This window comes from Dipodomys merriami, unplaced genomic scaffold (genome assembly GCF_024711535.1).
Source record: "Dipodomys merriami isolate MVZ:Mamm:240054 unplaced genomic scaffold, mDipMer1.0.p SCAF_25, whole genome shotgun sequence".
Classification (NCBI taxonomy): domain Eukaryota; kingdom Metazoa; phylum Chordata; class Mammalia; order Rodentia; family Heteromyidae; genus Dipodomys; species Dipodomys merriami.
The window spans coordinates 25672900-25789082 of NW_027203937.1; the positions used below are offsets into that span (position 1 = coordinate 25672900).

At 37.0% G+C, this 116183-nt stretch overlaps 1 protein-coding gene and 1 pseudogene across 2 annotated transcripts; both read left to right on the forward strand.

Moving 5' to 3' along the window:
- The first annotated feature begins 17150 nt into the window (after positions 1-17150).
- Positions 17151-113332, forward strand: Usp47 (ubiquitin specific peptidase 47). Of its 2 annotated transcripts, XM_070035321.1 has the most exons (29): positions 17162-17368; positions 36292-36351; positions 44033-44236; positions 48748-48861; positions 50919-51057; positions 51785-51881; positions 54659-54804; positions 55531-55610; positions 59088-59237; positions 74049-74144; positions 74233-74385; positions 78358-78525; positions 81536-81667; positions 82075-82151; positions 83083-83138; positions 86456-86568; positions 87555-87659; positions 89335-89542; positions 92224-92339; positions 95906-96025; positions 98051-98828; positions 103253-103428; positions 103737-103817; positions 105588-105703; positions 106049-106167; positions 109460-109590; positions 111462-111509; positions 111599-111729; positions 112776-113332. In XM_070035321.1, exons 1-29 carry the CDS (start codon positions 17330-17332, stop codon positions 112948-112950), a joined length of 4128 nt encoding a protein of 1375 aa, XP_069891422.1. In that variant the 5' UTR covers positions 17162-17329; the 3' UTR covers positions 112951-113332. The 2 variants fall into 2 exon arrangements, with proteins under 2 accessions (XP_069891424.1, XP_069891422.1); XM_070035323.1 differs by lacking the exon at positions 36292-36351 and having other exon boundaries at positions 17151-17368.
- Positions 88740-88834, forward strand: LOC138836659 (U6 spliceosomal RNA; annotated as a pseudogene).
- Positions 113333-116183: the final 2851 nt, after the last annotated feature.

The following is a 116183-nucleotide window of genomic DNA, read 5'->3' on the forward strand; positions in this document are numbered from 1 at the left end:
CCTCTTCTTCTCTATGTATTTTTTTCCTAGATTCATTGTGTAAGATAAAACATGTGGTATTTGTCCTTTTTTTGTTTTCTGGGGTTTTTTTTGGTCAGTTGTGGGGCTTGAATTCTGGGCCTGGGCACTGTCCCTCAGCTCTTCAGCTCAAGGCTACTGTTCTACCACTTGAGCCACAGCACCATTTCTGGTTTTCTGGGGGTTTATTGGAGATAAGAGTCTCACAAACTTTGCTGCCTAGGCTGGCCTTGAACTGTGATGCTCAGATCTCAGCCTCCTTAGTAGGTAAGATTACAGATGTGAGCCACCAGTGCCCACCTTGATATTTGTCTTTCTGAGTCTAGCTTATTACACTTAAGAAGGCAATCTCCAATTCAGCAGGTGTTAACAGATTTGAAAGTTCAGTTATATGTGAAATTTGGCAGCAACATAAACCTGGAAGCTGATGGTTAAACACTTTACCACTTTTTAAATACTTTTAATGTGTTTAATAAACTTGAATATTTTTTCTAAATTAAAAAAGGTGATCTCTAGTTCCACCCATTTTCCTGTACATGGCATGATTTCATTTTTCTTTATGGCTGAAGGATACTCCTATATATAAATATATAAAGCATTTTCTTTATCCATTCATGCATTGATGGGTACCTAGGCTGCTCATGATTTGGCTATTGGAAATAATGCTTCTTAGAAGCCTGAGTTTGCAAGTATTTCTATTGTATGGGGATTGATTCCTTCAGGTGTATACCCAGTAGCCTAGCAGGATCATATGGTAGTTCTAATTTTAGTTTTTTGAGGAATCAATCTCCATACTGATTTCCATAGTGTTTGCAGTAATTTACCTTTCTACCAACAATGTAGAAGGGTTATTAACCTCTTCCAATGCCCATCCTCACTAGCATTTGTTTTTGTTTTCTAGGTAATAGTCATTCTGACTGGAGTAAGATGGACTTTGAATTTTCATACAGTGATTCCAAGCCCTACCTCAGACTCTTGTGAACATACATCTTTAGTCAAGAATCTCTGTGTCACCCATCTCCTTTTGTGTATGGTTACCAACTTACCAACTGAATGACCCCATAGGTTTGACTGTTATAGGTTTGAGGGAAATAACTTCAAGCATCACAAAATGATAGTTGGCATTTTCCCCTTAATATAAAGTCTTAATAAATATCCAAATGTATTTGCATTATGTCATCTTTAATATCCTCTAAGTGGTCAAAAATCAGTAAGTTAACAGTAATTAACCTTACTGAACTATTTTCCAGAGAATCAGAATAAACTTTACAAGCCACCAGCCCAGTTGTGGCACTAGAAACACCAACAGGCCAAGAATGTACAGGGAGCTTGCCCTATACCTTCTCTAGTCCATTCAGCTTCTTGGCAAATTATTTTTTTTTGGGGGGGGGGTCCAGTAGTGGGGCCTGAACTCTGGGCCTGGGCGCTGTCCCTCAGCTCTTCAGCTCAAGGCTAGTGCTCTACCACTTGAGCCACAGCGCCACTTCCGGCTTTTTTCTTTTTGCTTATGTGGTGCTGAGGAATCGAACCCAGGGCCTCAGGCATGCAAGGCAAGCGCTCTACCACTGAGCCACCTTCCCAGCCCCTTCTTGGCAAATTATGAGGAGCATGGGAAACATGTTCGTATCTTCCTCTGGTTCCATCCCTGGACACTGACAACCACCAGAGATATGCTTCTTTGGACTGAAGCCAATGGGTGTCATCTCTGTGGCACAGTGCTGTTCTAGACAAGAATTTATTGAGGTTTAGTCGTATGCAGTGCCTTTTTCCTACCTGTGTCCCTATCCCTCAGAAGCCTAGCTTTGGAAGATGTCTACTTCTCAGTGGCTCCTGGCTTTGCCAAAGTCCACAGTATCTTTCTTCTTTTCTCCCTGATAGGCAATATGGAAGACCCCCAGAAGTGGAGGAAAGCAGGTGGAGTAGGCAGTTCTAAGATTACTTAAGAGGGCAGATTGCCAACAACCAAAGCCTGGAAATTCAAACTACCACACATGAATTTAATTTAAAAAAAAAAAAAAAGGAAAGAAGAGAAGAACAGCTCAGTAAGATTCAGGAAATTTCCTATTTAGCAAGGGTAGCAGAGAAATTTTCTTCTAGACGATGGCATTTATGCAGAGACTAAATGGGCTAGGCAAGGTCAGATTTATGCTTGAAATCTAAACTTAATATTCTGGGTTATTAGAGATACACACACATACATACACTTCCATAAACATAAGAGATTGTAGAGTATACATCCATGTCATGTGTATTTACATAAAACACAAACATATGTTTTATGTCACATATTTGTGAATGTATGGTTATAACATATATTTAAAAATGCTAACAGGTCACATCCCTATAGAATAGTGGGCCACACAAATTGTGTACACAGTCTGGTTGTTTTGCTTGGGAAGTAATGAGGTAGTTAGAGCACATGGTTGTATTATAATGCCTAATTTGTACCTCCAGATATATACTGTTTTGTTCTTCCTTATTCCTCAAAGAAGAGGGACTTAGCAACTGAAACCACCAGTTTCAAGTGAAGCCAAACAGAACACAGAAGTTGGATGGAAAAATCTCTAGCTATCTTCGTTTCCTGCAGCCTTCTGGAGTCAGATTCATTTCTGGCTCTTGAGTAGGTCTGACAAGTGAAGATGGGTTGTGGCCATCTGGTATTCCTGGGGAGGTGCCATTGGATCATGACGACAGTGCTGAACTAGGAATTAAGAAATAGGAGTTGAACTCTAGTTTTGGACCTGGTTTTCTGAAGTGCCATGATCTGATTAACTTGCCTCTCCAGATCCTGGGTTTTCACTGTGGAATTTGCACTACATTAAGATTTGTGGTTGCTATACTACTCACCCTGTGATTCAAAAAGAAAATATGAAGTCTTTCACCTAACATTTCACTTACATTGTTTATTTAATTACTCATTAATCCTTTCTTTTTCTTCTAGGGAGATAAAGGGAGAGGTTCACAGAAAGGGAGGGAGGAACAGTGAGCAAATGCACTCATGCTACTCAATAATTCATTTAACAAATAAGTAGTCATTATGTTTCAGGCATGATTGTAGACATCAGACAGGCATAAGTATACACCTACACATACAAATACGTACATGTATGTGTACATTCATGTGTTTACACACATATATATTTACATTTTATCAAGAAAAGAAGAAAATTCACAATTTAATCATATTTTATTTGGGGGATGACAACAACACTCTTCTTTGTCTGTGTATCTGACCTTGGCATATGTACCTAGGTCCCTTGAAGGGAAGGGAGAAGGTACTTCCATGGCAAGAAGAGTCACTGGAAGGTCAGTAAGGTATATTTACAGATTTCATTATCTAGTTTTAAATAACTTTCCCTCACAAATAGGATAGTGACTTTAAAAATTCTTACTGAAGAAACAAGTTTGAATACTGTACCAATAATATCAAATGCTTACATGGAATTTACTATATTCCAGGCACAGTCCAAAGTGCTTTCTCTCTATTAATTCAGCTAATCATCACAAACACCACAATTTTATTTTCAGATGAACCATAGGAAAACTGTAAGTTGCTCAGTGGCAGAGCAACAGTTCTACTTAGGTGGTCTATCCTCATCCAGCACCCTCCCCAAGAACATGAGATTTATAAATGGAAGGAAACAAGAATAAAGCAGCTTGCATGCTTCTCTTTTTCCTGTTCACTATCTTAGTCAGCTCTTTGGGGGTTAAAAGCCACAGTAATGCTGTCAAATCAGACAAGTGCAACACTCACTCACACATTTAAGGAAGCAATCAACATAGCAAAATATGGAGTTACGTCACCTTTTTTTTTCTCAGTTGTGCAGCTTGACCTTAGGACTTGGGCATTGTCTTTGAGCTTTTTTGCTCAAGACTAGTGCTCCACTTCTGGTTATCTGGTGGTTCACTGGAGATAAAAGTCTCATGGACTTTCTTCTCCGGGCTGGTTTTAAACCTTGATCCTCAGATCTCAGTCTTCTTAGTAGCTAGGATTACAGGCATGATTCACGAGTACCGGGCTGCATTCACCATTCTTATTGATGAACTTTGTCCTACGTGATCAAGTCCTGAGATATTGGCCAATAATATTAGAACATGGATGATTGAGTTTAAAAGTAAACTAAGGGGCTGGGTATGTGGTTTGGTGGTAGAGTGCTTGCCTCACATGCATGAAACCCTGGTTTGATTCCACAGTACCACATAAACAGAAAAAGTCAGAAGTAGTGCTGTGGCTCAAGGGGTAGAGTCTAGCCTTGAGCAAAAGAAGCTCAAGGACAATGGCCAGGCCCAAAGTTCAAGGCCCAGGACTGGCAAAAAAAAAAAAAAAAAAAAAGAAAGAAAGAAAGAAAGACAGGAAGGATGGATGGAAGAAGGAAGGAAAGGGATTAAAAAATAAACTAAGTTACCTTTTCTTTTTTGGTGCTGGTAATGGGGTTTTGAGCTTTGTGCTCTCACTTAGCTTTATTTTGCTGAAGGCTAGCACTGTACTAATTGAACCACACCCCCACTTCTGGCTTTTTGCTGGTTAGTTGGGAATAAGGGCCTGTTGGACTTCTCTGCCCAGGTTGGTTTCATACTCAGATAGATATTAGCCTCCTGAGTTTCAAGGTTACAGGCCTGAGCCACTGGTGGTAGGCACAAATCAACTTATATTAATGCTTTTCTAAATAAGCACCAGGTAAAAATAAATTTTGGAGACCATTATGAGTGGATGAGCAAATAACTAACCAACTTTCTATGTGGGCTCAGAAGTTTCCACTCCAAATGATAATAAATATTGCTGTTTCTTTCTGGAGAAAAAGATTATATGTAGGAAATAGTTTTGTTTTTGTTTTTGTTTTTGTTGGTCGTGGGGCTTGACTCTGGGCTTGGGCGCTGTCCCTGCACTCTTCAGCTCAAGCTAGCACTCTACTACTTGAGACACAGCGCCACTTCCAGAAAATAGTTTTAAGATAAAATTGTCACTTACTACTTAAGTAATATTGGAATTTACCAAACTATTACAAAGCATTTATTTTAAGTAAAGAAACAGCTGAGCACTGGTTGCTCATACCGCTAATCCTAGCTACTCAAGAGACTGATATCTGAGGATTGCAGTTCAAAGCCACTCTGGACAGGAAGTTTGTGAGACTCTTACTGCCAATTGACCACCAATAAAATAAATAAAAGCCAGAAGTGGAGCTATGGCTCAGGTGGATAGAGCACTACCCTTGGGGTGGGGGACCTGCTTGGGAATATCATCACACTTTGAGTTCAAGTACCAGGACTGCCATACAGATAAAAAGTAAAGAAACTCTTGCTTGCTTGCTTGCTTGCTTTTTGTTGGTCGTGGGGGTCTGAACTCTGGGCCTGGGCACTGTCCCTCATCTCTTCAGCTCAAGGCTAGTGCTCTACCACTGAAGCCACAGTGCCACTTCCAGCTTTTTCTGCTTATGTAGTGCTTAGGAATTGAACCTAAGGCCTCATGCATACAAGGCAAACACTCTACCATTGAGCCCCTTCCCAGCCCCAAAACTAATTATTTCTATGTCAATCTAGTAATAAACAAAAAGAACCTAATTTCTTAGATTAGCAGTTAAGCTTTTGAGTGACATTTGTGATCATCTTCCTTGGGTGTCCCAAATGGCTTTTGCCTTTAGGAATGTCTTCTCACTAAGACTGTATTAGAGCTGTCAGCATTTGGCTATTGTGTTAGGCAAGCGATCCAGACTGTGTCAACCACAGGTAGAGGGCCCTAATTCCCTCACTACAAATGTTCTACAATCACTTTGAGCCTCACTTTGAGGTCCTGACAGAACCTGTTTTACTACCCTTTGGACTTTATGTTCACATTTACATTTACATATTGCCCTTATATTGACTTGTTTCAGTTTTGACTAAAGTTGCCATGTATAGCCACATACATGGTGCAATACATATGGACAGCTTGCTAAGGGTAAGTGGAAACTCAAGTCTAGCCTAGGTTCTGCTCATTGTTCTGTGAACTTCATTGTGCCTTCACCAATGTACACATTGGCTAGCACTTGTCTAATTAGAATGTAAGTTCCCTGAAAGTACAGAACATTCTAGTCATTTATCTCACACAGTCTGGGCAATATGTCTTATTGAAAGACTTTCAATAAGTATAATTTTTGTGCATGTATGCCAGTAGTAGGGTTTGAACTCATGGCTTGGGCACTGTTCCTTAGCATTTTAGCTCAAGGCTGGTGCTGTACCACTTGAGCCACATCTCTGCTTCCACTTTTTTGTAGTTAAAGACAATAGTCTCTCAGACTTTTTTGGCTGGGCTAGTTTCAGATCTTGATCTTCAGATCTCTCCCTCCTGATTACAGGTGTGAGCCACCAGAGCCTAACTAAATAAATACCTTTTGCCTGAATTTCAGCACACTGTGAAACATTTGGTTCTGACAAACTCCATTTTTAATCTTCTTTACTCAGTCATACAGGAAATCAGGAATCACTTTAGCCTTATACTCTCTTAAGCATTAATCACAAAGTCCAACACTGTAAGAATATTTAGTGGAGATTAATTGGTTGCAATAAATGACTCTTGCTTGTTTTCTATTTTTTCCAATCATGTTTTCTGGTCTATTTTTTATGATCTATTAAGCTTTATTATATTTTGTCTTCCAAAGATCTTTTATGATTGTAATGCTCATGCATGTCATAAATTTTAAAGTTTTAGTAGTTACATCAAATGAGACCTCTGGTTTTCTGGTGGTTGATTGGATATAAGAATCTCATGGAGGGCTGGGAAGTTGGCTCAGTGGTAGAGCGCTTGCCTTGCATGCCTGAGGCCCTGGGTTCGATTCCTCAGCACCACATAAGCAAAAAGAAAAAAGCCGGAAGTGGCGCTGTGGCTCAAGTGGTAGAGCACTAGCCTTGAGCTGAAGAGCTGAGGGACAGTGCTCAGGCCCAGAGTTCAGGCCCCACAACCGGACCGAAAAAAAAAAAAAAAGAATCTCATGGATATTCCTGCCCAGTCTGGCTTTGAACTGTGATCCTCAGATCTCAGCCTCCTGAGTAGACAGGATTACAGGCGGGAGCCAGCAGCGCCTGGCTAAAACATTATTTTTTGTGCCAGTCCTAGGGCTTGAACTCATGGCCTAGGTACTGTTTCTGAGCATTTTAGCTCAAGACTAACACTCTGCCACTTGAATCATACAACTCAACTTCTGGCCTGCTTGTCTTGTCCTCCTTCTCTCCCTCCCTCCTTTCCTTCATCCTTCCCTTCCTCTTTTCCTCCCTCCCTCTCTCTCTCCCTCCCTCTCTTCTTTCCTTCTTTTCTTCCTTCCTTTTCTATTCTACCTTCTTTTTTGGTGCTAATTGGAGATAAGTCTCACATATTTCCTGTCCAGGCTGGCTTTGAACTGCAATTCTAATGTAGCTAGGATTACAGGCATGAGTCTCCAATGTCCAGCAAGACACCGAATTTGTTGGGGGGTGGGGGGAATTGGTCATGGGGCTTGAACTCTGGGCATGGGCACTGTCCTTCAGCTCTTCAGCTCAAGGCTAGAGCTGTACCACTTAAGCCACAGTGCCACTTCTAGTTTTCTGGTGGTTAATTGGAGATAAGAGTCTCATAGACTTTCCTTCCTGGTCTGGCTTTGAACTGCAATCCTCAGATCTCAGCCTCCTGAATAGCTAGGATTACAGGTGTGAGTCACTGATGCCCAGGTAAGACACAAAATTTTTTAAAGAATGGTGAGGCAGTGGAATCAATTAGTAGAGTGAAAATCCTAAATGCCCCAAAGACTGGTGTTAATGTTTAAAATGTCAATAACCAAGCATCAAAACCCATTGGCTATAATCCTAAAAGAAAGATCCAGGGGCTGGAAGGGAGCTCAGTGGTAGAGTGCTTGCCTTGCATGCATGAGGCTCTGGCTTCAATTCCTCAGCACCACATAAACAGAAAAAGCTGGAAGTGGCACTGTGGCTCAAATGGCTAACATTGAGCCGAAGAGCTTCAGGCACACTGTCTAGGCCCCAAATTCAAGCCCCATGGCCAACAGAAGAAAAAAAAGAAGAAGAATGAGACACCATGTGTGAAACACTTAACATAGGCCTTAGACTACAATAAATATTTGATACAAATTGGTGATTGTTATTAAAGAAATAATAATGAAATTATGATCTAAGAATGGAGATCAGTGGTAGAACACTTATCTAGCATGTGCAAGGCTCTGAGTTTGATCCTCAGCACTGTAAAAAATAAAATAAAAGTCAAAATTAGAACTGGTGCTGGGCATAGTGGCTCATTCCTGTAATCTCAGCTACTTGGGAGGCAGAGATTGGGAGGATCATGGTTTGAGACCAGCCCAGAAAAAAGTAAGCAAGATTCTATCTCCATTAATAAACTAGGCATGGTGGCATGTACTATGCAGGAGGCTATAGGTAAGAGACAAGACCCTACCTGAAAATAATTAAAAGAAAACAAAAACAGACAGGCACTGGTGGCTTACCTCTGTAATCCTAGCTACTCAAGAGGCCAAGGTATGAGGATTGTGGTTTGAAGCCAGCCTGAGCTGGCTTTAAGATTGGCTGTAAGACTCTTATCTCCAGGGGCTTGGAAGGTGGCTCAGTGGTAGAGCGCTTGCCTTGCATGTCTGAGGCCCTGGGTTCGATTCCCCAGCACCACATAAGCAAAAAGAAAAAAAGCCAGAAGTGGCACTGTGGTAGAGTGCTAGCCTTGAGCTGAAGAGCTAAGGGACAGCGCCCAGGCCCAGAGGTCAGGCCTCACGACCGGACCCCCCCCCCAAAAAAAAGACTCATCTCCAATTAACTACCATAAAACTGGAAGTGGCACTGTGCCTCAAAGTGGTAGAGCACTAGACTTGAGCAAAACATCTGAGTCAGCACCCAGGCCTTGAGTTCAAGTCCCATGACTGACAAAAAAAAAAAACAAAAAAAAAAAACAAAAAAGAAAACCAGCAGAAGGATGGAGACATGGCTCAAGTAATAAGAGTACCTGCCAGCAAGCATGAGGCTCAGACTTTAACTCTAGTACTACAAAATAAAACAAAACAACAAAAACCTTTATAAACCAAAGTAGATAATAAAAGAACACAAGTCAAGTCTTCATATTTTTGAAGATTCTTTTTTTTTTTTTTTTTTTTGGTCCAGTTGTGGGGTCTGAACTCTGGGCCTGGGCGCTGTCCCTCAGCTCTTCAGCTCAAGGCTAGTGCTCTACTACTTGAGCCACAGTGCCACTTCCAGCTTTTTTCTTTTTGCGTATGTGGTGCTGGGGAATCGAATCCAGGGCCTCAGGCATGCAAGGCAAGCACTCTACCACTGAGCCACCTTCCCAGCCCAAGCTCTTACTCTTAAGTTCCCCCAATTGTATTTTCTGGAATTTCTTTATTGATGTGGCCACTGACTCATCTCAGTCTTTTTTTGAGGGGGGGGGGTCAGTCATGGAGCTTGAACTCTGGGCCTGGGACTTGTCCCTCAGCTCTTTAGCTCAAGGTTATAGCTCTACCACTTGAACCACAGCACCACTTGTGGCTTTTTCTGTTTATATGGTGCTGAGGAATCAAACCCAGGACCTCATGCATGCAAGGCAAGCACTCTACCACTGAGATACCTTCCCAGCCCCCTCACTCTTAACTTAGCCAAAGAACCTATTTTCTGGCTAAGGCCCATCACTTTATTAATTTCTTCAATCTCTTTACTAATAATTGAAATTCTTGTCAGAGCTATTTTCCACATAGAACAGTTCAATCATTTTTGTGGACGTACTATGTAAATGAATAAGAGTAATCAATAATGAAACTCTATGATAGTATAGCTAGGGAATGGTTAATAAGATTTGTTCCCAGCTAAGTGGCTAATTTATTTATTCATTTTATGCTTTTATGTTTAAAAGTACCCATTATATGCCAGGAAATGTAGAAACTGTGTATTCCCTAGTGTAGTTTAGTTCAGTGCTGAGTTAATTATTGCCACACATAGTTATTGCTCACTATATGCTAGGCAATGTGTTGAAGACTTTAAACACTTTATATCAATTTCTTCTCTTGTCAAATGATGATAACAGTAGTTGTTTAAATAATTGAATGAAAACTATACTATGCAAAGCACATCAATAAGTATATATATAAATACCTACATACTTATGTGCATATATGAGGATGATATATTTACATATATATGTATATTATCTATTAATATATGTGTGAAATAAATTACATGTGCATATATAAAATATATATGTATGTATGCTATCCCCTTCCTAAACCTCCTCTTCTTCACTCCTCCATGGATATAAGTATCCCCCTATTCCTTGTCTCCCATTGCCTTTCCTTAGATAATATGGGGGAAGCCAGTTTCATTCCTGCAAGAATCTCCACTCATCATCATCTTAAGTCACTGGGACCACTATGATACCAATAAAATGAAAAGAAAGAAACACCTCATTTTTGGCTATAATGTAGCTAGCTTGCGCTCAATTTTGGCTGAAGGACCAAGAAAGGTAGTCACAAAATAGGAATCTAAATTTTAAAACCATTTACAATTAGATCTCTTTGTAAGCAAAATTGGCAGTATACTGAGGTGCCCTATATACATACTTTATGGCATTGAATGAGGACCTTTCAATTTGTAAGAGGATTCTTAGTTTAGGAAAAGAAATACCAAGATGCCTCTATATGACTCCCTTCTTTGGAGGGTTACCTCTCTCTCAGGGGGACCTCTGGCTTTCCCCATATCAGAACCTCCAACACCATCTCCTATTTTCTCTAGTACTCATACCAGGAATGGATCCTGGAAGCCCTATTGCCATTCTGAGAGGTGGTGGAGCTAGAGTATCCAGTTAGAGCACAGGCCCCTCTCTCAGTGTCTGACATTCAATATTGCAAGGACCACTTAGTCAAATATTTGAAAGACCCAGGAAGATTCATGTTTGGATACCAAATCCTCACACTAACCCTTGATTTGTCCTGGAGAGACATCCAGTTTGTCCTGGAAAACTGCTATAATTCCACAGAAAAATAGAAAATTCTCACAGCCACAGGGAAAGAGGCAAGTAAAGCAATAATCATAGGACAGGTTCAGACATGATCCTAAGCATGAACCTTAATGGACCATAATACCCCCACAGGAATGTGAATGGCATAAAACTTGGTAGAGGTCCTCTTAAGAGGTATGAAAGCAAACATGAAAAAGTCTATCAATTATAACAGGGATATTACTAAAGAAATAGAGAAAAAAACCTTCATGTCCTTTTATAAAAGATTGAAAGAGGTCTTTAGAAAATACACCAACATCAACCCTATGTCCAGGGAAGGAGCCAGTATTCCTAAGACTACATTTTATCCTTCAACAAGCCCCAGACATTAAAAAGACACTTCAAAAGCTTCAACTGGGCCCACAAGTGACTAAAATTCAGTTATTGGATACTGCCTTCATTGTGTGTAACAATCAAGATTTGGAGGAGGAGAAAAAGGAACAGGATAGGAAGAAAGGCAGCCATGACTGGGGAAGACCAGAAAGCCCACCTGCTAACAAATGTAAAAAGTCAAGACATTTCTCAATAGACCACTCAGTAGCTCCTCCCAATGCCTGCTTCCTCCCATCTTCCAAAATGGAAGACGAAGAATGGCATTGGGTAGTTGTCTACCACCTCCCCCACCCGGCAACTAGTAAAATCCTAGCTGTAGTGACACAAACCAGATTACATTGAGGATGCCCAATATGCCCTCTGTAGCCCTGGAAGGGACTTTCTATTTTCCATGAGGAATCTTAAATAATCATGGATGTCCTGGGTAAGCAAATTCCATTCATTTTGGATATGGTTGTTGTCTACTCATTTATGAGAGGAAATTCTCCTCCCACATTGTGATTGTAATTGAGTTAAAGGAAAACAAAAGACTTATAATTTTACTCCTGGACTGCCTTGTCAAATTGGGGATTAAGCATTCTTACATAAAGTCCTCATCACTCCAGTTTTGTGTTTCTAAAATGCTAAACTTATTAAAAAAACACTTTACCTGGGCTGGGAATGTGGCTTAGTGGTAAGGTGCTTGCCTACCATGCTTGAAGTCCTGGGTTAGATTCCTCAGTATCACATACACAGAAAAAGCCATAAGTGTTGCTATGGCTCAAGTGGTAGAGCATTAGCTTTGAGCAAAAGAAGCTCAAGGGACAGGGCCCAAGCCCTGAGTTCAGTTTCCAGGACTGGGAAAAAAAATAAAAATAAAAACACTTTACCAAGCTGGTGACCTCTGAATTCAAGCATGGTGATACAGATTTGTGTACATGTGTTCCTAATTGTGACAAGGAGAATTTGATAGTGCTGGTAAAATTCTGTCATTCATAATTATCTTCCTAAAATGTTGTATGTCTGTAATTAAAGAAACAAGATGCTGTCAACTGCTAAACCATTGTACAAATTTTCAATCATGGCTTTTTGTAATCTAGAGTTTGGATCACAGATCCAAACTATGATAAAACTCATGGAAAACAATTCTTATATTAAAAGGATAACTTGAGCTGGGCACTGGTGGCTCATGCATGGAATCCTAGCTACTCAGGAAGCTGAACTCTGAGGATCACAGTTCAAATCCAGCCCAGGCAGGAAAGTCTGTGAAACTCTTATCTACAAATAATCACAGAAAAAGCTGGAGTGGTGCTGTGGCTCAAGTGGTAGAGTGCTAGCTGTGAGCCAAAAGGAGCTCATGGATAGCACCCAAGCCTAGAGTTTGAGCCCCTGAACTGGTTGGGGAGTGGGGAGGGGGAGGATAATTTGATGTTTCTGGAACTAATCATCTAATGGTCCTAATTGTAGAAGCCTGACAAGCAAATTTCCTGCCAACTAAAATTTCAATGTCACATCCTAAACCATGTATTTTGGTTCCTTATTTTCTAGGCAGTGCCAACAACCAAGAAGCAGGTACTAAAGACTGTCAACCTTCTGAAGCCCTTTCAAGATTGAAAGGGACCAAAGTCTTTTAGTGGGGAAATAAGCCTGAATAACAATGATTTATCAGTGGAGTTTCATTGACTATAACAAGTGAAGCACTTATGGGTGGGGTTGATAGTTTGGGAGGTTGGATGTGGACAGTCAGAAATTTTCTGCTCAATTTTACTATTAAACTAAATCTGCTAAAAAATAGTAAGAAATATAGAAATAGAGGGAGAAAAAGTGAACAAATGCAGTCCTGATATTCAGTATACATTATGTGGAAAACGAACTACGTAACTTGTGGGCAGGGAGGAGAGGGGTAACATTGTCCAAAAAGAAAAGTACTCATTACCTGACTTATGAAATGGTAATATTTTATTTAAAAAACTGAGAAAATGACACAAACAGTAACCACATACAGATTTTATATGAATTTTGTCATTTGTTTTCATTAATGTCCTCTTTCTGTTGCAAGATCCAACCTACATTAGAATAGTGCATTGAATTGTTATATGTGGTGTCTGATGGTTTCTCATAACCTTAACAGTCTTGAGGAATACTGGCTATACAGGAGAATGCCTCTGAATCTGGATATATGAGGTTTTTTTTTTCATGTTTTGACTACGATTATACTACAAACATTTTTAAGAGAAAAAGGAATATATTGGTGAAAATTATAAGGAAAGGACAGTCACTTTTACCCACTGGAGTTAGGGGGGAGGGCAGTTTAAGTGAATCTCACCAAAGAAAGTCATGAACTGAATAAAAGTTATGAAACACTTTATGTTATGTGCCAGGCCCTGTCCTAGGCTTTGAGGCATATTCATGCCAAACAGTTCAGACTAGGTGATCATGAAAGGTCTGTGTGAGAAGGTAGCATTTTCGGATGCCCAAATGGTAAGACTGAACTAGAGAAGAGCAAAAATCTAGGAGAACATTCCAGAAAAAATAACTACTACAAATGATTGGGGCAGAGATAAGCTTCATGTATTTCAAAAGCTAAGAAAGGCAGTGCATGGCTGGGTCATTGAGCCATAAGAGAAAGTGTGATGAGTATGAAAATGCAGACAGGATTATGTGCTAGGTGTTTAAAAACCCTTGGCAGATAATATGAATTTTATTCTGAGTAAGATGAAAAATCTTTGGAAGATTTTAAGTAAGGCAAGAACATATAAGATACATTTGGTAAGAATCACCCTAGTTGCTGTGTGAATTATGAATTATTAAGGGTTAAAAGCAGAATCTAAGAACCTAGTCAGGAGGAAATGGCAATGGTCTGGAAAAGAGAGTAGAGTGTGTGAGTTGGATGGGATATAGAAGTGAATTTGAGATATAGTTCGAGAACGGAATCAACAGCACATATTCATAAATTCTCAGGTATGGGGCTTGATAAAATGAGTTGATACTTGGAAACCTGTTTAGGTTGAGTTTAAACTGAGATATATTACAACTTACTCTTGTAGTTTTTCTTTTTAATCTAAAAACAGTAAAAATTAAGCCTTAGCAATATTTAATCGATAGATCAACACTGACATCTCACTATTCCTAAGTGAAAAGTGTACATTCTGCAAAGTGGAAAATATTCTAGGGATACCTTTATTTCCTTTTAGCAGCTTGGGAATGAATCCAGTATATTTAATCCATAGATAAACACTGACATTTCACTATCCTAAGTAAAAGTGTACATTCTGCAAAGTAGAGAATATTCCAAGGATCCCTTTATTTTATTTCCTCTTAGTACTCTGGGAATAAATCCAGTTTATGGGAGTTAAATAGATTTAATAATTATTATGTCATTAAATCAACCCTGGATGGAAGTGCCTAAAGGATTTCTGGACATAATAGTGCAAACATAAGCAAAAAAGATGATGATAAAGATAATACTTCTTTTTCTAAAATGGGCTCCACAGATGCCACTTCATTGAAATCAGAGATGATCTCTTTCTCTTTCCCTCTCTCTCTCTCCCTCCCTCCCTCTCTCTCTCTCTGTGGAGAAGATCTTTTTAAAACACAGGCCTGAAAATATTTTCATTCTGTGATTTAGTTAAAAAATGATGTATGTGTTTTCCCCAAAGGGGAGATTGTGGTGATGCAAAATTTAAAGGGACCCATAAATTTAGTGGTGAAAAGAAGTAGTGTTGATGTAATACTTCTAAAGTTAAATTTTTAAAATCCATGATAAAAATGTTAAAAGTTTATATATACAAAATCACTACTCTTCCCCTCCAAAAACAACATACATGTATAGTTAAACTTGAAGATAAAATTTCAACCTATTGAGGTTGACGTTTTTCTGAAGAAAGGCTTCAGAGTTTTGGGCTTGTAAAAACATTAAAATGCAACATATTGTGGTTGACATTGGAGAAGATGAAAGATTCCTCGTTGAGTTTCAACAAACACCTTTGCTTCATTGCAAGAACTCATGAAAAATGAGCACCTGCATTAGAAAGAGTAAAGAGGCATTACGATTTTCAGCTTGTGATACTCATTAAAACTGTAGAAAAGAACCTGAACATTCACTTTATTGACTATTGTATAAAGTATAAAAGATTATTAAAATAGAAACTTAGTTCACAATGTTTCACAGTTCAAACGAATTGTCTGTCATGGGGCTTGAACTCGGCCTGGGCGCTGTACCTCAGCTAGCTCAAGGCTAGCACCTTACCACTCGAGCCATGGTGCCACTTCGAGCTTTTTCTGCTTATGTGGTGCTGAGGAATTGAACCCAGGGCCTCATGCATGTGAGGCAAGCACTCTACCACTGAGCCAACTTCCCAGCCCCCAAATTATTTTTTCTTTTTTATTAGTTAAGAGGAGAGTATTTCATTGTCACAACTCCACACATACAGGGATTTTTTGTTAATGCCACTCATTAAAAAAAAATCGTTTATCTTAAACGTTTTTCTTTTTTTCTTTGTGCCTGTCCTGGAGCTTGAACTTGGCTCACCTGCTGTCCCTGAGCTTTTGTGCTCAAGGCTAACATTTCTAACACTAGAGTCACAGCTCCACTTCCAGCCTTCTTTGTTGGTTAATTGGAGATGAGAGTTTCACAGACTTGGGCTGGCTTTGAATCTCAGTCCTCAGCCTCCTGCGTAGCTAAGGATTAAAGGCACCGGGTTTGTTTGTTGTTGTTGTTGTTTTGTTAACAGCACAATATTTTAAAAGTTTGGAGAACACAGACCACAGAAACCCTTGATGCTCGTTAAGAGTTAGGCTCACAGCTGGATTATCTCAGCATGCCGTAAATGACTGTATTCATGGAAGTCTTCACTAAAGACACCCCATGGAGTTTTCTCCAAGGAAGGACTAGGAAAAATGATTGCAAAGTTTTAGTACAACGTCCATGACCGTTTTCTTACAAGTTCTCTAGAAACTTTTTTTCAAAGAAGAGTCTAGGGTGCACCACACTGTGGACCTGCCTCAAGGCCTGGGCCTGGCTGCGGGCAGCAGGTTTCCAGGAAGGAGGTGCCCTGCTTCCCGGCGGTGGGGCGGGCGTCAGGGACCCGCAGGCCAGGTCCCCGGCAGGAGCGGGAGAGGGACACCGAGGCCCCGTGGGAAGGAGCAGGGAAGGGTGGAGCCGTGAGGAAGGAAAGGCAGGCAGACTGAGGAGCCCGAGGGGGACACACAAGAAGCCGTCCTTTCTCAGCGGGAAGGACTGTGGAGCCTGGAGCCGGGAGGTGGCCCGCGGTGCTTTCCTCACCAGACAGAGACAAAAGGCGTTGGAAGAGGGGCGCTGCTCACAGGAAGTGAGGAGAGCCGGGGAGAGGGAGTCCCACGTCGGGCTTTTCGACCGCGTTTTCCCGCTAGGCAGAGCGGGTGTGGAGCAGGAGCGGTCATGAAGGACGCTCCGGCCCGGTCCTGTCCCTGCGGGCGGCGGCAATCCCAGGATGGCAGCGGCAGCTCTCCTCCCGTGAAAAGCACTCGCACGGCCTCTCACCCAGTGCTGCACACCTCAAGGCTGAGTAAGCGGCGAGGCGACCCGGAGCGAGCGGCAACTGCCTGCGCACCTGAGGCGCGAGGCGCCCGGCTGCAGGCCCGAACGACCGAATTCTCGCGAGAGCGGCAGCCGCCATTTTTCCATTGATTGCCGCGGGCGGGGGGAGGGGCCGACGACGAAGGCGGCGGCGGCAGTGGCGGCGGCGGCGGCGGCGGCGGCGGCGGCGACGACGGCGGTGGTGGCGGCGGCGGCAGCGGCAGCGGCGGCGGCAGCAGCAGCAGCAGCAGCAGCGTCTGGAGTCGGTGTCTGCGCGCTGGGGTCTGAGGCCGGAGCTGAGGCCTCCGCGGTTGCCGGAGTGCAGGCGGCTGAGAGAATGAGTGCCGTCGCTATTTTCTCCTGAGAGAAGAGAGCCGTCGCCACCCTCCCCCTCCCCCCTCCCGGCAGGGCGGTGTGGAGCGGCCGGAGTCTGAGCGATGGTGCCCGGCGAGGAGAACCAGCTCGTCCCGAAAGAGGTGAGAGGGCCAGCGGGGGAGGCTAGGCCCGAGGCCTGCATTCGCTTGAGGCAGCGCAGGCCCCGGCGAGCGGCCGACCTCGGGCCCGGGCGGCGGCGGCGGCGGCGGCTGGGGAAGGAGGAGGCGTGGGGCTGTCGGTACGGTGGGCGCGGCGAGCAGTTAAGGGACCGGCTGGATCTGAGGGGGCCGGAGAGCCGAGACCCCCTCGCTCGGTGTGCAGGGTGGACAAATAATAAAGGAGCGGACGCGGAGGAGTGTGTGGGGGGGGTGAAGGCTGGCCTTTGAAGTCCGGATTTAACACGTCGAGCCGGAGGAGATCGTTTCAAAGAAAACATTGGGAACAGCTGCCTATGGGCACGACTGGGTGACGGTGCTGCTTCTGGGTTTGACAGTGGCGGTGTCTGGCGCCCAGGGCTTGTGAAATCTACACCCAAGGCGAGGTCTGTGGGATGCCAGAGTTAACTGTTCGAAGACTTTTTTTTTTTTTTTTTCAACTCCTGTTACTTCGTAGTGCTACTGGCCTGCGTACGTGGGGCCTACCCTAGATCGTTGGGGGGCGGAGGGGGGGGCGAGTAGTAAATGGGACTTGCGGGTCAAGTTGGGAGATCGCTGAACATGACCATATGGAGAGCTGAACTGGTTTTTATTTTACTCTTTTTGGTCGTTTGGATTGTGTATGCCGATTTGGGCAACTTCTTAAATTCTTAAAAGCCAGTGACATGAGAAGCCTTGACTCCTTGGCTTTCCTTTGAAAAAAAAAATAGTAGTAGTAGTCGTAGTAGATCAAGGGGTAGAATCCAACACTGGCCTGTGAAATTTCAACGTATTAATAGCCTCTCTTTTGCCTTTATAAATATCTCCAGCGTGTTCAAACGTATTTTTAACTGATGATCACCAGCCTAATGCTTTGGATTTTTATTTCTCATATACCTTAAATAGAAGGAAGTGTTAGGTTGAAATTCGCGCTAGGTAGGATCGTGATATTTAGGAGGAATTGTTAGAAATCCTTGATTATTTCGTCTTTAGAAGGAAATGTTAGGTTGAAATTGGGTAGAAAGTGACATTTGGGAGTGATTGTTACAAATCCTTGATTCTTTGGCCTCTTGTAATTTGGAGTCGTTTGTAGCTAGACAAATGTGTCCAAACACAGTGCCAAAGTGATTTTAGTGGAGCAATGTGTGGTACATAAAATTATTTCAACTTTAATCAGGGACAGTGATAGTTGTTTTGTCAGAAGTTTATTTTTAAGGCATTGTTATGTGCCAGTATTTATCAAGCATCACCAACTCCATGCAAAGTATATAAACAGATTATCAATTAGAACTCTTCAACGGTGAGAGCTTCCTAAACAAGGAAGAAAGGGGAAAGTAATAATACTTGCTCTAGTCAGGACCTACATACTTTATATGATATAAATAACTTACTTAAAAGGAAGGAAGTGAGAGGGGCTAAAAAAAAAGTGTACACATGTATTTCTTTCTGTAGCTTCGTATTGCTTTTTCCCATTCTTAGAAAAATCAAAGCTAATCCTTTCTTAACATTTCAACTATTAGAATGTGAGAATGTGGAATTACTTCAGTAAGAAAGTTCACAATGTACAACTTTGTAGAAATATGTCAGCTGTCTAAAAACTCATACTGCAGTGATGCTTTTACTTTGTGGAAGTTTAAAGATTAAATGCCTCTCCTCCTTCTGAGGCTTCAAGCTTACAATAACCCTTCCTTTCTCCCTTCCTCCCAACTTTTTTCCTTTTTTTTTTTTTTCTGGATTTTCTATTCCTTGTGTCTTCATTTTTTTTTTTTTTTTTTCCTGTTTCATGCCTCCTGGAAGCATGCACTGTAGGCCCTCACACCTGAAGACTGTTGAAGACTTGCTGGAGGTCCATATCTTTTTTTTGCTAGCTAGCTAGTTTTTTCTTCTTTGATGGGCTTACTCATTTTCTCATCCAAGTAGTTGCTTCCACTTCTATATTTGTTTCTGAATTACTAGAAATTGTTTCTGAAGGTTGCCAGTGATCTCTTAAATGACCAAATGCATCGACTTGTTTTTTTTCTTTTTTGCTGCTGCTTCTCTTCTTTTTCTGTTGTGCGTGCGTGCGTGCGTGCGTGCGTGCGTGCGTGTGCGTGCGTGCGTGTGCGTGTGCGTGTGCGTGTGTGTGTGTGTGTGTGTGTGTGTGTGTGTGTGTGTGTATTTTTTGTCAGTTGTGGGTCTTGAAATCTGGCCTGGGCACTGTCCCCCAGCTCTTTAGCTCAAGGTTAGCGCTCTACCACTTGAGCCACAGTGCCATTTCTGGTTTTCTGAGTGGTTTATTGGAGATAAGAGTTTCACAGACTTTCCTGCCTGGGCTGGGTTTGAACTGTGATCCTTAGAGCTCAGCCTTCTGAGTAGCTAGGATTACAGGCATAAACCATCAGCATTCCGTTGTAATTTTAATATCACTTTTACTTCCTATTTGTCATTTAAGTACTAGAATCATACTGTACAAAAACTAAGAGAAGAACATATTGATCATCTAATTACTAAACACTTCAACTTTTTCAGAGAGAATTAGGGATAGAGAGGACTAAAAGTGACTCACTGAGTATTAAATAATGGGTGCAAGGCAGATCAAGGACTAGAACTCATGTTCTCTGCTGCCATTCCTTGATTACTTTATAGATCTTTCACGTAACTTTAAGACTTTGTAGGAATAGTTTATAACTACATATGTACATGTGTATAAATGTAAATGTAGTGAAGTAAATTAAAAATTTACTATTGTAAAGGTTCATTAATAACAATATAGAATGTGTATTTTTTTTATTTTTTTGAGGATTTTTGTATGTGGTAACTTTCATTTACCAGATGTAGATCTTGATTGAGTGTTGATTAAAGTTGTTGAGATTGAGTGCATTCAGGGTAATATGGCCTTGGCTTTTCAAATAGTGGAAGAAAAAAAAATAGTAATCTGTGACTAAGAAAAATATATGAACTTAAAATTTCATTATTCAGAGAGCCCTTTTAGTATTTTCTGCCAGTTTAAACTGGCAGAGTTGACTAGTTGCTAAAGAGGCTCTATGAAGGATAAATGTGAAACTGTAATTTAGTATTCAAGGCTCAGTACAGTTGGTTCTGGCCACAACCTGCCCTTCCTCATCTTATCTCTTTTCTCATGAAACAAGTTTTAATGTAGCCAAACTGGTTTCTCTCTAACTTGATTTTCACTTCTATTTGTGCTGTCCTCTCTTCGACTTCTCTCTACCTTATTCAAAAGTTTTGTACACATTTTTTCTATAGGGCCCCCATATCTCATTTATTCCATTTTTACTTTTGGCATGACACTGTCTTAGAAGACCTCTTATATTTGAGTGGGATTCATTTGGCAGTTAGTCAGTAGTGCTCTCCAATATCTTTTATGGTTTCAAACCATAATGTACATTTTTATATTATTTGTTGTGAATTTCTTAACAGCAGAGATATATTTTGTGTTTCTTCCCTTTTTTGCCTAATTTTTTTTAATATAGTACAGATCTAGAGCAATGTTCTTCCTGGAGCAAGTATTAATAAATATTCATTGACATGGATATAAAATGGTAAGGGAACTTAGGATTTTACTGAGAATCCTCTGCTTGGAGGTTTTCCATAGCATAACTGGCAAGCTGTTTTCCTACTTTATGACTAATCTTTAATAACCTCCTTTTTTCTTTAAAGTTTGGGCATTGAGAGAAATCTAGATCTGTGTACTATATTTTGATAGTTGTCTCTGGACAACATAGACATCTTAAAAGTATTTTCCACATTGTAACATTTCTCAATGTTGAAGATGAAGGAGGGTAGCAGGAAAGCTTACTCTTGGTTTTGGAGTCTGAGCAGCCTAAATTCCTTAGTTTTCAATCTTTAGATTAGCATCTTTTTTTGGACATAATATAACATTTTTAATATTCCTCATAAATTGTACACAGAAAAGAGCAATTACTGTTTGGTGTGTTCATTGAGAACAACAAAACATTTAGCTTCACTGTTTTACTCTGCCATATGTCCTAAATTATGGCATATTGATAATATTGGCTCTGAGATTACTTGATTTTAATATCATCTGATTTTAATTGTTGCTTAGTTGTCTTATTGTTCTGTTTCCTTGTAAGGCTTTGGGACATTAACATTTATTGAATTCTCATTGTGCATCTTACTGTATTCTGCCATAGGGGGAAAAGTTAGTATGGGCAAAATTTATTCTTTTGTCCAGTGTCTCATAGCAGAACTAAGGATAACATTATCTATTTATTTATTTATTTATTTTGGTCGTGGGGCTTGAACTCTGGGCCTGGGTGCTGTCCCTCAGCTCTTCAGCTAAAGGCGAGTGTTCTACCACTTGAGCCATAGCGCCACTTCTTGCTTTTTCTATTTATGTGGTGCTGAGGAATTGAACCCAGGGCTTCATGCATGCTAGGCAAACACTCTACCACTGAGCCGTATTCCCAGCCCCAATGTATCTATTTACTAATGCTTTTAGGAGAGTATTTTTACTACCAGGAGTATATGAATGTAAAGAAATAGCAAAGAAGGAAAGAAAAGTAGGCATGCTGTAAAGCCTGTCTCAATGAGTTTTTCATGTCTTTGTCATACAAACTACTTCTTCAGTTTGGGAGTGATTTAAAACATCTACTAGCCAATTATTCCTCAATATTTACTTATATGCCAGAAGCTGTTATATGTGCTTTGTGTGTATTGAGTTGTTTCACTTTATCCTAAATGAGGGGTAGTATTGGAGAGATTCCCCAAACAGCAAACAACTTGTTTGTCACCTTGTCTGATTTATTTTTTATTTTTGTTTTTTTGTGCTGGTCCTGAGGTTTGGGTGTGTCTGAGCCTTTTTGCTCAAGGCTAGTGCTCTACCACTTGAGCCACAGCTCTACTGCTTTTTGTTTTGTTTGTTTTTTGTTTTTTTCGTGTGTTACTTGGAGATAAGAGTCTTATAGGGGCTGGGAATTTCCTTAGTGGTAGAGTGCTTGCCTACCATGCATGAAGCCCTGGGTTCAATTCCTTAGTACCACATAAACAGAAAAAGCCAGAAGTGGCGCTGTAGCTCAAATGGTAGAGTGATAGTCTTGAGCAGAGAGAGGCTCAAGGACAGTGCCCAGGCCCCGAGTTCAAGCTCCAGGACTGGCCAAAAAAAAAAAAAAAAAAAAAGAGTCTCACAGATTCTCCTGCCAGGGCTTACTTCAAAATATCATCCCCAGATCTCAGCCTCTGAATTAGCTAGGATTACAGACATGCACCTCCTTAGAGGCAACTGCATTAAAAAAAATATATTTTATTGTAAAGATGCTGTACAGTGGGGTTACAGTTACATGAGTAAGGCAGTGAGTACATTTCTTATCCAGCATTGTTACCCCTTCTCTAGTTGTTTTTCCTGCAACTGCATATTTGGTAGTGTTCCTTGATTTTTCATTTCAGGCCCCAGTTGCACAGAGACCTACTTACCTATCTGCCAAATTCCCTCATTATTGTCATATTGTAAGTTGTTTGGAGAAATCAATATCTCAGAGGTTTTTAAAATCATCCACTGTTTACTATTTACAAATGATCCTGAATACTATGATTATTTTCCTCTACTATGTAAGTTTTCTCTGAGTTTTTTTTTTTTTTTTAAATTTTTGCATCTCGGAGGGCGGGGGGAGGATGGGAAGGGATGAGAAGAGGAAACAAGGTAGGAGGCTACAATGCTTGATAAGAAATGTACTCATTGGGCTGGGAAGGTGGCTCAGTGGTAGAGTGCTTGCCTTGCATGCCTGAGGCCCTGGGTTCGATTCCTCAGCACCACATAAGCAAAAAGAAAAAAGCCGGAAGTGGCGCTGTGGCTCAAGTGGTAGAGCGCTAGCCTTGAGCTGAAGAGCTGAGGGACAGTGCCCAGGCCCAGAGTTCAAGCCCCACGACCAGACCCCCCCCCCAAAAAAAAGAAATGTACTCATTATCTTGCCCATGTAATTGTAACCCCTCTGTACAGTATTTTCACAATAAAAGAAAAAAAAAAACTTTGGTGGGGGGGAGGATTAGGTGGGGGGGGGAATTTGCATCTCTTAGTTTTGTATATAGTATTTGTTAATTTAGCTCAGTGGTTCTCAGCTGTGGGGAGAGCTATAGTCTTGCCCTCCCTCCCCTTTTCCTCCCAGGACTTTTGACAGTAACAGCAGAGAAGAAGGAGGGGAAGGGTATGTGTGTTACTAACACCCAGGGGGTATAAATAAGTTAGATATCTTTTTTTCTTTGGTCATAGTGCTTGAACTCTGGGCCTGAGAACTGTCTCTCAGCTATTCAGCTGGCACTCTACCACTTGAGCCACAGCACTACTTCCAGCTTTTTCTGCTTATGTGGTGCTGAGGAATTGAACCCAGGGCCTCATACATGTGAAGCAAGCACTCTACTACTGAGCCACCTTCCCAGCCTTAGATTCATTTTGAGGACCAGTTTTAATAGTTTTTTTCATTAAGGGATACAAATTTTTTTTTCTTTTAAAGACTGTGCAAATCTGAAAACTCTTGTTTTTCCTCTCTTGTTTTAGAGGTAGTTTGGGCCCGGTAGAGAATTCTCAAAATAATTTTTTCTCAGGTGCGTGCGCACGCGCGTGTGCGCGTGTGTGTGTGTGTGGTGTGTGTGTGTGTGTGTGTGTGTGTGTGTGTGTGTGAAAGAAAGAGTGTGTCGTGGGTCTTGAACTCTGGGCCTTGGTACTGTCTTTGCACTCTTCAGCTCAAGGTGGAATGCTCTACCTGGGCTGGCTTTGAACTGGGATCCTCAGATCTCAGCATCCTGAATAGCTAGGATTACAGGCATGAACCACTGTTGGCCAGCTGAGGTCTGCTTTTTCTATGTTGTGCTGCATTTAAGGTAGTCAGTTCAGTATGTAATTTTTCTTGTTAGCTCTGGAAACTTTTCTTAAATAATTTAAACTTGATATTATATATTACTCTAGTATTTAAGAATGTTCTAAGGAATCTTGCCTCTTGTTTTTATTTCCTCCTCTTTTACAAAAAGTAGTCACAACCTTTTTCTATCTTGTGTCTCAATTTTGTAATTTTTAAACTAGATTACAGAGGAGAAGTTGAATATTTCCAAAATAGTAGAGCACCATGATAGCTCAAGTTCAAAAGAAAAGATTATATTGAAAATAGGTTGTAAAAAAATACAGCATTAAGTATCTATTTAAGTAGATAAATAATTTTTTTAAGTAAAGTACTATATGATATCTCCTATTAACAAAAATGTATTAGTATTGAGGACATTAGGTAACACTTCTAGATGTCATGATGTGCAAAGACACATTCTTAGACATGTTCTTTGGCAATGTGAGGTTTAAACTCAGGGCCTGGTGCTTGCTAGTGAAGCATTTTACCACTTGAGCCATGCCTTCTAGCCCGAGGCATATTCCTTTTTTTATGAAGTTTATTACACAGAATTTTCAAGTATTCTCTAGGTATTTCTGGCTTAAAGTATAATATAGAGACATTCTGTATTGAAAACAATTTTTGGTAAAATTATTGTGATTGACAAATGATCCTTCTCATCAAAATTCCTAAAGAGCATCCTAGTTCCTATTGGAGTAGTGTTAAGAAGCAATGGAAAGTCCTATCCAACCAAAATCTAGCCCTTTTGCTTCCTACACAAAAGCTTTTCTGATTCTTATCATTCAGCCCAATTGCATTTTCCTAACCCTGAAGTTCCATAGTACTGTATTTTGGCATTTGAAAGGCTCTGCCCCAATATTTACCATTGTTTTAATGCTTTTGTTAACATTAGAAGCTCCGTCAGGACACCATAGCTAGAGAACTTGGATTCAAATACCTATTAGATAACCTTGGGCAAGATACTTAATCTCCCAGTACCTTAGTTAAATAAAAGTAAACTACCTCATATTTTACTTGTTCAAAGTTGTAGTTCTGACTACAACTTGTCAGCAGTGTATAGTAATGTCCATGGCACTAATCCTAAGTGAGCTTTAGATCTGATAGGTTCTCTTGCATGGTCATTGAGACCTATATTTATTGCTTCAATTGAGAGCTGTAGCATATTAAAAATAAGAAATTGCTTATGTTAATGAAGGCCTGAGAATAATTAGTCTATTAAACTTAGAAAGCTGTCAAAAATAATTCACTAGATTAAAAAATGCTTATTTGTAAGGATTCAGTGTGAAATGTTAAAGTAGAATCCATGTTAAGAACAATTAGTTTCTAATCTCTGGACTAGAATCATTTACATGAATAGAAAAGACGGTCCCTTCTCAGTTGACTTATTGATTGTTTTAGATTTGATGATATATAATAACTAGCTGCTAAAAGACCTGCAGTCTGTCAAATAGTAGGGCACTGTGTTTATGTTAAATACATTAGTGGCTTTAGAATCAAGTAAAATAAGAGTTAAGTGACGTGATTAAGAGAAAGGTCTAGAATTTAAATCTTTCTAAATACAGAGAATCTAATACCTTTGGTAAGATGATAGGTTTATCTTTAGAAAAACCATGAACCTCTATATTAGTCTGCTACTATTACTCTGACCCAAGGTAACTGACATAAACAAAAGGAGGGGAAAGATTTTTAGCTTTTAGATTCTGGTTTAGCTCTTAGACTCTTGGACATTATTGTTTGGCCCTTTTGCTTTGGGCAATTGCAGGAAATGAAGGGAGAACAAGGAACCATGGACAAGATAGACCCTTCAAGGGTATACCCCATTTATTCAATTCCTTCAATGAAGCTTTGCCCCAGTTTTCACTACCTTCCAATACCGTTGTTGAGGTCAGAGCTTTCATGTTCCAGTTAACGCTGACCAGTGCTGCATTGGGGATTGACCCTTCCAACACAAAAGCCTCAGGCTAGAAGGCATGGCTCAAGTGGTAGAATGCTTTACTAGCAAGTACCAGGCCCTGAGTTTAAACCTCACACTGCCAAAGAACATGTCCAAGAATATGCCTTTGCACATCATGACATCTAGAAGTGTTACCTAATGTCCTCAATACTAATACATTTTTGTTAATAGGAGATATCATATAGTACTTTACTTAAAAAATATATTTATCTACTTAAATATATACTTAATGCTGTATTTTTTTAATTCTATGTCCAAACTGTTAACAAAATCTCAACTGTAACAAAATTTCCAATAACCAAAGCAGTGTAGTTTGATTATAGATATTTTTAAGCATTTTATTGTAAAGATGGTGTACAGAGGGGTTACAGTTACATGAGTGAGGCAATGAGTACATTACTTGTTGGTCATTGTTACCCCTTCCCTTCCTTGTTGTTGTCACACTACCCCTTCCCTCCCCTACCTTCCACACTCCTACCTACCGCACTCCATCCGTCCCCCCAACCCCCCACCTCTGAAGTTGTAAAGTTCATTTCCAATATACTGTCCTGTGGGTATCCTTGTTGCAGTGGGTCATCCTGTGTCCTTATTTCAGGATTTTGTTATTCCCCGTCCCCTCCTCAGATTAGACATATGTATCTACAAAATGCAGAGTACCAAAATCAAGTACAGTTCTTGTTTCAAATTACACCTTAAATACACTTTAATTTATAGTGCACATTTCCATAATTTCTGAGGTAATAGTTACCAAGAACCAGAATTCAAAGATGAGGGACAGCACAGACATGTGATAAGACAAATATATTGTATGGAAATAAAATGGAGCCATTGATGAGGGAACAGCTTTATTGAGGGGAATTTGAGAATGTAACATTGAAACTAGACCACAAAGGATAATATGACTTGTATATAAGAGCTTTTAAGGCATAGCAGTTTAATTATGTAAGTTTGTAATGCATTTTAGAAAGTTACAAAAAAAAGTTGTATAAGTGCCTGGAGTATAATCAGTGTAGGTGCATAATTCTGACAAGTTGTGTATAAAAAAATCCAGAAGCTTTATATATGCTTAGAGTTTAGATTTTTATTGTGGAGACATTAGGGAACAAGAACAAGTTTTGGAATTTTTCTCCAGAAAAAGTTAACCGCTTTTTGTATATATATTTTTTTTTCTGGCCATTTTTGGGGTTTGAATTCAGGGCTTGGATACTCTACCACTTGAGCCACAGCTCTGGCCGTTTCTGGCTTTTTCTGTTTATGTGATACTGAGGAATTGAACCCAGGGCTTCATTCATGCTAGGCAAGCACTCTACCACTAAGCCACATTCCCAGCTCTTGTATAATTTTAATAAAGTTTAATTACTAAATTTGTTTACAGAAATTTTTTTTACATGTTTACATACAAATGAAAACGAATGGCATAGAACACTTGCTGATATTACTTTCTTTCACCTTCTACCCTTCTCCCCCCCTCCCCCCCCATGCCTGGTCAGTCATGGGACCTGAACTCTGGGCCTGGGCATTGTCCTTCAGCTCTTCCACTCATGGCTAGTGTCCTACCACTTGAGCCACAGCACCACTTCTGGCTTTTTCTGCTTATGTGGTACTGAGGAGGAAGCAAACCCAGAGCCTCATGCATGCAAGGCAAGCACTCTACCACTGAGCTACCTTCCCAGCCCCCTTTTCTTTTACCTTTTAAAAAAATTGGAGTAATATAGGTATTTTTTTAAGAATGAAATGTTTCTGCCAGGCACTAGTGGCTCACATCTGTAATCCTAACTAGTTAGAAGTCTGGGGTCAGGATTGTGGTTCAGTGTGAGCCTGGGCAGAAAAATTAGAGAGATCCTTTCTCACCTGATAGCCGAGCATCATGGCACACACTCTTATCATTCTACATGGGAAGCTGAGATCAGGTTTATGGTTCCAGGACAGCCCAGTTAGAAAACTGCAAGACTTCCATCTCATTGAAAGAAGCTAGATGTATTAGCACATTTCTGCCATCCCAGCTACTACAGGAAGCCTAGGCAGATCTCAGTCCAGGCATGCACCCATGCAGGAATTAAGACCCTATCTCAAAAATTACACTTCAGAAGAAGGGCTGGAGGCATGACTTACTGATAGAGTGCCTGCATAGCAGGTGAGAGACCTTGAATTCAAAACCCAGTACCACTAAAATAAAATAGTTTCTCATCATAGTACATATTAGCACATTTTCTGCATGCTAGTTGTTTTGACAGGGTGTCCTTTGGCATTATTGCCACTTGTTTAATATGGATAACACACAGTTGGTGACTTCAAGTAGGCTAACCAAATAAGAATAGTGCCAGTAACTGCTCTGTGGGAGTATAGATTTGTTTTGAAGACCCAAACGGTTTCTCACACCTGTTCCTGGAAAGGGAGTTTGCAGGTGAGCTGTTCACTGTACTTAGAATAACTTCCAGTTTTTACTGAGAACTGTGGCAAAAGGCTTATAATGATGTGGTTTCTTAACCTTCGAGTATAGAACATATTCTTTGAGTGTGTTTTTTTTTTTTTATAGCTTTTGCTTTCTTTTAAGGGCTTTAACATTGGTCTGTTTATGAGCATTTGGCTTGATAGGAGCCCTCAGAGAACTTCATGCTTTTTCCCTTCTTCCTGGACTAGAGTGATCTGGTGTGGCAGTAGCAGCACAGTGGCAGTGATCGAAAAAACAAAAGGGAATGATTTCAGTGAGGGAATTAATGAAATATTCCTAAGGATATCACCGATGCTCTAAGTTAAATCGAGACTTTAATATTTATGAAGAGTCTTGATTAAAATCTCAGTAAGGTTGCATTAAATGTGGGATTTGCAGCCTAGTGCTGGTGGCTCACAAATGTAATCCTAGCTACTCAGGAGGCTGAGATCTGAGGAACAGAAGGCAGCTCAGGCAGGAAAGTCCATCAAAAAGCTGGAAATGGAGCTGGAGCTCAAGTAGTCGAGGACTATCCAGGAGCAAAAAAAGCACAGGGACAGTGCCCAGGCCCTGAGTTCACGCCCCTGATGGAAACATTTCAGGATTGTATAGAACAAGGTCTGATGGAAAGGAAAGGTGGCTTGAGAATAAGAAAAATCGGTGTTTTTACCTTGGCTTGGTGTTCTTTTTTTCTTTTTTACCTTTACCTTAGTGTTCTATCCCTTTTTGGCTCCCTGCCTGTCTCCTTCCCTCCTTGTGAAACAGGTGTATGACTACTTAAGTTAAAAGGTTATATATCTACACAAGCTTTGTTTGCAATGTTAGCTTTTAAACTTTGTGAAAAGGTTATACAATCAGAAAACAAAAGTTCTTTGTAGATTTTAGTCATCTGATTAAATTTTTCTTGCCCCCCAACAATAATCTTTAAAAATTTTAAGTATTGTAAATTGTAACAAACTTTATTATGTTCAAGATTTATTGTTTAAGAATTTAAGGTTATTAAATATTAATTAAATTTAAGGATATTGATATTCTCTATTAAAACATAACGTAATATATTATTTATAAAACACGTTCAAGGACATTTTTTTGTTTTGTAAGCAGAAAACAGTGTGAAGGATATACTCACTTTGAGGACTTGGAATCAGAGATAAGTGATTTCTATAGGAAATTATATCAGATCAGATCTGATGATTTCAGCAGACCCCCCCACCCCCTTCCACTTTCCTTGAGACAAGGTTTTGGTATAGCCTAAGCTGGCCAGAAACTCACTATCTAGTCTAATTGTCCTCATCATCAGCTTTCCATAGTGCCAGGTTTATAGATATGCACCACTATGCCCAGCTTAGTCTAGATCTCATAACTTTTTAGTTAATTTTTTGTCCCATAGGCCATTTCCATAGGAAACAAAGTCTTTAAATGGCTTTAAACTACCTTAGCATTTTTGAAATAGTATAGTTTCATGATTAGAGTATTTTAAGAACAATATTCTTTGTCCTGTTTTTAAATAAAATGTATAGTAACAAAATAAACTTTGAGTAATAGTAAAGAACATTCAAAACCTGTAAACAAATCAGTTGTATCATAAGCTGATTCATTTCTTTGTGTGTGTGTGTTGGTCGTGGGGCTTGAACTCTGGGCTTGGGCGCTGTCCCTGCACTCTTCAGCGCAAGGCAAGCACTCTACCGCTTGAGCCACAGCGCCACTTCCAGCTGATTCATTTCTTGTCAACAGCAGACTACTTACAGTAGAAATTTTAGCTGTAAAGAAAATATGGATATCAGGAGTTGTAAAGGATCTATTATATGGCCACTTGAGTGTAGTTCTAGTTTCCAAATTTAGATTCCTGCAGTATATTTTTAGTAGGTTACCTATGACCAGTACTAGAACACTTATTGAGAGAAGTAAATCAGAAGTGGTGAGAGTAGTTGCAAAGAAGTAAGAGTAAAAGTAATGCCATTAGAATTGTGATACCACAAATATGTCAACATTATACAGTCATCTAAAGACCTGTGGTACTTGACTGATACACAAGTGTCCTTGGGAAAGTCACTTCAGGTTTCTGAATTTCCTTTTCATTTATAAAATAAGAAACCTGATCTAATATCCAGCTTTTTAAAAACTTGTTATTATAAAAGTGATGTACGGAGGGATTACAATCATCTAAGTTAGGTAGTGAGTACATTTCCTTTGTATAGTGTCATCCCTTCCCTTGCTTGATAAGTTCCTCCCAGTCCCTTCCTCCTGTCTCCACTCACAAGTTGTGTATAGTTTACTTTCAACAGTATTCATTGAGCACCACTACTGCACTTGTTCTGCCTTTTTCCCTCTAGTTCTGAGCAACCCCCACCCTCCCAAAGACAGAAAAATAAATGAACCAAAACAAGAAACCCTTTTGTTTCCATTTCTTGGAGTTTGCTTTCAGATAAAAATATATTTATATATATATTATGTAATATATATGATTTTATATGATTAGAGGCATATAGGCATTATGCCTTTAAAGTGTTTCTCCTAAGAGTAGCCTCTTTTTTTTTTTTTAATGTCAATTGTGGGGCTTGAACTCTGGGCCTGGGTGCTCTCCATCAGCTCTTCAGCTCAAAGCAAGTGCTCTACCTCTTGAGTCACTGCGCTGCTTCCAGTTTTCTGATGATTAATTGGAGATAAGAGTCTCATGGACTTTCCTGCCTGGGGTGGATTTGAACCGTGATCCTCAGATCTCAGTCTTCTGAGTAGCTAGGATTACAGGTGTAAGCCACCAGTGCCGGGCTTAAGAGTATCCTCTTTTGGTATCACTGTGTGTAAATGTATCATTTCCCAAAGTATTTTAGATCTAACTTCTACATGGGAGAGCTTGGCTTACCTCACTTAACCTAACTTGTTCTAGGGCCATCCATTTTCCTGAAAATGACATAGTATTCTTTCTAATGGCTGTGTAAAATTTCATTGTGTGTAGGTACCATAATTTTTGGATCCACTCACCTATTGTAGGGCATCTGGACTGTTTACATCCTGGCTGTTGTGAATAGTGTGGCTCTGAACATGGATGTGCAAGTGTCTTTTCAGTATCCTGACTTGTGGTAGTCTGGATAGATGCTTAGGACTGATATGGCTGGGTTGTAGGGAAGATCTATGTTTAGTTTTTTGAGGAACCTCTAGACTGTTATCCAAAGTGGTTATACTAGTTTATAATTCCACCAACAGTGCAATAGGGTTCCTTTTCCCCACATCCCTATGACCAAGTTGGCCATTCTAACTGTGGTGAGATGGTATCTCAAAGCATTTTGATTTGCATTTCTTATGTCCAGGGATGATGAGCATTTCCTCATGTGTTGCTTACCTCTGTGTGTGTGTGTGTGTGTGTGTGTGTGTGTGTGTGTGTGTGTGTGTGTGTGTGTGTGTGTGTGTGTGTGTGTGTGTGTGTGTGTGTGTGTGTGTGTGTGTGTGTGTGTGTGTGTGTGTGATTGGTTGATTACCTTTGGGGAGGGGTTAGTTGCTTGAACTCCTTGTATATTTTGGATCTTAGACCTTTGTCTTATATATTGCTGATAAGGATTTTCTCCCAGTCTGTTGACTGTCTTTCTAGTTTAGTAACTATGTCCTTAGCTGTGCAGAAACTTTTTATTTTAATGTAATCCCACTTGTCAAGTATCTGTCCTATCAGCTGTGCTCTTGGGACTCTTTTCAAAAAGTTTCTACCTATACCTATGCATTCTAATGTTTCTCCTACTCTCTTGCAGTAATTTCAAAGTTTCAGGTCTGATGTTGAGTTCTTTGCTCCACCTTGAGTTGCTGTTAGTGCTTGGTTACAGATCCACTTTGAGTTTTCTGAATATGGATGCCCAGATTTCCCAACTCCAATTATTGAAGAGGTTATGTTTTTTTCACTGCATATCTTTGGTTCCCTTAGCAAATACCAGATAACTGTAAGTAAACAGTTTTACTTCCCAGTCTTTTAGTCTGTTCCATTGATCTTCTGGTCTATTTTTATGCCAGTACCAGACTGTTTTTGTACTATAGCTCTGTAGTAGAGTTTGAGGACTGATATTGTGATATTACCTGCATTCCCCTTTTTTTTTTTTGCCTAGAATTGCTTTGGCTATTACAGGTCTTTTGTTGTTCCATATGCATTTTTTGATTGTTTTTTCTATCTCAGTAAAAAAAAAAAAATCATTGGAATTTTGATGGGGATTGCAGTGAATTTGTATTTCATTTTTTGCAGTGTTAGAATAAATTGACTTTGCCAGAAAGCCACACAGACATCCAGGTACAAAGAACAAAGAAAAGGCTTATTGCCAGCAAACAGACTAGCAAGACCCCTTCTCACATAAAAGAAGTGAGAAATGCTGTCTATTATCTGAGGTGACCTATATAACCTACTGAGACTAGGAGGGGCTAGAAAGGGCTAGGATGTGGAGACTCTGGTGTGGATGTGAGTGCCAGGGGCTCATCATGGTGGACGAGAATTCATGGCTGCTGCCTAAGTAGTAGATAAGGGGCCCTGCAGCTGCCCAAACCTGAAGGTCACTCTAAGGGCCACTTGCTGCCTTATATGGTGGTAGCTGCCCCAGAGGAGTGCCATCTCAAGGCAAAGGGGAGTTGGAGGCTGATTATATACTGCCTATACTAAATGGGCCTAGTATTGCCTAGGAATGGAGCATGTTAAGCTATGGAAGGGGGAAGAAACATGCTAAACTATGGGAAGGAAGCTCATTGGGCTAACACACAGTATGGCCATTTTCACAGTATTAATTCTACCAATCCATGAACATGGAAAATCTTTGCATTTTCTGATGTCATTTTTAATTTCTTCAAGTTTTTTTTGTATACTTTGTACTTTTTGCCATAGAGATCTTTTGCTTCTCTGGTTAAAGTTATACCCAGGTATTTAATTTTTTTTAAACTATTACAAATGGAATTGTTTTCCTGATTTCCTTCTCTGCTTTTGTATATTGTTGGTATACAGAAAGGTTATTGATTTTTGTGGGTTAATTTTGACTTTTTTTTTTGTTGGTCGTGGGGTTTGAACTCGGCTTGGGCGCTGTCCCTGTGCACTTCAGCTCAAGGCAAGTGCTCTACTGCTTGAGGCATAGCTCCACTTTGGTTTTCTAATGGTTTATTGAAGATAAGAGTAGAAAAAATTATATGAAGTGAAGTAAGCCAGGCCCAAAGAAACATAGGTCCCATGGTTTTCCTTATTTGCAATAACTAGTATACGTCTGAGTCAAGCAGAAAAGGTCAGATAAGTTGATGTTAGGGGAATGAACCCCAAGATAAGTATTTAAATGTTTTTTTTTCTTTCATGCAATTGTTTCTAACATATTTATAAGATGATTTCTATGTTGCTTTGTATGTCCCTCCCCCACGATATAACCCCTGCTTTCACTGTATTTGATGTTGGTATAATTTGTGGAAGGGAAGGGCAAAAACAAATCATTTATTTAGGATACAGGTGGACCCATTGCAACAATGAGATGTACAAGTTGTTATGTTGAAAAATGAACTTTACAACTTTGGTGGCTGGGGGTGGGGGGGAGGATGGGAAGGGATGGGAAGGGGAAACAGAGGAGGCAACAATACTTGATAAGAAATGTACTTGTTATCTTGCCCATGTAATTGTAACTCCTCTGTATGGTATTCTCACTTGAGCCATAGCATCATTTCCCGCTTTTTCTGTTTATGTGGTGCTGAGGAATCAAACCCAGGGCCTCATGCATGCAAGGCAAGCACTCTTACTATTGAGCCACCTTCCCAGCCCCTTGGATTGTTCTTTAAAGTTGATAGTTCCTTTTCATGACTGTATCTAAACAAGTACTTAAAACACTGAAGCCCAGGATAAATCTTTGTGTATAATACTTCAGTTATGTTTTAAACTAAGAGTTACAATTTTCTAGCCCTATTCTCATTTTTATACTTAATAGATATACATTATTTTTACTGACTTTATGTTGATTCTTAGTTGTCTCCTTGTTTTGACTTTGTTTTATTGTGAATATGTACAAAAGTATAGCAGATGTGTCAGTATATATATTTGACATTCCCTTCCCCTCTCCTTTCTTCTCTCCTCTCCTCCTGGGGATAAGTGTCTCTAGCAAGAGTTTACTCTAAACTGATGTTTAGATCTCAGCCTCCTGTGTAGCTAGGATTATATGCATAAGCCACTGGTACCATGCTCACATAACCTTTCTTTTTGGCTGCTTAACTTCTTCACAGAATAGTACCTATGTTCTAAGGGCAACCATCTAAAAGAGCCTGCCTGGAAATGTATTACGTTTTTTTCAGCCTTGGAAGTCATGTTATATAATATAAGGAGTCACTAAGCCTGGCCCAAATTAAAAAGGTCTAGGATTAGACTACTACTTTTGTGACATGTTTTAGAGCCACCACAGTAATACTTGATCCAAGGAGATGAGGTTATCCTGGGGTAAAGCAATCTAGACATGACATAAATCAAATGCAAAGGCCTTGAAGGATGAGGAGTGCCTGATAATGATGGCTTAGACACAGGCTTTGTTCACTGCTATATTCTAAGCATCTAGAACAGTTTGACAACTTTTGTAGTTCAGTGCTGTTTTGTGAAAGAAAGAGTCAACATCTGTATCAATAAAATCTGGGCTGGGACGGTGGCTCTGTGGTAGAGTTTTTGCCTTGCATGCATGAGGTCCTGGGTTGGATTCCTCAGCACCACATAGGCAGAAAAAGCTGGAAGTGGCACTGTGGCTCAAGTGGTAGAGTGTTAGCCTTGAGCTGAAGAGCTGAGGGACAGTGCCCAGGTCCAGAGTTCAGGCCCTACAACCAACCAAAAAAAAAAAAAATCTTAAAAACTAGTACTAATCTTTTGATGCAGTAATGCTTTCTTTTGGGGAATTATCTTAAGGAAAATATTGTATATATAAGCAGTACAGTAGTAAAAATTTGAAGGAGCTTAAATGTCCATTAATAGCAGATTGAAGTAAGCAAATTATGGTTTGTATATAATGGAATACTTCCATTTTAAAAATAGTTGTTATGGCATAGGAAGGTGAGTATTGAGGGACAAGAAACAATTACAATAATGCTGTATAGAATGATTCTGTTTCGACAGAAATTAACACATCCTCAACATAGTAAGTATGTACACAATGGAGAAGATTCTGGTAGGATATGTATACCAAATTATTTATAATTGCTCTAGAAGTTATTTTAGAGTATCCTTTAAAACTGTGTATTGCTGTTAGAATCCTGTTTCTATTATAAAAGCAAAATTACCTTTTAACTCAATTGTTCTCTTTTTATTAACTAAAGTATCAAATTTACTAAAAACAAAAATTTTCAAGATTATCTCGATTATAGATATTATTTTCTTTGACATATTTCTGTATTTTAATTGTTAAAAAAGCTTATTTCATGGTGAGAGGTTTATATGAAAGCTACCTCTCTTTGTTCATTGTGTCTGTTTTCTACATTAAAATTATACTTTATCACTATACCATAGATTTTTTCGGTACCTATAAAGAGTATACAAGTATAATTTAGGAAAAATATACTAGGTAACATATTTCATAATGTATTTTATCATATAAATGTCCTTAGGAAAATTGTTCTCATTTTGTCTTTTCCTTTTATTTTATAGAAACAATTTGTAATTTGTAATTCATTTTGTTCTTATATGTCATAGGATGTGTTTTGGAGATGCAGACAAAATATCTTTGATGAAATGAAGAAGAAATTTTTACAGGTAGTCTGCTGATGTAATTGATTTAGTGCAATAGACAGCAGAGCAAATAACAGCATGTTAGCATTTTTATGTAATAACAAGGCATGTCTTAAGTTTTATGCTTGTTTGACTTTTATTTCTGTGAATTCTAATAATATAAAAGTCACTATAAGTAAGTTTTGTGTTTGATAGTCCCTTGTTTTTAACAAGCAAATGGCAGGGGAGGGGATTGTTAAAAAAGCCATAGTATCTGGTGGGGCACCTGGAGCTCATGCCTGTAATCTTAGCTGCTCAGGAGGTTGAGATCTGAGGATTGCGGTTTGAGCCAGCCCAGGAAAGAGACTCTCATTTCCAATTAACCACTAAAAGTCTGGAAATGCAGTTGTGGTTCAAATCTTGGTAGAGTGCAGCAAAAAAACTCAGGGAGAGTACCCAGGCCTTGAGTTCAAACCCCAGAACTTGTACAAAAAATCCTCACAGAGGGTCTGGGAAGGTGGCTCAGTGGTAGAGCGCTTGCCTTGCACGCCTGAGGCCCTGGGTTCCATTCCTCAGGACCACATAAGCAAAAAGAAAAAAAAAAGCTGGAAGTGGCGCTGTGGCTCAAGTAGTAGAGCGCTAGCCTTGAGCTGAAGAGCTGAGGGACAGCACCCAGGCCCAGAGTTCAAGCCCCACTACCGGACCCCAAAAAAAAAAATCCTTACAGAATCTTTTGCTTTTGCCTTTGGATATGGTATTTAATTATTTCTTGCAGATTTATTTTCTAAAATGGTAACAGTCTAGGAATTAAGTGATACAATAATTAACAAAGTCACAATCCAGAAAACTTGTTTGAAGAATTAAGTAAACTATTACCTCTTGACAGCATTGTGTGAATTATACACCTAAACTTCCTAGGATGTAGCTTTCATACTTCATTTTACTTGGGTCCCTTTATAAGTTTTTTTTATCCTCAAAGTTCTTCCGATAAATGTCTTTTATGCATCCTGAATGTGGCAAGATACCACTTGAAAAAAATCATATAAATAATAAGAATTTTCTGTAGGTTAGGGATGGAGTAGAAGAAGGATCTTAAAAATAATTTTTTTTTCAGCCAGACACTGGTGGCTCATGCCTGTAATCTTAGCTACTCAGGAATTTGAGATCTAAAGATTGAAGTTCAAAGCCAGCCTGGGCCTGAAAGTGCATGAGACTTTTATCTCTAGTCAACCACTGTGGCTCAAAGTGATAGGGCACTAGCCTTGAGCAAAAAAGTTCAGGGGTAGCACCCAGGCCCTTGAGTTCAAGCCCTATGACCTACAAAAAATGGGAAAATTAAAAATAATAATCTTTTTTGTGTTAATTAAGACCTACATTTATAGCCAAGGAATTATCCCTTATTAAAATAAAAATGGCGCAATCTGAATGAGGCTATGAATGTTATAAACTTACAGTCAGCACAAATTTTAAAGCATCAAATCTCATATTCTATAGCAGTATATTAATCATGAGCAATAGATACCCAGAAGAATAATAGTCTAAGGCTTAATTTCTTAGCTTATAGCAGCTTCCATACCAAGAAATACAGAAATGTGTGTGTGAGCTTGCCACCATAGTTTTCTCCTCCCTCCTTCCCTTCCTCCATTCCCCTTCCTTCCTCCCTCCCTCCCTTCCTCTCTTCTCCTTCCTTCCTTCCTTCCTTCCTTCCTTCCTTCCTTCCTTCCTTCCTTCCTTCCTTCCTTCCTTCCTTCCTTCCTTCCTTCCTTCCTTCCTTCCTTCCTTCCTTCCGCCCCTTACCACATCCCTTTCCCTTCCCTTTCCTCACTTGAAGTCGGCTTCATGCTCTCACTTGGCATTTTGCTCAAGCCTGGTGTTCTACCACTTGAGCCATACTTCCACTTCCCATATTTTTCTTGAAAGGAAGACATGTTGAAAGAAATATGACAATCACATGTAGAGGTAAAGAGATCACTTTGTAATGTTTTAAACAGAAAATATATAAACATCAGAGAACTCGAAAGTTCAATTTTCAACTATTAGGAATGCAAAGAAAAAGAGACAAGATTCTTAGGAGGCAGCTGGCCAACAACTTTTCCTTATAGAGAGCAAATATCTGTGTCAACCTAGCTGCAAGGCCATTTTTGGAAGAAAACATTTTTTTTTCTCTTATTTTTATCCCAATATATTTACCTCTTTGTCAACAAGGTTATGGCTTTTTAAAAATTTTTTGGTAGTACTAGGATGTGAATTCAGGATCTCAAGTTTACTCAGGGTCTCAAGTTTACGAGGCAGGCACTCTACCTCCAAACCCAGGCATTTTGTTATCATTGTTTTTTAGATAGGCTTATGAAGTTTTGCATTTTTTTACCTAGCTTGGTGTCAGAACATGACCATATTCCTTCCTACATCTTCCACATGGGCGAAGGTATGACTCACAAGCTTTATGGAGTCTTTTCTGGCTGTGTCCAGAAATCAGGTATTTCTTTAGTGAGCTCATGTACAAACAGAACATTCTTAACGTGTACATTGTTAAATATAAATAAAATATAATTTATGCATTTTTCATTACTAGCACAAGTGCAATATTACTTACTATGAATTATCTGTACAATAGTTTCAGTTTTGTGTGATTTTTACCTTTGTGTTTGGCAAGATGTAGAAACATTCATACTCTACTCAGTTTATTTTCTCACAGTTCTGTTCCATGGTATTCAAGCATTGGCTCATCTTATTTAGTTGCTTCTGTGTGGCATCAGCTGGCTGGCTTTGGATAGAATGTCCAGGAGGGCTGTTTACATATATCAGACACCTCAGTGTTTTCTCTAGAGTGTCTACCTTCACTCTGTGTAGATTGCTAGTGTTCCTCATAACATGTTGACTACAAGATCATTGGATTTCTGAGGTCCTGGCTAGTTTATAAACGGGAAAGTCCCAAGAGGTATAAACCTGAGGCTGTGGGTTTCTTAAGGCCAGGCTTTAAGTTACATTCTATCACTTCTCTCATATTCTGTTGATACTCAATCACCCTAGGCTAGGAAGAGGGGAAAGAAAGGGGGAAAAAAAACAGCAAAGACTTTTTAGCTCGTTGTAATTCATGATGATACTGGTTTTGTTTTTTATTTCACATTAATAGGATCCATGTGGAATAGAATTTAAAAGAGATTAGGTAGCCTCCCTATTTCCCAAATTCTAGGAAATGCCTTTTTACACTTAAGTGTTTCAGAAAATTGCATGTTTAACTCATGCTATAGAGTTTTTTCCCCTCTTGAAAAGCGATTATAAAATTACTGATATATCTTATTTATCTTAAAAAAAGAAAAAAAAGAGTTTTTCTGTTTGTTCTTATAATGGAGGTGAGGAAGTAGAACATTGACCTCATTGTTTAGTGTTGACAATAGTGGTTCCTGAAGTTTGATGTAATCTATGGTTGATAGCCACATATTAGATTAAATTATAGATGAAATGAATGGACCAGAATTTTAAATAGAATGTAATGGATTACAAGTTGCTAGTATACACCTTTAAAGGAAAATGTTTTGTTTATGTTTAATTAGACTAGAACTGAATTCAGAAGTAAAATGTGATTGATCTCTAAATTTTCGAGTAGGATATGATTGACTTACAAATCCTACATGTAGAAATTTTTAGAAAATAGAATGAGTACTAAGTTATTTTTCCTCCATATTTCTTTCCTTTGTAGAATGGGAGGTTGAGCCTGGATTTCAGTTTGCCATACTTAACAAAGCAAGTGCTCTACTCTGCCATTTGAGCCACATACCCTTCTCCTGTTAGCCTTTTGGTTTATATTTTTGAGATAAAGCCTCATTGATTGATTAAGCTGGCCTTGTACTCCGCCTCCACCTTCTAAGTAGTTGGGATTATTGCTAGTCAATACTGTGTGTGCCTGGCTAGGTACAAAGTTTCATTCATTACAGAGTTACTGTTTTAGTTTTTTGTTTTTTTAAGTCTTGAAAATTCTTTTTCTACAGAATGAAGTCTAGCCTAAAGTAGTAAAGTAGAACTAAGTAAATTGTTACTAATCCATGTATTAAATGATACTGTACAGTTGTAAAAATGGTAGAGTACCAGGAAAAAAATTGCATGACATTTTTAAACAAAGAAAGAAGTTACAAACAACATCTATATTTCTAATCCATTGTTTGTGTCTAAGAAGCTTGCATGTATCTCTGTGTGTTCTTTATGTAGGAAAAGTATTTGGAAAGGTATACAACAAAATATTTAATATGTGTCTGTCTGTGCCTGTCTGGATGCCTTCTTTTTTCTCTTGTCCTCTTCTCATCTGCTTCCTCCTCTCCTTGCCTTCCATCCCACCTTGTGTCTTTCTTTTTCTCTTCTCTTATTGGAACAATGAGGATTGAACACAAGGTCATGTGCATGCTAGGTAAGAACTCTACCACTTTAGTGGTAGAGTATGGCCCTATTATTTGTATTTTGATCTTGATGTTGAGAGTGTCTCACAACTTTGCCAGGGCTGGACTTGAATTCACAATTCTCTCAAGTTGCTAGGATCACAGGCATGCACTGTTCCACCAGGCTAATAGTTATCACTTGTTTTATGGGATTACGGAGATTTCCATGTTTTTATACTTTACTGTTTTTTGTTCATTTGTTTGAAAACTAAGTGTAATTATGTTTACAGAAAAGAAAACTGTTGTCAATACAACAGTAAAAGGTACACCTGAAATTACCTTTTGTGTTTATTTACTATAGCATTTGATCTTCATATGGCAAACTATTGGGGAGAAATTTCTCAATATGTTCAGATGGAAGGAGAGGAATCATAAGTCTTTATATTGTACTCCCACATATTTAGGGAAAGAACCAGAGATGTGATGTTGACATATTACCACTATTAGGTATATTAAAATATAACATTTTGATTTTCAGTTCTTAGAAAGGTTTTTTTGATGAACCATTAACTCCAACCTTCCTTAAGATTTAAAATGGGACTATTGCACTATTTTATACCAAGAAACTTGAATCAGTCAGATGTAACTGCTTCTAAAGTATACATTGAAACTATGAAAGTATATCTTTGGTAGTTTAAAATATTTTGAGTTGTTCACTATTTTTTAATATTAAAAGACATAATTTTTATATATACAACTGTCAGTAATAAATTAGCTCCAGATTCTGTATACTTTGCATATGCCTAGAAATACTTAATAATTATAGTTCAGGTATGAGGAATTATCATAAATATCCCTCACTCATTTTCAGCTGAAAGACACAAACCCATTATTTCAGTAGTACATTGATGTCTAAAATCATGGTGGCTCAAGCCTGTAATCCCATCTGTGTGGAAGGCATTCCTCTCCAGGCTTGACCCAAGCAAAAAAAAAAAAAGAGAGAGAGAAATTCTTTGAACAATAAATGAGAGCAAAAAAGGCTGGGGCTTAATGGTAGAAGACTGTAGCAAGTATGAGGCCCTGGGGTTCAGTACCATTCCCCAAATACCTTAACTCTTTCTTATTTAGTTTTTTATTTCGCATAAAAATATTTCTCCTGTAAGTGAGTTGTTTCCATAATTCAATATTTGATTTGTCTGAAATGTAGTGGTAGTCAATTTGTTTTAACATACCAACTTATTTCTGTTCTAAATTAATTGGATCAACCTTAATTTGCATGATCTTTCAAATCCCAAACCATATATTACTGTAACAAATTCTAATTATATTCATCAAGTAAACAAAAAACCTGCATGTCTGTCCTGTTTTCAATACTAGTTAATGATAATAATTCTTACTTAACATGGAAAATATAGATTCAACCAAAAATTAGAGATTATTTTATAAAAAGAAGGAAATACATTCACAGAATTGGGCTATACTCAGTGATGTTGTGACTGGCTAGCATATGTAAGACCTTGGGTTCAATTCCCAGCACCAAGGAAGAAGGAAAACGGAGAGCACTGGTATATGCAGGTCATGTTTCTGAATAGCCTATTCTCAGGATGGTCAGAAGTCATTCAGTCAAATGATTGATGCACCCAATTTTCAGGGACAACAAGAGATTGACATTGTTAAATTTGTATATTTGAGACAGGTCTTTTTTGTTTTGTTTTGATTTGTTTTTTTGTCCAAATAGACCAGAATGGGAACTGGTTATCTGACACTTTGTGCTATTGGCAGGTGCTCTACCAACATGAGCCATGCCTCCAACGCCAGAAAGACAGTTCTGTAATGGAATGTAAGATTTAAAGAACAGTTTTCAGGAGCATATTGCTATAATTTTATCTAAGATATTCTGATTATCTAAAGAAATGTGGGGCTGGGAAGGTGGCTTAGTGGTAGAGCACTTGCCTTGCATGCATGAGGCCCTGGTTTGATTACCCAGCACCACATAAGCAAAAAGAAAAAAAGCCAGAAGTGGCGCTGTGGCTCAAGTGGTAGAGAGCTAGCCTTGAGCTGAAGAGCTGAGGGACAGTGCCTAGGCCCAGAGTTCAGGCCCCACGACCGGACCCCCCACTCCCCCCCCCCAAAAAAAAAAAAGAAAAAAAGGAATGTAAATAGAGTTGACAGGATTTGGTGATAGTATCACTTGAAGAAGGAAGAAACTGGGAGATGCTGAGCTCAGCTCTTTGGTTTTAGCCTCTAGGTGGATGATGGTGCTGTTCATTGATTGGCCATTACTGGAAAAATAGGTGGGAAAGAAATTCTTTCCCTTTAGGTATCTGATGAGTCTGTGACCTCTATTCCTGTAGAAAGTTGAAGTTATTTTTTTAAGAGATTAAGAAAAGGCATAGCATCTTTGGAACAGTTTCCTTTTTTTGAAAAAAATAAAACAACTAAACAAAATCACTACCAACAACAAATTGTCTTGATACTGCTGATTTAAAGAAGGAAAATTTGTGATCATTTTCCAGAATGGTAGTTGAAAAGCTCTTTTTGTTTTCTCTCCTGGCTGATCTATTTGGATATGCTTGTCAGCTCCCAACATGTTAATAAATGAAGTGGGGGGTTTTTTGGTTGGTTGTTTTTGTTGGTCATGGGGCTTGAACTCTGGGCCTAGGCATTGCCCCTAAGCTCTTCTGTTCAAGGTGAGCCTTCTACCACTTGAGCCACAATGCTACTTCTGGTATTCTGAGTGGTTCATTGGAGATAAGAGTCTCATGGAGTTTCTTGCCGGGGCTGACTTTGAACCCTGATCCTCAGATCTCATCTTCCTGAATAGCTAGGATTACAGGCTTGAGCCACTGGTGCCTGGCTGAATGAAGTGGTTTTTACTATTTATTGTTAATACCTTAGTTATGGTTGTAAAAGCATAAAGATTAGGAGACTTTTTTGCTTGTTTAGATAATCCTCAATGAATTTCTGTGCAGTTTTCTAGTATCTTTATGAAACCCAGAAAAGCTTAGTTGGATTATGCTTGAATGATAATGACACATTTTTAAAGATGCATTTTGTGATGTTTAACTTAAACTCTTCTTGGCTTGTTGATTGTTGCTTTACAACCTTATAGATCAAAATTAGATAACCACAAAAGTGACCATTGAGTCTAAAATGTTTTCCAAAATGAGCATATTTAGTGCTTATATGTTTCACACATTTATCAGATTGTTTCAGATATAATAAAAACAGTAGTACTAGTAGCACAGAGAAAATAATATTTTGTAGATTATTTTATATTTAATCATAAATGTTATAACTAGTTACAGTTTCTTTAAAGATAAGCAATGTCAAAAATAATGTTTTTAAAATTTCAGATAGAAAATGCTGCTGAAGAACCTAGAGTCTTATGTATAATACAAGATACTACGAACTCAAAGACAGTGAATGAACGGATCACTTTAAATTTACCAGCATCTACTCCAGTCAGAAAGCTCTTTGAAGATGTGGCCAACAAAGTAGGCTACATAAATGGAACCTTTGATTTGGCATGGGGAAATGGAATCAACACTGCTGATACGGTAAACCTAAGACTTTAGTGCATCTTCATGGAAGCTGTTAGTTATTGTTGATGTTATTATTACTAATAATAATGTATTAAAGCCTAGAATTGTAATATAGTATTTATAAGCAAAAGTATAGCTGTTTCAGTAAGAGCATGTGTACAGCTCAGTAATTAGATCCTTTTTTTTTACCTTTGCCTCTATTCAGCACGGGGAGAAAAATCTGTGAGACTCTGGTCTCCAGTTACCAGCAAAAAGCTAGAAGTGGATGTATGGCACATGTGACAAAAGAGATGAGCTGAAAGTGCAAGGCCCTGAGCTCAAACACCAGTACTGATATGGAAACAAACATTTGTTTTCCTAAAGGTTACACTTTGTCATATCATCAGTTACTCATGATATTCACTTGATATTATTCAGTGAAAGAAATGTATAAAATGTATAAAGCCATGTAATTTTGCTGAGCTAAATTTGCTGGCTCACATCTGTAAGATTGAGGTGACAATCACAGTTCTAAGCCAGCCCAGGCATGAAAGTCTGAGACTCTGATCTCCGATTAAGCACCAAAAAGCCAGAAGTAGAAGTATGGCTCAACTGGTAGATCATTAGCCTTGAGGGAAAAACTCAGGGACAGCACCCTGGTCTTAGATTTCAAACCCTAGGACTAGTACAAGAAAACAAAAACATATATTTTATGAGGTTTTTTTTTTCCTTTGGAAATGTTTTCATTGGCTTATATTGTTATATCTCCACACATTTACACTGTATTCCAGTCACTTTCACTCCGTTTATTACCCAACTCCCCCTCAAAAAATAGTATCCTCAACAAGTTTCCTTATTTTTGTAGTTAAGAATATCTATTTCAACAATATTCAACCTCCTTATTCAAATACTTGTTCAAGGAGGTTTCAGTTTAACATGTCTATTTATATTATTTATGTTACGTTATTTATGATCAGAGTCACTACCATTATCATTCTCTTGCCATCCCACTTATCCCATTTGCACCCATCTTCATCAAAGGGGCTTTTTTTTGGGTACTGATCCTTGGGCTTGCATTCAGGGTCTGGCTGTGGTTCCCGAGCTTCTTTTGCTTGAGGATAGCACTCTGCCTCAGCCACAGCTCCAGTTCTGGCAGTTTTTGTAGTTTATTGGAGATAAGAAGCTTTTGGATTTTCCTGCCCAGGTCGGCTTCAGAACTCACCCTCCTCAGTAGCTAGGATTACAGGCATGAGCCACTGATGCCTTGTGGTAACTTTTTCTTTTTTCATATTTTCTGTATATAAACATACAGATTTTGCCTTTAGCTTTCAAGCTCAAAAATATTTTTTAATGGCTTCAATGTTCTCAGGTGTTGTTTTTTTTTCCCCCCCTTTCAATTCTGAGGTTTAAACTTGGCCTCGGGGCTTGCTAGGCAGGTACTCTACCTACCACTTGCATCATATTTCCAGCCCTTTTTTTCTTTAATTATTATTATTATTTATTTATTTTTGGCATTTGTGGGGCTTGAACTCTGGGCCTAGGCACTGTCTCTCAGCTCTTCAGCTTGAGGCTAGCACCCTACCACTTGAGCCACAGTGCCACTTATAGCTCTTTCTGCTTATGTAGTGCTGAGGAATTGAACCCAGGGCCTCATGCAGCAAGGCAAGCACTCTACCCTGAGCCACCTTCCCAGCCCCACTTTAATTATTTTTTATGTAAAGTTTCAGGGGCTTTTTGCCTGGCCAGCTTTAAACAGCAGTTCTCTTACCTATTTTACCCGACATAGCTAGGTTGACTGCACCATACCTGATTTATTGGTTAAGATTGAACATTACTTAGTTTGTGCCTGTACTGGTGTTGAACTATAATCCTCCAGATCTCTGTCTCCCAAGTAGCTGGAATTACAATGTGAGCCCTTTTCAGGTCTTTTAGAGGGTATATTTTTTAATTCAATCTTGTGCTTCTTTGATTATCTTCTCTTGCATTTATTTCTTCCATTACAGAATTTCCTCAAATATTTGGTGATTGTTTTCTTTTATCTTTAATTTTCAAGAATTTTTGTTAACTTCTCTGTGAATGCTAATTTATCATATTCAGGCATCTAGATGATAAGACAGGCATTGATCAGTTTAAATATAGTACTCATGTTGCCTTCTAATTCAGAGATCTTCAATCTGTTTATTTTTTACTTAAAAATCTCATTCTCTTGGTTAGTATTTAAGGCAAAATTAGTGATCTGCTCTTTATTCTTTTTTTCCCTCCCTCCCTTCTTTTTGCTGCTGGGAACAAACCCAGAGCCTTGCAAATACTCTACCACAGAACTACATCCCCAGTCCAGATCTTTGTAATCTTAATTCCCTGATCTTGAGTAATTTTTTTTCTAGTCCTGGGGCTTGAATTCAGAGCCTGGGCGCTGTCCCTGAGCTTCTTTTACTCAAGGTAAGCACTCTACCACTTGAGCCACAGTACCACTTCTGGCCTTTTCTGTGTTTGTGGCACTGGGGAATTGAACCTAGGGCTTCATACATGCTAGGCAAACACTCTACCACTAAGCCACATTCCAAGCCCGAGTAATTTTTTTTAACACAAATGTCAATATTATTCCATCACGATGTTTTTGCTTATATCTTCCCTTTCTATCCTATGCCATTGCTGTGTACTGCATTTTCCATGAAAATGTTCTAACAGCAAGTGAAACTCTGTGTGTATTTGGAAGGCATAGTTTTAATTAGTTCTACAGAAGAATGAAAAATGTTTGGTGTGAGTGATTTGCCTTTAAAATCAGGTTATTTTGCTTTTCTTTTTCTTCTATGTTTTAAAAAGTATAGAACTAATGTCTTAAAGTAGTTAGCTATACACTCTGAAATTAATAAAATTGATAGTCCTGGGCTGGGAAGGTAGCTCAGTGGTAGAGTGCTTGCCTTGCATGCATGAGGCCCTGGGTTTGATTTCTCAGTACCACATAAGCAGAAAAAGCTGTGGCACTGTGGCTCAAATGGTCGGGTGCTAGCCTTGAGCTGAAGAGCTGAGGGACAGCGTCCTGGCCCAGAGTTTAGGCCCTATGACGGACCAAAAGAAAAAAAAAATTGGTAATCCAACAGAGCAAATGAGGATAGCTAATATTTAATCTCAAACTTTGAATACTCTTGGTACAGAGTTTTCTCTTCTTTTGTACTTCAAAGAATAGTTTGGGCCAGGTACCAGTGGCTCCAGCCTATAATCCTAGCTACTCAGGAAGCTGAGATCTAAGGATCATGATTCAAAGCCAGCCTGATCAGGAACACCGGTGAGACTTATCTTCAGTTAACTACCAGAAAACCAGAAGTGGCCTTGTGGTTCAAAGTCATAGAGCATTAGCCTTGAGAGACAAAGCTCTCAGGGCCAGTGCCCAGGCCCTGAGTTCAAGCCCTACTGACAAAAAAAAAAAAGTTCTAAGCCAGACCCTTGTGGTTCACACCTATAATCCTAACTTCTCTGAAGGCTGAGATTGGAGGATCATGATTCAAAGCTAACTTGGGGCAAGAAAGTCTGTGAGACTCTTATCCCCAGTTAACCACCAAAAAAGACAAAAATGGAGCTGTGGCTCAACTGGTAGAGCACTTAGTATTGAGCACAAAAGCTCAGGGACAGTGCCCAGTCATGAGTTCAAGCCCCAGGCTTGGCACACACAAAAGAACAACAAACAACACCACACAAGAGTAGTTCTGAGCTGTCATGTGTCTTCCCATCTTATTTATCTTTTGCCTTTAAGAAACCTAAACATTTGCTCTTGTGACTTTTTATTTTCCTTTGTGTCCTGGTAGTTGACTTAAAATAGGTATTATTCACTAGTGCAGGTATTTCTTTAAGAGATTATCCTGAAGGTTGTATTTTAGTTATGCTACATAATTATTTTGATTGTGATATTAAGTGTGTTATTTATCTTGGAATTCTCACTATATTCATATAACAAAACAGTTTATAGTTTTTAGTGTGTTAAATTGTCTCTTATTAAAATTCATCAGTATTGCATACATTTTAGAGAATATGGAAACAAATACAGAGCTTTGTGTATAGAGCTTAATATTGTGTGAACTTTTACCTTCTCTCTTCATGTAGGGAAATGTGAGTAGTGTTTTTTGTAGTTTTGTTTTTTGTTTTTGATGGTCCTCAGGTTTGAATTAAGGGCTTGGGTGCTGTCTCTGAGCTTCTTTGACTCAAGACTAGCACTCTACCACTTGAGCCACAGTGCCACTTCTGGCTTTTTCTGAGTAGTTAATTGGAGATTAGAGTCTCATGGACTTTCCTGTCCAGGCTGGCTTTGAACCCTGATTCTCAGATCTTAGCCTCCTGAGTAGTTAGGATTACAGACAACATGAGCCACTGGTGCCCAACCCATCATAGTTTTTAAGTAGATAAGTTAATTCTAAAACTGGATGAGAAGAAACTTATCAAAATCATTCCTGAAAAATTTTGTATAAAGGTAGATGTGAATTCATTCATGTATTATTTTTCATTATTACAACTAATGTTTTTTCTAACCTAGCTATCATTTTTATGTCTTGTAGGTACCACTGGATCATACCAGTGACAAGTCTCTCCTGGACGCTAATTTTGAGCCAGGAAAGAAGAACTATCTGCATTTGACAGATAAAGATGGTGAACAACCTCAAATACTACTGGTGAGCTATTTAGAAAGCCTTCTGTTCATAATTTTTGTGCACTGCCACCTACTTGGGAATGCAAATATCTAAAGGAAACAGGAGATACATGTTTTGTAATTATTTTATGATTTTTTTAATGTGTCAGTTTGCTCTAAGTGTATATGATAATATTAATATATTGAACATGGACATCTATAGTCTATTATTTGTTACCCATATTGAGGTTAATTAACATGGGCTGCTATCTTGAAGGCCATTGCTATACTAGAGATGGGGTTAGGGCTAAGGTATATTTAAACATCATACATTTAAACAACTGTGTTTCAGTGCTTTTGCCAGTGCATTTACTTGATTGTATAATCTATTGTCTTTTTTTTTTTTTTTTCATGCTTGGGAAGGCCAAAATAATACTCCCAGATCACCGGACCCAATTTGCCATTTTGCACAATGACTAGATATAAATTGAATGCTTTCTTTCTCTTTTAGTGCTTACTCAAATTCACATTTATTTTAATAGACTTTCTTGTCTAGTCTAGTGGTCTTATAGATTGTCCAGTCAGTAACTCCAGATGTGAAGGGCAATTCTCAAGACAGTTCTGACTTTTTAGGGGTAGACATAAGTTACAAAAAACTATGTAGCTGGGTGCCGATGGCTCATGCCTATAATCATAGCTACTGTGGAGGCTGAGATCTGAGGATCACGGTTCAAAGCCAGCCTGGGCAGAAAAGTCCGTGAGACTCAATCTGTAGAGTGCTAGCTTTGAACTGAAGAGCTGATAGACAACGCCCAGGCCCAGAGTTCAAGCCCCACGACCAACCAAAGAAAACCAAATATGTAAAAATTATAAACCTACAATGTCAGGTGCTGGTATATCAGGGGCTAAGAATTAATATTGCAGTTTGAAGCCAGCCCAGCAGAAAACCCCATGAGATTCCATCTCCAAAACAACTAGCATGAAATCAGGCTGGAAGTGTGGCTCAAGTGGTAGAGCACCAGCCGAGCAGAGCAAGGAAACTGAGCAGGCACAGGCCCTGATTTCAAACCCCATGACTGACCAAAAAACAAAAACAAAAAAAAAATCTTAAAAGCCCGAAATACATTTTATACTTAAATTAAAAACTATGGGAAGTAAATCTGTTCTTAATAAAGGATTAGAATATATTATAGAAGATGTAGTTTAAAAGAGATTAAGAAAACTAGGTCTAATTTATCTCCTTGTTTTATAGACTGTGGAAACTAAGGCTGAGAGTTTATTGATTTTTTTTTCTGTTAGGAAAATTTTTCCTATTTGATGCTTTACATTTGAGTGTATCATGAATAAAAATATATCATTAGACAGTAATTACATAATGTATCTATTCTGCAGCAGTACCAGAATATGCCCTTTGATCTTCCTTAAAGTCGTTGTTTTATATGACAAGAAGATTTTGATTAAATGACATTGAAATCTAAATTAGCCATTTAAAGAAGATTGGATTTACAATTTAGAGATTAATATTAAAAATTCTTAGTAATCTTTAAAAAATTTTATTATTTGTAGAAAGAGCTCATAATTCTATAAGTCAGTACAAGAGGTAATTATTCTTTAGCTCTTAATTGTTCATGCTCTTTTTATGTCCCTCAGTCCCTTGAAATTACAAATTACCTTGAAATTTCTTGTTGGAAACCCTGGGAAACTATATTATCTATTATTGATACTGAGTATCTCCTGTTAGCTAGGTCTACTCCACTGCTGATTATGTAAAACTGAGTAATAAACTCTGTTGCAAAGGAGTTTACAGTGGTTCTTTTGATGTTAGGACCACACATCTCCTGCTTTTCTGCAAACAGAACATTTGTAAGAGAACATTACAAAATGGAAAAAGTAAGGATTTTGGAAGGTTTTACAAGCTCCTTTCTAAAATATTCTGTATCTTGCGTCTTTCAAACCTGCTATGGGAAGTGGTAAGGGCATGTATTAGTAGTAGCAATAATTATAATGCCACATGTCTTTTCATTATATTAGAATTTTAGTATTTTTCCACTGGCTCAGCACATTTGTTATTTAGTAAATATTGGTTGTGCTGCATTTTAGGAGGACTCCAGTAATGTGGATGACAGTGTTCATGACAGGTTTGTAGGTCCGCTTCCAAGAGAAGGTTCTGTGGGCTCCAGCAGTGATTATGTCAGCCAAAGCTACTCCTATTCATCAATTTTGAACAAATCAGAAACTGGTAAGATTTATTATTTTTGTTGTTTGGTTTTCATAAAGTCTTGGAATATTAAGCCAGAATAATCATTATCTCATTTTCTGGGTAAGAAAACAAATCCAGAGCAAGATTATGAGTCATGTCACTTTAAAATCTGTTAATTTTTAAAAATCACTTAGGTAGCTTTGTTTCTATTAAGGTTTCATTTATATATAGGTTTGGCTACTTTTCTTTAAATTATAAGCATTTTGATATATTTCATATTATAATAAATCATTTCAGTAGAAAGATGACTGGGAATGTATCTCAGTTGCTACTAACTAGCATAGTATGCCCCTGGGTTGATCAATACTCAGGAGGGAAGTGGGGATCCCTTCAATATGTGTACTATGTAAACTTTGTTTCTCTAAAAAAGCCAGATACTTTGTTTATATGTCCAGAGCTACAGTATCACATTTAAATAAAATTTAAAAGTAATATGTTTAATACAGTAGGTCTAGTTGACATATAAACAACCTTCTCTCATCTGAAAGTTGTGGATTAAAATGGAAAAGTGTAAACGTTATATTCACTTTAAATACCACACAAACCTAACCTAAGAAGACTGCACTCTGCAAAATCAAGGAAATATTTTCTAGAAATATTTTCTAGCTGTGGTCTTATTAATCTTTGAGTCTTTATAATATATTAAATTTCTCCCATTATTTATATATCTAAGTGCTAATTTAAATGTGTATTTTTCTTTTTAAAGGTTATGTGGGATTAGTAAACCAGGCAATGACTTGCTATTTGAATAGCCTTTTGCAAACACTTTTTATGACTCCTGAATTTAGGAATGCATTATATAAGTGAGTATTTTTTAAAATGTTCTGTAAGTAAAATTAGTTTATAATGGAAAAAATTATCTTTAATTAGAAATTAATTTCTTGTACTTGTAAAGGTTGGGGTATTTTTTACTTTATAACAAAGTTTCTTGAATATTGTATAAATATGAATCTCATGAAAACTTGGCATATGAAAAAATGTGTGGAGAGAGAATCAGAAGGGCGTAGACAAGAAAAGGATGAAACACATGAAATTTACATAGGGGTAAATGTAACTTGTAAAAGTTGACATGTCTTTCAGTCAGTAAACATTTATTCACTGAGAACTGTTTATATGCCTACACACTTAGTGGTTAGAGCGGAATTTAGAAATAATGTCTTATTCTCAAATAATTTACAGATTTTTTCACAATAGCAATATGTAAATATATGAAAAATTTAAAGAACATTAAGGGTAGTTAGATGCCATTTGAGTTAAAAGAGAGATTAGTGATACTCAGAGAAGAGATTTAATGAGGAAAGTAAACTTGGTAATCATGCAGTGTAGATAAGCTTGAGCTACGTTGAGAAGAAAGAGCACTTGAAAAAGCCAAACAGCAATAGTATGTGCTATATAAATCTTCTATCAGTAAATTCTTACTTTTTTTTTTTGTATGAATGATATGCTGTTTCCTGTCCCCAGGAAAGGGTTTGATTTGTTTTCTTCCCTTGTATACTTCCCTTGGATACTTTTCCATTTCTGTAGGTTTTTAATACTTTGTTTAAGGAAAGCTTTACATAGTACAAGGGGAAGGGAAGAATTAAATATGGCACTAAACTTTCCAACTAGGTGACTAGTATAATAGCAGATATGGCAAGATTTACAACCTTTTAAACTATTTCTAACAGGAATAAGAGACAGGTGGCAGTTCAGTTTTGTGGTATGGTAAGTTCCCTTCACCAGCAAACTCCTCTCAGAAGAGAGCTGGAGACTGAATATAGTAGAGTAGAAGGAGGATTAAAGAAATACAATGACAGAGTAGAAGCCTTGAGAAGAAAAAGGCAGAAGGATATGTCAGTGTGTGAAAAAGGGAGTGGGATCACATTTATGACTTTCAGGTCCTAAAACAAGAAAAATACTGAGCACTTCAAAGGAGAGCTGTACTAAACTAAAACATTTTAAGCTAAAACATTTTAAGCAGAGAAAAACTAGTACTCAAGTCCTTCCTTTGAAGCTAAAAGTTGAAAATGTTTGATAGAGGGGATAAGATTGATTGGAACACATTCTAGATGAATGGTAATGAAATCTCACTACAAAGTTAATGTAAGTTAATAAAAGTTCTTTAAAAGTGAGAAAATGTGAAGTAACAGCATCCTTATTGTTAAGACATAGACTACCATGAGAAGTGTGTGTGTGTGTGTGTGTGTGTGTGTGTGTGTGTGTGTGTGTGTGTGTGTGTGTGTGTGTGTGTGTGTGTGTGTGTGTGTGTGTGTGTGTGTGTGTGTGTGTGTGTGTTTTCTCTTTTTTTTTTTTGGTCAGTTGTAGGGCTTGAACTCTGGGCTTGGGCGCTGTCCCTCAGCTCAAGGCGAGCGCTCTACCACTTGAGCTACAGCGGTTTACTCGAGATAGGAGTCTCAAGGTCTTTCCTGCCCCGGATGGCTTTGAACCACCATCTTCAGATCTCAGCCTCCTGAGTAGCTAGGATTACAGGCATGAGCCACTGGCGCCTGGCCAAGAATTATATTTTTTATATTTTATTTTATTGGATATAGAATTACATTAAGAACTTTCTTGGGTGCATTAACTAATTGTTTTATTATTTCTGCCATAAGATCTTAAGTTCTTCAGTTGAGACTTTACTTGTTTTTGAGACAGCCTCTGTAGCTAGTGCTAACCTGCATAAATTCAAGAGAGAGAAAATACTACTTAGATTGCCTACAGTATTCTCTTTTTAAAATGTTTTGTGATGGAAAATTTCAAAGACTAAAAGAGTGGGCAAACAGTATAATGAAACCTCTTTAAATCCCAACCCATCTAGAGCAATCCACAGTTTAGAATGCACAATCTCACAGTCTCAACTGTGTCACCACAACTCAGTGTTAAGATTCTTCTGATTGATTGCCACATAATTTAAAAAATAATTTGTTCAAATCAATCCAAAGAAGATTCATATCTTAATCAGTTCAATCTGTTTTTTTGTTTCCCACTTGTAATTTGTTCCCTAAAATTTCATACATTAAAAACTGATGTTGTCTAATAGTTTTCCCACAGTTAGAGCTTTGATGGTTGGAATGCCTCAGTTTCATTTAATATTGTTCAGTATTTTTTTTTGTGAGTTAGTAATTCAGATTTCAGTTTTGATCAAGTTCTATGATTACTTTTTTTGTTTATTGTTTTTTTTTTTTTTTTTTTTTGAGTTGTGGGGCCTGAACTCTGGGCCTGGGCACTGTCCCTCAGCTCAAAGCTAGCACTCTACCACTTGAGCTACAGCCCCACTTCCAGCTTTTTCTGCTTATGTGGTGCTGAGGAATCGAACCCAGGGCCTCATGCATGCAAGGCAAGCACTCTACTACTGAGCCACCTTCCCAGCACATCTATGATTACTTTTAAGTAAGGTTTGCCCATTCAAAACTGATACCCTCATACTTTCTCTTTTAAGGTCTAAAGTTTTTTTAGATTTTCATTAGACATTATTAGCTTCAGCTAATATGCAGACTTTATGTTTACAGAATTAAGATCTTAGATTATAATGATTTTGATATTAATACTTTAATGAATCAAATTATTTTATAAATAATTTTTAAATATTTTGTTTTAATAGATGGGAATTTGAAGAATCTGAAGAAGATCCAGTGACTAGTATTCCATACCAACTTCAAAGGCTTTTTGTTTTGTTACAAACCAGCAAAAAGAGAGCAATTGAAACCACGGATGTTACAAGGAGCTTTGGATGGGATAGTAGTGAGGGTATAATTCTCTAATAATGATAAGTATTTTTAATATTCAGAGGAATTCTGGAAGATTAATGTTATACAAACACATTTTACATAATATTATCTTTATTGCTAACCTCATTGCTTTTTATTGGGATTTAAAAAAAACAATTGGAACTTATACTAGGGCTTGAACTGAGGCCTTCAGTTTTCCCTTGTCTATTTTTACTCAGAACTAGTATTCTACCACTTGAGCCACAGCTTGCTCCACTTACAGCTTCTTGGTGGTTAATAGGAGATGAGTCTCACAGACTTTTTGGCCCAGGCTGGTTGCAAACCAATATCTGTAGATCTCAGCTTCCTGAGTTGGATTACAGGAATGAACCTCCACATCTGGGTTTGTACTGGGATATTAAGTAACTTAATTTTAGGTATTCTTCTCTAAGCTATAAATTTTTGATCAATTGAAATTTTCTTGTAAAAGTAAGTTTGGCTAAACTTTATCTATAGCCCCCAAAGCTTATACTCTGGCTGGGGCATGACTCAAGTCATAGAGTGCCTGCCTAGCAAGCATGGTCCCTAAATTCAAAACTCAGTACTGCAATAATAGGAGGAAAAGAAAGCTTGTGCTCTTTTTCACATAAATACTGAGATCTCTCTATTTTTTTTGTAGTTGTCTTTTTATGGCTAATATGTATTTTTGTGTTCTTAAAAAAATACCGTTATTTACTGTAGACCTTTCTGTGTTCCTGTTTTTCAGCTTGGCAACAGCATGATGTACAAGAACTGTGCCGAGTCATGTTTGATGCTTTGGAACAGAAATGGAAGCAAACAGAGCAGGTAATTCCTGTCTCTCAAATTGAAAGGACTGTTTTCTAATAAATGTTAGAAATAGCTCGGGCTTTTAGGATGTCACATAAGAATAACGACACCAACTTGAAAGGAACTCAGCAAGGGAAAGTTTACTTCTGCAGAAGGTGCCACACCATAAGCCAAAACTCTGGCAAGCGAACACAGAACAAACAGGTTTACTCCCTTTTTATCCCTAACCCAGGAGGCTCTGCCTCTGCTCAGATTGGTTGAGCTCACAGGTTCACAATCTGCAAAAGGATGTGGCCTAATTAACAAGATGTAACTAAAACTTCAGGAGCTTGTGACAGGCTGCCTTAATTAAAGTGCAGCAGAAAAGGAATGTAACTAGAATGTAATTAACAAGGGCCAACTCATTCAGAAAAACAATTCTCACAAGATTAACAGAAAGGAAGCAAACTCTTTGATAGAAAAGACACTTTTCTCACATAAATTATTCATTACTTTAAAATGGTTTTAAGAATATTAGAATAGTTAAAAACTTGGACATTAATTTTGCAGTATGGAATGGGTAATTGAAATTACTATTAAGCTATTAACTTGAGTCCTAAACATCTTTATTAAACCACCCTATACTTCAGTTTCCTCACCTTTAAAATAAGGAAGTTGGCCTGTATGAGCCAAGTCTTCTTGGTTTAAAAGATCATGTAATTATTATTTCTGTGTATGTATGTGTGATTTTGGAGGGATGACTTTTAAACAATATTTCCAGATATTTACAAAGTAAATTATATCATAAGCTGAAGCATACATTTATATACTCAAAAAATAATACCTTCATTTAGAACAATGACAAGTAGTCATATACATTTGACATTTATGACTTTAATTAATCTGATCCTATTTTTATCCAGTAGAGGTAGGAATAAGAGAAGCATTAGAAATATTTCATTAAGGACTAAGGCTGATGATGGGGCTCAGTGTTGAAGAGGTTTTATATGGGTATAGTAATTGATATCACAAGACTAAAAGGAGAGTATATATGATAACATGGAAGACCTGCTTTCTGATTATAACTATTGCAATGGTTTGGACCAGAATTTTTCAAACAGTAGGTTGCACTGCATGGATGGGTTATAAGATGAGTTTAGTGAGTTTACACCAGCATTTTCAACAATTGGGTAGCATGGAAAGATATGAGACCATCACATAAATAAGAATATGGTATTGTTTTATTGAACTTGTAATGGATGTACTAAGTTGTTTTCTGATAGCGGTTTGGTATTAAACATTTAAAAACAGCTAGTTTGAAATAAGTTGAAAACACATAATCTCACATGACTGGGGCAGGTGAATAAGGAAGATTTCAATAAAAAATAATGCATATTAAAGCCAGGCTCTGGTGCTCATGCTTATAATCCTAGCTACTCAGGAAGCTGAGCTCTGAGGATTGCAGTTCAAAGCCAGCCCAGGCAAGAAACTCGGTGAGACTCTTACCTCCAGTAAATCACCTGAAAACTGGAAGTGGCACTGTAGCTCAAGTGGTAGAGTGCTAGCCTTGAGCTAAAGAGCTGAGGGACAGCACCCACGCCCAGAATTCAAGCCCCATGACCAACCAAAAAAAAAAAAAAGTTATTAGCAACCATGGATCCAACTTGAAGACTTACAGTTTCTGTGTATCTTTTTATTAGTTTATATTAGTTATATGGAGGTTTCATTGCTACTTTTCTACTCAAATATTCGAGTCAATCTTACCTTCTCAATCACTCCCGTCACCTCCTTTTTGCTTTCCCAAAATAATTTCAGTAGGTCTTATTGTCCTTGGGTAGGTACTGAACCTATGCATTTTAAAAAATGCATATTTATGAGAGTAAAATGTGGTTTCCTTTCCCTCTGTCTTAATCTTACTTCCAAAATCATGAAAATAGTTTTAATGGAATCTCATTTAGTGATTCAGTTTTCTACTTAGTCCGACAGGAAGGACTTTGTTTCAGTAAGTTTATATAGATGATAATAAGGACCTTTTCTTCAGCAGTCTGAACCTACCCTTTCTACTTACTTAAATCCCTTTCTGTTATTCAGCACTTTAATAAGATCAGCTGGGATATTCCTACTGAATTCCAAAATTTTGGTACAGAAATCTTTCGGCAAGCAATTCATATGGAGGTTCCTATTCATATGGACTTGGAAGCTAGCAGCCCCCATTGGCTTGTTTGGGAACAAATAAGCAGTGTCTTTCTTTAGGTGAGGGTATTTTGAGAGAGATGAATTTTTGTTGTTATTGTTGGTTGTGGGGCTTGAACTCAGGGCCTGGGTGATGTCTCTGGGCATTTTCCGCTCAAGGCTAGCACTCTACCATGTTGAGCCACAGCACTACTTCTGATTTTCTGCTGGCTAATTGGGGATAAGTCTCATGGGTCTTTTCTGCCTGGGCTGGCTTTGAACCTTGATCCTCAGATCTCAGCCTCCTGAGTAGCTAGGGTTACTGATGTGAGCCCTGTGAGAGATGAATTTTAAGACATGTTTTGAATTTCTGCACTTAAAAGAAATTACCACAAATTTCTTCTTTCAGTTGTGTTTTATATATTACTGCAAGTTTAAAAGTTTTATTTGTATTTTGGGCTAGAAGATAAGGTTTTATAACTTAGAATATGTTAAGAGTAGTGATAGGTATGTAAAAGCTGTAAAAAAATTTTTAGCTGTATAATTGTCATAGATAATTGTGTTTCTCATCTTAATGGAAAGAGATTATGAGACTTCAGTATATAGTAAATTGGTAACAGATTTCATCAAAAGTGATTTCATCAGTGGCTCATACCTGTTATCCTAGCTATTCAGGAAGTTGAGATCTGAGAATTGAAGTTCAAAGCTAACCTGGACAGAAAAGTTTATAGGATTCTATATTCAAGTAACCAGTAATGTGGTTTAGTGGTAGAGTGCTTGCCTAGCATGCATGAGGCCCTAGGTTTGATTCCTCAGTACCACATAAACAGAAAAAGCCAGAAATGGTGCTATGGCTCAAGTAGTAGAGCACTAGCCTTAAACAGAAAGAAAAAAATAAAGCTCAGGGACAGTGCCCATGCTCTGAGTTCAAGCCCCAGGACTGGCAAAAATAAATAAATAAATGAAAATAAAATAAAATAAAAACAAAAAATACTGGATTAAAGACATGGCTGAAGGAATAGAGAGCCAACTGTGAAGGAAAAACTTGAATAAAGAGCTCCAGGATTGTTCAAGCTCTGATACTAGCCCAAATTAAAAAACAAAACAAAATAAAGCCCAATTTTAATAGTTGGGTGCTATCGTGATATAGAGTGTTAAAATAGATAAACTTTGCACATTGATCATTACATTATTGTTCATCTCATAGACTGTTTTTATCAGGTTCTCATTTTGTAAGTATAAACCTAACAATTTACTAGGATATTTCAATATGAATTACATTTATGCATATCTTAAAAATTACTTTATGAAAAACAAAATTATAACAGATGTTCTTATTTTTAGGCTGATCTCATAAATGAACTGTATCAAGGCAAGCTAAAGGACTATGTGAGATGTCTGGAATGTGGATATGAGGGCTGGAGAATCGATACCTATCTTGATATACCATTGGTCATCCGACCTTACGGGTCCAGTCAAGCATTTGCTAGTGTGGTGTGTACCTTTAAGTTTACTGTTTGCATAACCTTAACTTATGTGATAGTATCATTCTAGATCTTGGGTTGTTAGTCATTCCTGAATTTATGCTAGCAGGATCCAGGAGATTTTTGACACCTCAGTGAGCCCTAATAGTTAACAAAAGCAGGAAACTGAATGCAAATGGACTGCCTCATGGCTTAGTATTTTATTCTTTCTGATAAGTCATTAGATGATTTTACCTGTAAGCAGTCTGTTCTATAAATGTAAACATATGTGTACATGTATGTGCACATATGCACATATGCTTGGGCACTGTCCCTCAACTTTTGTGTACCGGGCTAGCGCTCCACTGCAAGCTCTGAGTGTGTGTGTGTGTGTGTGTGTGTGTGTGTGTGTGTGTGTGTGTGTGTGTGTGTGTGTGTGTGTGTGTGTGTGTGTGTGTGTGTGTGTGTGTGTGTGTGTGTGTGTGTGTGTGTGTGTGTTGCAAGCTCTGAGTGTGTGTGTGTGTGTGTGTGTGTGTGTGTGTGTGTTGCAAGCTCTGAGTGTGTGTGTGTGTGTGTGTGTGTGTGTGTAAGAGAGAGAGATTAATTGGAGATTGGAATCTTACTCAGGCTGGCTTCAAACTGTATTCTCAGCCTCCTGTGTAACTAGGATTACAGATATAAACCATTGGCACCCAGCTTAAATACTGCTTTCTTAGTAAATAATCCCTGTTATTTTTTAAATGACAGACATTTTTTGTGTTTTTTATTTTTGTTTTTGTTTTTTTAGAGAAGCATACCTATTCTAAGTATTTAACTTTAAAATATGTTGATGCTTGGTATGGTGATGCACAACTATAATCCCTGTACCCTCAAAGCTGAGGCCAGAGGACTGAGTTTTAGGCCAGCTTGGACTACATGGCAACACTTGTCTCAAAACAAAGCAAAAATAAATTTCTCAAGAACAATTTGAAAACTCAAAACTATTATTACTTTAATTATTCCCATATTGAGTATCTAATTGGAGGTATTTGACTAGTGTTAGAAACATTTATTTGAATTTATTACATGCCAGGGGAAACTTTCAGAGCTAAATAAAGCATCTTTAAAAAATAGAATTTCATCATGTTGTTATTTTGGGTCATATTTATACTTAAGTTATGGTGGCTTTTAGCTAAAATTAGTTATCTTAAAGCTATACTATTTTTCTTCTAAAATAGTGCTACTAGTATAATTTAATCTTTTGCCCTAGAGAATAATTAGTTCCTTCAGCTTTTTTCTCCTGTTCTTTATGGCTGTCAGGAAATAATAAAACACTAAGGAGTTTTAGAATAAATTGTTGGGAATTTAAAAGGCCTTTCTTAGTTATTGTGACATCAGATCTTGTTTCCACCATAATTTTTCAGTCTACTTTCTGAATATATTTGAAAAAATATATTAATATTTATTTGTGCCCTTTGTGAACTGCCATTCTGGGTATAGTCAATTGTTCTTGGTTTGGGAATCTAATTTTATTTTTCACTACTTTGTTTTACTTATTTTTCAAATGCTATTTTGCTTAATTTTAGAAGTGTGAAGGAGAAATGACACACTGAAAAAATTAACATTTGCCTTTCTTTTTGTGTCAGTACTGGAGCTTGAACTCAAGGCAATAGTCTCACTTAGTTTTTTTGCTCATAATTAGAACTCTACTTGATCCTCTGCCACTTGGGTCACACCTCTACTTCTAACTTTTTGTTGGTTATTTGGAGTTTCTTCGCTGGGGCTGCCTTTAAACCTTGACCTTCAGCTCTCAACTTCCTGAGTAGCTAAGATGATAGGAATTAGCCTATAATTTGCTGACATTTGTTTCTTAATGACTGTTTTTAAGCATTGATGTTTCTCTAGCAAAATATACTAGGGAAAACGTGGGTATCCTCAAATATAAAGTGACTGACTTTTCTACCTTGTCTATGAAAGAGGATTAAAAATATATTTTATTGTAAAGATGATGTGTACAGAGGGGTTACAGTTACATAAGTAAGATAATGAGAGAGAATTTTAATTTGTTTTGTTTTGATACTGGTACTGGGACTTGACCTCAAGACCTTGTACTCTGCTTTTTCACCCAGGGCTGAGCAGCAACTTCAGTGGAGATATTTTGTGAGTTGATTAGAAGTAGGCTTGCTTTGAAGCGTAATCCTCAGGTCTCAGCCTCCTGACCAGCTAGAATTACAGATGTGAGCCTGTAATTTAACTTATTGCCCAGTCTACTACAGTATCTTTAATAAAAGATGTTTTTACTTAATTTCATTTTGTGTATGTTAATTGAATGTTGAGGAGGCTAGTTTCAGTCAAACTATTATATTGGGATCTTAATATAGTACCCAGATTATACTTCATATCATTATTTACCTGCTGATTTGCTGTCATTTTCTCCAACATGTTATAAACAGAACAATGGACTAATTTAGTGGATACTTTTGGAGAATTAAATTCTCCAAAGGTAGTGTTCTCCATTGTTATACAGGCAAGTAGGGAAGCTGTGGGAGTTGGAAGTATAAAGTAGCATGTGAATAGGTTTATAACAGTATGTACTATCAGGGCTTGTAGATGGGAACTTAAAACTTCCTTATGTTCTGGAATTTCTTATGGGAAAATACAGCAGGTAAAAACTAAGAAGGCCAGGAGTCGATGGCTCATGCCAGTAATCCTAGCTACTCAGGAGGCTGAGATCTGAGAATCATGGTTCAAAGCCAGCCTGGGCAAGAGAGTCTGTTGGACTCTTATCTCCAATAAAGCACCCAGGAAACCCACAAGTGGTGTTGTGGCTCATGTGGTAGAACACTTGCCTTGAGCTAGAGTTCAAACCCTACAACTGACCAAAAAAACAAACAAATGTAAGAAGGATACTATTTTCAGTAATAACTTTAGAGGTAAGTAGTGACTTCCCACAATTTTCTGAATTCAAAACCTTTCTCACGTACAAATCCTGGTTTCCATTGTGTATTTTGTTAATTTTAGTTTTAAAAAGAATTTGGTATAAATATGGATTGTAAAAATCTTCTTCAAAAGAAGCATTATAAAATTGCTTTTTAAAATTTGGTCTTAATTTTAATCAGACTAAAATTTTATCTCATTTTCCAACCTTTATCGTGATATCTGGTGTTTTTGTTTTACTTGATACGTACATACATACATATAATATACACATATGAATATATTGATGACTATATATTTATTATATATTCTGTCTAGTGAGCCATAATATTATTAATACATTGATAGATTAACCTGTTAATTGCAGGCATGTATGAAATTCTGATAAAAATAGTATTTTTTATAAACTTTAATCAGAAATATAAAATGTTTTATCAACTGGGTTAGTTATAATTATTAAAACTGACATTGCTTATTTTCATTTTAGCTTCCCAAGAAGGTAGTATATTTAAGGGCTCTTCCACTAGTGTACATCTTTCAAATTGAATTTTTCTCAACACTACTTTCTAACAAGATATAATAGATCTTCTTGAGGAATATTAAGTAAATTTAGGAAACCATGTTACTATAATACTCTCTCAGAAGATCATAGTCATGTTTTAAATGCTCCAGAGGTTTCAGGAGTAGTAAAATGTGTTTAAATGTCTTTAACTTAGCTTACATATGTGTGTGTGTGTACATATATGAACACACACACACACACAAACATTGTAGAATATCTGTCAAGGGACATTAAGGCGCTGGTTAGGGTCCCAGTTCAGCCTTGGGGCTGCACTTGCAGCTTAGTCTCACTGCAGGTTTGGGATGGGGTTAGGGGAAGGCACTTCTCAGTTTTCCATCATTGTGTGTGTTCTTCTTCGTTCTTGTGATTCTCTCTTTGATCCTTTATGGTGAAGTATGTGTTAGGACCCTAAATCTCTGATGAGAGAGAGCTAGGGTAATTCCCTGTTGCTTCACTGCCATATTCTTCTTCTCTTTGACATTAGGGTTTGAGGAACACAATGTTGAGGCTCTACATGAAATAATTTATGGACTATCTTTATTTTATTAAATTAACATGTTTCTGGGTTATTGAGGACACTACAGTATTTTGACTTCCTGTTGTCTAGATGTTTTATTAATCCTGAAAAATTAGTAAAATGGAGAATTAATGTATTATGCTTTAAGAATTTTTTTTTAATTTACTAGGTTATTAGAACCTTCTTTGATCAGAAATAGAACTGACTAAATAAAATGAATCTTTCTGGATTGTTTAATCAGAGTAAACTTGAACCTGCTTATTTTAAAGCACATTTTAATAGCCATAATTATAAGAAGATCTAAATATATTCTAATAATACATATAAATAGAAATACAGCTTTTTGTTTTGTTTTGCTCTCTGTCAGTCCTAAGGCTTGAATGCAAGGCCTGGGTGCTGACTCTGGGATATTTTGTTCTACTATTTGAGTTACAGCTCCCTTTCTGTCTTTTGGTGGTTGACTGGATATAAGCTGGCCTTTGAATATGTTCCCTAGATCTCAGCCTTCTCAGTAACTAGTTTATTATATTTCAATTAGAACCAGAGTTTTCAAGTTTAAAAAGTAACTCTTAAGTTTATTTCTTTGTGTGTGGATGGAGAGGCATGCTAGACTCTGGCTTGAACTTAGAGCTTCTTGCTCTTCCTTGGCTTTGTCTGCTCCTGGATGTGGCTGTAGCACTTAGATCACACCTCCAATCCAACATTTTGCCAGTTCATTGGAGGCATAGTTTTGGACTTCTCAACCCAGGCTGGCTTTGAACTTCTTGTCTTGGCCTTCTGAGTAGCTAGAATGAGAAGCATTAGTCATTGGCACTCTATTTCTTATGAGATTTCTCATCAGAAACTGTTAGATTTAGAAGGATGTAATATACCTTTTCAAGTGTTAAAAGGAAAGAACTTATTAACCAGAATCCCTTTATCCAGTGGAAAATGTTCTTTAGGCATGAGGAAAATTGGGCACTAAGTTAAAGAGAACTAAGAGTTTGTCACTAGCAAAACTCTCCTTTCAAAACAACTAAAGGTTATCTTCTAAACAGAATGGAAATTATTAGGGGAAAGCATCTTGGGATATCAGAAAGGAAGATCAAGGTAAGAAATGCTGAATATATAAGATAAGTTTTCTTATCTGTCCTAAATTGTGTTTGATGGTTGAACCAAAATTATAATACTGTTTTAGATGATTCTCAATGTATGCTGAAGAAATATATTTAAGACAGTTATGGGAGAAAGGTTTCTATACTTTAAAACAATAATACCAGTAGGCTGTACAAGAGTAAAACAACTACTGAAAAAGAGAACTACTTTTTTTAAAAAGTATAAATCAAAATAGAATTTTGATTTAGTAACCTGTAAGAGGAGACACAGGAAAACAAATGATAACCAGAAAAAAATTTAAAAAGTAATATAGAAGATTTACTTCTAAATAAACCAACTTCCAAATAAACCAACTTAAAAGCTTAAAAAACACAAATCAGTAATGAGCTATCTACAAAACACTTCATGTATGTTAGCATAAGCTGGTTGAAAAGGATGAATAGTGATATATTATGCAGAAATAGAGCCAGGTGTGGTAATGCATACCTGTAATCCCAGCACTCAGGCAGCAGAAGCAAGAGGATCACAAGTTGGAGGCCACATTGAGCTGTAATAGCAACGTCTTGTCTCACCAGTGTGACTTATACCTGTAAACCTAGCCACTCAGGAGATAGAGATTCAGAAGATTAAGGTTTAAAGTGAGCCTGGGCAGAAAAGTTAATCTCTAAAACAACCAGCAGAAAACCAGGTTAGAGGTATAGTTCAAATGATAGAGTACCAGCCAAGAAGCAAGCTGAGTTAACAAGGCTCTGAGTTCAAACCTGATTACCACACACAAAATAAATCATTTCTTAATCAGGCGCCAGAGGAGGAGACTGAGATCTGAGGGTCGCAGTCCGAAGCCAGCCTGGGCAGGGAAGTCCTTGAGATTATTATTATTATTATTATTATTATTATTATTATTATTATTATTATTATTATTTTATATATTTTTTATTGTAAAGATACATGGATTCTTATCTCCAATAAACTACCAAGAAAAATCCAGAAGTAGTGCTGTGGCTCAAGTGGTAGAGCACTAGCCTTGAGCACAAAGATGCTGAGAGACATTACCCAGGCCCTGAGTTCAAGCCCTAGGACTAGCACCCCCCCTCTCCCCCCCAAAAAAAAATCCTTACTGAAAGAAAAATGACTTAAGGGGTAATTTTTTTTTTACTAGAAACAGTAAGAATTGTATAAAAAGATGGATTTATCAGGACAACAATATGAAATATTTATGTACAAAATAACAGCTGCAAGTATGTAGAGGAAAATTTGTCAGAAATAAAAAGCGAAATTTATGGCTATAGTTGAAATCTTGAATACACTCTTCACCAATTGACAGGTAGAATAATTTTTTAAAATAGAAAGGTTATAGAATTTATCAGTACCAACATCCAACAGAATCTAGTTGACATTTACAAAATACTCCAATAAGAGCAGAGTATACATTCAAGTGTCCATGAAATAGCGACAAGCTATTCTTGGGCCACAAAACAAACCTCAGCAAATTTAAAAGAAAATCCTAATATATGATTTCCAGCCACAATGGAAACCTGTATAGACATTGGTAACAGAATGAATACAGGAAAATCACCAAACTCTTGGAAAATTAACAATACACTTTTATCACCATATATTAAAGCAAAAGCCACGGGAAATTTAATAAATACTTGAATTAAATGTAAATAAAATTGTGCCAAATTTGTTTGGAATGAAAACTTAGAACATAGAATGGCATTTTAGAAAGGGAGAGTTTCAAGTCAATAATCTATCTCACCTGAAAAAGAAGGAAAAGAAGCCCAAAATAGTGGAAGAAATGCTATAATTTTTCAAAAGGAGCAGAAATCAGTTAAATTTAAACTGGGAAAACAGTAGAAATAGAACTGCTTTTTTTAAAAAAAACGCAACTTAAAAAGTTTTTTTTTGTTCTGTGTGTGTCAGTCCTGAGGCTTGATCTTGGGGCCTAGGCACTGTCCCTGAGCTTTTTGTTCAAGGCTAGTACTCTACCACTTGAGCCACATTCCCAGCCCGTTTTGAAGCCTATATAGCAAGACTAACAGAAAAAACAAAAACGGAACAAACAAGTTTTTCCAGTGCCAGGATTGAAAAAAAAATCACAGATCTTGCACATGAAAAGAATAACAAGGGAGCTAGGCATCAATGGCTCACGCCTGTAATTCTAGCTGCTTAGGAGACTGAGTTCTGAGGATCTTGGTTCAGAGCCAGCCAGGGAAGGAATATCCATGAGAGTCTTATCTCCAGTTAACTACCAAAAAGTCCATGGCTCAAGTGGTAGAATGCTATCCTTAAGCAAAAAAGCTCAGGGACAGCAACCAGGTACTGAGTTCAAGCCCCAGAAAACACACACACACACACACACACACACACACACACACACACACACACACACACACACACACACACACACACACACACACACACACACACACACACACACACACACACACACACACACACACACACACACACACACACACACACACACACACACACACACTCTCTCTCTCTCTCTCTCTCTCTCTCTCTCTCTCTCTCTCTCTCTCTCTCTCTCTCTCTCTCTCTCTCTCTCTCTCTCTCTCTCTCTCTCTCTCTCTCTCTCTCTCTCTCTCTCTCTCTCTCTCTCCCACACATGCATATACACATATATCAAGGAATATCATGAATGACTGCACACATAAATTTGTTACCTCTCATAAAATGAACTCATTCCCTGAAAAGCACAAACTGCAACTCAGTGAATACAAGTTGCACAGTTTGAATAGCCCTTTGTAACTATTGATTAAACTAGTTAAGTTCATAATTAAAAACCTCTAAAAGGAAATCTGAAAGAAAAATGGTTAGGCGTAAATCCAACAAGGTACTTGATCAAATGTGCTTGAAAGAATATGGAGATGCACCAATTGGTTGGAAGATTCAACATAATGATGTCAGTTCTTTCCAAAAGTCACATAGTTTTTTTCTTGGTTGTTTTGTTTGAGTCTAGATTTTATTATGTAGACAAGCAAGACCTTGAACTCAACTCTTCTTATCACTGCTTCCCAAATGCCAGCACTTGGTAGTGTACCATGCTTAGCAAAATTACATCATCATAATGTATTTCTTAAATATAATTTTTAAGGACAATATAATTTTTAAGGACATATATAAGCTCGTTCTGTAATTTGTGTAAGAAGATGATTGAACTAGAACAGTTAAAATGATTGAAACAAAATAAAGTTGAGGATTCAGTGTATCCATATTGGAAGTGAATACTACGTATCAATATAAAGACTTTTTTTATATAGTTGTAGTAGTGAAGACTGTAGTGAATAGGCAGAGCAATCATTAAGAAAATAGATTAATAGAAACAAACAGAAAACCCAGAAATCCATACCAATATGCCTGCTTTTTTTTTTTTCTTTGTTTTTGTACTAGTCATGGGGCTTGAACTCGGGGCCTGGGCATGGTCTCTGAACTTATTTTGTTCATGGTAGTGCTTTACCACTTAAGCCACAGCTCTTTGGTAGTTTATTGGAAATAAGAGTCTCATGGACTTCACTGTCTACAACCTTTCTATTTTGAACTGCAGTCCTCAGATCTCAGGCTCCTAAGTAGCTAGAATTACAGACATGACCCACCAGTGCCCAGCTCCTTAACTGATTTTTGACAGACACAAAAGTAATTCAATAGAGAAAGGACACCGTATTCAAGAAATGCTCCATTTGGAAGAACTGAACATACATTTGATATCAAATGCTTGATATCAAATCAAATGAATCTTGATTTGAACCTCAACCTCACAGAATGAATTCACAATTCATCATTGTCTTGGATATAAAATTTTAGGGAAAACATGAGAAAAATCTTAAAATGTGGTTCTAAGTAGAGTCCTTAAGTTTCATACCAAAAGTACTATTCACATGTTGGACTTCACTGCATTTAAAAGCACTTTTCCTCTGAAAATCTAGGTGAAGGTATTTTCATACCATTTATCTAACAAAGGAGGCATATCTAGATATATAGCTAAAACCAATTTTAAAAAATATTAATCTGGGTTAGATAATTGGCAAAAGAACAATATCATTAAAGATGATATGCATATGCCACATCAATTTTGTTTAATATTCACAATCTTTAGCTATTAGGAAAATGCAAGCCATATGAAAGATTGCTCTCTATTTACTAGAATGGCTAAAATAAAAATGACAGCATGAAAAGTGGAGAAAATGGAAAGAATTCTCGTCACTCATATTCTTCTGGAAACATGAAATGTTTTAGACAGTCTTTTTAAAATTTAAATGATCAATTCCAGCAATTTTACTGCTAATTTTTATCCAAAAGGAATGAAAACCTATATATGAATGTTGGTCTCATCTTTATTTTTAATTTTCAAAAACTGATATTAATCTACATTTGCTTTAGTGAGTAAATGGTTTAACAAACTACAGTATGTAGAAACAAAATACTAAGAAATTATTAATATACAGTAATTTGAGTCAATAGGCAAGGAATTATGCTAAATGAAAAAAGTTAATCCCAAAAGAATTCTGTCTTATTTATGTAACTTCTTTTTATATGACAACATTGTAGAACTGTAGTGCATACATACTGGATTTGGTAGAGATCAAGGAAAAATGGAAAGGCGGGGCTCCAAATGTAAAAGGAACAAATGAAGTGTCCTTGCATAGGAATTTATCAATTTTTATTGATAAATTTGTAAAGACAATGTACACACATACTTGGACAAATGAGAGCACTAACAAGAAAGAGAAACATTAAGGCCAAACTGAAAATGTGCTCTTGAACATAACAGTGCTGTACACAGCACAGTACCAGGAGTTAGGGATCATACTTTCATACCAATGTAAAAAAGAACATTGAACAATTCAGTAAGGGGCCCCTAAAATAGGAAAAATAACAGATAATAACTGCAATGTGTACACTGAATTAAATATTCTTTCTTGGTCTTTTTTCTTTTGCCAATAACACTACATATAAGAGACTTAAGTAGGCTAGAAAGAGGAGAGGTTTAGTTTATTCGCCCCCTCCAGTACAAGGTTGAGAGGCTGCATGTGGTGATAGCATTGCTAGCAGTGTCCTGGATTGATAACAGGTATCTCATAAGTATATGTGCCTGGCTCTTACAAATCCATGATTATCCTGTCATGTGAACTCCACCTGATGACCCTGTCTAATTCTAATCCCCTCCTGGAGTCTGAATTTGTAAAGATCATAAACAGTAAAGCTTCTATTCTAATCCCTCACAATGAGGATTAAAGTCTAACCTTAGTTTTACAGAGAGCAAACTATTCAAGCTAGCAATTCTTAAAAGAGCAAAACAAAACCTGATATCCAAAATTTGAGAGAAATGAGTCAAAAATAGAAAATATTGTAACAAGAATTCACCAATCTCAGTAAAGAAAATATCTCAGAAAGGAAGAGTTAATTATAAAATACTAAAAAATAGAATGAAAATTTGAGAGGCACCAAGTGAAAATAAGATAAAGAAGATTTCAGAAAATTATTGAAAACTGCAGAGGAGCATCAATATTATTGAAGTGCATGAAGAGGGGAAAATATTTAACAAAACTAATGGTTAAACTAATCTAGGATAACTTTCTAGGATCTAAGGGAAATGTTAAGATTACTTTTTGAAGGAAAAATTACCGAGAACAACGAAATCTGAGACATTTTAGCAAGTTACTGAAATCTATAAATTAGTCTATCATAGCACTTTTGAAGGGCAAACCATAGCAACAGAGTAGCAGTTTTAAGAAACTCAAGAAAAGAAAGTACCAGCAGGACTTTGATACACATATACAGGAAAAGTTTTCTTCAGTTAAGATGACAAAAAAATAAAATTTGAACATTCAGGAACTTATTGCATACTGTATTCATGAGCCCTTGAGTTTATTAGCAGATGAGCTTAAACCAAAGGACTGTTAGTACTGAATGTATTAAACTGAAAAATTGCCAACTAAATATGACCGGAGTAGGAACATTGGTAAAACAGAATTACATGTTATACATCATTAGAACTTTAGAAATGAGGAGATAGGTGTTAGATAAATTGGCAGCTCTCAAAGTAGTTTGGTTCGCAGAAAAAGGGGTGGTCAGGAAATTCTAATATTCCTCACTCAACCCCATCCGAGTCATATTAGGTAAATTAAATTAGCAGCTGAGGAAAGAGAGTAGTACATGGTATTCAGGCAAGGGAAAGGTTTATTTACAGGCTGCCTCTGGTCAAGTTGGAAGCCCAGGCAGCAGGTCAAGACTTATCAAGGCCAGGGGGGGAAGAAGGTGTGGCCACACAGGATTTGGATGTGACCGCTGGGGGGTGGCAGTGGGGGGTAGGGGGGGGATGACTGCCTCCAAGTTACCTAGGTGATACAGGCACTAGGCGGAGACTTTGTTTATGAGGAGTCGCTCTGCCTTCCCAGGGTGGACCTTACAATAGGGGAGAGAAAGCAAGAGTAGAATAAGATCACATACTGCTTTAGGGGGAGAAAAACAGTTCATAAAATTTGCAGATCATAAAATTTGCAGATCAGACACTAAAGCTTAAGAGTAAAGGAGGAAAAGAGATTAAAAAGGATTAAATGTACTAACAAAAGTATAAATGTTAACTACTAGAACAAAATCGCTAAATTTTACAAAGTTGCTAAATACCAAAGAAACTTTAAAAAAAAAAAGTGAGGAAACATGGTAGATAGACACACAGATTATATAGTAATGACTAATAGAAAATCAAACATCAGTCACATAAAATATGAATGGCTTACCTTACCTAATTGAAGAGATTTTCCATGTTGACTCATAAAACTCATTAAAAGTTGCTTTAGAAAAACATCTTAGTGAATGCTAAAATCAAGGGTAGGAAATTTGATAAGGCGCAGGATTTTTGCTTTAACTCCTAAATATCTTCTTACAGATTGCTTATGGGCTGCTGGGAGAAAATAAGAACTCTAGCATAGAAAAACTAAATACATTGACAGGCTAAGTTCCTATGGATGAAGTGAAGGATCTCATGACCTCTGACTTAATACTGTTAGGAGGGAAAATTATTTGTATAGCATTCTAGCAAAAAAATATATATAATGATCCTGAAAATGAAGGACATCAGACAGAAGTGCAGAATACTTTACAAAATAGCTGGTATCTGTTCTTCAGAAGTGTATCGTTGTCATGAAAGGTTTTGGAACTGTTGCAGATAACAGAAATCTTACAGAGACAGGCAACCAAATGCAATCTGTGTGAGATTCTGTATTAGATGGGGGGAAATAACGACAAAAGGGATTAGTGAAGTAATATTGACAGACCTAGAATGTGAACTGATAAAAGTACATTAAAATTCCTTCAGTTTGATGGCTAAACTTTTATGTTAAAAAAAAGGTTGTGCTGAAGTACTGAAAGTATTGTATCATGAACATACAAAGGGTTTAGAAAAAAACCCACATAATTCTAGGATCAAGGTAAATAAGCAAAGGTAGCAAATATTAAAGGAAAAAAGGGTGGTGACTAAGAAAAAGGTACGTCAGAGTAATCTATTCTTTAACTTTTAAGTTTTTTTTTGGGGGGGGGCGGTTGTGGGGCTTGAACGCAGGGCCTGAGTGCTGTCCCTGAGCTCTTTTACTCAGTACTCTACCACTTAGAGTCACAGTGCCACTTCTGGTTTTCTGGTGGTAAGAGTCTCAGAGACTTTCCTGCCTAGACTGGCTTCAAACTGTGATCCTCCCATCTCAGCCTCCTGAATAGCTTGAATTACAGGCATGAGTCACTGGCACCCAGCTCTTCTCAGTTTTTAAAAAAGATATTCTTAGTTATGGACTAATTGAAAGGTAGAGACCAAAATACCTTAGTGTGTAGTAAAGTACAATTTAAGTTACTGAATTTTTTCACTATCTCTAACCCATCTTTTAGGTACTGTTTTACTGATTCAAATTCCTTCTATTTAAAAAGCTTAGCAAATTTGTCAACAGTCTTTCAAAAGCCTTTTTCTCGGGGCTGCGAGGGTGGCTCTGTGGTAGAGCACTTGCCTTACATGCATGAGTTCCTGGGTTTGAAAATTCCTCAGTACCACATAAGCAAAAAGAAAAAAGCCAGAAGTGGTAGAGCACTAGCCTTGAGCTGAAGAGCTGAGGGACAGCACTCAGGCCCAGAGTTCAAGCCCCACGACCGACAAAAAAAAAAAAAAAAAAAAAGTAAAAAAGGCTTTTTTTTTTTAAATTGTTTTGGTCCTGTTGTGGGGCCTGAACTCTGGGCCTGGGTGCTGTCCCTCATCTCTTCAGCTCAAGGCTAGCGCTCTACCGCTTGAACCACAGCGACACTTCCAGTTTTCTAGTGGTTTATTGGAGATAAGAGTCTCACGGACTTTCCTGCATGGACTGGCTTTGAACCATGATCCTCAGATCTCAGCCTCCTGAGTAGCTAGGATTACAGGCATGGGCCACCGGTGCCCAGCTTTTTTTTTTTTTACTCTTAAAAATATGCATTAGAGAGGAGATTAAAATTTTAAGTGTGCATTTCTTATGATGTTCAGTGAAGTACTCTGTCATGTGAAAACAACCCTGTTAACCTCCTCCTCACTTCTTGATGCCTCTTCATGGTATGAGAACAAAATAGGAAATGGAATAAATGTCTTTGGATATCTGCTGATGTTTTTATCTCGTTCCAAATAATATGTGGAAAAAGCCTTGCCAACTGTTTTGCAACCAAGTCCATTATGCCTAATAAAGCTTTTCTTTTGAAGAAGAATTTGTCCTATGTAAACAGATGGAGATACTTTGTCTTAATGATTACATTTTTTCTTTATATATGGTAAATATAACCGGTAGTACTGTTTAGATCATGTATGAGGAAAAGAATGACTATCAGATGAAATTTGAGATTGTGCATCCTCTCCTAGTATATTGCAGTAACCATTTTTTCAGTGTTTTATGAAAGGCCAGGATTAAGAGCTAATTTTATATTTACTGATTTTTAATATTTTTATACTGCATTTCTTGCTTTTATCTTAAGGCTGTGTATAGAGGAGAAAAATCACATGGTTCTATGAAGTAAACAATCGTAGCTCATAGTCATATCTCATATGCAGTGATGTTACACAATGGTTTTCAGTGTGTGTGTGTGTGTGTGTGTGTGTGTGTGTGTGTGTGTGTGTGTGTGTGTGTGTGTGTGTGTGTGTGTGTGTGTGTGTGTGTGTGTGTGTGTGTGTGTGTGTGTGTGTGTTGGAGATAAATTCTCAGACTTTCCTGCCCCAGATGGCTTTGAACCACAATCCTTAAATCTTAGCCTCCTTAGTAGCTAGGATTACAAGTATGAGCCACCAGCACCCAGTGATTTTTGTAATTTTTAATCATTGTGAATTCTTCAGAGATTAATGATACTATTGTACAATTTCAAAAAGCCTTTTGTAAAGATTGACATGATGGATATAACTGTATTTCTCTAAGAAGTATGGAATTACTTTTCAGTGTAGGGACCAAAATTTTTTTTTCTAATTTTTTTTTTTTAGCCAAACTACAATGTACATCAATAAAAATTAGGTAGAAATGAATGTGATGTACAGTATTAAGCAAGGCAACATTCATGTAGAATGAAACTAAGCTTTTAATTTTTGAAACAATATTGCACTGTTGATACTTTAATTTTATTGATATATTTCAAGGTCCTAATTTTCCAGCCATTTTGCTCATGGCTGTTTGGTAATTCTAGTGTGTTTTTTTTTTTTTAGCACTTGGTCACTGACAGTTAATTCTTATTTTAACTAGGAAGAAGCATTACATGCATTTATTCAGCCAGAGATTCTAGATGGCCCAAATCAGTATTTTTGTGAACGGTGTAAGAAAAAGTGTGATGCTCGAAAGGTAAGTATTATGGAAGATTAATATTTTATTACCTAAGATATTATTCAATATTCAAAAGAATCCACCCTATGCATTTTGTTTCTTTTAGGGCCTTCGGTTTTTGCATTTTCCTTATCTACTCACCTTACAGTTGAAAAGATTTGATTTTGATTATACAACCATGCATAGGATTAAGTTGAATGATCGAATGACATTTCCTGAGGAGCTAGATATGAGTACATTTATTGATGTTGAAGATGAGGTAAATATTACATTTTTCTTGTTATAAAATATTTTTATTACCCAATTTAATCAGATTGATGCCATTTGGAAGCTTTTCCTTTTCTTTCTTATTTTCTAATGGTGAGTTCTGTTAAAAAATAAAAACCCTTAACCTTTGGGAAAGCTTTACTTGACTTGACCACCATAGATTACATCTCAAATATTCTTCTTTAGTCAAACTTATCATAATACTCTTTCAAAAGATAGATATAGATTCTCTCCTCTGGAATTCTTTCTTGAATTTGAGTGGTAATCTTCTTTCATAATTTTAGTTATTAAAACAAGTCTACCTATGGGTTGCACTTGTGTTTTTGTTACATACTAAACATGGAACAAAAAGAATGAGTGAACACCAAATTAAGTAGCATGGACCTAATTTCTTCTATTTATTTATGTACCTTTTTCAAGGATTAAAGTATTTGGGTTATTCACACTAAGTCTTACTAGCTTTTAAGTAAAAAGACAATATGAGATGCTTGACTGTTTTTATTTTTTAGTTAGATTTTATTTTAATTTGGAACTTTAAAGTGTTTCAACATGGGACTTTGTTTTTTTCAGTTTTTTTATTGTAAAGATACTGCACAAGGGTTACAGTCATGAGTAAGATAATGAGTACATTTCCTCTTGAGCATTGTTAACCCCTCCTATGTCCCCCCCCCCAGCCATCCCTTCCCTCCCCACCTCCCCAGCTCATCCTCCCCACCCCCCATGAAGTTGTTTTTTAACATAGTGTCTTGTACAACTCATTGTTACAATGGGTCAGCCTATATCCTTGTTTCAGCATTTTGTTATTTCCCTTCTCCTCCCCAAATTAGAAAAGTGTATATAAGTTGTAGGGCACCTGAATCAAATATAGTGCAAACTGGTTATACCATGGGGGAAGAACATATGAAAGAAAGAAGAAATCACATAGTATATTATAAGTACATTAAAAACAACATCAACAAAAATAAAACCTCTGTGTCTCTGTCTTGGAGTTCATTTCACTTAGCACCATCTTATATGGTCATAAGTGCATAGCTTTTGACCTTTTCTTCTTCTTTGTTTTTGTTTTTGTTTTTGTTTTTGTTTTTTGGGGGGGGGTCCAGTCGTGGGGCCTGAACTCTGGGCCTGGGCTCTTCAGCTCAAGGCTAGCACTCTACCACTTGAGCCACAGCACTACTTCCGGCTTTTTTTCTTTTTGCTTATGTGGTGCTGAGGAATCGAACCCAGGGCCTCATGCATGCAAGGCAAGCGCTCTACCACTGAGCCACCTTCCCAGCCCGCTTTTGACCTTTTCTACTTGTAAGATTATCATAGATGTATACTAGTTATTGCAAATAAGGGAAACTATGGGACCTATGTTTCTTTGGGTCTGGCTTACTTCACTTAGTATAATTTTCCAAGTCTTTCAATTTCCTAACAAATGAGGCGGTGTCATTCTTCCTGATGGAGGCATAGAATTCCATTGTATATATACCTCATTTTCTTGATCCATTTATCTACTAAGGGGCATTTAGGTTGGTTCCATATCTTAACTATGGTGAATAATGCTGCTATAAACATGGTTGTCTGGTAGCTTTAGGATGGCCTTGTTTGTGATGGTTTGGGTAAATACCCAAAGTGGAATTGCTGGGTCATAGGGGAGCTCTATGTGGAGTCTTTGAGGAACTTCCATAGTGTTTTCCAAAGTAGTTGAACAAGTTTACACTCCCACCAATAATGCAGTAGGGGTTCCCTTTTCGCCACATCCCTTCCAGCATCTGTTATTAGATTTCTTGATTATAGCCATTGAGGTAGAATCTCAATATTTTGATTTGCATTTCTTTCATGGCTAGAGACGTTGAGCATTTCTTCATGTGTCTATTACTAAAGGTAGATCCTTATATATCATCCTGCACCAGAATCAATTCCAAATGGATCAAAGACCTCAAAGTCAAAGCAGACACCCAGAAAACATTACAGGAAGGAATAGGAGAAACTCTACGGCTCCCTGGCACAGGCTGAAATTTTCTTAATAGAGACCCAGAAATACAACAAATCAAAGAAAGGTTGGATAAATGGGATTACATGAAACTGCAGAGCTTCTGCATAGCAAAGGACGTAGCTCGCAAGATCAATAGAAAGCCCTCGGAATGGGAGAAGATCTTTACTAGCCGTACATACAATGGACAAGGGCCTCGTATCTAAAATATACTTAAAACACTTCTTTTTTTTTTTTTGGTCGTGGGGCTTGAACTCTGGGCTTGGGCGCTGTCCCTCAGCTTTTCAGCTCAAGAGTAGCACTCTACCACTTGAGCCACAGTGCCACTTCCAGATTTTTCTGTTTATGTGGTGCTGAGGAATCGAACCCAGGGCCTCATACATGCAAGGCAAGCACTCTACCACTGAGCCACCCTCAGCCCTACTACTCTTGCTTTGGAAGCTCTAATGATAGTTACAGAGTAAAAAGTATTGATGTTCTCAAAAGTACCATAAAGCATTCTTTTCTGATTGGAATTCATTATAAGTTATTAAAATATCTTTTCTCAGAAGCTCAAAAATAATTCTGAAGCTATCAGATTTTAGTTAATATTGATAAGCACCAAGAAGCTGTCAAAAAGAGCACATATTTTTTAATCTATATAGAAGTAGGTTCAAATCCTTGTTTTTCTCATCCTGGATAATTTTTCTGAGCCTTATTTTCCTTGTCTGTGATATAAGGATAATAATTGTCTATGGTGGTTGTAAGAAGATGACAAAGTAGATGTTCACTGTTTAACTAGCCAGACATCAACAAAGATTTCGTTTAAAATAATACTGTTCTTGTTAGGAAATCTATCCAAACTATAACAAACTTTCATTTTTTTTTCATTTTATTTATTTTTTTTTTGGGGTCCAGTTGTGGGGCCTGAACTCTGGACCTGGGTGCTGTCCCTCAGCTCTTCAGCTCAAGGCTAGCGCTCTACCACTTGAGCCACAACGCCACTTCTGGCTTTTTGCTTATGTGGTGCTGAGGAATCGAACCCAGGGCCTCATGCATGCAAGGCAAGCGCTCTACCACTGAGCCACCTTCCCAGCCCTATAACAAACTTTTAAAGGAAATAAAAAGCTTTGTAGAATTTCTACTTCAAAATAATTGAGTATTCAATCTTCTGTATATGTCTCATGTATTTGTTATAAAGGAAAGTTTTCCCTGAGAAGAATGCCTGGAGGCAAAGCTTTGCAGGTTTCTTAAAGAAGTCCTAGGCCTCCTCAGGAGAAAAGATAGTTTGAGTTGGTTAGAAGAATTTCAACATGATTCCTTTGGATATAGAAGTCAGGAGTTGGTATTCACATTAAGGTGTTTTTGTTTTTGTTTTTTAATGAGCCAGAATTTTTTGAGGGTTGAAAGATAACTACGTGATGTAAAACCTAAAACAAAATTCTTGACAAAAAATGCGTAATATATATTATTTGGTTAATGCAAGAACTTACCAAAACCTATTAACAATGCCTTATATACATCAAGAGCTTGTATCTTTGACAGTTCTTAACCTAATTAATAAAACATGTGTAGTTACATCTTTCAGGAAAGAAGGATTTCAAAGATGTAGAATTCTTCATATTTGTGTGAATGTGACTTTAACGTCATGAAGCATAGAAACATCATATTTTTGCTTCCTGTACACTATAGTAAAAAATTACTCAGAATGGATATATCTTGTTTTTCTAACACTTAATGTTGTGATGGAAACTTGGACTTTCTTGTCCAAGAAAAGAGATGATGTTCTATTATAGTTTAGGACCAGAGGAAACCCTTTACTACTGTGTATTAATAAACTATTTTGCTTAAGGTCTGACTTGAAGAAAATAAATTTACTTAAAGTGAAATAAATAATAAGAACATGTCGAGTTATATGAAAATGTTAGAGGATGTAGGTAAAAAGTTGTGGTTAATATATTTTCCTTTGTTTTGCTTATAATTTTTAAATAATGATGTTTTATTATTAAGAAATCTCCTCAGACTGAAAGTTGCACTGATAGTGGAGCTGAAAATGAAGGTAGTTGTCATAGTGATCAGATGAGCAATGATTTCTCCAATGATGATGGTGTAGATGAAGGAATCTGCCTTGAGAGCAATAGTGGAACAGAAAAGATTTCTAAACCTGGACTTGAAAAGGTAACTTTTATAGTTTATGATTTTTTGTTTTGGTGCTGGAATTTGAATCCAAGGCCTTATTTATGCTAATCAGCAAATGTACTAGTGAACTAAGCCCCTAAACCCTTGTCATTTTTTAACTAAAAGAGTAATTTCTTAGCTTCTTTGAAATTAATTCTATAGTTGTTGTACTGATAAAGTTTTCTTCAAAGGAAATCTTTTTGAAAAAGATGACTTCTTAAAGATAACTTTTTCCTTGCACATGAGTATGCGAATGTGTTATAATTAAACTTTAGGAAAAGTCCCTACAGGTGGAACCATCAATTTATGGGAGATTGAACGACAACTGTGTTATAATTGGGACAGTCTTGCACAAAAGGTGCCTAGCCTTCAGGAAACCAAAATTCTAGACTTCTGTCTTCAATGTTGCAACAAGTCTCCTGCGTCTTCTCTCTTCTCTGAGTTTTCATATAGAAAAATTAAAGTGTTTTCTTCTTATAATTTACAACTTTGTTAGGTCATTTTTTGTGGATATTCGTTGTCATTTTGAGGAGGTTTATCCCTTCTTTAGATTTTTTCCAATACATAGAAAACATTATTAGGTACTGGTGACTCACACCTCTAATCCTGACAATTTAGGAGGCTGATTTGAGTATCTTGGTTCATAGTTAGTACAGGCAGGAAAGTCCATGAAACTGTTATCTCCAGTTAACCACCAAAAAGCCAGAAGTGGAGCTGTGACTCAAGTGGTAGAGTACCAGCCTTGACACAAGGATACAGCTCAGGGATGCAGTCTACTCAAGGTCTGAAGCCCCAGGACAAGCACAAAACAAAAAATCAGATTGGCTGTTAGGATTTGTGAAGTGCCTTTTCTTCATCAGCTATTAGGACTGATTTCTCCATTGTTATGACTGTAATTTTTCTTCTTTAGCTTGAATTGCATAGATTACCTAATACTGAACAGGCTTTTGCAAGTCTGGAATAACTCCTACTTTGTTATGTTACATAATTTTTATACATTGTTGAATTTGATTCACTGGTATTTTTTTAGATTTTTGTTAATTGTGTTTATGAGTCCGTAGTTTTCCATTCTCATGGCTTTGGGTAATGGGCTCATAGAATGAATTAAGGAATGTTCCATCTTCTCTTTTTGGAGGAGATTTTGAAAAATTGGTATTATTTCTTATATATTTTCTATAAATCACCAGTAAAATTTTGATTCTAGACCAAATTCATTTACTTAATAGCATTTTTGTGGAGTCTTTTTATATACAAGATTATGTGTCAACAGAGATTATTTTACTTATTCTTTTCTTTGAATGCCTTTTATTTCTTCTTGTCTGATTGTTTTAACTGTAGTTTATAGTTCTATGTAGAAGGGAAAGATGACAATTTTGCCTTCTTTCTGATCTTTTAGCTTTCAATTTTTCTGTTATGTATGATGTCAACTGTTGACTTTGTGTATAAAGAAAGGTAGTTTCCTTCTTTTTTTTCTTTTTTAATTTAATTTATTTTTTTGGCCATGGGGCTTGAACTCTAGGCCTGGGCACTGCCCCTGAGCTCTTCAGCTAAAGGCGAGTGCTCTACCACTTGAGCCACAGCACCACTTCCGGTTTTCTGGTGCTGACTTGGAGATGAGTCTCACAGACTTTCCTGTCAGGGCTGGCTTTGAACCATGATCCTTAGATCTCAGCCTATTGGGTAACTAGGATTACAGGTGTGAGCCTTCAGCACCCAGCATTAGTTTCTTTCTGTTCCTGGTCTGTAGGGCTTTTACTGTGAAAAGTGTTGCATTTTGTCAGATGCTTTTCCCCTATGATTTGAGATGTTCATGTGGGCTTTATTTTTCATTTTATTAATGTGAAATATTCTGTTGATTAAATTTTGTGTATTGAATCCTCCCAGGAATAAATCCCACTTGGTCATAATATAATCCTTTTACTCCATTGTTGAATTCAGTTTCCTAGTATGTTAAGATTTTGGGGGGGAGGCAGTTGAGGGGGGGTTGGGGCCTGAACTCTGGGCCTGGGCACCGTCCCTCAGCTCTTCAGCTCAAGGCTAGCGCCCTACCACGTACTTGAGCCACAGTGCCCCTTCCAGCTTTTTCTGCTTATGTGGTGCTGAGGAATTGAACCCAGGGCCTCAGGCATGCAAGGCAAGCACTCTACCACTGAACCACCTTCCCAGCCCCATGTTAAGAATTTTTACATCAGTATTTATCAGAGATATTGGTCACTAGTTTTTTTCTCATGTTTTTTATTTTGATATAAAAGCAGTTGGCCCCATATAATTATTTTGGAAGTACTCTTTTTTTTGTCAGTGTTTCAGAAGAGTTTGAGGATTGGAATTAACTCTTAAATGTTTGCTAACATTCTCTAACAAAGCTATTTGGTCTTGAGAATTTCTTGGTTGAATGGGTTTTGATTATTTAGTCTCCTTACTTAGTGATCGTGGGGTTTTGTTGTTGTTGTTGTTGTTGTTGTTTTTGGTTGGTTGTGGGCCTTGAACTCTGGGCTTGGGCACTGTCCCTGCACTCTTCAGCTCAAGGCGAGTGCTCTACCGCTTGAGCCACAGCGCCACTTCCTCCTTACTTAGTTATTGATCTGTTCATATTGTTAAATTTGTTCATGAATCAGTCTGTGTATGCTGCATGTTTGCATGTATATGTAGTCTGTATGTTTATAGAAATTCTTTGAGATTATCCAGTTTGTATAAAATTATTTACAATGATGATTAGGAGTTTAAACATTCATTTCCCTTTGCTGCTTTGTAATGAAAATAGAAAGTTATTTTTTAACCTTCACTGTGCATATAAAATAACCTGTATGAAGAAATGTACACAATGAAATTTATAATAAAATTGGGGATTTTTGTAACTTTCCATTTTAGATCTAAGGGAAAAGTTGGCCTGTAATAAATAGATGACAGCTATCATGTTATTCCTCTATGTGTTAATATTCAAATAAAGATTTGTGGTTTTCCTCTCATTTGAATGCCTTTTTCTTGAATGCCTTTTTCTTTTTCCTGTTAGAACTCCTTGATCTATGAGCTCTTCTCTGTTATGGTTCATTCGGGGAGTGCTGCTGGTGGTCATTATTATGCCTGCATAAAGTCATTTAATGACGAACAGTGGTATAGCTTCAATGATCAACATGTCAGCAGGGTAAGAGAATGTCTTTTAAGATTATTGCTCTGAAAAATAGGAGTAAAAACAGTTAATAGGGTTTATTTAAAATGGGAAAATCTGTCCTGATGCTTTCCAAGTCTGATATCAAATCACCCTTTGATGTTCAGTAAATTTCCTGCTTTTACTTATTGTAGTTCTTTGTTCTGTTTGTTGTTGTTGTTGTTGATGATGTTTTTAGCTTACTGGATGTTTCCAAGGCAGATTAATTGATGCTCCTCCAGGCTTCATGTTTGATTAGCCACAGTAAAACTGACTGGCCGATAAACATCCAGAGATTATATAAATTTTGTGAATTGGTATCTGTTATGTAGAATTTAACTCTTGAGATGAAAAAAATTGATTACATATTAACATTAACATAATGGTACATAATGACTTTTTAGATAACACAAGAGGACATTAAGAAAACACATGGTGGATCATCAGGAAGCAGAGGATATTATTCCAGTGCTTTTGCAAGGTAAGTAATTTACTGAATTCTAGTGTTCCTAAGTTAGAATTAATTATGGCTTCTTTATATTTAAAGTTTTTGTTTTGTTTTGTTTTTTATACTCGTAATGAGATTTGAGCTCAAAGAAGGCCTCACACTCCTGCTTAATTTTTTTTGCTCATGGATGGCACTCTGCCATTTTCAGCTTTTTGTTGGTCCGTTGGAGATAACTTTCCTAGCTGGCTTTCAACCTCAGTCCTCAATTGTTATCCTCCTGAGTATCTTGGATTATAGGTATGAGCCACCCAAGCTTGGCTTCTTGTTCTTATTCCCTTTTTCTTTTCTTTTTTTTTTTTTTTTAAATCTTCAACCATTTACTCCACATCCCAATATTGTTCATCTTCAAATTTTAGAAATAAAAGTTTTACTGGAAAACTGGCATATTTATTTACATATATACAACACACATACATGTACAGCATACACATACATATGTATGTGTGTATATACACACATGTGTATGTACAAATCTACATCAGCAACATTATAACAACATAGTTAAGCAATACCATCTAGCTTATAGAGCCAGAAAGATTCTCATATTTGTGTACAAATGGATATCAACAACATTATAACAACATAATTGAGCAATACAAACCATCTAGCTTATAGAGCCAGATTCTTTTTCTCTGGCCTTTTCTAGAAAGGGTCAAACTGTCTGATTTAAACATTGTTTTCATTGTGGTACACAGCTGTAAAGGAAATTTTGCTTTTACCAAGGATAGATATGAAATATTTTAATGAATTTGCATTTACTTTCTTACTGGTATGTTGTAAATTGCAATGTGTCAGTGAACCATAGCAGAACTTTCTGATTGAAAGAAAAAAATTCTACAATTTTAATGAAATATTTCATGCTTGGAAATGAAACCTTTACAATCTACTTTTATATTTCTACTAGCTCTACGAATGCGTATATGTTGATATACAGACTGAAGGATCCAACACGAAATGCAAGTATGTTAACCTACTATTACATGATTAAGCTGTATTATAAATTAATTTCTTGTAAGTCTAGATAATCACTTTTAAGTGATAGAACAATTAATACTTTTTTATGCCTGGAAGAATTAATATTTTAAAGACGTAGGAAATAATACTGTTTCAAAAAAAAGGGCTGAAAAAGTTGCTCATTTAATCCATTCCTGTGTAACAATTGTAACTTACCAACTACATGTCCTGTAGCAAGTTATTTAACCTTTCTAAGTCTTACTAAATCTGCAAAATAGAAATAACAGTAGTATTGGTTAGAGTTGTAAATAAACAATGAAATAATATTTTAGATATTTTTATATTGTATCTGGTATTTTGGAAATCTCAGATCTAGTGATTACTTTTTTTCAGTTTGAAGCTTTCAGAGATGCTCTCTGAATTTGTTGAGCCCAATATATGGTACTCTAGATAGCCTGCACACTAATGAAACATTTTAAGAACTAAAGTGTTTTTTGTTTTTTTTTTTGTTTTTGTTGGTTGTGGGGCTTGAACTGGGCCTGAGTGCTGTCCCTGAGCTCTTTAGCGAGGTGAGCGCTTTACCCTTGAGTCACAGCGCTACTTCCAGTTTTCTGGTGGTTAATTGGAGATAAGAGTCTCATGGGGGCTGGGAAGGTGGCTCAGTGGTAGAGTGCTTGCCTTGCATGCCTGAGGCCCTGGGTTCGATTCCTCAGGACCACATAAGCAAAAAGAAAAAAGCCAGAAGTGGCACTGTGGCTCAAGTGGTAGAGCACTAGCCTTGAGCTGAAGAGCTGAGGGACAGTGCCCAGGCCCAGAGTTCAGGCCCCAGGACTGGACCCCCTCTCCCCCCCAAAAAAGTCTCACAGACTTTCCTGCCCAGGCTGGCTTTGAACTGTGATCCTCAGGGCTCAACCTCCTGAGTAACTAGGATTACAGGCATGAGCCACCAGCACCTAGCTAAGTTTCTTATTTGATTCAAAACCAAATGAGTTTTTACAAATCTACTATACATCCTTCATTAAATTTTAATTTTGTTAAGAATTCCAGAAATAATCTTGATTATAAAACATATCTATTTGTCTTTTTAATGTTTTTGTCATTATTTATATTTTGTAATTATAGTTTTTTTCTTGCTAACTGATTATGTACTGTTACAGATAGGTTGGGATATGTATGTTTATGCACATACAGATATGTATGCGATATGTTTGCTTATAGCTCATTTTTGTAATTGAAAAATTCATTTTTATCATTCATTTCAGTACATTTATTTTGTATAAAAACTATCATTCTCTTGGCAATTATATTCTAACCATAATAATGTTTTTATTCACATTCTTGTGAACACAGAGAGTCAGTTAATGCAAGGCTTTTAACCAAATATGTTGTCTTTTAACCAAAATATGTCACTACTATTTGTCATGGGATAACTGTTTAGTGATTACAGACTTTTCTGAAAAAAATAAAATTAAAAATTATAACAAAGCATTTCAGAACAGATATAAGAACAGAACTAATGAATCATAAAGAGGAACGTGGGCAGGGAATGTTGCTTAGTGGTAAAGTGCTTGTCTAGCATGCATAAGGTCCTAGGTTTGATTCCTTGGTTCCACATAAAATTAATAAAAGGAAAAATAACCATTAAAAATAAATAAAGAGTAACTTGTCCCTGATCATAGCTATTTAGGGGCAGAACCAGAATTGTAATCAATGTGCTCTCTATCCAGCCAACCTTTCAGTTGTTCAGTAATTCATTCTCTCCTTTATTTACTTACCCAGTTCTACTGTTATAATGAAGCACCAGAGGGCACTCTATGATATGATAGGGAATCTTTTTTAATTAGAACTCATTTCTAGAAACAGTGCATTGTTACCTCCATAGAGATAAGATTCTTTGGAGACTGATTATTCTCTTTTTTTAATGCCAGATAATCATTAGTTTTGTTAAACAGTATTATAATCTCATATTACCTTTTTACCTGTGAATTTATAATCATTAAAGAAAACTTTCACAAGTAGTACTATGGCTCAAATGGTAGAGTGATAGCCTTGAGCTGAAGAGCTGAGGGATAGCACTCAGGCCCAGAGTTCAAGCCCCACAACTAAAAAAAGAAAAAAGAAAACTTTCTTGTGTAGATCTTGGTAACAATTTTTATAGATTAAAGCCAGATTAATTTTTTTTTTTGTCAGTCATGCGGTTTGATCTCTGGGCCTGGGCGCTGTCCCTCAGCTCTTCAGCTCAAGGCTACCACTTTGAGCCACAGCGCCACTTGCAGCTTTTTCTGTTTACGTGGTACTGAGGAACTGACAGGGCCTCATGCATGCAAGGCAAGCACAATACCACTGAGCCACCTTCCCAGACCAAAAGCCAAATCTTATTTTAAAAAGTTCAGGCCCACAACCGACAAAAAAAAAGTTTCCCTTAACTTTTTGTTTAAAAGTAGACTCAGAAATGTTAATCACCTTTTATGCTAATTAGTCTGTATATGGAAAGAATATAACAGATAAAAGTTGTCAGGTTTTTAAATTTTTTATTATTATTATTATTATTTTTTTTTTTTTTTTGCCAGTCCTGGGGCTTGAACTCTGGACTTGGGCACTGTCCCTGAGCTCCTTTTACTCACTTGAACCACAATGCCACTTCTGGCTTTTTCTGTGATTTAATTGGAGGTAGTCTCATACTTTCCTGCCTGGACTGGCTTCCCACTGTGATCCTCAGATCTCAGCCTTTTGAATAGCTAGGATTTACAGGCATGAGCCTGCGGCATCCAGCTAAGTTGTCCCTTCTTTCATTAGAATAGGCAACTAAAGAATTACTTTTAGGGGGGGTGGAATTAACACTATCAGAGAATGGTAACAAATAAGTAGTATGACATTGGTAATAGTGGCAGCAGCATCAGTAACATTTATTAATTTTTATTGTATTCCAGACAATAACTGTGTTAACTATTAATTTGCTCAAGAAACTTAAGTCTCAAAAAGTAAACTTGCCCAAGGTCACAGTAAAGTTCATTATTGATGGTACAACTTGAAATTTTAAAAATGGTTTTAATTTTTTAGTTCATAGGAGCTTTTTATTCTAATTTATCTTGAGCTCTCTTGAAGTCAGAAACCAATTATTTAAATACATGGCTTTCTAAAATATGAGTACTTACTGTAGTTTCATTATCAATACTTCTTATACATGGCCTGGAAGAAGCTTGTGTTCCAAGTTGAGAGAAAGATATAATTGACACACATTTCTATTAAAGCATGTAAAACTTGAAAAATAAAAGGAGCTCAAGTTGAGTGACACTGTCTGATCCTATTTTCATTATACATAGAATTTCTGGAAGTGGATGAATATCCAGAACATATAAAGAATTTGGTGCAGAGAGAGAGAGAATTGGAAGAACAAGAAAAGAGGCAACGGGAAATTGAGCGTAATACTTGCAAGGTTAGATTCTGTAATGTTAGTTTTGTTTGAAAACTGTTATAAGTTTGCTTAGCTGCAGTTCTTGTTTCTACTTTGTTGGTGGTGGTGGTGGTGGTGGTTGTGAGGCTTGACCTCTGGGCCTGGGTGCTGTCCCTCGGCTCTTCATCTCAAGGCTAGCACTCTACCACTTGAGCCACAGCACCACTTTCAGTTTTCTTAGTGATTTATTGGATAGATAGAAGAGTTTCATGGACTTTCCTGCCTGGCTGGCCTTGAACCGAGATCCTCAGCTCTCAGCCTCCTGAGTAGGATTACAGGTGTGAGCTACTACCTGGCCTTGTTTCTACTTTATTGGATTATTTCTACAGGCAATTATGCCATGATGATCATTAGATAGTGTGATTATGCTATAAAAAGGCAAATTCTCATCAGATTTTATATAAAAACCCAGGGACATATACTTGGTAGTACTCATTGCTGGTGGGGTTTTCATAGAGTCAGCCTTCTCATATCGTAATAAAACTGATTTTTTGGGGAAAAAAACTTTCTGAATAAAAGTTGATAAGTATGAGTCCTAAGCAAATTCATATTATTTTATATAATCTCTCATAGAAATTACCTAATGGAACAATCACAAATAATATAAAACCTTGATATCTTCCAAACTAGAAAAATACTAGAAACAACCCAAATATGTATCATTAGGGGAATGATTATATAAATTATGGTATGTACTTGAAAAACAGTATAAAGTTATTGGCATTTTTAATCTTCTTTAGGATATGAGGACTTAGATACGTCAATTATTGATATATACAAAAGAGAAACATCATTGTATTCATACACTGCTTTCTAGAATGGTAATTTCTTTGTACAAATACTTAAAGATATTATAAAAATGTATTTTTTTAAAAATCACATTATTTTGATGGGAAAATTGCTGTCTAGAAGAATTAAGCCTTGACTCTTGACCTGCTAAATTAATGGTACTATCTTACATTTTCTAGATAAAATTATTCTGTTTGCATCCCGTGAAGCAAGTAATGATGGAAAATAAATTGGAGGTTCACAAGGATAAAACATTAAAGGAAGCAGTAGAAATCGCTTATAAGGTATGTTTAAATGCACTGTTATCCTTGCGCTGTTAACAGTTTATTTATAATAATTACCCAGGTTTTATTGTAGTAACACTTGCAATAATTTAATAGTCCTATTTATTCGTATCTCTCTTACTGCCCTTTGGGACATACTTAGTTAATTTTAAGAATATCCTCTTTCTAAAAATCAGTTAAACTTTTTTTTTTTTTTTTTTTGGTTGGTCGTGGGGCTTGAACTCTGTGCCTGGGCACTCACTATCCCTCAACTCCTCAGCTCAAGGCGAGCATTCTACCATTTGAGCCACAGCGCCACTTCCTGTTTTCGTGTGGTTTATTAGAGATAAGAGTCTCATGGACTTTCCTGCCAGGCTGGCTTTGATCCATGATCCTCAGATCTCAGCCTCCTGAGTAGCTAGGATTATAGGTGTGAGCCACTGACCCTGGCTCCTGTTAAACTTTTTAGATACCAGAATTAGTATTATAAAAAATATTTGTTTTTTCCATTTATTTGGTAGATATCTACGTACTATATGAAGCATTAGGGATAGAAGAAAGAAGACATGATTATTGCCCATGGAGTTTATACTCCCTTGGAAAAAACAAAAAAATATACATTACAATTTGCGATTTTTAAAAATTGTTTAGATTCTATAAAGCTCAGTAGTATACTGAGATAATTTATTCTGAAAATACCCATGATAAGAAGGCAGCTATTAAAAAAGTCCACGATCCTCAGATCTCAGGCTCCTTAATAGCTAGGATTATATATGTGAGCCACTGGTTCCCAGCTAAGACAAACACTCTTACTAGATCATGTTAAGTATCATTGATAAATTAATTTGACAAGTTTTTCTATTTTTCACATAAGTATTAGCACAATTTGATTAAAACTAAATTGTCATTACCTAGAGAAAAATGCATGTTATATCACTTTGTATATGATTTTATATATATATATATATATATATGTTATTACAGAGTTGAAAATAGACATAAAGATATCTGATACTGTTTGACGATGTATACCAGCACAACTTACACCAAAATTACATTAAAAAAGAGCTATGTGGTTATTAAGAATGCTAATTTTGGTACTTGTTTCTGCAGCATATATACTAATATGAGAAGGAAGATTAACATGGTCCCTGAACAAGGATGCTGTGCAAATTTGTGAAATATTCCATATTTTTAAAGAAATGCCTGGTTTCTCTAGATACTTTTTTGTGTGTGCCAGTACTAACATTTGAATTCAGAGCCTTGCACTGCCCTTGGCCTTTCCACTTAAGGCTGGTACTCTACGATTTGAACCACACTTCCAGTTCTGGCTTTTTGCTAGTTAATTAGAGATGAAAGATAGAGACTCAAATTTTTCTTCCCAGGCTAGCTTTCAAACTTAATCCTCAAATCTCAGCCTTTGGAGTAGTTAGAATCACAGGTGTAAGCCACCAAAGCCCAGTACCAGTATGGTACCAAAGCTCAGTACCAGTATTCAAATGGCTCAAACACACATGTGTGTTAATGCATAATTTGTATGATTTAAAGGATAATAGACATTTGTTTTAATAACTGATACCTTTGATATAAAACATATAGCTTGTTTTTTAGGACCTATTGGTAGATTTATTCCATGTCACACTAAAATACTGTATGTGTTTGTTTTTCTCTTGCTGGTGGGATTGTTTTCTTATAGATGATGGATTTAGAAGAGGTAATACCTTTGGATTGTTGTCGCCTTGTTAAATATGATGAGTTCCATGATTATCTAGAACGCTCATATGAAGGAGAAGAAGATACCCCAATGGGACTTCTCCTAGGTGGAGTCAAGTCAACATATATGTTTGATCTTCTGTTAGAGACAAGAAAGCCTGATCAAGTTTTTCAGTCTTACAAACCTGGAGGTAAGCAGTTTTATACTATTTTGTGTTATAATAGACTTAAAATTTTAATAAGAAAAGTCTTGTTAATAGAAACATAATTCAAGTTTTGTATGTTCTTAAAATGTATACATATTAGGAGATAGCAATAACTTGGAATTAAGGTCTATTATTTTCAAAGAGCTGTACACAATAACAATAACAACTAGTTATTTGCTAGAATATCTTTTCTAGCTCATAGTCTTTAGGTTGATATTTCTTCATTCAGTACTGAATAATCCTGTAAATACCTGGAGTTATTTGCTGATGGGAGGATCTTCTATATCCTTCTCCTCCTCAGAACAAAACATATTTCCATAAAGTAGGGAATATTATTGTCAGTGTTTTAAATTTCTCAGTCCACCACTTCTGTCATCCCAGGAGTTTTGTCAGTGTGCCGTTGACTCAGTACATTTGAAACGTTTTTTTTTTAATTGACTTAGAAAGCAAAGTGTCAGTTTCCTAGTTTCCCAAGAATAATCCCTAGAGACAGTTATATTCATATATGTTCTCATATCCAGAGTTTTCTACTAATCACTATATGTAAACTAATCACTATGTGTAATTAATAGAGGGCAAATCCAAATACTTAAATAATTTTACAAAATTTTTCTCTTGTACATTGACTTTAAGTCCCTTGCATCAGTGATAAATCAGAATTCAGTTCTCTACTTCTCAGTTTCCTTATTTTATGAACATTCTTCTTTTTAAATATTAAATAAAATATTCTTCCAAGAAGCTGGCCTACATTTTGCACAGGAAAATTTATTTATGAAAACCTATAGTGTTGGTTTTAGTCAGACCATGGTTTGTTCTGTTTGTTTTGTTGTTTTTGTGCCCATCCTGGGCCTTGAACACAGTCCCTGTGCTTTCTTGCTCAAGGTCAGTGCTCTACCACCTGAGCCACAGTTTCACTTTGGGCTGTTTTGCTGATTAAGTGAAAATGAGTCTTAAAGACTTTCTTGCCTGGGTTGGCTTCGAACCATGTTCCTCAGATCTCAGCCTCTGAATAGCTGGGATTAAAGAAAGGCATGAGTTACCTGCATATGGCAGACCCTGCTCTTTTCATTAGAGTCTCTTTGAAGGACAGATAGAAATGACTGACTGACTGAATGAATAAATAAATAAATAAATAAAATACATATATAAAAAAGCACAGTATTAAATCTACAGTAAAGCCATTGAAAAACTTCTAAATGTGGCTATGAGTTGTAAGACCTAATTTCATTAAGTATCAAGATCTTACAATATTGTTAATTAGGTTTGTAACACAAAAGAGGAAAACTGAGGATTGACACAATGAATCCAAGAGGAGATAGTACTTGAAGATCATTTGATCATTCCTTTTTTAAGGAGCAAAGTTGTCTAATAAATATAATCTCTTAAAACAACAGCAGCAGCAAACAGAAGAGCCGACATAGCATATACTGAATACCATGAATACCATGACTATATGTATTCACTCTTCCATTTCTGTGCCTTCCTTCTTTTCCTGGTCCCCCAAAAAGCAGGGTTGAGGGGACGGGGAGGGAGGCAAGCCCAAACAAACAATACCACACCACCACCACCAAAAAAACCCCATGTTTCTATTTCTTGGAGCTCTAGACTTTTTAAAGATAGGAATCAATAAACTTACTATTGATAACCAAAAAAAAAAAAAAACATGATGAAGATGAGAAGGTAAGATTAAATTGTAATGTGAAGTATTCACGTTTAAAAAACAAAACCATGAGGGGTTGGGGACATGGCATAAGTGGTTGAGCACCAGCCAGTGAGTGAAAGCAGTAGATACCAAGTTCAAGTCCTGGTCAGAGCTGGGAGTGGGGAGAGGACATAAACCGGATAAGTATTTTTTAAAAAAACCCAAACACCGAGTATTAGTTGAAGTAAAGAAACCTTATTATGTGCAAAATTCTAAATGATTTGGTGAGTGTTGTTTAAAAGCAATTTGGATTATATATATCGTCTAGTACTTGTTTAATGTTTATTTAGTGTAGTGACTTTGGTCTGTATTTGTTTCTTTCATTTTTTATGTTATACTTGATCCTAGCCAAAAAACCACTAAGCTTTTGGACTTGTATTTTTTAATATGCTTCATAAATTTGAAAGTATTACATTTTAGAAAGAGACAAAATATTGTAATTTTTTTTGTAATCTGTATTGCATAGGTCAAAAGTAATGCTTAATGGAAGTTACTATTTGCTTTTTTTTTTTTTTTTTTTTTTTTTTTTTTTTTGCGGCTATGGGGCCTGAACTCTGGGCCTGGGTGTTGTCCCTCAGCTCTTCAGCTTAAGGCTAGTACTCTACCACTTGTGCCACAGCACCACTTCTGGCTTTTCCTGCTTTTATGGTGCTAAGAAATCAAACCTAGGGCCTCATGCATGCAAGGCAAACACTCTACCACTAAGCCACCTTCCCGTCTCGTTATTTGTATTTTTTTTTTAAGATCTGGGAGAACTTTTTATTCATTTTCATGTTTATGTTTGTGTTGTGGTAAGTTATAGCACAGTTCATAATATGTTAATATATATAATACACACCTATTGTATTGAAAAATTAGAAAGTAATGTCTTTGGCATCTTAAAAATATGAAAACTGTAAAGCTCACATGTAATGCATTTCAAAAATAACCTCCAATTATCTTTTTATGTCTTCTAATGTGATAGAAGTGATGGTGAAAGTTCATGCTGTTGATCTGAAGGCAGAGACTGTGGATGCTCCTATAACTGTTCGGGCTTACTTAAATCAGACAGTTTCTGAGTTCAAACAACTGATTTCAAAGGTAAGTTTGATTGTCTGCTATTATGAGGTACTATGGGGTGGTTTTAAGTAAGATGTTGGCTCTAAGAAGGCAGTAATTAAGATAAAACCATAGTAGAATAGGACACTTAAGTAGAAGAAACAGGTTGAGCAAAACATGGAGGGGACAGTTTGTGAGGGCAGTGCACAGGACATTGAGTTAGTTTTAGCTGGATCACACCTGGAGGTATAAATTGTTTATTTCATATAGATCTTTAAACACTAAACACAAAAATTGAATTCTTTTTTTTCTTTTGGTGCAGCCGTAAGAAATATATTTTTTAAATGTTTTTCTTGTGTTATGCTTATTTCTTTTCATATACTTTTATTTTTTTGTTGGTCCTGGAGCTTGAACTTGGGGCCTAGGCACTGTCTCTGAGCTTTTGTTTAAGACTAACACTTTACCACTTTGAGCCACTGCACCCCTTCCACACAGTAGATTTTTGTTTTTTTCTCAACTTCCATAGTGGTATGATCAGATGTGTGTTACAGTATAGTCAGTACAGTGATCCTAGACTGGCATTGCAGAAGCATTGAGAGGGAGTCGGGAGTAGAGAAGAGGAAGCTGCCAAAATAATTCAAGTACATGGCTAGAAATGAGATGTGGAATAATCTGTGAGAGTGCCTTTATAACCAGGCTCTGCAGGACATGTAACTGGCAAATGTAACAGAAGCACAGATAAACCTGAGAGTTTTCAAATCTGGATAATAGAAAGCTAGCAAGATATTAAAAGCAATAAAGGAATGAATAGGGAAGCAGTTTTGACCCAGAAGTTAATGAGTTAAATATTGGCCATATTATGAATGTTAGTGATAAAGATCATAGATCCCGTTCAAATTTTTCAGCAAGAAAACATTAAAGAACAAATTAACAAATGAATGGGCCCATTTCAGACATATGATCTGTATAACTTGTGGGTAGGGATGGGAGGGAAAAACTGGTAGAGAGCCAGGGACAGGATGGTGACATTGTCCCAAAAGTAATGTACCTTTTATCTGATTTATGTAACTAATCCTTCTGTATATAACCTTTATAATAACAATAAGAATATATTCTATATATTTCCAGGATCCCACATTCTATAGAACATTAAATGTACAAGCATAGGCAAAAATTTTCAAGATTCCCTTCCCCACAGTATAACCCATACTTTCACTGGTTTTGATGTTGGTATAATTTGTGGAGGGGAAGGAAAAAAAACAAATCGTTTAACTAGGGATAAGGTGGACCCATTGCAACAATGAGATGTACAAGTCATTATGTCGAAAAACGAACTTAACAATTTTGGTGGGGGATGGGAGGAGGATCGAGTTGGGGGAGGAGAGGAGTATGGGAAGGGATGGAAAGGGGAAACAACGAGAAGGCAACAATGCTTGATAAGAAATGTACTCGTTATCTTGCCCATGTAATTGTAACTCCTCTGTATGGTATTCTCACAATAAAAAAAAAATTTTTTTTTCAAGATTCCTCAACTCCAGGTTAAGACTCCATGGTTTAGTGGAAATGATTCAGTTACTGCACATCAAGAATTTAAGTCCAGTTTTCAGCCATTTATCCTTTGATTATTTTTTATCTCTTTAGTAGTTTTCATACTTGTTTAACAGGAATTGTTAATTTTTGTTGTTGGTGGTGGTGGTCATGGGGCTTGAAATCTGGGCCTGGGCGCTGTCCCTCAACTCTTCAGCTCAAGGCAAGTGTTCTACCACTTGGGCCACAGCGCCATTTCTGGTTTTCTAGTGGTTTATTGGGGATAAGAGTCTCATGGACTTTCTTGCCTGGGCTGGCTTTAAACTGTGATCCTCAGATCTCAGCTTCCTGAGTAGCTAGGATTACAGACATGAGCCACCGACTCTGGCTGTTAATTTTTTTAAAAGTGCTATTTATGGAAAGCATTTCTGAAGTATGAAAAAGTTGGCAGTTATTAGTATGTTTAAAAAATAAAAACAACAAAGGTATGATGGCACACACCTGTTATCACAGAATTGTGGAAAAACCCTGGCAGAGTTAACATACTAAAGACAAAAGGACTGGGGGCATGGCTCAAGTGTTAGTGCTGGATTAGCAAGCTTGAGATCCTGAGCTCAATCCCCAATAACTACCAAGTTTGTAACACTTTGCTATCTAGGAAACAGAATGATGAGGTCATATTTTATGATAGGTTTTCATATAACTTATTATTGTATCATTACTAGTTATTGTCCTATTACTAGTTACTGTCCTATACATTTAAAAATGTGAATGCCCAAAATAAAATGCTTTTAGTTCAGAGCAAAGTAAAAGTATTGGGATAGGAAATGGGAAAATAATGAATCACCTCTTTGGTGAAGTTAATAGTCCTGAAGAAAAATATGTTTAGAGAATCAATGTAGTCACAAACATGGTATCAGTAAATATAGCATTTTAAACTAGTTACTAGGATGTCTTAAGAATTCTTTTTTTTTTTTTTTTGGTCGGTCGTGGGGCTTAAACTCTGAGCCTGGGCGCTGTCCCTCAGCTCTTCAGCTCAAGGCGAGTGCTCTACCACTTGAGCTACAGCACCACTTCCGGTTTTCTGGTGGTTTATTGGAGATAGGAGTCTCATGGTCTCTCCTGCCCGGACTGGCTTTGAACCGCCATCCTCAGATCTCAGCCTCCTGAGATTACAGGCGTGAGCCACCAGCGCCCGGCTTTAAGAATTCTTATTCATATCTAATGTCATTACTTGTATAGAAAAGTTATGTTTTTTTAAAAATATAAATTAGTAAGAGGGTCAGTGCATAAATGGAGGTTCAGAGGGTTGAACAAATGCAGCAGTGATATAACACTGTTGAAAATGATCTGTACAACTTGTGGGTAGGAATGGGAGGGAAAAATGGGAGAGAGCGAGGGTCAGGGTGGTGACATTGTCCAAAAAGAAATGTACTCTTTATCTGACTATCTGACTTATGTAACTAGTCCTTGTTCTGTACATCACCTTTATAAAAACAAAAAATATTTTTAAAATGTAAATTATATTTATCTCATTTTGTATGAAATTCATAAAATGACACCCAAATATTGAGACAGTAAAATTTAAAATAATTTACCAGTAATTTAATCTTTTCATTTTACACAAAGGAAGTTGATTTAATAAGAATTGGCAACTATTCATAGAATACAGTTTGTCAAAAGTTGCACTATTAAGCCATGTCAGTTTGACATCAGCTCTGAAAATCTGTTACTCAGTTCCTTCAAAATCTTGCTTGTCTGGCAAGTTTGAGAGGAATAGGAATTTCAATGAGAAATCTAGTAAATGCATACATTTAAAAGTTATACTTTGTTCACCTAAATTACAGCATAATTAATGGATGTGATCAGTGATTTTTCCCTTAGATTGCCCCAAGTTTTAAAAATTCTACTAACATTTTTCTCTTTATTTTCTTTCAAAATTTTCCATGGTTGGACATTAATCCCAGGTCCCTGTTTTCTGATGCTTTTAAGAACTTTGCAATTTTTCTTTTCCTGTATGCCTGAGTCAAGTAGAATAACTTTCCAAAGAGTGCTTATTTATTAAATTGTTTTACTTGTAGGTTGTTCATTTACCTGTTGAAACAATGAGAATAGTGCTGGAACGCTGCTATAATGATTTACGTCTCCTTGGTGTGCCCAGTAAAACCCTGAAAGCTGAAGGTTTCTTTAGAAGTAACAAGGTACATCTTTCTATTTTCATAGCTGTTTTCTATGCTTTGATAAATTATGAAATTAAGTTTGGCATTATAAGCCTGCTTTCTAGAGCTATTTGCATGTGTCCTCGCTATAACTACCTTATATTCAGGTTAAATCAGCCATCTTCTCTCCTCTAAATCGGTTTTATCATTTCTCTTCTTTGCTTTTGTGTACCATCACTTGAAATGCTACATTTCCTCTCCATAGGCTGTTGGTAAAGCCCCAGATTATCCTGCCCCTTTGGTGAAGCTTTTGTGACTGTATCTACCACAATGATTATGATTATGAAGTTTTGTCCTTAAACTTTTTCATGAAACAAGTATCTGCACTGAGAGTCAGAGGCATCTCTAGTTCAGAGAAAATGATAGTCTTGGTTGAACCAGTGTTACTCCCTTTGCCACTCATTTATCTCATGCTGATCTTCTTGCTTTGTCTTCATGTTCTGTATTCTCTTTGTCATATGGGTTTATTCCTAATGTCATTGGCTTACCTGAAGATAGACGGTATCCAGAATTTTCCTTGTTAGCTATCTTTTTCTAAACACTTTTTCCAGGCTTATTCATTTTAGTGCACCTTAGTCTTACCTCATTTAACCTTCTCTGGAATTATTTTCAAATCCTACTCTGCAATTTTCATTCACCAAAAGTTTCTTGTAATCAGCTTTTGGATGTGATATTTGTGTGTGCATGTGTATCATCAAAACCTCAAGTCTTTCTAACACTACATTAGGGTGAGGCATGCAGAAGGAATTAACCTTTAAAAAAAACGGTTAGCAGTCTCTGTTTGTAGCATTTACTAAATAATAGCATTGTTTATGTGGAATTTATGTTACATGTATTTCATTTTGCTTTCAGTCCTTTTATTGGATTGATTGTTTGGGTCAAGTACAGCCCAAGCACAACGCCCTCAGTTCAATCATAGTTGCACCAAAAATCAGAAAACAAAAGCTTTACTATGGAAAATTTCACACATATGTAAAAATAGAATTATATAGATGACCCTCCCAGTCACTGTCACTCAGCTTCTATATATTAATTCTCGATTTACCTATATTTACCCACCCGCAAAGATTATTTGTAAAATTTTCTGTTTCATATCACTTCACTTATAAATAACGTAAACATAAATTTCTTCAGGTTAAGACTGATTTCTGTTTGCATTTGTTTTCTGTGTGTGTGTGTGTGTGTGTGTGTGTGTGTGTGTGTGTGTGTGTGTGTGTATGTTTGTGAGAGAGAGGGGAGAGAAAGAGAGAGAGAGAGAGTTCCTGCCTGCACTGGCTTCGAACTGTGATCCTCAGATCTCATCCTCTCAAATAGTTAGGATTACAGGAAGAGCCACCAGTACTCAGCTCAGGATAAGAACTGTTTTTTAAAAACTTAACTATATATCTAAAAAAAATTAGGCATCAAAGTCTGGATTATAAATTTAATGGGCAAAGTACTTGGTTTCATAATAAAGTTTCAAGGAAGCAAACAAGCAAATATGAAACAGGAGAATGTGTAAGATAATCAGGGAAATTTAAACATCGGTTAGATGATAGTTAAGCCTTTTTGTAAAAAAACACCTTTGCCAAGATGTCTTTATGTATGTTCTCTCTCTTTCTCTAGACAGACAGACAGACAGACAGACAGACAGACAGACAGACAGACAGACAGACAGACAGACAGATAGATAGATAGATAGATAGGAGATAGAGAAAGTGAGAGAGAGAGAGATCCATGCTAAACTTTGAATTTCAAAAAGGCAGCATGTATAGTAAAGACTTTCTGAAAAAAAGCAGCCCAGTAAACAAGTTATATCTTTCAGTCTATCCATGTGTGCCCATCTGCTCTTAGTGTAGTTTTATGGCTAGTTGCAAAAGCATGAATTCTTAATATTTGTTTTATTTAGATACAAAGACTAAATTGTAGTGCTGTATTTGTCATGTTCGTGGGGTGTTATTCCCACAATAAATGACAATATCAGTAAAATTAGTGGATATAAAATGACTCTTTGACTTACTATTTTAGGTATTTGTTGAAAGTTCTGAGACCTTGGATTACCAAGTGGCCTTTACAGATTCTCATTTATGGAAACTCCTGGATCGACATGCAAATACAATCAGGTTATTTGTTTTGCTACCTGAACAATCTCCAGGATCATACTCTAAAAGGACAGCATACCAGAAAGCTGGAGGGGATTCTGGTAATGTGGATGATGACTGTGAAAGAGTGAAAGGACCTGTAGGAAGCTTAAAGTCTGTGGAAGCTATTCTAGAAGAAAGCACTGAAAAACTCAAAAGCTTGTCGCTGCAGCAGCAACAGGATGGAGACAATGGGGACAGCAGCAAAAGCACTGAGACAAGTGACTTTGAGAACATTGAATCACCTCTCAATGAGAGGGACTCTTCAACATCTGTGGATAACAGAGAACTCGAGCAGCACATTCAGACTTCTGACCCAGAAAATTTTCAATCTGAAGAACGGTCAGACTCAGATGTGAATAATGACAGGAGTACAAGTTCAGTGGACAGTGATATCCTTAGCTCCAGCCATAGCAGTGATACTTTGTGCAATGCAGATAGCGCTCAGATCCCTTTGGCTAATGGTCTTGATTCTCACAGTATCACAAGTAGTAGAAGAACTAAAGCAAATGAAGGAAAAAAGGAGACATGGGATACAGCAGAAGAAGACTCTGGAACTGATAGTGAATATGATGAGAGTGGCAAGAGTAGGGGAGAAATGCAGTACATGTATTTCAAAGCAGACCCTTATGCTGCAGACGAAGGTTCTGGGGAAGGACACAAATGTATGTACTTCAGAGGGAAAGGGCTCCTTGAAACATTTTTTTTCCCCTCACTTTGAGATTTTAGTTAGGCAGTAGGTCTTTAGCTATCCCATTTAAAAAAAAAAAAAAAAGAAGGAAAGAATTAGGCACTTAGTTCTATGACAGTCTGTAACTTTCTGGACTATGAAAGAATTGCCTTTTCTTTCCATTAAAGTTATGGTAAACAGTATTCTTAGCCTTTTCAGTACATTAGACAATAATTGTATCAGACTGTGTTGAAACAAGTAGTAAAAAAATAATAAAATTCAATGTTAGGAAAGAATTTTACTATAAATGTAAAACTGAGGAATAGCTTAAAAAGAAGTAATATGTCCTCTTTTACAAAAGTCCAGATGCTTTAAAAAATTATATATTTGGAGCCTCATTGGGAAAATTTTTTTTTGTGCATCCCTCTTCCATCCCCCAATTACAAACAACAACATTCCTAAAAAGTCAGTAATCAATTTTTACTTTGGGTTCTGTTTTAGTGGTTTCATTTATCTTGATTTAGTGTAGGTGTTTTAATTTTTAATTTTTTTGTTCTTAATGTGTATATTTTTATTGTAAAGATACTGTACAGAGGGGTTACAGTTATATGAGCAAGGTAATGAGTCATTTCCTATCAAGCATTGTTGATTTTTTTATTTTGTTGCATGTCTATGTGCTGCTAAAGCTCAAACCCAGAGCCTTTTAGATATTGTCATGCACACTTTGCCACTCCTATCCTTTTTAATTTTTACTTTGAAATACTAGGCACCATAAAAACTAGAAGTTATGAATTGCATAAATATAAAAAAGATGGAAGATTTGTTAATGTGGGCATTTCTGACAAACAATGGTAGCAAAATCATACCAGTATTATGACATATGGGACGTTCAGAAAGAACTTACAGAACTTCAAACCTAGTTCTCAAAAAAGAACTAATTATACAATAGGAGAGACAAATTTTTAAGTATAAAAGGAAAATAGCTGAAAAGTGAAATACTTTCTATTATTCTTTAAGGAGTATTACGATTTTCCCTCATTTTTAGTCATCAAAATGCTTATTCTCAAAGCTTCTCTGAAATCAATGAGGCAAAACTAGTAAAATTATTTAACAGATAAGGAAAGTGAAACTAAGGGATGGTGACCTGGCCAAAAGTGCAATGTAGATAGTAAACATTAGGACTAGTTATAGAATTTAAGGACTTTTGAGTGCAGATGCTCCTGATACATTTGGAAAAGAACTGTACATTTCATCTTCCATTCATCCACACACCAAATTTTTTCCTAATCTATTCTAGGTGCCAGATCCTATGTAGGTATTAGAAATAGAGATGACTGAGATACTAAGGTATCTCTAATGGAGAGTAGATATATAGCCAACCACTTTGGGTTTGTAAGAGTGTTGCCTTTAAAAAAAAAAAAAGTGCTGCCAAGCTTTTTGTGACTCAAAACTATAATTCTAGCATGCAAGAGTCTTAAATCTCAGAATCAAGATTCAAAACTAGCCTGGATAGACAAATCCAAGAGATTCTTATCACCATGTTATGGTTAAGTTATGGCTCAAGTGTGAGAATGCCAGCTATGACTAAAGAAGTCATAGATAAGGCCCAAAGTTCAAGCTCCTCCCCCTCCTCCCCTTCCTCCCCCCCCCTCCCCCATCCAGTACTGGGAAGGAAAAAAGTGCGGTGATGCCTGTAGTCTCGGAAGTCTGTCATTTAAAAGAAAGTGGTAAAGGGCAATGCATAGAAGCATCATGCCTATTTACAGGTTACTCAGGAGATAAGAGATTGGGAGGACTGTGGTTTAAGGACAGTTGAAACAAAAAAGATACCCTTCTTCCATCTCAACCAATAAGCTGGGCAGAGTAGTGAGTTGCTAATCCAAGCTACCAGGGTATCATAGTAAGAGGATCATGGTCTGGGGCCAGCCATGAACAAAAGCACAGACCCTACCTGAAAAATAACTAAAGTTTAGAAAAGGATGGGGGTGTGTGACTCAAGTAGTAAACTATCTGCCTAGCAAGTATGAAGCCCTGAATTCAAAACTCTAGTACCACCAAAAAGAAAAGGAAAATTAGTAGAATAGCAGAATTAAATCAGAAGTTAAGGTACATCAGTGTTTTTTAAGTAGCTAAGTCCATCCATACATTTATAGAAATTCATACACTTATAGAAATGCAAAAGTGAAATGTGCATTGGGAAGCCAAAATAGAGTCAGTAATGGTTTATGCTTCCATGGAGCTTTTGCCTCTCTGGCTCATTACTGTGCATTATTTTAACAGCTTAGTGGCATTGGTTGTGTTAAACATTTTTCTTTGGAGATGTAATAGGCTAAATAGTTTGAGGTCAAACAGCTAGTAGGTCATACTACTAGGATTCCACTCTGATATTTTGCTGGTAAGCCTCCACTCACTCCATAGCTGCCTCCATTGCCCCCTCTTCATATCTTAGTAAAGCAAGTAACCAGTGGCTATTGTGCTTTCTTACCATACTCAAACTTCAGAAATACTGGAAAAGTGAAAAGTAGCTCCTCTTAGGAAAAGAGCAGACATTTCTTTTAGTTTATTTTAGAGTGGTATGCTAAAAGTTTTGACAGGATTGTCAAAATTCAGTAAGAATACTCAGAATTATAGTTGTAAGGTCTTAATTCCATGTCATGATAGTTAATAAAATCCTTAACAGGGAGATCATTGGCCAGTTTAACCTCTTCTGAAAATTCAGACTAGGTTAATTTACTAGTGTTCATTATAAGCATAGTAAACCACAGTGATGAAGATAAACTATTTAGGCTTTCAGAAACCACAAAGAAGACAGAAAATCCCTGGAAAATGCTCATGTTTAGAAACTGGTTTGGAGATAGGAGGGATACTAGCCAGCAACTGGTTTTTTTAGCAGTGTTTCCTCACTTATCATACTCCTCAGTGACCAGAAAGTGGGTCCTGGAAAAGCTTGTAGAAGCATGGGTTGCTTACAGAGATGAAATGGCTGGTATTAGTAGACATAAGGATTGAATAACAAGAAGTGAGTATGCAGAGCATATGTGATAAGTACACACACTTAACATGTACACACACTGAAGGGTCAGAATTACATTGAAGTAATTTTAGACTGTCCTGTCCTGTTGTGTTCTAGTTGCCATCTGTAGGTAGAATGTGCCAACAGAAAGGCAAGGTAGGAAAATAGCAGTTGTGGTGCATTTATATTGAAATGTCTTTGTTCAACTTCAATTCACCTAATTCAAGAAAATACATAAGAGAAAGGAGAGGCCTTAAGACATTTTGAGGTTGAGTTCTAAAGAGATGGAATGTTTCCGTTTTTAGAGGTAGAGTAATTGGTATGTTATTCACGTCTAAAGCACTAAAATAATTATAGCCAATCGATTAAACTAATGCTTTTTGCCAAGACTACGAAGCATTTACACACACACACACACACACACAAGCACACATGAGGAAGTGTAAATACTATTATTCACATAACTGTAAAAGTACCAAGTACAGAGAAATTACTAAGTCACAGTCCCAAATCCAGTATATAGAGAGGAGCCAGAAGTAAATTCAAGACACGTCTTCTGCTTACTTAGTGCCAAGCTCCATATTGGACTATATCAGTGAATTAAACATTTGTGTCTTTCTGTGACACGTCACTACTAGAAATTAGGAGAGAAAACAAAATGAGAATGGTACTATTAGAAATAACTGTACCTGTTTTAAGTCTGAGACTGATTGTTAGGATCCTGTGAGATAATTTGAGGCTCAGAATAGATGTTCTACGTACAAATATTTGTCAGACTAAAGTGGCAGAGCTGAAATTCAATCCATAGGCTTTTGATTTTCAGTCAAGCAATTTTTCGATTACACTCTTCTTTCAAGAAATTCGGTACCTCAATGTGTAGCATTAATCAAAGCTTATTTGCCAAAGGCTAGATTGTTAACATTTAGGGCATTCCTTAAAGTTTAGAAATAGAACTTTTAAACAAAAAATTCAGCTTAAAAGGTTTATAGTAAACAAAATTCCTCACTTCATATATTCCTTCTAATTCATACTGATCATATTTTCTGTTCATCATATGGTAATATTTTCTATATATAACCAGGAAAAATGAACATTAATTTATTTGACAGACCCATTTGGAAAAACTCAACCCAAAAGTTGAGATGACATGAAAATATAAACCAGTATCATCCTTGGTATTTGATGTAGATTTTATGGAAAAACATGACCTTCTTGTAGAAGAAGGACAAGTTGAGGTAGCATGGTGGCTCTTGTATTTGGCATTGACAAAAGAGGAACCAGCTGAGTTAAAAAATCTAACACAAAAGGAATATTTCCTATGTACAGTATAATAAAAGATATGGTTTGTACTGTTTACACTGAAAATTTTCTTCTCCATGTTCATGTTTTGTTTGTTTTGTGCTTAGGGTTGATGGTGCATGTTGATAAAAGAATTACTCTGGCAGCTTTCAAGCAACATTTAGAGCCCTTTGTTGGAGTTTTGTCCTCTCACTTCAAGGTCTTTCGAGTGTATGCCAGCAACCAGGAGTTTGAGAGCGTCCGACTGAATGAAACGCTTTCATCATTTTCAGATGACAATAAGGTTGATTAATCTTTACACAATTAGAGTGCTTTAAAAGATAGCTTTGAAAACACCTTACACTATGATGGGAAATAACCTGATGGCTAATGGTTATTTGGGATGTTTGGATTGTTTTTCTTCGTCCAACAAACAGTTGTTAAATACTGTGTGTGTCAGTTACAGTTGTAGGTGCTGGGGATTCAGAGGTAAAAGACATCCCTTCTCAGAGGCCCCTTAATCTAGGGGATTTGGAAAACCAAAATAAATAGTGACATGAGAAAGTTGTTCTGTTGAGAAAGTCCATCTAAAACAATTTTTTTAATTTATAGATCACAATTAGACTGGGGAGAGCACTTAAAAAAGGAGAATACAGAGTTAAAGTGTACCAGCTTTTAGTCAATGAACAAGAGGTGAGTAATGCGTCTAAAGGTATTATAAGGATTTTTATTGTAGCTAACTAAATACAATAGTAATTTGTGGGTTTTTTACTAGTCTCTTGTTAGTATTATTTCTTTTTGCAAATCATATTGTCTTTGCTGCCATTATTCAGTTCTGTCATTATTGCACAATTGTAGCTGTAGACAACATGTAAACCAGAGGAAATGCCTGTATCTCAATAAAGTTTTACTTGCAAAAACAGGTAACCATGAATTTGACCCTCTAGCCATTGTTTTTCCCTACTCTAAAGTGTTCCTTCAGAGCTGGAATGAGGCAAAAGCTTCCTGTTTTGAAAGAGATCAGTTGTTTCCTCGGAATTAACATATAATGCTACTTTCAATGAAACCGATTAGTACAGAGTGTGTAAGTACTGTGTGTGTCCAAAATCACCTCAGAACCCTCTCATTACGATGGTGTACTAACTGAAAAATAATTTTTTATATGCTCATACTGAAGCCTCACACTCTGATCCTCACACTCTCAACTTGGCTTTTTCACTCAAAGCTAGACCTCATCTTTACTTCTTACTTTTTGCTGGTTAATTGGAGATAAGAAACTCAGCTTTGGGCTGGGAAGGTGGCTCAGTGGTAGAGCGCTTGCCTTGCATGCCTAAGGCCCTGGGTTCGATTCCTCAGCACCACATAAGCAAAAAGAAAAAAGCTGGCAGTGGCGCTGTGGCTCAAGTGGTAGAGCGTTAGCCTTGAGCTGAAGAGCTGAGGGACAGCACCCAGGCCCAGAGTTCAGGTCCCACGACCGGACCAAAAAAAAAAAAAGAAAGAAACTCAGCTTTGTCTGCCCAGCTGGGTTTGAACTATAATCCTCAGATCTCAGCCTCTGGATCACTAGGATTCTAGGCGTGAGCCATCAGTGTCCACCTCAACAGATGGTTTATCAAGCACCGATCAAACCACTTATTTGTGACCCATAGAATCATTATCTTACATGTTTCTTATGAATTTGGTGCTTGTGAGTAAGTAGTGTGTCTCTTTTTGAGACAACATGTTTGGAAATTTAGTATCATTTCTCTGATTTTAATTTATCAAAGTGATTCATTGCCTCCCACTTGTGGCTTGTGCCTGTAATCCTAGCTACTCAGAAGGCTGAGACCTGAGGATTGAGAGTCCAGCTCAGGTAGGAAAGTTTATGAGATTCCTATTTCGAATTAACCACCAAAAAGCCAAAAATGGATCTGTGGCTCAAGTGTTAGATTGCTAGCCTTGAGTAAGAAATCTTAGGGACAGCTCTAATGCCCTAAGTTCAAGCCCCAGGACACACACACACACACACTCATGCATACACACACACACACACACACACACTCATGCATACACACACACACACACTCATGCATACACACACACACACACACACACACACACACACACACACACACACACGGGAGGCGGGAAGGGGATTCATTTTATTTTCTAAATTGTGATTATTTAGAACTGGAGGCTGGCTCAAGTGTTAGAATGCCAGCGTTCATTTTATTATAAGAAAGGAACTACAAATGAATTATCCTAATTAATCTTTACACTGACATAGAGGAAGTTACTGGCCTCAATTTATAGTTGAGAGAACTTGCCCAAACTGAGCTCATAAGAGGGCTAACATTCAAAAATAGAAGATAGACTCCTAAACTTAGGCCTTTATTGTCACATTGTAAAGAGTAGATAGAAGTCATCTTAATTCTAACTTTAATGTGTAATTCAAGCTCTCATTATTTATATTTATCTTCCCAGCCATGCAAGTTTCTGCTAGATGCTGTTTTTGCTAAAGGAATGACTGTACGGCAATCAAAAGAGGAATTAGTTCCTCAACTCAGGGAGCAATGTGGCTTAGAGCTCAGTATTGACAGGTAAAGTAAAATTACAATGTTATCAGACTGTGAAGTATGACCCATGTATGGTCAGTTGATACAGATTGGTATGATTTTCTAATCCTAGAAGAATTAAATTTTTGTACTATTCAGAATTTTTGTAAGAACGTGGGGATTAAGCAACATTAAAATTCTGTTTGAGTTTTCTATGGAGATTACAAAATTTGAAGTTCTGGGAATATTACTTCTGGATTTTTTCCTCCAAAAGTTAGTTAATACCATTCAACTATTACTTACAGTTTATTTTCCCTCATTATCAAATTAATATCAATTTTTTAAATTAAGAATTTCAAATCAAAGTAACCAACTGTGTTATGTTTGTAGGTTTCGTCTAAGAAAAAAAACATGGAAGAATCCTGGCACTGTCTTTTTGGATTATCATATTTATGAAGAAGATATTAATATTTCCAGCAACTGGGAAGTTTTCCTTGAAGTTCTTGATGGTATTATCAATATTTTTGTGAAGATACATCAGTTAGAAATACTCCAAAATTAATAGAAGCCTATAGGTTAATTTTTAATGAAATATGAATTACCAGAAATGTAATGCAAAACATAGTATTTGTTGTTAAGCATAGCTATTACTATTGTATATTGACATGATTTCTATCCCTGGCTTGGGTTGAGGAGGGGGTTGTTTTAAATTCTTCTGGGTCCATTTTGGCCTTTGAATATGTTTTATCTCTAATTTTGAGACTACTACTTCCCTCTTACATAACATTGCAATTTGAAAGTTAGATTTTTTTATTATGCTGTGCAGAAAAAGAACTGCTAATATTTTTGTCCTTTTCCATTGTGGCTTTTTTTCTTTGAGGCTGGTACTGATAATTTCTCAAAGATTTTGAGAACAGCTATGTTAGTTACCTAGGCTGCCATAATCAAATACTACAGAGTGAGTGGCTTAAAACAACAGAAGCTTTTTTTTTCTTTCTTCAAACAATACATGTAAAAAAAATTAGCTCAAACTATTGGACAAGCATAGAGCATCTTAATATTCATCAGCCTGATACATTAAACAAGACACCCATATTTAAATGCACCCTTGATTAAAGGAGGATGGTAATCAGTTAAATTTATTTGTTTCTTCTTACTACCTTATTTTCCTTCTTTATTTTTAATAATCTTATTAATGCATACTATTTTAATTACATATTTGTATTGACCAATTCCCACTGGTAGAAGTAAACCAGCAAATTTATTGAAATTTCTCCATTGAAATTTCATGTGAATAGACTCACATTTATCATTTTGAGATCCTTTGTATGTATATGTGGGGGGGGGTACTGAGGCTTGAACTCAGTATCTTGGTTAGCTTTTTGTGCTCAAGACTGGTACTCTACTACTTGAACCACACTTCCCTTTTGGATTTTTGCTTCTTAATTAGAGATAAGTCAGATTTGTTTGCCCTGGCTAGCTTTGAACCATGATCCTCAGATCTCAGCCTCCTAAGTAGCTAAGATTATACACTTGAACAACCAGCATCTGGCTTAGTACCACAGGAGTTCTTATCTCTCATCTTTGGAGTCTAGAAGTCTGAGATCAAGGTACTGGTGGGTCTATTCCTTCTAAGATTTTGTAAGGGAGAATCTGTTCCATTCCACTCCTTGAGCTCTTAGACGTTTGTTGGCTGCAGCATCCTTAGGCTTGTAGATATAGTACCTCCACCTTCATCTTACATGGTGCTCTCCATTTAGGCTCATCTACCCAGACCATTTGGAGTCTGCCTTAGGGAAGACTTAACTTGATTATCAGTATAGAGAAAAAATAAGGTCACATTCTGAGGTACTAGGGATTTGCACTTCATATTTTTGGGGAGAGAAATAGTTCAACTCAACAATTACCTAGAAGAACATTTGAATTTTTAACCTGTTTTCACTTTCATTTTGGGATATTTGAAGTATTGTGATTTTTTTGAAAAAGATAGTGGGAAGAAAGTTGGCTTTAGGGAGATCACATCAAGGTAAATATTTTGTTAACAATTCTAGATGTTTTATATAAGATTCTGACAGTTTTTAGAGTTGAACTATACTAACACCCCCACCCTCCCACACATTCTTTTTTTTGGGGGGGGGGGCCTGAACTCTGGGCTTGGGTGCTGTCCCTCAGCTCTTCAGCTCAAGGCTAGCGCTCTACCACTAGAGCCACAGCGCCACTTCCGGCTTTTTTTCTTTTTGCTCATGTGTTGCTGAGGAATCGAGCCCAGGGCCTCATGCATGCAAGGCAAGCGCTCTACCACTGAGCCACCTTCCCAGCCCCTCCCACACATTCTTTGAGGTATGATTTCAATAGTTTAAATTCAGTAGTTGAAATTATATTTTTTGAATAGTTGAAATTCTGATTAGTTGCAAGTTAAGTGGGGAGGAAAGAAGTACCAATGTGCGATCTGCCTTAGTATATGGGCAAGTGCTTCAGATTGTGATTGCCTTCTGTGTCTAAGGTCTTAGTGATAACCACTGTATCTGGGTAGCTAGGAGGTGATGCTAAATGGGATAGAAATTGCCCTATATAGGGAAAGGATTGGGCATATATTTGCAGAGGTAGATTATTTAGAAAGTAGTGCATAGCTATCATGTATACATATATGTACATTTATATTGCTATCATATATACATATATACAGGTGAGGCACTCTGACACTTGGGTCCACACCCCTTTTACTTCCAGTGTTTTTCTGTTTAATTGGAGATGAGAATTTCTTGGATTTTTCTGCCTGGGCTGGCCCTAGATCTTAGCCTCCTGAGTAGCTAGATTTATAAGCAGGAGTTACCAGCATATGGCCATATCAGTATATATGTTAACATGTAAACATTGAGTCATGTGATTAAGATTAAATTTAAAAAAAAACTTTTTTTAGCTGTAGTTTGCCAAGCATTGCTTATTCCCTGGTGCTACAAAAATAAGTAATAGCCAGATTGCCTACCATATGTACACTGTCTGTGGAAGACTCAGAGCTGCAAACCTACTATTCTAAAATGAGAGGTAGCCGGGCACCGGTGGCTCATGCCTGTAATCCTAGCTACTCAGGAGGCTGAGATCTGAGGATCACGGTTCAAAGCCAGCCCGGGCAGCAAAGTCCGTGAGACTCTTATCTCCAATAAACCACTAGAAAACTGGAAGTGGCGCTGTGGCTCAAGCAGTAGAGCGCTTGCCTTGAGCTGAAGAGTGCAGGAACAGCGCCCAAGCCCAGAGTTCAAGCCCCACAACCCACCAAAAATAAATAAATAAATAGAAATAAAATGAGAGGTAACAGGGTACTGAATCAGTTCCTTTACTCTTATGCATACCATAGAGACAGTGATATCTGAGCTAGATTTTGAGGACTTGATAAATTGAGGAGTAAATGAAAACAAGTGTTAATGATATCTTTAGTGAGGAAAAAGGAATAAAGTGAAGGTGGCTTGATTGTCATTTTTTATTAGAGTAGTAACCACTGGAGAAGGAAAGATTGAAGATCCAGGGAGGAGAATAAACTGCAAAATGTTCAACAGGAATCAGGAAGGAGTAGAATTAGCAGTACTGGATGAAGGATGGCTTATAAAAGAACAATTGTCTTCTGAGACTTGAGAGAAGAATAAATGTTTTATTCTCAAAAGTACTTGGGATAAATGGTTTCTTTTGTTCCCACTTTTAATGAGTAACACCTGGAGTAAATCTTTTTAAGCCAGGAACTACAGGAAAAGTCAAATTATCAGTTCTTAGGATATATTATAAGGGTACAATCTTGCATGTTCTTAGGAATAGAGAAGATGAAGTCCATGTCACAGCTTGCTCTTTTATCACGACGGTGGAGGCCTTCAGAAATGAAGTTGGATCCCTTCCAGGAGGTTGTGTTGGAAAGCAGTAGTGTTGATGAATTGCGAGAGAAGGTAAGTTCATTTTAAACAAAATGAAGCTGATACATGTTTTTCTTGTATCGCCAAGTAACTACCAACCCACTATTGACAGCAGGTTCTTTTGGTCTTTGTTATGCTTTATATTATACTCTGGTTGATGCTTTGAAAATTCCTTTGGCTCCTAGTCATCTAGAAGTAGACCTTTACTTTCTGCACTTGAATCAACTTTATCCTAAGTAGTTAGGATTAGTTAGAAGTAAGTAAATGTCTAAACAAACCAAATGAAGTGGACTGAAAATCCAGATGAAGGTTTGTTCTGTATTTTGTAGTGGAAACTAAAAATCTCTGCAGAAAAGGTGATTTATCTTTGTGCTTAACACCGGACACAAAAATGAATTCTAAATATATTAAATTTATATAAAAAATAAAGCAAAATAATAGACTAGCCAAACAATAATGATAAAATAAAACTTACAAAACAAACTATAAGCAAAGCTAAAAGTCTTAAAACAGAGAAAAAATTATTTGAAATTATATGAAACATAATTTCCATAATTTATATGAAGCTACTTCCTTAAGCGAGGATGAATAGTCTATTTTAAAAATAGGCAAACAAGGCACACAGGAAATGTACTCATTACCTTATATATGTAACTGTAACCCCTCTGTACACACCTTGACAATAAAATTAAATTTTAAAAAAAGCTAAGAACATGAATAGATCAATAAGTGCCAGCCTCCGGAGCAACAGTTAAAAGAAATGCCCATGCAGTGATAGCTCATATTTGATAATTTAAATGTTAAATAAGTAATAATGCAGTACCACCTAGGATGAGGAATGAGTTAACCAACAGATTCAGTTAAGCCAAAGGTGTCTCACTCAGCCTCCACTTTTATAAGTTCATATTGGCCTAGGGCCTTCTTAATGATGTTATAAGGAGATGAAAGTTAGATAGCAAGTTACCCAAGAGGGTGGAAAATGGGAAATACAGAAGTAAAGTGGTAGGCAGTTTCAGTAACAGATCCAGGATGGCAGGATAAATAAATTGGGACCTGTCTTTTGACTCAGATGACTGAAGATCAAATATATACATACTAGAGTTTTTCTACTAGTGTCATTCAGATACCAGTGAAATCTGTTGCCAGTCACAGACCCACAGGGCTCTAGGGTTCCCACAAGCAAGCAATTTAGATCTCATTAATTTACATATATATGTAAATATGTGTATATACTTTGTATCTCATATACATATGTGTGTATATGCATAGCATGTGTAATATTTGCAAAAATATGTGTGGAAATACATGCACACATATATTAAAACCTCATTTTCCCCATTTTCACTTAGGGTAGATTTAGAAACTGAAAAGATAGCTGAAATTACCAGTGTTGAGAAAACAGGTGATATGGCAAGCTTGGATTGTTAAAATTGATGTAACTTTTTCAAGCTTTCATTTGGTACTGTCAGTATTCCAGAAGTGCAATTTCATGTCTAGGAATTTGATCTGTGAAAGTTACTTTGTATCAAATTCTCTATATAATATTATTGCATGGGGATAGTGCATAAATATAGTTTTACATCAGAATTGTGTAAATGTATTTGTGTATATGTAGGAAAAAATCTAGATAAAATATACTAATTTGATGTTTCTGAGACATATTTGTGGAATCAGCAAAAGAAAATTCTACTTTCTACATTGTTTGTATGTGGCACTGGAGTTGAACTATGGACTAATACTTTTAGGGAGACATTCTGCCACTTGAACACAAACTAGAGCCCTTATAAGCTTCCATATCAAGCTTGTTATTTTTCTAAAACTAAATTATTTCTGTTGGAGGTATAAAAGGAAAATAACTAAGCAAATTTATTTTAATGAACTTACATAGATTTTATCTTTTACAGCTGACTGAAATCAGTGGAATCCCTCTGGAAGATCTAGAATTTGCCAAGGTAAAGCCCAAGAGTAGTTGCATCTGCAGATTGAGACACAATAAACATGGCAAATAGTGTGATTTATACATTCTTTCATTTTTCTTTAGGGTAGAGGAACTTTTCCTTGTGATATTTCTGTCCTTGATATTCACCAGGATTTGGACTGGAATCCTAAAGTTTCTACCCTGAATGTCTGGCCTCTTTATATCTGTGATGATGGTGCAGTCATATTTTACAGGTAACATTGAATGTTTTGTTGTTTCATGTGATAAAGCATTTTTGGTGTGCATAAATATCTTGTTTCCATTTCTAAACTATGGTTTTGGTATCATTTGTCACTAACCAATATAGTACAATAAAAGTCATGTATTATTATTCGAAATCTTCTAGTAATCACATTAAAATAGTAAAAAATATGTAAATTTAATAAAATGATTTTAATCTATCAAAAATGTTATTACAGGCTACCAAAAAATTTTAAATCATTCATGGGATATTTTCCATTGTTTTTCTTATTCTAAGACTTAGAAATGTTATATATTATACTACTTAAACATCTTTATCAGGACCAGACATACTTCAGTTGCTCCATAGCCATGTATGACTAAAGGCTACCATATTGGATAACACAGATACAGAGGAAAAATGACTAATTCTTAGACCCTGGCAGGTGTAGGTTGAAACCTACCTTTCATTATTTACACAGCTCTTTATCTGTAAAATGATGACAGTGATCTCTTTCTTGTAAGATAATAGGAAAATTAGAGCTATTGCCTAGCATGTGCCATAAGTGTATGTTCAATGACATTAGATATTGTTACTTTTAATAATGATGAGGAGGGGCTGGGAAGGTGGCTCAGTAGTAGAGCACTTGCCTTGCATGCATGAGGCCCTGGGTTCAATTCTTCAGCACCACCTAAGCAGAAAAAAAAAAGCCGGTAGTGGCACTGTGGCTCAAGTGGTAGAGCACTAGCCTTGAGGTGAAGAGCTGAGGGATAGCGCCCAGGCCCAGAGTTCAGGCCCATGACTGGACCCCCCACTCCCCCCCCAAAAAAAAAAATTGAGGAAATTATTCTGTGCCTTTTTGAGAAGGGAGCAATGTGCTGGCATGACAAACATGTTAGAAATCTAGGATATTCTGGTAGCTGAGGTTATATAACTTCCCCAGTGACAAATCAGATTTCATTATCCTCCTGAGAAACATCAGTGTATTCAAGCTTAAATTAATAGAGGCAGATGGCTAACTGGTCTAATACACAATTCATGTTTATATTTTAAATAAAGAGATAAAACAGAAGAAGTAATGGAGTTGACAGATGAGCAACGAAATGAACTGATGAAAAAAGAAAGCAGTCGACTCCAGAAGACTGGACATCGTGTGACATACTCACCTCGAAAAGAGAAAGCACTAAAAATATATCTGGATGGAGCGCCAAATAAAGACCTGACTCAAGACTGACTCTGTTAGTATAGCATTTTCATGGGGGATTTGTGGTTTTAATTAGATGGTTCACTACTACTGTGTAGTGCCATTGTGGCCGGACATGGTTGGGATAACCCAGTGTGATACCAGCACTGATTGGACAGTCCTTCACCAATCAGAAGCTCAGTGCCCAATGGGCACTGTTTGACTTGGAATCATGTTGTGCACTATAGTCAAATGTACTGTAAAATGAAAAAGGGATGTGCAAAATAATAAAATCCAAGCAGAACCTGCTACTATAAAAGGGGAAGGGGAATGAGCAAACTTCTCTCAATGCGGACAAATGTGCACATAGCTGCTAGTGAAACTAGCTTCAAACAGGATGCTCATAGCTTAATAATAAAAGCTGTGCAAAGGCCATGAGTGAATGAATCTTCTGTTTATTTCACTGATACACACATTACCTCATTGACAATTCAGAAGTAAATGCAACATGTCTTGACTCTTGGAAAGAAGCTAAAAGGAGTTGAAGAAAGAAATTCTTAGAACCAGCCATAACCCAGAAAAGAATTGTGAAGTTATGATCTTATTTTGTTTCATTTTTACAGAGTGTTAAGAACATGATTCTGGAAAATATTTCAAAACATTTCCCTTAGAGGGCTCCCAGCAGGTGGCAGCTCAGATTGCTGCAATTTTGTAATTACCACTGATTGTACTTAAGTTCTGGGTGCAGAGAATATATTTAACTTGTTCGTTTAGCATGTAAATAAAATTATCCTGTTGAGTTGCCATAATTACAGTTCAGCTATTTCCCATGGTCATTCTCTTTGCATATCATTTGTTCTGTCCATGTCTACATGGAGAAGTTGAGCAGTCGATGTAAATGTTGCACTCAGTGGGGTTCCTCAGTGCTGGGTCCCATAGGATTGTATTTGCCCTTGTTAATGAGGTTTTTCTGTTTAGCAGCTTCATTTTCCCCCCTTTGTACATTTACTTTTGAAGATTTCAAGTTTGAAGCTCCTAGTGCTTGTAAACCCTGTATTAATTTTTAGTCATTTGTAGTTCCATGTGGTTTAACCTTGCTGGACATGTTCTTCCATCATATGGAACGAACTTGCTACTAAATTGTGGTGCAGGCCAACGCAGTCAACATGATTGATTTCATTGCAGTCTGTTGTCAGAATCAGCAAGCTCTTGCTTTGCTAAATGAAACCATACAATACACACAACTCTACGTAAATTTTGAGATTCTAATTTATAAACATCAATAAAAAGATTTTGGTAAAACTTTTTCATGCAGATGCTGTTTACAACAATGAACATGCCAATAAAACAGTTGTTCATTCTGTTGTGTTACATTAGTCATTAAATTTTTGTGAATGAAGAATCTGGGTTAAGAGCAGATTTGTTACTTTAAATATAATATTTTGTAAATGTATTGAATAAATGTTTCTATGATAAGTTCTCGTAAGAGGGATGAAAAGTATTAATATCTAACTTTGAGGGGGATCCTGTCAGTACTTCAGAATCAGATTCTGATCTCTTTTCTTTGATGGAAGATGTAATAGGAAATAGCATTAAAGTTGGCTATATGGTTTGAATATAGTCATTGAGAATTCTATATCTTAAAAATCTCTTAGAATCAACAAGGAAAAAATCCTTTGTAAGGTATTTTTCTGGCTAATTTTTCTGTGTAAACTGTACAGCTTTTAGCAGAGTCTCCATTTAATTGGTGGTGTTCTGAAAGGAAAAATCAGAAACATTTGTGAGGAAATGTCTTGTGGGGTTCCTGGATTTGATATGAGGCAAATTGGTGGTGGCCCAGGCCTGTTTTCTGGGGATGTAGGGACTAATAACTAGGGTTTGTTTCTAGGATTTACTTCTGGCAAGCAGAGGAGGCAGACTTGTATGCAAAATGGGCTTTGGGGTTTGGTTTGCTTTGCTTTGGTTTGCCTTAAGAGTAAATGGCAAAATTTTCTGCTCCTCCTCCGTCTGTGCCTTCTGCTCTGATTTTGTTGTTGCTCATTTTGTGTTTAACTGCTACTTCTAAAATAAGCATATTGCAAATACCAAGAATAAAGAAAATATATTTCATTATAGAAAGGAAAAAAATAAAAGCTTTTTGCATTTCAGTGCCTGATATAGTGAGTGAAAACACAATGTTGCACTTTAATCATCTCAGTAAAGAATATGGCGAGATTTTCAGAATGAGTTTTTAGAGGTAGGAGGGATTGATTACCAGAGGTAGGGTACCATGTATCTCTGTCCCCTGGGCCTTAGAGTCAGGTAAGCATCCAAACTCTAGAGGCAGCTCTGTGTCAAGTGCCTGAGCCAGTGAGGGTGGAGCCTATGGTCCCCTGTCCCCTAAGACAGGGAGGCCAAATGAGTTGTGACCCAACATTTCTGCTTCAGAAATGTAGGGTGAGAGGTGCCTTCTGGCCAAAGAGAGCTGAGTTATGGTTCCAAGACCAAGCCTTGTTCCAAGACCTAGCTGGTCTGCAGAAACCTGCTAGTTGAAGGTCTACTTCTCAAATCAAGAAAGTATACCAAGGACAGTAATCCTGTAAGACAAAAACAGTGCATGAAGGAAGCCTGTTTGTTGATCTCTTGTAATGGAAAATGTTATGGAAAATACAATTCTGAGAAGATGGGATTCCACCTACAAAACTGAAAAGTCACTAGTTGCATACACACTGTTTGGAGTGGTTTGTGATACTTTATACACAGTGGCTGAGAGACCCCTCTGGGGCCTGAGCTAACAAGTGCACAGCATCACCACCCTGCAGTGTTGTCACTAAACCCAGAAGTGATCTGGGAATGTATGAAACACAATAAAAATCTTTTGTTCTTGTCATTGGCAAGTATTTCCTTTTTGATTGGATATTGACGTCCCTCTGGAATTGTCCCTTTCTTCATCATCAGGCCCTGACCAACTTTGCACTTGTTACTTGCAAATTAGGATCTTTAGTACAGTCACTGAATAGGAAACTCTGAATTAGCAAGTTTTGGGTTTGCTAAATAAAACTATTCCATCCAAACAATTCTGTGTAATTTTTGGAAAACCAGTATTTCAGTCACCAACAGTCAAAAACTAAGAATTCCATGATTCTGGAGCCTGATGGAAATTTGTGAGTATGTTTTTTCTAGGAGGATTGAAAGGAGTTATATTGGACCTTTCACAGTCCAGAGAAGCTCATGGTCACCTTGGTTTAACATGTGAGAAATCAAGAGGCTCTTTCCCTGTGATGAAGAGGGAGACCATGACATTT

What these genes read in the sequence shown, in the direction of transcription:
- Usp47 (XM_070035321.1), top strand. Translation starts at nt 17,330, where the DNA reads ATGGTGCCCGGCGAGGAGAACCAGCTCGTCCCGAAAGAG. An exon ending in AACAACCTCAAATACTACTG is followed by an intron (nt 48,862 to 50,918) that starts GTGAGCTATTTA and finishes GCTGCATTTTAG; the next exon opens with GAGGACTCCAGTAATGTGGA. An exon ending in CAGTAGAAATCGCTTATAAG is followed by an intron (nt 87,660 to 89,334) that starts GTATGTTTAAAT and finishes GTTTTCTTATAG; the next exon opens with ATGATGGATTTAGAAGAGGT.